The following is a 144179-nucleotide window of genomic DNA, read 5'->3' as shown; positions in this document are numbered from 1 at the left end:
AGTTAAGAACAATGACGGCCTACCCCGGCAAAACCCGAACCCGGACGACACTGGGCCAATTATACGCTGCCCTATGGGACTCGCAATCACAGCCGGTTGTGATACAGCCTGAAATCTAACCAGGGTCTGTAGTGACACCTCTATCACTGAGATGCAGTGCCTTAGACCGCTGCGCCACTTGGGAGTCCATGGTTGCGGTGTAGGGTTTGAGCATAGCCTGAAGGTAGGAAGGGGCAGTTCCTCTTGCTGTTCCATAGGTAAGCACCATGGTCTTGTGGTGGATGCGAGCTTGGACTGGAAGCCAGTGGAGTGTGCTGTGGAGCTGGGTGACGGTTGAAAACCAGGTGGGCTGCAGCGTTCTGGATAAGTTGCAGGTGTTTGATGGTATAAGCGAGGAGCCCAGCCAACAGCCAGTTGCAGCAGTCCAGACCGAAGAGGACAAGTGCCTAGATCAGGACCTGTGCCACTTCCTGTGTGAGGTAGGGATGTTGTAGAGCATGAACCTGCAGGAGCGAGCCATTGCTTCGATATTTGCAGAATACGAAAGGGTGTTGTCCAGGGTCACGCCAAGGTTCTTTGCACTCTGGTAGGGCGACACTGTGGAGTTGTCAACCGTGATGGATAGGTCTTTTAGCAGGCAGGCCTTTTCTGGGAGGAAGAGCAGCTCTGTCTTGTCGAGGTTGAGCTTGAGGTGGTGGAGTGACATCCAAGTTGATACATCTGCTAGGGAAAGTTCACGTAGGCTGATCTCCAACTGTTGTCTGTATTGTGGTGCTGCGGGGCATTACATAGCCACCTGCCCAGTAAAGAGACCTGACTAATTTTTACCACAGCTTCATCCGGGGCTACAGCACCCTGGAGGCTCCCCTCTCTAAACTCACTTCTCCCAAGGTACTGTTCACATGGTCCCCAGCAGTTGACAGGGCTTCTGTGGACCGTCCCGTCAGTTTGTGGTTGAGGTCAATGCTTCTGATGTTTGAGTGGGGGGCCATCCTGTCCCAGCGATCTACCCAGGACCAAAAGCTCCATCCCTGTGCCTTCCTGTCCCATCGTATCAACTCCGCTGAGAGAAACTACGACATAGGTGACAGGGAAGTTCTGGAAGTCAAGATGGCGCTGGAGGAGTGGAGGCACTGGCTGTAAGGAACGGAACATACATTTTTGGTTTGGACCGACCATAAGAATTTGGAATTTCTCCGCACAGCCAAGCGCCTTAACTCTAGGCAGGCCTGTTGGGCTCTGTTATTCACCAGGTTCAACTTCACCATCTCCTACCGCCCAGGGTCTAAGAATGTGAAGTCAGATGCTCTCTCTCGCATATGCAGTTCCGCTGCCACACCTTCTGACTCTGAGACCATTCTGCTCCCGTCGAACCCTGGCCTTCCTCCGACAACGCTTCTGGTGGTCAACTATGGTTCCTGACGTCTCTGCCTTCGTCAACGCATGCACAGTATGTGCACAGAATAAGACTCTGTGGCAAGCTCCGTCGGGCCTCCTTCAGCCACTGCACCTGGGCCCATATTTCCCTGGATTGCAAACTTTCCCCTGCGTTTCATTGGTTCCTTCCCCATCACTAGAGTCCTTAGTCCCACTGCTGTTCATCTTCTGTTACCCCATGCCCTCGTATACGCCCTACTTTTCACGTGTCCAGGGGGCAGGGGTTTCCAGTACCTGGTTGACTGGGAGGGTTATGGCCCGGAGGAGAGATGCTCCGTCCCTGCTAAGGACATCCTGGTCCTGGGGGGGGGGATCTGTTTCACCTGTCCTTGTGATTGTCTCCACCCCCTCCAGATGTCACCCATCTTCCCTATTACCCTCAGTGTATTTATACCTGTGTTGACTGTTGCCTGTTCGTCTTGCCCTGCCAAGTCAACCAGCGTTTTTTCCAAGCTCCTGTTTATTCTAGTTCTGACTTTTTGCCTGCTCCTGACCTCGAGCCTGCCTGCCGCCCTGTACTATTTGGACTCTGACCTGGTTATGAACTCTTGCCTGTCCTTGACCTGCCTCTTGCCTGCCCCTCGTTGTTCATCAAATATCAGACTCAAACCATCTGCCTCCTGTGTCTGCATCTGGGTCTCGCCTTGTGTCGTTGTATCCAGGTCATTTGGTTGTGCTATTATATCAAGCACAGTGATAACACATTCACTTGTTGTATAAATAAACAAAATATCTGACATTGTATTCACATTTGAAGTTTGGTGGGCTTTTAAATGGATGAAAGGGCAGTGATAACACAATTAGTTGACAACTAAAGCAAAAATCAGACATCGTTTTTTCATTGGAATTTGGTTGTGCTATAATAAGATGTTTGAAAGCATAGTGATAACACATTGGGAATTCAACATACTTCTTGCAGTCTTTTTGAGTGGGTGAAAATAGTTTGGACTATCATTGATCAACATCAAAACCAAATATTACCCAATTCTCCATGTTGAAATAACGTGGTGTGCCCAATGGGCTTCTACAAATTCTCATCTAACCAATCATGAATAGATTATATCAAGGTTCCATGTGGCCTTTGTACAATGTACAACAAACCAGCACATGCAGCCTGAATTGGTAATAGTATCAATCCTTACAATACACAGAGTATGCAATTTGCCCTTCAGATGCCACAAAATGTCTTGGAGAAGATCTGTCTGGACATCATTTTCATGTTCATTTATGAACATTTGAACATCTTGGCCATGTTCTGTTATAATCTCCACCCGGCACAGCCAGAAGAGGACTGGCCACCCCACATAGCCTGGTTCCTCTCTAGGTTTCTTCCTAGGTTTTGGCCTTTCTAGGGAGTTTTTCCTAGTCACCGTGCTTCTACACCTGCATTGCTTGCTGTTTGGGGTTTTAGGCTGGGTTTCTGTACAGCACTTTGAGATATCAGCTGATGTACGAAGGGCTATATAAATACATTTGATTTGATTTGATCATCCTCTCAGACAGGGATATTGCCTACCTGACCCTATCCTTGACATGCCAGGGATTAAGCGATGTTGTGAGCAGTGGGGAATTCCTGAAAGCAGGCCCACTTTGCCTGGATGGACAGTAAGTAGACATTGCAATTAGTCTGAAATGTCATTTGAAATAGATATCAATCCAAACATATCTTGCTTTAATTTTAAATAAGTATTGTTCAATGTTTTACACAAATTCTGAATAGAAACGTCTGTTTTTTATTAATTCAAAATATAGTTCAAACCCCTCCTGTATTCTCTGTATACCCACGACTGCATGGCCTCACTCCATCATCAAGTTCGCTGACAACACGACAGCAGTAGGCCAACAACAACGACAAGACAGCTTACAGGGAGGAGGTAGGCACTCTGATGGATTTCTGCCAGGTAAACAACATCTCCCTCAATGTTAGCAAAACAAAGGAGCTGATTGTAGACTTCAGGAGGAACCAGGCTGGACACACCCCCATCCTCATCCATGCGGCCTCCATGGAGACTGACATTAACTTCAAATTCCTCGGCCTACACATCTCAGCAAAGCTGAAATAGTCTAACCACACGGAAACCGTAGTGAAGAAGGCACAACAGCGACTCCTTAACCTCGGGACGCTGAAGAAACTCAGCCTGTCCCAGAGGGCCCTCAGTATTTTACCAGAGCACCATCCAGAGCATACTGTCAGGCTGCATCACAGCCTGGTACCTGGTACGGCAACTCCACCACCGGTTCTTCAGAGGGTGATACTTGCACCCGAACGCACCATTGGGTGCACACTGCCTGACCTACAGGACAGCTACAACACCAGGTGTCGTAGAAAGGATTAGGATAATGAAGATGGCGCCGGAGGGTATGGCTGCCGTCTTATCAACACTATGGTGTTGAACGCTGAGTTGTAGTCAATGAATAGCATTCTCACATAGGTGTTACTTTTGTCCAAGTGGGAAAGGGCAGTGTGGAGTGCAATAGAGATTTCACCATCTGTGGATCTGTTGGGGCGGTATGCAAATTGGAGTGGGATTAAGGTTTCTGGGATAATGGTGTTGTGAGCCATGACCAGCCTTTCAATGCACTTCATGGCTACAGACAGGAGTGCTTCAGGTCGGTAGTCATTTAGGCAGGTTACCTTAGTGTTCTTGGGCACAGAGACTATGGTGGTCTGCTTGAAACATGTTGGTATTACAGATTCAGACAGGGACAGGTTGAAAATGTCAGTGAAGACACTTGCCAGTTGGTCAGCACATGCTCGCAGTACATGTCCTGGTAATCCGTCTGGCCCTGCGGCCTTGTGAATGATGACCTATTTAAAGGTCTTACTCAGATCGTGTGTCACGTTCTGACCTTAGTTCTGTTATTTTGTCTTTGGTTTAGTATGGTCAGGGCGTGAGTTGGGTGGGCAGTCTATGTTTTTCGATGTTGGTTTTTGAGTTCGGCCTAGTATGGTTCTCAATCAGAGGCAGCTGTCAGTTGTTGTCCCTGATTGAGAATCATACTTAGGTAGCCTGGGTTTCACTGTTGGGTTGTGGGTGTTTGTTTCCGTGTTTGTGTTCGTACCACACGGGACTGTTTCGTTTTGTTCACATCGTTTATTGTTTTTTTCCAGCGTTCAGTTTGTTTATTAAAAAGACATGAACAGTTACAACGCTGCACCTTGGTCCTCCTCTCTATCTCCAGACGACCGTTCCATCCGTTACAGCATGATAACATAGTCTTCCGGAACATCTGGTGCTCTCATGCATGTTTCAGTGTTATTTGCCTCGAAGTGAGCATAGAAGTTGTTTAGCTCATCTGGTAGACTCGTGTCACTGGGCAGCTCTCGGATGTGCTTCCCTTTGTAGTCTGTAATGGTTTGCAAGCCCTGCCACATCCGACGAGCGTCAAAGCCGGAGTAGTATGATTAGATCTTAGTCCTGTATTGATGCTTTGCCTGTTTGATGGTTTGTCGGAGGGCATAGTGGGAGTTCTTATAAGCTTCCGGGTTAGAGTCCCGCTCCCGCTCCATGCATGCAGCGCTACTCCTTACCTTATTTTTCTTTATCTCCAGTATTTTCCACAACTAGTAAAACATTTTCCACACATCTGACTTCCCCTTTCACCAGTAAACATTCCCCAATTTCGAATTTATTTGTCATGTCTTCAGCATCCATTTAGCTGTTATTGTGTTCAGAGTTTGTTAAAACCAATTTATTGTTGGGATTATGATATGCTATAGGGCAGGCCCTAATGGTCACATGCATGCGATGCATAGACGTGTCAAGTACAGAGCAAGGGTTGAGGGAATATGGAATGTTTTTCTAAACAAATTAGGGATTTCGGTAACAGAACTTTTCAGTCAGAAATTACAGTAATTATGTTGCAGCCAGCAACACGGACAGCACGAGAAACAATTTGATGTTTTGTGGTGGTCGTTGCAACTGGGATGAGAGAGAGACAACTGGTGCTAGTCACACAGTCACTTGCTGTCTTTTTTAAAAACACAGAGCAGCAAGTCTGAGCCCGGCCTGGCACAATCAAATCAATTGCTGGTCGGACTCACTCTAATCATTTGTGTGTCTTAATTATTTAAATAAACAGTGTGCTTAAATCATCAGACAAGCTCAGTGAATATAGTTGTTTTGATTTAAAACACATAGGATGTTTCTATATATGGAAAAATACACATTTTAAAATTATGACCAATCCACTGGTCGAAAGAACAGACTTTTTGTCGACCAATATTTTTTGGGGTCGGGGACAGCTCTATCTTCCTCTTTAGTCCTGGGTAACATTGCATTGTGCCATTTTGCAAGAGATATTATAGAAAGGAGATGGGAATAGAAGGAATGTATAACAGCACACTGTCAACCAATCCCATTCACGTTGTCATGCTGCGTCACACGGTTGCAAAGCTAATCGTCATGCAATCCCTTCTCGAATTCTGTGCATATCAAATAACATAAAATTGTATTGGTCACATATCCATATTTAGCAGAGTTATTGCATGTGTAGTGAAATGCTTGTGATCCTAGCGCCAACAGTGCAGTAATATCTGACAATCACACATCTAAAAGTAAAATAATGGAATTTTTAAGAAATATATAAATATTCGGATGAGCAATGTCAGAGTGGCATTGACTAAAATACAGTAGAATACAGTATGTAAACATTATTAAAGTGACTAGTGTTCCATTGTCAAAGTGACCAGTGAATCCATGTCTATGTAGATAGTGCAGCAGCCTCTAAGTTGCAGGATTGAGTATCCAGGTGGTAGCCGGCTAGTTATGGCTATACTGTCTGATGGCCTTGAGATAGAAGCTGTCTCTTTGTCCCAGCTTTGAGGCACCTGTACTGACCTCGCCTTCTGGATGATAGCGGGGGGAACAGGCCGTAGCTCGGGTGATTGATGTCCTTGATGATCTTTTTGGCCTTCCTGTGACATCGGGTGCTGTTGGTGTCCTGGTGGGCAAGGCAGTGTGCCCCGGGTGATGCATTGGGCAGACCGCACCACCCTCTGGAGAGCCCTGCGGTTGCGGGCGGTGCAGTTCCCATACCACGCGGTGATACAGCCCGACAGGATGCTCTCAATTGTGCATCTGTAAAAGTTTGTGAGGGTCTTAAGGGCCAAGCCAAATTTCTTCAGCCTCTTCAGCTTTTTCCTGAAGTCAACGATCAACTCCTCCGTTTTGTTGACGTTGAGGGAGAGGTTATTTTCCTGGCACCACTCCACTAGGGCCCTCACCTCCTCCCTGTAGGCTGTCTCGTCATTGTTGGTAATCAGGCCTACTATGGCTGTGTCGTCTGAAAACTTGATGATTGAGTTGGAGGCATGTGTGGCCACGCAGTCATGGGTGAACAGGGAGTACAGGAAGGGGCTGAGTACACACCCTTGTGGGACCCCTGTGTTGAGGATCAGTGTGAAGATGGAGATGTACATGTTGAGAAACATGCCTATTTTCCTCAATTTTGAATTGTCACAATTCTAAAGCTATATGATACTACAGACAGTAAGTTAATTATCTCACATCTCAAAAAAGATTTGTAATGTTGTACTTCTTGTTGACGAAATTGGTGCTAATGTTGGGTTTTTGAGCTAGCGCCCAATAGAATTCCATTCACTCTTTGAAGGAGAGCCCTCCTTTTCCCAGAATCACCCAGAATGCAACTCACGGCCAATTGAAGTAGCATGGGCAATTTTTCCCATCTCCTCAAAAGTATATCTTGCGAATGTTAAGACTCCACTCTTGTATGTTCTTCTCGAAGAAGAAAGTTGCTGATAATATACAGTTGTTTCTGTATGGACAGCCGATGTGGACTGTTTCTAAGTACAAATATTTTGGTCTATGGTTCAATGAGCGATATAGATGGAAAGATCATGTCGTAAATGTTGAAACAAAGTGTAAGAAGGTGCTGAATCTTACGCGCTCGGTCTCTGGTTATGAATGGGATGCTGACAGACAATCGATTGATGCATATTTATAGAGCTCTGATCAGGAGTACAATTGATTACGTGTGTATAGTTTATGGAACAGCGGAAAAGACTTGGCTTCAGATGCTGGACAGTAACCAGTGTATAGCTTTAAGGATATGTATTGGTGCATTTAAATCAGCATCTGTATGTGCCTTACTAGCGGAGGCAGGTGAGATGCCTTTGGATATGCGGTGTAAAAATAATTAATTAGCTTATTGGGTTAGATTGAAAGGCTGTGAGGTTGAGCGTCCCACTGCTACTGTTCTAGATGACTGTTGGGAATATGCGCGTAGACAAGGCAGTGGTTTTGGTTGGAGAGTTGGAAAGCTTACCGATGAGAGTAAGGTTTGAGGGAGTTGGAGGTTGGCCTTTCTGTGGTGATAGGGAATGTTCCTCCATGGTTACTGCCAGACCCTGTTGTTGATCTCACCTCGGTAGAGAAAAGGAAGGATTGGTCAGAAGTCAGTGATATAGGGTAACTGGTTGACAATTACATTGGTAAAAGTTGTTATTATTTTTTCCCGCTTTTCACAGATAGATCCAAGGGCCCAGACAGTGGACGCACAGGAGCAGGTGTTTACGTTCCTGAATTTGATATGCAGATATGTAGAAGACTATGAGATGAACTGTCAGTATACTCAGTTGAAATGTTGTTGATAGTACTGGCCCTCCAGTGGGTGAAGGATTTACAACCTGTTATAATTATAGTCTGCTCAGATTCTCTGTCTGGGAATTGTTTATCATCTGGTAAATCTAATAGGAGTGACCTACTTTTGGAGGCATTCATCTTATCATGGAGATTACGTGTGTCAGATGAGATGGGATTCTGAGCATAAGGGGCGGCATTTATGTGCCCTCCAAAGAAAGATAGTGGACCAAGATGTGTAGGGTCGATGAAACAGTGGAGCATGCGTTGTTATATTGTTGTAAGTATGTTGAAGAGAGGGAAAGATTTGAAGTGTAGGGTCATTGAGTTTGGTGGGGGGGGGGGGGGGGGGGGTTGGAAGGGATATTGGTGGATGGGGGAGGGTCTGTTAGAAGTTAGTTGTCACGTTCTGACCTTTTTTCCTTTGTTTTGTCATTATTTAGTATGGTCAGGGCGTGAGTTGGGGTGGGCAGTCTATGTTTGTTTTTCTATGATTTGGGTATTTCTATGTTTCGGCCTAGTATGGTTCTCAATCAGAGGCACGTGTCATTAGTTGTCTCTGATTGAGAATCATCCTTAGGTAGCCTGGGTTTCACTGTGTGTTTGTGGGTGATTGTTCCTGTCTCTGTGTTTTGCACCAGATAGGACTGTTTAGGTTTTCACACGGTTCTTGTTTTTGTAATCAGTTGTTCATGTGTACGTTTACGTATTATAAGAACCATGGACACTTACCATGCCGCATATTGGTCCTCTGATCCTTTTCGCCTCTCCTCTTCGGAAGAAGAGGAGGAAATCCCTGACATTAGTAGGGCTCTTTTTTTCTCAGAAGTACTGAGTTAGGTAGGAGGGTTTAGAAATGTTGTAAACCGTGATTAATCACACCAGTAGGTGGAGACATGCACCTTTAACATTGGTTTGCGGACTGCCATTAAATCATAGAAGATGACAAAGTAGTGATAGTGATGTGACTCAAATTGATAGCTGTAAAATAAACAAAAACAAACTGCACTAACTAGCTACAGTATGTGATAAGCTGGTTGCAACAAAATGTGGGGAAAAGTCAAGGGGTGTGAATACTTTCTAAAGGCATTGTCTCTGCACCCAAACAAATCACAAATAGCATTGAGGGCTACTTTTAGCAAAATATGAAACAAATCAAATCAAATTATATTTGTCATATGTGCCGAATACAACAGTTGTTGACCTTAAAGAGAAAAGCTTACATATAAGCCCTTAACCAATAATGCAGTTTAAGAAAATACCTAAAACAAAGCATGAAATAAAAGTAACAAATAATTAAAGAGTAGCAGCAAGGCTATATACAGGGGATACCGGTGCAGAGTCAATGTGCGGGGTCACCGGTTAGTAGAGGTAATTTAGGTAATATGTACATGGGGGGACAATGCGAATAGTCTGGGTAACCATTTGATTAGATGTTCAGGAGTCTTATTGCTTGGGGGTAGAAGCTGTTTAGAAGCCTTTTGGACCTAGACTTGGCGCTGGGGCGATCTGTTTGCGCGGTATGCAAATTGGAGTGGGTCATAGGTTTCTGGGATAATGGTGTTGACGTGAGCCATGACCAGCCTTTCAAAGCACCTCATGGCTACAGACGTGAGTGCTACAGGTCGGTAGTCATTTAGGGAGGTTACCTTAGTGTTCTTGGGCACAGAGACTATCGTGGTCTGCTTGAAACATGTTGGTATTACAGACTCAGACACGGAGAGGTTGAAAAAGTAAGTGAAGACACTTGCCAGTTGGTCAGCGCATGCTCAGAGTACACGTCCTGGTAATCCGTCTGGCCCTGCGGCCTTGTGAATCTTCACCTGTTTAAAGGTTTTACTCACATCGGCTGCAGAGAGTGTGATCACACAGTCATCCGGAACAGCTGATGCTCTCATGCATGTTTCAGTTTTACTTGCCTCGAAGCGATCATAGAAGTTATTTAGCTCATCTGGTAGGCTCGTGTCACTGGGCAGCTCTAGGCTGTTTTTCCCTTTGAGTATGTAATAGTTTGCAAGCCCTGCCACATCCGACGAGCGTAGTACGATTCGATCTTAGTCCTGTATTGACCCTTTGCCTGTTTGATGGTTCATCGGAGGGCATACCGGGATTTCTTATAAGCTTCCGGGTTAGAGTTCCGCTCCTTGAAAGCGGCAGCTCTACCCTTTTAGCTCAGTGCGGATGTTGACTGTAATCCATGGCTTCTAGTTGGGGTGTGTACGTACAGTCACTGTGGGGACGACTTACTTATTGATGAAGTCAATGACTGATGTGGTGTACTCAATGCCATCGGCAGTATCCCGGAACATATTCCAGTCTATGCCAGCAAAACATTTCTGTAGTTTAGCATCTGACCACTTTTTGGTGCTTCCTGCTTACATTTTTGCTTGTGAGCAGGAATCAGGAGGATAGAATTATGGTCAGATTTGCCAAATGGAGGGCGAGGGAGAAATTTGTACGTGTCTGTTTGTGGAGAAAAGGTGTTCTAGAGTTTTTTTCTCCTTGGTTGCACATTTAACGTGCTGATAGAAATGAGGTAAAACTGATTTAAGTTTCCCTGCATTGAAGTCCCTAGCCACTAGGATAAGGCATATAACAACAATCAATTTCTACATTCAACAAGCATATAGTCCATTATATAACAGTTAGAATGGGAACAATTCCAAAAGCACAACATTATTTTTACAATCGTTATAATTTACAAGTGATTTACGTCCCCAAGGCCAATAGAATCATGAATGAAACAAAGGGAGGCTGGCATGCAGGATGTCTTGGATAAGAAAGGGTAAACTTGCAAGGGAGACTGGACACCTACACCACCCGATGTCACAGGAAGGCCATAAAGATCATCAAGGACAACAACCACCCGAGCCACTGCCTGTTCACCCCGCTATCATCCAGAAGGCGAGGTCAGTACAGGTGCATCAAAGCAGGGACCGAGAGACTGAAAAACAGCTTCTATCTCAAGGCCATCAGACTTTTAAACAGCCACCACTAACATTGAGTGGCTGCTGCCAACATACTGACTCAACTCCAGCCACTTTAATAATGGAAATTGATGGAAATTGATGTAAACATTTATCACTAGCCACTTTAAACAATGCCACTTAATATAATGTTTACATACCCTTTACATTACTCATCTCATATATATATGTATATACTGTACTCTATGTCATCTACTGCATCTTGCCATCTTCATGTAATACATGTATCACTAGCCACTTTAAACTACAGTGCCTTGCGAAAGTATTCGGCCCCCTTGAACTTTGCGACCTTTTGCCACATTTCAGGCTTCAAACATAAAGATATAAAACTGTATTTTTTTGTGAAGAATCAACAACAAGTGGGACACAATCATGAAGTGGAACGACATTTATTGGATATCTCAAACTTTTTTAACAAATCAAAAACTGAAAAATTGGGCGTGCAAAATTATTCAGCCCCCTTAAGTTAATACTTTGTAGCGCCACCTTTTGCTGCGATTACAGCTGTAAGTCGCTTGGGGTATGTCTCTATCAGTTTTGCACATCGAGAGACTGAAATTGTTTCCCATTCCTCCTTGCAAAAAAGCTCGAGCTCAGTGAGGTTGGATGGAGAGCATTTGTGAACAGCAGTTTTCAGTTCTTTCCACAGATTCTCGATTGGATTCAGGTCTGGACTTTGACTTGGCCATTCTAACACCTGGATATGTTTATTTTTGAACCATTCCATTGTAGATTTTGCTTTATGTTTTGGATCATTGTCTTGTTGGAAGACAAATCTCCGTCCCAGTCTCAGGTCTTTTGCAGACTCCATCAGGTTTTCTTCCAGAATGGTCCTGTATTTGGCTCCATCCATCTTCCCATCAATTTTAACCATCTTCCCTGTCCCTGCTGAAGAAAAGCAGGCCCAAACCATGATGCTGCCACCACCATGTTTGACAGTGGGGATGGTGTGTTCAGGGTGATGAGCTGTGTTGCTTTTAGGCCAAACATAACGTTTTGCATTGTTGCCAAAAAGTCAAATTTTGGTTTCATCTGACCAGAGCACCTTCTTCCACATGTTTGGTGTGTCTCCCAGGTGGCTTGTGGCAAACTTTAAACAACACTTTTTATGGATATCTTTAAGAAATGGCTTTCTTCTTGCCACTCTTCCATAAAGGCCAGATTTGTGCAATATACAACTGATTGTTGTCCTATGGACAGTGTCTCCCACCTCAGCTGTAGATCTCTGCAGTTCATCCAGAGTGATCATGGGCCTCTTGGCTGCATCTCTGATCAGTCTTCTCCTTGTATGAGCTGAAAGTTTAGAGGGACGGCCAGGTCTTGGTAGATTTGCAGTGGTCTGATACTCCTTCCATTTCAATATTATTGCTTGCACAGTGCTCCTTGGGATGTTTAAAGCTTGGGAAATATTTTTGTATCCAAATCCGGCTTTAAACTTCTTCACAACAGTATCTCGGACCTGCCTGGTGTGTTCCTTGTTCTTCATGATGCTCTCTGCGCTTTTAACGGACCTCTGAGACTATCACAGTGCAGGTGCATTTATACGGAGACTTGATTACACACAGGTGGATTGTATTTATCATCATTAGTCATTTAGGTCAACATTGGATCATTCAGAGATCCTCACTGAACTTCTGGAGAGAGTTTGCTGCACTGAAAGTAAAGGGGCTGAATAATTTTGCACGCCCAATTTTTCAGTTTTTGATTTGTTAAAAAAGTTTGAAATATCCAATAAATGTCGTTCCACTTCATGATTGTGTCCCACTTGTTGTTGATTCTTCACCAAAAAATACAGATTTATATCTTTATGTTTGAAGCCTGAAATGTGGCAAAAGGTCGCAAAGTTCAAGGGGGCCGAATACTTTCGCAAGGCGCTGTATGCCACTTTATGTTTATATACCCTACATTACTCATCTCATATGTATATACTGTACTCTATACCATCTACTGCATCTAGCCTATGCCGTTCTGTACCATCACTCATTCATATATCTTTATGTACATATTCTTTATCCCTTTACACTTGTGTGTATAAGGTAGTAGTTGTGGAATTGTTAGGTTAGATTACTCGTTGGTTATTACTGCATTGTCGGAACTAGAAGCACAAGCATTTCGCTACACTCGCATTAACATCTGCTAACCATGAGTATGTGACAAATAAAATTTGATTTGATTTGATTTGGACATGCAGGAGAGGGGTACTTGCAGGAAAAATGACTAGTGAACATCTGAGCTTCATCTGAATCCCTTTACCAATACATATTTCAGCAATGAGTCACACTCACTGGATTGCCACAACTTAAAACAATGTCGGTCCTCTATGATGCAAAATCGCTTGCACTCGCATTCAGGTGCCACGCAAACAAGCTGCGACCATTTTTAGAGGGCGCGTAGACTGGGCACGTGTTGGGTGTGTGTCTGTGTGTGTGTGAAAAGAAGACCTTAAAGTTAAACTTAAGTTTTCACCGACAGAAGTTCTGTCATAAGATGGAAACCTGTCATTAACATCGATACCTTCTAACTGACGAACAACGTTCCTTCTGAATGCAATCTGGCTTAACCTGTTTGCCCATTTTCCCCGACCAGGTGCTGCTTCCTGGAATAAAAGGAAACTGTTGACAACTGCAATGTCAACACAGTAAGAAAAAAGGTGACAAAGTACAATTTTATGATCCAAAGGTTTTCACTGTAACATTTGAGAAAGCATGTCATGTAGTAATTGCATATCCATAACTGAAATATGATCCTGTGTGCCTGTAAATAGCAAAGTCACAAACCAGCTAGACGAGGAACATTTAGTTACCAAGCCGACCACCACAAAGTCGTTATTTAGTAGCTGTTATCGTAACGTTTCGGCTATAACGTTACATTCATTCTTGCCATCAACAGCCAGAAGGTTCAATATTTTATAAGAATCATATCACAGATAGACACCTAATGAGATATAGCCAGTTAGTCATCTGCCATGGGATATGACTAGCTAGTCAAATATATAGACATCCAATTTCCCTCCACAGCACCCCTCTCTCTCAAGTTTAGGCTGGCTAACGCTAGACAGGGACAAAATATAATCACGAGCCAGTTCGTTTTTTAGCTCTAATACCTAATGCATTTGATTTTGTTATCAAAAAAATTGTAGGCCATTCAAGGAGTTGGTATAATGTGATGTCATCGGCCCCCCCCCCCCTTGCTTACAGGAGCAATAGAGGACAAAACAGAAAAGGCCCATCCCCCACTTGTACCATGTCATGTCATACCTGGAACACCTATTGAGATCAGGTGTTAAATGAGGTTCAAAGCAGACTGGAGAGTCCCAAATAGGCTAGTCTAACCCAGCCCACATTCCTGTCAATCACTGGTGAGTTTCACCCACTTTGTTGTTGATTTTATTTATTTATTTAATCTTTATTTAACCAGGTAGGCTAGTTGAGAACAAGTTCTCATTTGCAACTGCAACCTGGCCAAGATAAAGCAAAGCAGTGTGACACAGACAACAACACAGAGTTACACATGGAGTTAACAATAAACAAGCCAATGACACAAACAAGTCAATGACACAGTAGAGAAAAGAAAGTCTATATACAGTGTGTGCAAAAGGCATGAGGAGGTAGGCAATAAATAGACCATAGGACGAATAATTACAATTTAGCAGATTAACACTGGAGTGATAAATGAGCAAATGATGATGTGCAAGTAGAGATACTGGTGTGCAAAAGAGCAGAAAAGTAAATAAAATAAAAACAGTATGGGGATGAGGTAGGTATATTGGGTGGGCTATTTACAGTTGGACTATGTACAGCTGCAGTGATCGGTTATCTGTTCAGATAGTTGATGTTTAAAGTTGGTGAGGGAAATAAAAGTCTCCAACTTCAGCAATTTTTGCAATTCGTTCCAGTCACTGGCAGCAGAGAACTGGAAGGAAAGGCGGCCGAATGAGGTGTTGGCTTTGGGGATGATCAGTGAGATATACCTGCTGGAACGTGTGCTACGGGTGGGTGTTGTTATCGTGACCAGTGAACTGAGATAAGGCGGAGCTTTACCTAGCATAGACTTATAGATGACCTGGAGCCAGTGGGTCTGTTGATGAATATGTAGCGAGGGCCAGCCGACTAGAGCATACAGGTCGCAGTGGTGGGTGGTATAAGGTGATTTGGTAACAAAACGGATGGCACTGTGATAGACTGCATCTAGTTTGCTGAGTAGAGTGTTGGAAGCTATTTTGTAGATGACATCGCCGAAGTCGAGGATCGGTAGGATAGTCAGTTTTGCTAGGGTAAGTTTGGTGTGAGTGAGGGAGGCTTTGTTGCGAAATAGAAAGCCGATTCAGATTTGATTTTGGATTGGAGATGTTTAATATGAGTCTGGAAGGAGAGTTTACAGCCTAGCCAGACACCTAGGTATTTATAGTTGTCCACATATTCTAGGTCGAAACCGTCCAGGGTGGTGATGCTAGTCGGGCGGGCGAGTGCGGGCAGTGAACGGTTGAAAAGCATGCATTTGGTTTTACTAGCGTTTAAGAGCAGTTGGAGGCCACGGAAGGAGTGTTGTATGGCATTGAAGCTCATTTGGAGGTTAGTTAGCACAGTGTCCAAAGAAGGGCCAGAAGTATACAGAATGGTGTCGTCTGCATAGAGGTGGATCAGGGAATCACCCGCAGCAAGAGCGACATCATTGATATATACAGAGAAAAGAGTCAGCCTGAGAATTGAACCCTGTGGTACCCCCATAGAGAGGTACGGAGGTACGGACAACATGCCCTCCGATTGGAGCTGTTGGCCGGGGTTGGAGTAGCCAGGAGGAAGGCATGGCCAGCTGTTGAGAAATGCTTATTGAAATTTTCGATTATCATGGATTTAGAGTGACCGTGTTACGTAGCCTCAGTGCAGTGGGCAGCTGGGAGGAAGTGCTCTTGTTCTCCATGGACTTTACAGTGGCTACAGGAGCTACAGGATGCGAATTTCTGCTTGAAAAAGCTAGACTTTGCTGGCTTTCCTGACTGACTGCATGTAGTGGTTCCTGACTTCCCTGAACAGTTGCTTATCGTGGGGATATGCATTAGCCACTAATTAGCATTAGGCATTCAGGGATTCTTGAAAGTCAGGACAAGGATTGGTTGAAAAAAGTGTATTTTGTTTAATTATTATTAATATCAATGTTGGCTCTCTTCCCTTTCTAATTTCTAACTCTCCCAAAAAGTGTTTCGGGATTCTTCCGATGACATTGAGGAGTACACCACATCAGCCACATCAGTCACCGGCTTTATCAATAAGTGCATCGAGGACGTCGTCCCCACAGTGACTGTACGTACACACCCCAACCAGAAGCCATGGATTACAGGCAACATTTGCACTGAGTTAAAAGGTAGATCTGCGCTTTCAAGGAGCGGGACTCTAACCCGGAAGCTTATAAGACATCCCCCTACGCCCTCCGATGGACCATCAAACAAGCAAAGCGTCAATACAGGACTAACATCGAATCATACTACACTGGCTTCGACGCTCATTGGATGTGACAGGGCTTGCTAACTATTACAGACTACAAAGGGGAGCACAGCCGAGAGCTGCCCAGTGCCACGAGGCTACCAGACGAGCTAAATAACTTCTATGCTCGCTTCGAGGCAAGTAGCACTGAAACATGCATGAGAGCATCAGCTGATGTGAGTAAGACCTTTAAACAGGTCAACATTCACAAGGCCGCTGGGCCAGACAGGTTACCAGGACTCCGAGCTTGCGCTGACCAACTGGCAAGTGTCTTCACTGACATTTTCAACCTCTATCTGTGCCCAAAAACACTAAGGTAACCTGCCTAAATGACTACCGACCCATAGCACTAACGTCTGAAGCCTGGAAATGCTTTGAAAGGCGGCTCATGGCTCACATCAACACAATTATCCCAGAAACCCTAGACCCACTTCAATTTGCATACTGCACCATCAGATCCACAGATGATTGCAATCTCTATTGCACTCTACACTGCCCTTTAACAGGAACACTTATGTGAGAATGCTATTCATTGACTTCAGCTCAGCATTCAACACCATAGTGCCCTCAAAGCTCATCACTAAGCTAAGGACCCTGGGACTAAACCCCTTCCTCTGCAACTGAATCCTAGACTTCCTGACGGGCCACCCCCAGATGGTAAGGGTAGGTAACAACACATCCGCCACGCTGATCCTCAACATGGGGGCCACTCAGGGGTGTGTGCTCAGTCCCCTCCTGTACTTGTTCTCTAATGACTGCACGGCCAGGCACAACTCCAACACCAGAATTAAGTTTGCTGATGACACAACAGTGGTAGGCCTGATCACCGACAAGGCTGAGACAGCCTATAGGGAGGAGGTCAGAGACCTGACTGTGTGGTGCAAGGACAACAACCTCTCCCTCAACGTGATCAAGATAAAGGAGATGATTGTGGCCAACAGGAAAAGGAGTACCGAGCACGCCCCTGTTCTCATCTACGAGGCTGTGGAGGAGCATGTTGAGAGCTTCAAGTTCCTTGGCGTTCACATCACCAACAAACTAGCATGGTTTGACATTCCAAGACATTCGTGAAGCACACCAAGACATTCATGAAGAGGGCACGACAAAGGCTATTCCCCCTCAGGAGACTGAAAAGATTTGGAATGGGTCCTCAGATCCTCAAAAGGTTCTACAGCTGCACCATCGAGAGCATTCTGACTGGCTGCATCACTGCCTGGTATGGCAACTGCACCGCCTCCAACCACAAGGCACTACAGAGGGTAGTGCATACGGCCCAGTACATCACAGTGGCCAAGCTTCCTACCATCCAGGACCTCTATACCAGGCAGTGTCAGAGGAAGGCCCTAAAAATAGTCAAAGAGTCCAGCCACCCTAGTCATAGACTGTTCTCTCTGCTACCGCATGGCAAGCGGTACCGGATCGCCAAGTCTAGGCCCCAGAGGCATCTAAAAAGCTTCCACCCCAAGCCATAAGTGTCCTGAACAGCTAATCAAATGGCTCCCCAGACTATTTGCATTGCGCCCCCCCCCCCCCCCCCCCCCACGCTGCTGCTACTCTCTGTTACTATCTATGCACAACCAATTGAATAAATCTACCTGCATCTACATAATTACCTCAATTACCTTGACTCCGGTGCCCCCACATATTGACTCTGTACCGGTACCCCCTGTAGATAGCCCCGCTATTGTTATTTACTGCTTCTCTTGAATTATTTGTTATTCTTATCTCTTACTTAAAAAAAAAAAAATTGTTATATTTTCTTGAAACTGCGATTTTGGTTAAGGGCTTGTAAATTAAGCATTTCACCTGTTGTATCAGGGCATGTGACAAATACAATTTGATTTGATTTGATTTGATTAGATAGTTCTGCGATTTTACACATTTTAATATTTGTTTCCTCCCTCTTTTAGCATGTATTAATAACATCAGTCCACTTTCTCTCCCCCAGGTGGCCATGCACAGCTGTTAAAAATGCTTCATATCAACTTTTTTTCTTGTTGCTGTTTTCATAGATTTGTGTGCTCTAGTATGAGCTGTCTCCCCTCTGTCTGTCTGGCTTCTCCAGTGTGTGGCACTGATTCTCTCAACAAAGATTGTGGGGAGTCAGGATGCAGTTGCAGGGAGCTGGCCATGGCAGGCCAGTCTGCACAGAGCAGCCATTTTTGTGGAGGCTCCTTTATCAACAAATAATGGGTCCTGACGGCTGCTTATTCTTTCTTCAGGTAGAAAGACCTAACCTTACCCATCCGCCAACCCTTACCGTATATTATGTCAATGTGTGATTGAATTGTCTATCTACGCTGTATTTTCCTACGAACTCTTATCTATTATATCCATGTATTTTGATGACAACTCTGCCATGTCAATTGAAATCAATGAACTTGAGTTAACACGCAGAGGCAATTTCCTAAAGAAAATGTGTGCTTTCTGGCTGGTCTTTCATTATTAATGGTTGTCAAATAAGTTGTAGCAGTGGTAGTGACTCCAGAGAGCGATACATCACAGAATTTTGTAAACAGTGTCAGCAAGCACACTAATAATAATTAGCATCAACTCCCTTCATTCTCAGCACCAACACATCCGGGCTGCTTGTCTACCCGGGCCGGCAGAATCAGCAAAGCACCAACTCCAACGAGGTATCCCAAACGGTCTCTCAGATCATCTGCAACCCGAACTACAACAGTGCAACCAGCGACAATGACATATGTTTGCTGAAGCTCTCATCACCTGTCACCTTCACTGACTACATCCAGCCGGTCTGCCTTGCAGCAGTGGACAGCACCTACTACACTGGCACTACTAGCTGGGTCACCGGACGGGGCAATATCAATAGTGATGGTGAGATCTGATGGTCCCGATGCTGACTTTGCATTGACAAGCCATACATACCCTTTATATACCTATACATGTAACTACTTTTTTTGCCCGTTCTGTTTGTACCAAAACAGTTGGAGCAGACCACAAAAGACCCGAAATTTACAACAAGTGTGTTTTAATTCAGTGTGACTATGAATCTACTGGTAAATATGTTCTTGTGATGTAAATAATTAAGTTCGTAAGCAAATTTGGTTGTTTATCAGAACTCAGTTCATATGACTGTTAAATGCCTTTCTGTTTAGTCATCACACTTGATGATTAAATGGAAACATATCGTTTGTATATTGCGGGACTAAGCACACACCCCTGAGGGGCCCCCGTGTTGAGGGTCAGTGTGGTGGTGTTGTAGCCTACCCCTATTACCTGGGGCAGCCTGTCAGGGAGTCCAGGATTCAGTTGCAAAGGGAGGTGTTCACTCCCTGGGTCCAGAGCTTGAAGGGTATTATGGTGTTGAATGCTGAGCTTTAGTCAATGAACAGCATTCTCCCTTACAGTAGGTATTCCTATTCTCCAGGTGGGAGAGAGCTGTGTTAAGTGCAATTAAGATTGTATCATTTGTGGATCTGTTGGGGCGGCATTCGAATTGGAGTGTGTCTGGGATGACGGTGTTGATGTGTGCCATGACCAGCCTTTCAAAGCACTTCATGATTACAGATGTGAGTGCTACAGGACGATAGTCATTTAGGCAGGTTACCTTGGAGTTCTTGGGAACAGGGACAATGGAGGTCAGCTTGAAACATGTAGGTGTACCCAGTAAAACAGCTGTTAAGCTGAAGATTGAAATTGGTTCAATTTCTACCTCCATCTTAACATCCTATGATGTGTTAGACCTGGGATATCGTTCAAACAATGGAAGCCTGCTTTCCTTCCTCCCTATTCACCGATTTCAAAAGGTTGGATTTGGTAAAAACCAAAAGGGGGAAGGCCTTGCCTGTACAAATCCACAGATCAGTGTTTATCTAAAAAAAAGGAAGAAAGAAAACCAGGGTGGAAGCAAGCATGGAAAGAAGGTTGTACTTAAAAAGTATTCTAAGGACCTCTGTTTTGAATTTATAAGTCTGCTGGATTAGGTTGGTCCAGGTCTCTTGTGGTCTGCCCCCAAGGAGGGAGGCACTGCCTCTAAAATGAGTCTCTCTGGGGATAAAGAGAAGGGGTGTCATTGTCTTTAACATGAGATAGAGGGGAGCACTGCCTGTAAAATGAGTCTCTCTGGGGATAAAGAGAAGGGGGGGCATTGTCTTTAACATGAGATAGAGGGGAGCACTGCCTCTAAAATGAGTCTCTCTGGGGATAAAGAAAAGGGGGCATTGCCTTTAACATGAGATAGGGGGGCACTGCCTCTAAAATGAGTCTCTCTGGGGATAAAGAGAAGGGGGGGCATTGTCTTTAACATGGGATAGGGGGGCACTGCCTCTAAAATGAGTCTCTGGGGATAGAGAGGAGGGAGCACTAACTCTAAAACAAGTCACTCTAGTTGACATGCAAAGTTATGAGGTAGGACAAGAGGGTGTGTGTGTGTGAGTGAGTGAGAGCAGCTGCATCCACACAGGTGTGGTTTTCTGAGTTAATTAAACTATTAACATCCCATCATGGTTAGGGTCCTGTACAAAAACGTTGCCCATTATTTTGGCTACAATGGATAGTAGAAGAAATCGCAGTGACTTTGAAAGGGTGGTCTCAAAGTGGCATAGGGGGTTTAAAGTGTGTGTGTACGTGTAGGTATGTATGTTTACTCTTTAACTGTAAGGATGATAGAATTACAAATACACAATGTTAATTTAAATGAGAATAATAGAAAATTATGAATGTTGAATGAGGCAAGGCAGGGGAGGACACAGAGAGGAAGAGAGAGAGAGAGAGTGTGAGAGAGAGAGAGAGAGAGAGAGAGAGAGAGAGAGAAAGAGAGAGAGAGAGAGAGAGAGAGAGAGAGAGAGAGAGAGAGAGAAAGAGAGAGAGAGAAAGAAAGAGCGAGAGAGAAAGCGTGCGAGAGAGAGAGAGAGAGAGAGAGAGAGAGAGAGAGGGCCAATGACGTGTCATGAGGCATGTGTCACACCCTGACTCAACAATTCAAGCTATTACCTACCTATGTACATACCACAGGAGGCTGCTGAGGGTAGGACGGCTCATAATGTCAGAAATGGCGCTAATGGAATGGGTGGTGAGCCATTACCACAAGCCCATCCTCCTCATTTAAGGTGCCACCAACCTCCTGTGGTACATACCTCCTCCTTCAACCAATGGTATTATAAATACAGGACACACACAAATCCGTAGCAGCTGATAGGATGGAGTCGGGGTGGGTCTTGTGTGCTATTGTATTTGCGTTGACCTGCATGGGAAAAGGTAATAGAGAATTATTATTATTATTATTATTATTATTATTATTATAGACTAGCAGTCCACTTTGAGTTACTTTAATACATTTAGAGAAAACTTAACAAGTTCACACTTTACTATGAAGTACTGTACTTTTCCAAGTAAATTATTTTACTGTTTGACTAGATTCCTATATAGACATTGGGTTATATTGGGTTCTTTCCCAAATGAATAAAGGAACGTTTAGACTGCATTAAAACGATGAATATGTTTGATATCACTGGTTTTACAGTACATTACAGGACTATAATCTACTTTTGACTGTGTATATATTTGCTTTTGTAATGATTACTGCCTCATTTTGAGAGAGACCCCCCCCCCAAAAAAAGTTGAGTATTTAGGAAGTTGAAGTTATCTATGAAAAGTAATTGAAATTATACATGTCTTTTGAAATTATTTTGAAATTATTATCAAAAGACAACAATATATATATATACTTTAAATTGAACCTTTATTTAACTCAGTTTAACTTAATTTTTAACTTAACTGTTTAACTTAACAGTTTAACTTAAGTTTAATTTAACTTTATTTAAGTCAGTTAAGAACAAATTCTTATTTACAATGACGGCCTACACCGGCCAAACCCGGAAGAGCTGGGCCAATTGTGCGCTGCCCTATGGGACTCCCAATCACGGCCGGTTGTGATACAGCCTGGATCAACAATAGACTAGTCTAACCAGACCACATTCCTATTGTTCACTGTTGAGTTTCACTCACTTGACACAGTGATACTACCGTTTAGATGTTTATTCATCACATGCGCCCGAATACAAAAGATGTAGACCTTTCAGTGAAATGCTTACTTACAAGCCCTTAACAAACAATGCAGTTTTAAGAAAATCCCTAAAAAAGTAAGAGATAAGAATAACAAATAATTGAAGAGCAGCAGTAAATAACAATAGCGGGGCTATATATAGGGGGTACCGGTACAGAGTCAATGGGTCAATGTGCTTTTGGAACTGCTGTCGTGGTAATTGAGGTAATTGTGTACATGTAGGTAGAGTTATTAAAGTGACTATGCGTAGATAATAACAGAGAGTAGCAGCAGCGTGGGGGAGGGGGTAATGCAAATAGTCTGGGTAGCCATTTGATTAGCTGTTCATGAGTCTTATGGCTTGGGGGTAGAAGTTGTTTAGAAGCCTCTTGGACCTAGACTTGGTGCTCCGGTACCGCTTTCCGTGTGTAGCAGAGAGAACAGTCTATGACTAGGGTGGCTGGAGTCTTTGACAATGTTTAGGGCCTTCCTCTGACACTGCCTGGTATAGACGTCCTGGATGCCAGGAAGCTTGGCCCCGGTGATGTACTGGGCCGTACGCACTACCCTCTGTAGTGCCTTGCGGTCGGAGGCCATACAGATGTCATACTAGGGAGTGATGCAACCAGATGCTCTCGATGGTGCAGCTGTAAAAGATTTTGAGGATCTGAGGACCCATGCCAAATCTATTCAGTCTCCTGAGGGGGAATAGGTTTTGTCGTGCCCTCTTCAAGACTGTCTTGGTGTGCTTGGACCATGTTAGTTTGTTGGTGATGTGGACACCAAGGAACTTGAAGCTCTCAACCTGCTCCACTACAGCCCTGTCGATGAGAATGGGGGAATACTCTGTCCTCCTTTTCCTGTAGTCCACAATAATCTCCTTTGTCTTGAGAAAAAAGAATGAGGCTAAGAATATAACAATGGATGTTCCAAACATTATATTCTGGAAATGCCAGTTTGTTTGTGTATGGTCTTTCCGCCCTTAGAAGGACATCCACTGAGCGGCACTGAATGGTGTATAAACAAAAGGGTTGATATGACAAAAACCCTACCAGCATTGAGTTACCACAAGTTTCACCTAGAGAGACAATATTCTTACCTAGTGGGTTGTTTCTGTGACATATATATGTAGTGTATACACAGAGCCTTCGGAAAGTATTCAGACACGTTGAATTTTTCCACATTTTGTTAAGTTACACCTTTATTCTTAAATGGATTCAATACTTTTTCCCCCTCGAGCATACTACACACACTACACACACTACACACACTACACACACTACACACACTATACACACTACACACACTACACACACTACACACAATACACACACTACACACACTACACACACTACACACACTATACACACTACACACACTACACACAATACACACACTACACACACTACACACACTACACACACTACACACACTACACACACTACACACACTACACACACTACACACACTACACACACTATACACACTACACACAATACACACACTACACACACTACACACCCTACACACACTACACACACTACACACACTACACACACTATACACACTACACACACTACACACAATACACACACTACACACACTACACACACTACACACATACACAACTACACACACTACACACACTACACACACTACACACACTACACACACTACACACACTATACACACTACACACAATACACACACTACACACACTACACACCATACACACACTACACACACTACAGACACTACAACCACTACACACACTACACACACTACACACACTAACACACACTACACACACTACACACACTACACACAATACAACACTACACCACTACACACACTACACACACTACACACACACACACACTACACACACTACACACACTACACACACTACACACACTACAACACACTACACACACTACACACAACTACACACACTACACACACTACACACAATACACACACTACCCATACAATAACACCACTACACACAATACACACACTACACACACTAAACACACTACACACAATACACACACTACACACACTACACACACTACACCACAATACACACACTACAAACACTACACACACTACACACAATACACATACTACACACTACCACACTACACACAATACACACACTACAACACACTACACACACTACACACACTACACCCATACACACTACACACCCTACACCACTACACACAATACCACACTACACACACTACACACACTACACAATACCACACTACACACACTAAACTGACACTACACACAATACACACACTACACACACTACACACACTACACACATACACACCTTACACACACTACACACACTACACACATACACAAGCACACTACACACAATACAACACACACACACACTACACACAATACACACACTACACCACTACACACAATACACTACACTACACACACTACACACACTACACCCATACACACTACACACACTACACACACTACACACACTACACACACTACACACACTACACACACTACACACACTACACATACTACACACACTACACACATACACACCACTACACACACTACCACACAATACACACACTACACACACTACACACACTACACACACTTACACACAATACACAACTAACACAACTACACACACTACACACATACACAACATTACACCACCACTACACACACTACACACAATACACACTACCTACACACACTACACACACTACACACACTACACACACTCACACACTACACACCACTACAAACACTACACCACAATACACACCCATTACACACACTACAACACACTACACACAATACACACACTACCCACACTACACACACTACACACAATAAACACACTACACACACTACACACACTACACACAATACACACACTACACACACTACACACACTACACACACTACACACACTAACACACTACACACAATACCCACACTACACACACTACACACACTACACACAATACACACACTACACACACTACACACACTACACACACTACACACACTACACACAACTACACACACTACACTACACCAAACTACACACACTACACACACTACACACAACTACACACAATACACACACTACACACAATACACACACTACACACAATACACACACTACACACAATACACACAATACACACACTACACACACTACACACACTACACACAATACACACACTACACACAATACACACACTACACACACTACACACAATACACACAATACACACACTACACACAATACACACACTACACACAATACACACACTACACACAATACAACACAATACACACACTACACACACTACACACAATACACACAATACACACACTACAAACAATACACACACTACACACACTACACACACTACACACACTACACACACTACACACAATACACACACTACACACACTACACACAATACACACACTACACACAATACACACACTACACACAATACACACACTACACACACTACACACAATACACACACTACACACACTACACACAATACACACACTACACACACTACACACAATACACACACTACACACACTACACACAATACACTATAATGACAAAGCGAAAACAGGTTTTTAGACATTCTTGCTAATTTATTAAAAAACAAAAAAACAGAAATACCTTATTTACATAAGTAAATACAGTTGAAGTCAGAAGTTTACATACACTTCGTTTGGAGTCATTAAAACTCGCTTTTCAACCACTCCACAAAATTCTTGTGAACAAACTATAGTTTTGCCAAGTCGGTTAGGACATCTACTTTGTGCATGACACAAGTCATTTTTCCAGCAACTGTTTACAGACAGATTATTTCACTTATAATTCAGGGTATCACAATTCCAGTGGGTCAGATGTTTACATACACAAAGTTGACTGTGCCTTTTAAACAGCTTGGAAAATTCCAGAAAATGATGTCATCGCTCTAGATGCTTCTGATGGGCTAATTGACACCATTTGAGTCAATTGGAGGTATACCTGTGGATGTATTTCAAGGCCTACCTTCAAACTCAGTGCCTCTTTGCTTGATATCATGAGAAAATCAAAAGAAATCAGCCAAGTCTGGTTCATCCTTAGGAGCAATTTCCAAACGCCTGAAGGTACCACATTCATCTGTACAAACAATAGTACACAAGTATAAACACCATGGGACCACGCAGCCATCGTACCGCTCAGGAAGGAGATGCGTTCTGTCTCCTAGAGATGAATGTACTTTGGTCCAAAAAGTGTAAATCAATCCCAGAACAACAGCAAAGGACCTTGTGAAGATGCTGGAGGAAACAGGTACAAAAGTATATTTTTCAACAGTAAGTCCTATATCGACATCTTGAAAGGCCGCTAAGCAAGGAAGAAGCCACTGCTCCAAAACTGCCATAAAAAAGCCAGACTACTGTTTGCAACTGCACATGGGGACAAAGATCGTACATTTTGGAGAAATGTTCTCTAGTCTGATGAAACAAAAATAGAACATTTTGGCCATAATGACCATCGTTATGTTTGGAGGGAAAGGGGGAGGCTTGCAAGCCGAAGAACACCATCCCAACTGTGAAGCATGGGGGTGGCAGCCTCATGATGTGGGGGTGCTTTGCTGCAGGATTTACTGGTGCACTTCACAAAATAGATGGCATCGTGAGTTGGGAAAATGATGTGGATATATTGAAGCAACATCTCAAGACATCAGTCAGGAAATTAAAGCTTGGTCACAAATGAATACTTATGTAAATAAGGTATTTCAGTTTTTTTTTTTTTTTATACTTCTGCAAAAATGTCTAAAAACCTGTTTCCACTTTGTCATAATGGGGTATTGTGTGTAGAATGATAAGGACACTTTTTTATTGAATCCATATTAGAATAAAGCTGTAACGTAACAAAATGTGGAAAATGTCAAGGGGACTAAAAACATTCCTAATGCACTGGCTATCATTTTGTAGGGCTTCATTCTATTTTGATAGAGCCACAAACTGTAAGATTTCCAGCTACTTAAAGGGATAGTTCACCGATTTTACATATTTAGATACTTGTTTCCTCCCCCATTTAGCATATCTCTTTAAGCCAAAGGTATTCAAACTTTTTTCAGCATCCTTAGAATCGATACATTTAGATTTATTTTCAACAAATAAACTTTAAATTCATAAAATGTTCATCTCTTATCAAAATTAAGATAATCAATAAATACATTTTATTTTTCAAACTATACTTATATTTTTACTTTAAAAAAAACTGGTAACTGTAAACCCCTTTAATAACACCAATCCACTCTCTCTCCACCAGGTGGCCATTCACAGGCAAATGGTAAGTTATTATTGCATGCAACTGCAGTGCTTCATATCAGCTAGGGTATCTTCCTCAATGCTCTTCTTATACTGTGAGGGATTTGTGTGTTCAATCATGAGCTGTCTCTCCTCTGTTTGTCTTCTCCAGTGTGTGGCATTGCTTCTCTCAACACAAAGATTGTCGGGGGTCAGGATGCAGCTGCAGGTAGCTGGCCATGGCAGGCCAGTCTGCACCGCTTCAACAGCCATTTTTGTGGAGGCTCCCTTATCAACAAAGAGTGGGTGCTGACTGCCGCTCACTGCTTCCCCAGGTAGAAAGACATAACCTTACCCGTCCCCCAACCCATATATTATGTCATGGTGATATTGTAATATCTATATGCTGTCTTTGTCTATGTACTGAATTATCTATTTTAATCATGTATTAATCACTTAATTCAGAGAACTAATTCAAAGTATAATGTCTTTGGGTATTTTTTTCCAAATAATTAAATGTAACATGATAAATGTACATGTAACTGCCAAAATACAGGACATGTCAAAATATAAAGTGTCTTAATAGGGTGTTGGGACACCACGAACCACCAGAACAGCTTCAATGTGCCTTGGCATAGATTCTACAAGTGTCTGGAACTCTTTTGGAGGGATGTGACACAATTCTTCAATGAGAAATTCCATCATTTGGAGTTTGTGGTGGAAAACTAATCTCCAATAAGTGTTCAATTGGGTTGATATCTGGTGGCTGAGACACACACACACACACACACACACATACACACACACACACACACACACACACACACACACACACACACACACACACACACACACACGTTTTAACCCCCTATGATCTTCTGAGACTCCTCTTCAAAGTCACTTCTAACCACTTCTAGCCATGGTAGCCAAAATAATGTGCAACTGGACGTATTTATACATGACCCATGACCCATTTATACACGAAGGTTACGGTATGCTTCCCAGTCAAAACAGTTTGTGCATATATTATGACAATGTTTTAGTTAATTTTGGTGTTCGGCAGCATACAGGTTTATTCGGCTGTTCAAGCACACCATTTTATTTTTCTTGAGGCAAGCTGAAGTTTGGTAGCCGAAGTCTATGCCCCTTCGTCGGTGATTGGACAACAGTAGGCATTTTTCAATGAAGTGTGTGTTGTCATCCAACGACTAGTTTTCATTCACATTTTCTCCTTTGAGAATTACTGCACTAAACATCTTAGTTTGATGTAAAAATGCGCGACTAAGACCTCCTCGGCCAAAAACTCAAAATGAATTACAGGTTTCTTGATTTATCTTAGATTATTTATCTTGATTCTGACTATTTTGAGGAAGTGTTAATGTATGTTGTTGCCCCAGCGTCTCAAGAGGGACAAACAGTAACAGCATTTTAAAAACACAGACCATAACAGAATGTGCGTTTTAAACCATTTCACCTGCGTTTATATTGAACATCATCTGCATTTACAAAATGCAGCAAGATATCTTTTCTGATTTTTATATTTCATTTTCTGCTTGAAAAAAACAAAATCCTGCGTTAATGGTGATTGGATGTTAATTGCTTAATTGACTCAGGAACCAAACCTGTGTGGAAGCACCTGCATTCAATTGACTTTGCAGCCCTCATTTATTCAAGTGTTTCCTTTATTTTGGCAGTTACCTGTATGTGCTTGCTAGTTTGTACTGTACTTGTTTTAAAGCACGTTATTAATGGTTGTCAAATAAGTTGTAGGAGTGGTAATGACTCCAGTGAGGGGACATTGTCTCTCTAAAATACATCACTGAATTGTGTAAACGGCATCAGCAAGGACACTAATAGTCTAATAATCACATTAATAATAGTTATTCCCAACTCTCTTCATTCTCAGCACCAGCACATCCGACCTGCTTGTCTACCTGGGCCGGCAGAATCAGCAAAGCATAAACTCCAACGAGGTATCCCAAACGGTCTCTCAGATCATCTGCAACCCGAACTACAACAGTGCAACCAGCGACAATGACATATGTTTGCTGAAGCTCTCATCACCTGTCACCTTCACTGACTACATCCAGCCGGTCTGCCTTGCAGCAGATGACAGCACCTACTACGCTGGCACTGATAGCTGGGTCACCGGATGGGGCGATATCAATAGTGGTGGTGAGATCTGATTGTCCCGATCCTGACTTTGCATTGACAAGCCATACATACCCTTTATGTACCTGTAAATATATCCACGTTTTTGCAAGTAAATGTTGTTCCAATACAGTTGCAGCAGAAAAGAAAGGATCAGAAATGTATACAACAGAATATCAGCAAAAGTTGATTTCATGGTCTCTCTTCCTCAGTGCCCCTTCCCTCACCCGGGACCCTACAGGAGGTGACTGTGCCAGTAGTGGGGAACAGGGAGTGTAGCTGTCTCTATGCTGGATTTAGTTCAATCACAAACAACATGATCTGTGCTGGTCTACTGAGTGGAGGAAAAGATTCCTGTCAGGTGAGGGATGCATGGCTGTGTTTCATTCCAAATAGTTGCAGAGCCAAATTTGCAGTTTAGCTGCAGTTTGCAGACCTATATTATTCAATGACAAAGAGATGATGAATCAAACTTCTAATGGTAATTTCATTGTTCACTGACCCTGATGATTAACCTGGCTCAGTTTGTAGAGCATGGCACTTGCAACACCAGGGTTGTGGGTTCAATTCCCACAGGGGACCAGTACGAATAAAGTATGCACTCACTACTGTAAGTCACTCTGGATATGATCATCTGCTAAATTACTAAAATGTATCCGTCTACAGGGAGACTCTGGGGGGCCAATGGTGAGCAAACAGGGTCTGGTCTGGATCCAGTCTGGGGTTGTTAGTTTCGGACAAGGCTGTGCTGTAGCAAATTTCCCAGGAGTGTACACCAGAGTGTCCCAGTACCAGACCTGGATCAACAGCCAGATCAGCACTGACATGCCAGGCTTCGTCACCTTCTCCTCCAGTGGGACTGACTCTGATCTCAATGTCACCTGTAATGCACTGTCCAGTGGGGCCTCACTCTTCTCCCTCTCTCCTATTCTCATCACTCTCTCTCTTCTAATAGAGCACACACTAAAAGTGGATGCTTAACTTTACTCACTGTATGTGATAAATACTGGAATAGTATGTTTATACACTGAACCAAAAGTGATGGTTTTATTTTAATATGAATCTACTAATACTTGTTGATTGTGATTGTTAATGGAATTTATGTGTTTACATGAATGATTAGAATATTCCACCCTGAAACCATATAATTGTATGAAATTGATTAGGATCATAACATTATTATTAATGATGTGTGTAGTTTTAGTCAGTAAAATTCTAATAAATGATGTGTGTAGTCAGAATTAGGGTAAAACAATATCTTTGTACAACATTTCTTTATAGTATCTTAAACACAGACTGTCTGAGCAAAATTCGGTGCCGACCTTGGCTAGGGGCCAAAGAGATTTGAGAGAGGGCAGGGAGTACTTCTTACGGCATCCCTAATCTTGGGGGAGGACAGGGTAGGGAGACGGTATGTGCGTAGGATACCTTCTGTTTGTGTGCAAAAGTATGTGCGTAAGGAGCTAGTATAAAATGAATAGTTTTGTACAACTGTTACGCATGCCTCTATGAAGAGGGAACGCAACACCCTGCTACAACTCAACTCAAAGATGAAAGGAGAGCTACTACCATCGAGAAATTCTTAAAGACTGTACGATAGTACCCTACCATGCCCAGGAATCTGAACAACTGGCGGCGGGTCGTGGGAGCAGGAAAAGCAACAATTGCTTCCACTTTGCCAGATACTGGGCACACTTGACCTCGTCCCACTTGTTTCCCCAAGTAAGTCACAGTAGCCTTCCCAAACTCACACTTGGCCAAATTGAGGGTTAAAGAAGCATTCTCCAACCACTGAAACACACTTTTCAAAGTGGAGAGATGATCAGACCAAGTAGACGAATGTATCACCACATCGTCTAGGTAAGCAGTACAATTTGGCACATCTGCAAACACAATGTTAACTAGACGCTGAAAAGTAGCAGGTGCATTACACATGACATAGGGCATCACCGTGTATTGTACAAAGTTAGCAGGTGTAACAAAAGCCGAGATGTCAGAAGCTCGAGAGGTCAGAGGTACCTGCCAATAACCTTTTAGCAAATCTAACTTACTAACTTAAGCAGCAGAGCCAATTCTATCAATACGGCAGGGTAGCCTAGTGGTTAGAGCGTTGGACTAGTGAACGAAAGGTTGCAAGTTCATATCCCCGAGCTGACAAGGTACAAATCTGTCGTTCTGCCCCTGAACAGGCAGGTAACCCACTGTTCCTAGGCTGTCATTGAAAATAAGAATTTGTTCTTAACTGACTTGCCTGGTTAAATAAAGGTAAAATGCAGTCATCTAAGCGAGGTAGAGGAAAAGAATCAGACTTTGTAACTGCATTTACACGGCGATAGTAAGCGAGATGTACCGTTAGGCTTAGGAACAAGAATAGACAGAAAACTCCAGGAGCTGTTACTGGGTTTTGCCATGTTATTCTGTAATAAATAAGCTACTTCCCTTTTCTTTGAATTAACCCAGTACGGATGCTGACGTATAGGAACAGCGTTCCCCACATCCACATCATGTTCCAAGATGGACGTGCGACTTGGAACGTCCCGAAACACACTGAGAAAACTGTTTATCAATAGGATAAGATTCTTAGTTTGATCGTTATGCAAATGTTCCATTTGAGAGGGTAACTTCTACAGCATCTCCGAATTACATAGTTCACACTGTTGTAACGTATTGCATAACTCCAACCCGTCCTCCTTATCCTCCTCTAGGTCCCAGCCAGGCTTCAGCACCACCGTAGCCACACTGGAGACGGCGGGCTGGACCGGCTTACTTGAGGAGCTGTCGGGAGAATCACGCACATAATATGTTTTCAGCATGTTAACATGACACACACGGGAAGAACGCCTTCGATCTGGTGTCTTTATTACACAATTACTGTCACTGAGTTTCTTTTCCACCAGATATGGTCCAGAAAAACGTGCCGACAGAGATGAGCCAGGGATTGGCAACAAAACTAAAACTTGATCCTCTGGTGCAAATGAACGGCCAACAGCCTTTTTGTCATAATGCAACATGCGTTTTTGAGACGAGGAGAAATCAGTCTCACCCGCATCTTACTGACATAATCCAACACATTTTTAGGGGCGCTACTGGGTGTAGGAGATAAGATATGCTCCTTCAAAACTTTCAGCGGACCCCGTGGGGTGTGTCCAAACACAAGGTCAGTAGGGTTGAACCTAAGGACTCTTGTATCGTTTCCCTAATAGCAAATAGGACAAATGGCACCCCCTCATCCCAATTGGTACTGGTATCCATGCAATACTTGCGTAGCATTGCCTTCAGCGTCTGATGCCAGCATTCGAGAGCCCCTTGACTCTCTGGATGATACGGACTGGAGACCTGATGGGAAATACACAGCGTCTTTAACACATTTGAAAACAGTTTGGACATAAAGTTGGATCCCTGATCAGTTTGGATTACTTTAGGGAGTCCAAATGTAGAGAAGAACTTCACTAGTGCCTTCACCACAGTCTTAGCCATTATCGTATGGAGAGGAATAGCCTCTGGGTATTGAGTAGCACTGCACATTATTGTTAGTAGGAACTGGTTACCTGACATGGTTTTCGGCAATGGACCTACACAATGAATTATCACTCTTTAAAATGGTTCCCCCACCACCGGAATCGGGCAGAGTGGTGCTCGAGGAACTGTTTGATTCACTTTCCCAGTGAGTTGACATACGATGTTTTACAAAATTGGACCACGTCCGACTTCAAACCTGGCCAGAAAAAATGACAAAGGACTCGGTTATAAGTCTTTATGATCCCCAAATGTCCGGACCAAGCCTGGTCATGGGCGAGGGACAGCACCTGTTTTCGCAATGGTGTAAGGAACAACACACTTCACTCCAGTCACTAACAGTGTCATGAGCTGCCCATTTACGCATCAAATCCCCTGCTTCCATAAAGTAGGCGGTCTCTCTGGTTTTAGCTTCCTCAGTGGAAATTTGCATTGCCCCCCCTCCCCTCCTACGCTGCTGCTACGCTCTGTTACTATCTATGAACAACCAATTAAATAAATCTACCTGCATGTACCTGCATCTACATAATTACCTCAATTACCTTGACTCCGGTGCCCCCACATATTGACTCTGTACCGGTACCCCCTGTAGATAGCCCCGCTATTGTTATTTACTGCTGCTCTTGAATTATTTGTTTTTCTTATCTCTTACTTTTAAAATTTTTTTATATTTTCTTGAAACTTCGAGTTTGGTTAAGGGCTTGTAAATTAATCATTTCACCTGTTGTAACGGGGCATGTGACAAATACAATTTGATTTGATTTGATTAGCTAGTTCAGCAATTTTACACATTTTAATATTTGTTTCCTCCCTCATTTAGCATGTATTAATAACATCAGTCCACTTTCTCTCCCCCAGGTGGCCATGCACAGCTGTTAAAAATGCTTCATATCGGCTTTTTTTCTTGTTGCTCTTTTCATACTTTGAGGGATTTGTGTGCTCTAGTATGAGCTGTCTCCCCTCTGTCTGTCTGTCTTCTCCAGTGTGTGGCACTGATTCTCTCAACAAAGATTTTGGGGAGTCAGGATGCAGTTGCAGGGAGCTGGCTATGGCAGGCCAGTCTGCACAGACAGAGCAGCCATTTTTGTGGAGGCTCCTTTATCAACAAATAGTGGGTCCTGACTGCTGCTTATTCTTTCTTCTTCCTTCTTAAGCCCGTTCCGTTTGTACCAAAACAGTTGGAGCAGACCACAAAAGATCCGAAATTTACAATAAGTGTGTTTTAATTCAGTGTGACTATGAATCTACTGGTAAATATGTTCTTAATTAAGTTTGCAAGCAAATGTAATTTTGTAATGCTACATTTGGTTGTTCATCAGAAATCAGTTCATATGACTGTTAAATGCTTTTCTGTTTAGTAATCACACTTGATGATTAAATGGAAACATATTGTTTGTAAATTGCGGGACTAAGCACAAACCCCTGAGGGGCCCCCGTGTTGAGGGTTGTTGTGGTGGTGTTGTAGCCTACCCTTATTACCTGGGGAAGCCTGTCAGGGAGTCCAGGATTCAGTTGCAAAGGGAGGTGTTCAGTCCCAGGGTCCCGAGCTTGAAGGGTATTATGGTGTTGAACGCTGAGCCTTAGTCAATGAACAGCATTCTCCCATACAGTAGGTATTCCTCTTGTCCAGGTGGCAGAGAGCTGTGTTAAGTGCAATTAAGATTGTATCATTTGTGGATCTGTTGGGGCGGCATTCGAATTGGAAGAAAGAAGAAAGAGGAAGAAAGAAAACCAGGGTGGAAGCAAGCATGGAAAGAAGGTTGTACTTAAAAAGTATTCTAAGGACCTCTGTTTTGAATGTATAAGTCTGCTGGATTAGGTTGGTCCAGGTCTCTTGTGGTCTGCCCCCAAGGAGGGAGGCACTGCCTCTAAAATGAGTCTCTCTGGGGATAAAGAGAAGGGGGGGGGGATTGTCTTTAACATGAGATAGAGGGGAGCACTGCCTCACTGTGACTTTGAAAGGGTGGTCTCAAAGAGGCATAGGGGGTTTAAAGTGTGTGTGTACGTGTAGGTATGTATGTTTACTCTTTAACTGTAAGGATGATAGAATTAGAATTACAAATACACAATGTTAATTTAATTGAGAATAATTTAAAATTCTGAATGTTGAATGAGGCAAGGCAGAGGAGGACACAGAGAGGAAGAGAGAGAGAGAGAGAGAGAGAAAGCGCGAGAGAGAAAGAGCGAGAGAAAGAAAAAGCGAGAGAGAGAGTTTTAAATCATCTTTATTGGGTCTGGGGGCCCACCACACAATAAATACTCATACAAAACCACAGTTACACATCAATTAAAAACACAACTCCAATTCCTCCTCCACAGTAACTTAACACAACAGCCTCTGAATACCCCATATACTCAAAAACAGATCAATATTGTTGACAAGTTTATAATAGGCAAACTCAACCCTTAGTCTCGCTGCCAACATTCCCTCCAGCATTCCCACCACATCCACAGACCCCTGTCCCCGAATACTGTTCTTTCGGGTCTTCCATAGCGCTAATTTTGCTGCCCCTAACACAAAATTAAGCAACACAACTACTCCCTTTTGACTGAACCTGTACTTTGGCCCAAATATATACAGTTGGGAAGAGAAAATCTCTCCCAACGTTGAGAACCAATCAGTGATCAGTTCAATCATCCCAACCAACCTGGGACACAGTAAAAACAGATGTGCCAGACTCAGCACAGAATGGACACCCCTCCCCAACAATAGGGTCCAGGTGTACCAGATGCATGTTGGTGGCTATAGCTCCATGTATTATCCTCCATTGGGGGTCAGCTGTCCTCTTATCAATAGGCAGTTTGTATAATGATCGCCAACAGCCTTTTGGAGAGGCACCTGGACCAAGCACACCTGCCCACCTCGTCGATTTGACCCCTTCCAGGGAAGAGGCATGGGACACCTTTACACATATTCTGTACATGGCCTTCTTTCCCACCTCCTTGAACCCCCAGCTCTGGGGTATCGAAGGAAAGCAGCATCCCCACATCCTCCTCGAATGCCCCCATCACAGCACTAACAATCAGTGCAGGGAACACATAATCCAGACCCTCCTTCCACCGATCAGAATTGGAAGTGTCAGTCACATACTGCAGATGAAGCCCTGGCAAGGAATCGCAGACCGCATCGACGACCTTCCTCAGTAGGCGAGATGATCGGATCCCCGCTCTTTCTCCCAGCTCCTCCAACAATCTGCTCCTGCTCCGCATCAGATGACCCAGCTTGGTACACCCCACGCCTAACAGGCATGAACGTAGGCTGGCTGAACCCAGAACACGGGACTTGATGGCAGTGTTGTGAAAAAGAGGCTCTTTCGACCCAGCTAGAACCGTCTCTGTACAACAATCTCTGGGCTGCTTGGAGCAGGAAAGCCATGATTCTAGAGGAAATGTCCACCAGGCCTTGCCCACCCTCGTGCAGTGGCAGGTACAGGGCTGCAGCTTTAATCCATTGTTGTCCAGACCAGAAGAAATTGACAAGGGTCCTCTGAAGCTCTTGTATCAGACCCTTTGGATGCTGCAAAATCATTAGTCTGTGCCACAGGGTAGAGGCAGCAACCAGGACCCTTCCCCTATAAGACAGCTGGGGCAGCACCCATTTCCACCTTGACAGTCTGGCACACACTTTCTCCGCTACACCCTCCCAGTTCTTTTTCTGAAAGACATCGGAGCCTAGAAAACCCCCCAAAGTCTTCATTCCATCTCTGCCCCACTGAAGACCCCCTAGTAACCGTGGAGGGGACCCCGTTTGAAGCCGACCTGCCCACAGCGCTTCACTCTTTCCCCAATTGGCTCTAGCTGAGGAGGCCCCCTCATACACCTTTAAAGCGTTTGAGAGAACCTTAACATCCTCACCCCCTGTAATAAAAACTATCACATCATCTGCATACGCAGACAGTGCTATCGTGGGACCCTTCATTACACCTGGCACAGAGAAACCAGTAAGCTTCGCTCTTAAAAAACAAAGCTTTGGTTCAATCGCCAGACTATATAACTGCCCTGAAATTGGGCATCCCTGCCTGATGCCCCTTTGGACAGGGATGGGGTAACTCAAACCACCCCCCACCTTCACCATACACGAGGCCCCAGCATACAGTAAATTCATCCAAGACAAAAAAACATCCCCAAACCCAAAGGCTTTCATTGTTTTGAACAAGTACTGGTGGTCCACACGATCAAAAGCCTTCTCCTGATCCAAAGAAAGTAAACCCACATTTACATCAGACAGTTTACAAATGTCTAAAACATCTCTTATCAGAAACAAGTTGTCAACAATCAGGTACACAGTATGACTGGTCCTTGTGGATCAACAATCCCAGATACTCTTTCAACCTGTTTGAGAGACATTTAGAAACAATTTTGTATTCAGCGCACAGCAAAGCAACAGGTCTCCAATTTTTTATAAGAGCCAAATCCCCCTTTTTGGCAACAGTGAAAGCACCGCACATTGATAGGATACAGGAAGAGAACCCTCATGAAAAGATTCACACACCACTTCATAAAAATCCTCCCCAATAGACCCCCAAAAGTGCTTATAAAACTCAGATGGTAAACCATCGATGCCGGGGGCTCGGCCTGTTGAGAGCTGCATAACTGCTGTGGACAGCTCTTGCAGTGTAATGTCAGAGTCCAATGCGATTCTCTGCTCAGGTCCCAATTGAGGAAGACCGTGTAACAACTGTTCAGTACACAGAGAGTCACAATCCTCCGCCTTATAGAGGGCCGAGAAGAAATCCACTGCATGTTGACGCATTTCAATGTCATCCGTGGTCACCTTCCCATCAGGAAGACGAAGGCAGACCATCTGTTTACGTCGACTGTCCTAGGTTTAAAAAAAGCGCTAAGAGCATCCATATCCTCGAGGGAAGCGAAACGAGACTTAATCAAGGCACCCTTCACTCTTTCATGCAGAAACGACCTCAGTTCATGTCTCTTGTCCTGTAAGTTCATGACTAGTCCAGGGTCGTTCTGAGTGAGCAGCTTCAATTCAATAGATTTGATGTCCTGTTCAAGGGCCTTGATAGTCTCTTTAACTTCAATTTGAGACAGAGCAGTATACTGTTGACAAAATACTCATATTTGGGCCTTCCCAACCTCCCACCATTGTCTCAAGGACTCAACATTTCCTTTTATAACCCTTCATTTTTCCCAAAACAACAAAAACCTGTCACAAAACATGACATCATGTAACAATTTAACATTAAAATACCAGTAAGGTGATGACCTTCGTGGACAGGAAAAGTGAATATCAACAGTAACCATATGATGATCAGAGAAACCCACAGGAGTAATGGCACACTTCACTTTCCAACCCTACTACAGTATTGCTCAGATACATACAACCTGTCTAACTTTGCTGCACTGACACGACCTTCATTAATTTTAGCCATGTGTACTGCCTAACTTTTGCATTCCTTACTCTCCACACATCAGAAAGCTCAAACTCAGTTAATAGGCCAGACAGGCAAGTGGCTGACCGCAGGTGAGGTTCTTCAGCGGTGCGATCAACAGTAAAATCCACTGTACCGTTCCAGTCCCCCCCTAAAACCATACAACCCTCTTGGTCACACTGTCTTAAGGTTTCCTTTATTTGATCAAATATAGCAATACGCTCTGTACCCTCATTAGGAGCATAAACATATATATATATATTTTTTTTTAAACATCCACCTTGACCAATAAAACCCGACCCTTGACAATCTCTGTTGTAGATACCACAGTCACCCCTAAGCCTGAGGAAAACAAAATTGCCACCCCAGCACTGAAATTAGTACCATGACTGAGTACATGCTGCCCCTCCCACCACATACCCCAGTCAACCTCATTTTCCTCATCACTATGTGTCTCCTGTAGAAAAACTACATTAAGCCTTTTCTGTTTTATTACTTCTAATACCCAAGCCCTCTTATTCCTGTCCCTTCCCCCATTCATATTGAGAGAACCTACCCTTAGTACCTCCATATAGAAAAGAGAAAAGACAAGCAGAAGAAACCACAGAGAAATCAAGAAGAATAAAGACACCCTATGAAGCATGATCATCATCATTATTTTAATCTTCTCTTAATCTGACTACGTTTCCCACCACCTTTTGCTGCTGCAACAGCAGTAATACATTTCCTCAAGCGAAACCGCTTCTTCTCACTCAATTGGTCTAACCCCACCGTCTTCTGTAACATCACAGCTGACCTCACAAACTTATCAACATCAAAAGAATCTGCCAATTTGACAGATTTCCCAAAAGTCTGATCCAGAAACTCATTTACCTCCTCTAGATCATAAACTGAGTCCTCACCAGCAGCTGTCATATCAAAAGAGATATCCATATCATTCTCCTGATCCTCAGCTGAGACCACAGACAACTGACTCCCCTCTACCACATCCCTTTCAACACTCCCCACTTGCACCTCATCACTCGTACCAGGCATCTCCTCCACTACCTGGGAGACTAGCCCCACCTGAACATCATTACTCATAGTGGGCATCTCCTCCACTACCTGGGAGTCTAGCTCCACATGAAAACCCTCCTGTACATCATTACTCGTAGTGGGCATCTCCTCCACTACCTGGGAGCCTAGCTCCACATGAAAACCCTCCTGTACATCATTACTCGTAGTGGGCATCTCCTCCACTACCTGGGAGTCTAGCTCCACATGAACCCCAGCACTCGTAGTGGCCATCTCCTCCACTACCTGGGAGCCTAGCTCCACATGAACCCCAGCACTCGTAGTGGGCATCTCCTCCACTACCTGGGAGCCTAGCTCCACATGAACCCCCTCCTTTACCCCAGCACTCGTACTGGGCACCTGCTCACCAGTCTGAGGAACTGGCTCTTCAGATACATCCTTACCTTCTACAACAATACTTTTCTGTAGCATAACATTTCCCTCTAATACAAGTTGCAACTCCGTGCCCTCAACACGGATAAGTTGTTCCTCAGCAACAGGTGCTTTTGGCTGCTCTACCGCTGTCGGCCCACCTCTCTCTACACCAGAGGGCCCTGGCGTTACGATGACCACCTGCGCCCCTCCCTCGGCCTTCTCCCATTTCGGTCAAGCATGTCGCTTATGTCCAACATCCCCACACTCAAAACACTGTTGACTACCCGTACTAGCATAAGCCATATACATTCTATTGTCATACTTGATTTTAAACGATAACTCTAAAGTCTGCTCCGGTGAGTCCAAAAACATAAACACCTGTCGCCGAAAGGACATTACCTGTTTCAACGCCGGGTGTTTGCAACCCAACGGGACAACCTTAATTGAACTGGCGAACTTCCCAAAGCGCAATAACTCGCGCTCCAATAGCTCATTTGGAATAAACGGGGGTACATTTGAAATCGTAACCCTTGTTGAAGGAGAAAAAAGCGGCATAACTTGAATAAACATTCCTTTAAGAAGTACACCATGCTCAACCATCCGATCTACCCTACACTCTTCTTTAAGAAGTACGCCATGCTCAACCATCCGATCAACTAGACACTCTTCTTTAAGAAGTACACCATGCTCAACCATCCGATCAACTAGACACTCTTCTTTAAGAAGTACACCATGCTCAACCATCCAATCAACCAGACACTCTTCTTTAAGAAGTACACCATGCTCAACCACACGATCAACCAGACACTCTTCTTTAAGAAGTACGCCATGCTCAACCATCCGATCAACTAGACACTCTTCTTTAAGAAGTACACCATGCTCAACCATCCGATCAACTAGACACTCTTCTTTAAGAAGTACACCATGCTCAACCATCCAATCAACCAGACACTCTTCTTTAAGAAGTACACCATGCTCAACCATCCGATCAACTAGACACTCTTCTTTAAGAAGTACACCATGCTCAACCATCCAATCAACCAGACACTCTTCTTTAAGAAGTACACCATGCTCAACCATCCGATCAACTAGACACTCTTCTTTAAGAAGTACACCATGCTCAACCACACGATCAACCAGACACTCTTCTTTAAGAAGTACGCCATGCTCAACCATCCGATCAACTAGACACTCTTCTTTAAGAAGTACACCATGCTCAACCATCCGATCAACTAGACACTCTTCTTTAAGAAGTACACCATGCTCAACCATCCGATCAACTAGACACTCTTCTTTAAGAAGTACGCCATGCTCAACCATCCGATCAACTAGACACTCTTCTTTAAGAAGTACACCATGCTCAACCATCCGATCAACTAGACACTCTTCTTTAAGAAGTACACCATGCTCAACCATCCGATCAACTAGACACTCTTCTTTAAGAAGTACACCATGCTCAACCATCCAATCAACCAGACACTCTTCTTTATTAAGAAATACCACCACAGCTTTATTCATCCGGGATGCATAAGCAACATTCTCATAGCCTACCTTCTCTCCTACAGCGACCAGAAACTCCTCCACCGTGACAGTAGACAGGGACGGCATCCCCATTCGGGCTGCCATCCCCGCCAAAATCAGGGTAATTTCGATACGAAAAACAAAATACTTAATTCTACCACAACAAAAATAATAACCTTAATCATGCACAGAAGAAAAAATGCCACCAATAAATAGCAAACCGAAAGAAAGTTGTGAGTATCTAACTCTCTACAACACACTCACTCCTTCACTCAAACAATTCTCAGCATGCACCAATCACTCCCAGCATGCAGAGAGAGAGAGAGAGAGAGAGAGAGAGAGAGAGAGAGAGAGAGAGAGAAAGAAAGAAAGAGCGAGAGAGAAAGCGTGCGCGAGGGAGAGAGAGAGAGAGAGAGGGCCAATGACATGTGTCATGAGGCATGTGTCACACCCTGACTCAACAATTCAAGCTACTACCTACCTATGTACATACCACAGGAGGCTGCTGAGGGTTGGACAGCTCATAATGTCAGAAATGGCGCTAATGGAATGGGTGGTGAGCCATTACCACAAGCCCATCCTCCTCAATTAAGGTGCCACCAACCTCCTGTGGTACATACCTCCTCCTTCAACCAATGGTATTATAAATACAGGACACACAAATCTGTAGCAGCTGATAGGATGGAGTCGGGGTGGGTCTTGTGTGCTGTTGTATTTGCGTTGACCTGCATGGGAAAAGGTAATAGAGAATTATTATTATTATTATTATTATTATTATTATAGACTAGCAGTCCACTTTGAGTTACTTTAATACATTTAGAGAAAACTCAACAAGTTCACACTTTACTATGAAGTACTGTACTTTTCCAAGTAAATCATTTCACTGTTTGACTAGATTCCTATATAGACAGAGATTGGGTTCCCAAATGAATAAAGGAACGTTTAGACTGCATTAAAACGGTGAATATGTTTGATATCACTGCTTTTACAGTACATTACAGGAATATAATATATTTTGGACTGTGTGTATATATGCTTTTGTAATGATTACTGCCTCATTTTGAGAGAGACCCCCCCCCCCAAAAAAGTTGAGTATTTAGGAAGTTGAAATGATCTATGAAAAGTAATTGAAATGATACATGTCTTTTGAAATGATGTAGTCATTCTTATACTGAACCTTTCAGTGTAATGCAAGTCTTGCACATGAAACCACTTTAATCGATAATTAATAAGATAGCCAAAACGTTCTCCACAGGACTGTCCCAAGTGATATTACTGTTTAACAAAAACAAAGTGGTTTCCACGCTGACTAAATCAAAGATTCTCACTCAAACTACCGTTATATCTACTTCTTATTATCAAAAGTCAACAATGTATATATTTTTTATTTATTTAACCATTGTTTAACTAGGCAAGTCAGTTAAGAACAAATTCTTATTTACAATGACGGCCTACACCGGCCAAACCCGGACAAGCTGGGCAGCCTGGATCAACAATAGGCTAGTCTAACCCAGACCACATTCCTGTTTTTCAATGTTGAGTTTCACCCACTTTACACAGTGATACTATTGGTTTAGATGTTAAATCAAATCTAATTGTATTTGTCACATGCGCCAAATACAACAGATGTAGACCTTACAGTGAAATGCTTACTTACAAGCCCTTAACCAACCAGCAGTTTTAAGAAAATCCCTAAGAATAAATAATTAACGAGCAGTACAGGACTATAACAATAGCAGGGATATATAGGCAATGTGTGGGGGGCTCCGGTGTCGAGGTAATTGAGGTAATTATGTACATGTAGGTAGAGTTATTAAAGTGACTATGCGTAGATAATAACAGAGTATAGCAGCACCGTGGGGGAGAGGGCAATGCAAATAGTCTGGGTAGCCATTTGATTAGCTGTTCAGGAGTCTCATAGCTTGGAGGTGGAAGCTGTTTAGAAGCCTCTTGGACCTAGACTTGGCGCTCCGGCACCGCTTGCCGTACGGTAGCAGAGAGAACAGTCTATGACTAGGGAGGCTGGAGTCTTTGACTAATTTTTAGGGCCATCCTCTGTCACCGCCTGGTATAGAGGTCCTGGATGGCAGGAAGCTTGGCCCCGGGGATGTACTGGGCCGTACGCACTACCTGTAGTGCATTGTGGTCGGAGGCCGTGTAGTTGCCATACCAGGCAGTGATGCAACCCGTCAGGATGCTCTCGCTGTAAAAATCTAAAGGGTCTTGTCAGCCTCCTGAGGGGGAATAGGTTTTGTCGTGCCCTCTGCTTGGACCATGTTAGTTGGTGATGTGGACGCCAAGGCTGTAAACCTGCTCTACTACAACCCCGCGTGCTCGGCCCTACTTTTCCTGTAAGTCCACAATCATCTCCTTTGTCTTGAGAAAGAGAATGAGACTAAGAATATAATAATGGGTGCTCCATTGTTATAACTGGAAATGCCAGTTTGCTTGTCTATCGTCTTTTAGCCCCTTAGAAGGACATCCACTGAGCGGCACAAAACGGTCTATAAACAAAGGGTTGATATGACAAAAACCCTACCAGCATTGAGTTACCACAAGTTTCACCTAGAGAGCCAAGTATATTCTTGACCAGTGGATTGTTTCTGTGATATATATATATATATATATATATATATATATAGTGTATGCACAGAGTCTTTGGAAAGTATTCAGACCCGTTGAATTATTCCCCATTTTGTTACGTTACAGTCTCGAAAATACTACACACGTTTTTCCCCCTCGAACATACTACACACAATACCCTATAATGACAAATGACAAAGCGAAAACAGGCTGCCTAAGTATGGTTCTCAATCAGAGACAACGATAAACAGCTGCCTCTGATTGGGAACCATACCAGGCCAAACACAGAAATACAAAAACATAGAACACATAGAATGCCCACCCCAACTCACGCCCTGACCAAACTAAAATAGAGACATATAAAGGAACTAAGGTCAGGACGTGACAATACCGCTCAGGAAGAGATGAACGTACTTTGGTGCGAAAAGTGCAAATCAATCAAGGACCATGTGAAGATGCTGGAGGAAACAGGTACAAAAGTATCAATAAATACTTTTACTCAATAGATTTTATTTTTCAAATCATACTTTTATTTTTACTTTATCACGCTTGAATAGTGCTTAAAGCACCATAACCTGGTAACTGTAAACCCCTTTAATAACACCAATCCACTCTCTCTCCACCAGGTGGCCATTCACAGGCAAATGGTAAGTTGCTGTTATTGCATGCAACTGCAGTGCTTCATATCAGCTACGGTATCTTCCTCAATGCTCTTCTTATACTGTGAGGGATTTGTGAGTTCAATCATGAGCTGTCTCTCCTCTGTTTGTCTTCTCCAGTGTGTGGCATTGCTTCTCTCAACACAAAGATTGTTGGGGGTCAGGCTGCAGCTGCAGGTAGCTGGCCATGGCAGGCCAGTCTGCACCGCTCCAACCGCCATTTTTGTGGAGGCTCCCTTATCAACAAAGAGTGGGTGTTGACTGCCGCTCACTGCTTCCCCAGGTAGAAAGACATAACCTTACCCGTCCCCCAACCCATATATTATGTCATGGTGATATTGTAATATCTATATGCTGTCTTTGTCTATGTACTGAATTATCTATTTTAATCATGTATTAATCACTTAATTCAGAGAACTAATTCAAAGTATAATGTATTTTGGTAATTTTTTCTATTAAATAAATGTAACTTAATAAATATACCTGTAACTGCCAAAATACAGGATAAAGTGTCTTAATAGGGTGTTGGGACACCACGAGCCACCAGAACAGCATCAATGTTCCTTGGCAAGATTCTACCAGTGTCTGGAACTCTTTTGGAGGGATATGACACAATTCTTCAATGAGAAATTCCATCATTTGGAGTTTTGTTGATGGTGGTGGAAAACGAATCTTCTATAAGTGTTAATTTGGGTTGAGATCTTATGCTGAGACAAACACACACACACACACACACACACACACACACACACACACACACACACACACACACACACACACACACACACACACACACACACACACACACACACACACACACACCTCTGAGACTCCTCTTCAAAGTCACTTCTAACCACTTCTAGCCATGGAGCCAAAATAATGCGCAACTGGACGTATTTATACATGACCCTGAATGTTACCGTATGCTTCCCATTCAAAACAGTTAATTTTGGTGTTCGGCAGCATACGTGTTTGTTCGGCTGTTCAAGCACACCATTTTATTTTTCTTGAGGCAAGCCGAAGTTTAGTAGCCGAAGTCTACGCCCCTTCTTTGGTGAATGGGTAACAGTAGGGATTCTTCAATGAAGTGTATGTTGTCATGCAACGACAGACAACTAGTTTTCATTCACATTTTTTTCCTTTGAGAAATACTGTGTTAAACATCTTAGTTTGATGTGCAATTGCGCGACTAAGACCTCCTCGGCCAAAAACTCAAAATGAATTACAGATTTCTTGATTTATCTTAGATTGATCAGGCTATTTTGAGGAAGTGTTAATGTATGTTGTTGCCACAGCGTCTCAAGAGGGACAAACAGTAACAGCTTTTAAAAAACACAGACCATAACAGAATGTGCGTTTTAAACCATTTCACCTGCGTTAATATTGAACCTCATCAGTGTTTTTTTTATTCAATAGAGTGATAAGTGGCTTGCAACTATAGTTTTTCTTCACTAAAAATATATTAGTGCAACACATTGGGCAGAAAATCGTTTTCATCAGATGACAACAGAAGTGCAGCGCTATTTGGCTAACAGCCACACAAGTAAATGAACTTACAATTAAAGAGCAAGGTATTTTTTCTGAAATCGATGCATGACCATAATGTTTATAATGTTTATCATAGAAAGAATGTAGCCAGCTACATTTCCTAATGTTTTGCTTGAAGTTAGTCTTGTATTTTATGTTGCTACTGCAGAATAACTAGACCGGAGGAAAGTACCAGAGAAAAGTAGCCTACACATCAGTCAGATCGCTGTCTGGTGATCCAATGACAAGAGCAAAGACATTTCATCTGAGTGGAGAAGTGCAACCGCAGCCTTTTATATTTATGATTTTGAGCAAACCCTGACTGAGGCCGAGCAGAATGTACAATAACAAGCATTTTATATGCGCAAGATATCTTTTCTGATTTTTATATTTCATTTTCTGCTTGAAAAAAACAAAATCCTGCGTTAATGCTGCCCCTGGTGATTGGATGTTAATTGCTTAATTGACTCAGGAACCAAACCTGTGTGGAAGCACCTGCATTCAATTGACTTTGCAGCCCTCATTTATTCAAGTGTTTCCATTATTTTGGCAGTTACCTGTATGTGCTTGCTAGTTTGTACTGTACTTGTTTTAAAGCACAGTATTAATGGTTGTCAAATAAGTTGTAGGAGTGGTAATGACTCCAGTGAGGGGACATTGTCTCTCTAAAATACATCACTGAATTGTGTAAACGGCATCAGCAAGGACACTAATAGTCTAATAATCACATTAATAATAGTTATTCCCAACTCTCTTCATTCTCAGCACCAGCACATCCGGCCTGCTTGTCTACCTGGGCCGGCAGAATCAGCAAAGCATAAACTCCAACGAGGTATCCCAAACGGTCTCTCAGATCACCCGCCACCTGAACTACAACAGTGCAACCAGTGACAATGACATATGTTTGCTGAAGCTCTCATCACCTGTCACCTTCACTGACTACATCCAGCCGGTCTGCCTGGCAGCAGTGGGCAGCACCTACTACACTGGCACTACTAGCTGGGTCACCGGATGGGGCGATATCAATAGTGGTGGTGAGATCTGATTGTCCCGATCCTGACTTTGCATTGACAAGCCATACATACCATTTATATACCTGCACATATATCCACGTTTTTGCAAGTAAATGTTGTTCCAATACAGTTGCAGCAGAAAAGAAAGGATCAGAAATGTATACAACAGAATATCAGCAAAAGTTGATTTCATGGTCTCTCTTCCTCAGTGCCCCTTCCCTCACCCGGGACCCTACAGGAGGTGACTGTGCCAGTAGTGGGGAACAGGAAGTGTAACTGTCTCTATACTGGATTGGGTTCAATCACAAACAACATGATCTGTGCTGGTCTACTGAGTGGAGGAAAGGATTCCTGTCAGGTGATGCATGGCTGTGTTTAATTCCAGATAGTTGCAGAGCTAAATCTGCAGTTTAGCTGCAGTTTGCAGAGCTAATATTCAATGGTAAGAAAGAGATGATCATGAATCAAACTCATGAAGACTTCTAAAGATCATTTCATTGTTCACTGACCCTGATGATTAAGCTCGTGGCTCAGTTGGTAGATCATGGCACTTGAAATGCCAGGGTTGTGGGTTCAATTCCCACAGGGGACCAGTATGAATAAAGTATGCACTCACTTCTGTAAGTCACTCTGGATATGAGCGTCTGCTAAATTACTAAAATGTATATGTCTACAGGGAGACTCCGGGGGGCCAATTGTGAGCAAACAGGGTCTGGTCTGGATCCAGTCTGGGGTTGTTAGTTTTGGAAAAGGCTGTGCCGAAGCAAATTTCCCAGGAGTGTACACCAGAGTGTCCCAGTACCAGACCTGGATCAACAGCCAGATCAGCACTGACATGCCAGGCTTCGTCACCTTCTCCTCCAGTGGGACTGACTCTGATCTCAATGTCACCTGTAATGCACTGTCCAGTGGGGCCTCACTCTTCTCCCTCTCTCCTTTTCTCGTCTTTCTCTATCTCTTCCAATAGAGGACACACTAAAAGTGGATGCTTAACTTTATTCACTGTATGTGAAAAGTACTGGGATAGTATGTTTATACGCTGAACAATAAGTGATGGGTTTAATTTAATATGAATCTACTGTATCTAGTAATACTTGTTGATTGTGATGTAAGTCATTAAGTTGGACAGCAAATGTCATTGTGCTATGGGATTACATTTGGTTGTTTATCAGAGCTAAGTTTATGATTGTTGTTTGCAGTTATGCTTAGCTATCACACTCAATGAATACAACTTGTTTTTCTCCATTTAATCATGAAGTTATGTATATTTGTCCATCTTGAGTGTACTGTATCTGCAAATAAATAGACTATTTACAGTGAACTACAGCTATTTACCATTGAGCTGAGAATGTCTCTCAACAATCTCCTCTCATGTAATGGTGGGCAGGCAGGCAGGTAACTACCAGCAGTCTGCCCACTTCCTATAGCGTAGAATGTTAACAGACTGATATATATTCCAGGGGTGCCTTTATTTAGACCAAGACCATAGTAAATAGTTGCGCTACTGTTTACTCCAATGGAAAAATGTTTCGCAAAGAAAACAAGAGTTTCTAGTGGACAAATTCAGGTAGGTCCCTAACAAACCATTCTGTTTGCTTCTGTTGGCTTCTATTTGGTTTGTTTGGTTCCTAGTGAATAGACCCCAGTTGTTAAACCCTCCTACCTGGATTGGGCCATACCAACTCACTTCTCCAGAGAGGTGACATCATCTCTCTAGCGACACTGAACAAAAATATAAATGCAACATGTAAAGTGTTGGTAACACATTTCATGAGTTCAAATGAAAAATCTCAGAACTGTTCCAAACACAGAAAAAGCTTGTTTCTCTGAAATGTTTTGCTCAAATTTGTTTCCATCCTTATTAGTGAGTATTTCTCCTTTGCAAAAAGAATCCACCTGGCTGGGGTTGCGAGAGAGAGCTTTCAATTTTGTGCATATGAGGGATATACATTGGAAAATAAATGATACATCTCATGATGAAACGGTTCCCAACCCTATACCCTATACACCCGCCTATGTGAACTGTACACTAAAGAAAAAACCTTCTGTTTTATGGGATTACTGTATATTTCCTAAATGCAGCGAAAACAGAAAGAGGAATGTGGACAGAGATCTACTAGAGCAGCACAGCCCCCTCAAAATTCTGAGCCTGCCTGGCAGGGTTAGTCTTACAAAGCCAAAGCCCCCAGATGGGAGACCATAATATACAAGGAAATTGTCAAAGCTGCTAATGAGAACCTTGACGACCGTGTACCTAGCCAGTGGGGATTCCGGTGGGGTACCCCCACCCAGGTAGTGGCAGGGCTGGCAACACTGGCTGCAGTAACCCATGGGGAACGGGTCACACTCAGACAATCAGAAAGGGGGCATATTATTGTGACCCTAGTGGGTCTGACTGCACAGAGATGCTTGGGGAAATGGTCCCAAGCATGTGTGTGTGTGTGTGCGTGTGTGTGTGTCCCACATCTGTTGATGGGGGGTAAGGATGTTTGGGACAATATAGGATGAATCACAATAATTGTTTTCTAAAATAAAAATAGCTTGACAAGAATGTAATGCAATGGCAATCCTGGTTATAGTTATAAGGTAACAATCCTTTGCATGAACTGTCAACATTATTACGCATATTAATTGTTAATGCTGGATATTAAGATACACAAGATTTTTGAAAATACACCGCAAGCACAGTTATTAGGTGAGTATTCTGATCTTATCATTATTTCTATGCACATTTTCCAACTCCAAACCATATAAATTTGAATACTCATTGGATTGAATCATTTTCAGGTGATATGTATCTGTGTAATGGGGGAGGGTGTCGGGAAAGTGAATAACACCTTTTATCAAGGTGTGCATAATGATTAGGGTGCTTCATTATCTCAAGTAAAATGGGCCAAAAAATAGATTTCACTTACACTAAAAAGTCAAAAATGGTAAAAATGCCTTTCAGACGGATGCAACATTCTTGAAAGAGCTAAACTATTGAGGTGACCACCGGACAATTAAACCGTTTTCTTGCGAATAGTCAACAAAAAAACGCATGTGGACGAAAAGCCGCAAATAAACTGCAAAGGACTTGAGAGGAACCCATTATCCCATTATCTTCCAGTGCCACTGAAGACAGGTTTTTCAAAGGTTTTATAGACAGATGAAATGAGAGTGACTCTTGATGGACCAGATGGATGGGCCCGTGGCTGGATCTGTAATGGACACAGGGCACCACTTTGAGTCAGGCGCCAGCAAGGTGGAGGAGGGGTACTGGTATGGGCTGCTACCATTAAGGATGAGGTAGTTGGACATTTTCCGGTTGAAGATGGACTGAAACTCAACTTCCAAACCTAGTGCCAGCTTATTTCTTCAATCAGTGGTACAGGAAGAAATCCTCAGCATTCAAGAAGGTCACGATCTTCATGCAGGACAATGCTCCATCACATGGCCTCTCCAATCACCCGTCCTCAACCCAATTGTTATGATTTGGGATGAGTTGGACCGCAGATTGAAAGAAAAGCAGCAAACAAGTGCTCAGCATATTTGGGAGCTCCTTCAAGACTGTTGGAAAAGCATTCCAGGTAAAGCTGGTTGAGAGAATGCCAAGAGTGTGCAAAGCTGTCATCAAGGCAAAAGGTGCCTACTTTGAAGAATCTCAAATATAAAATATACTTGAATTTGTTTAACACTTCTTTGGTTACTACATGATTCTATGTGTTATTTCATAGTTTTTATGTCTTCACTATTATTCTACAATGTTGAAAATAGTACAAATAAAGAAATACCCTTGAATGAGTAGGTGTGTCCAAACTTTTGACTGGTACTGTATGCGCTTGTGCAAACATGCCTTTGTCTTTGCAGCTGTATGACCCAGTGGGGGAATAACCTTGGGTGGAGCTTTTCCTAGTCATCTGTTTGAGTTTTTACTCTGTTTGTTTAGAACCTAGCACCATCAAACCTCTGGCATTCCATTGAAGGATTAACACCATCATCAAAATTAAATGAACCAATACATGATTCCTGGCTGGACTGATTCTCATTCTTATTGAGGTCATCCTCTGCATTTCCCCATTGTCAGTCCAGTGATCCCAAGACACCTCGCTGCCTGCTTCACTATGATCTGTATCTTCTTAGTCTTCGATTGTATTTTTTCCTGTGCAATTGATTACTGCTGTCACAAATGTAACAACCTTCCTCTGTCTACTACCATTCTTGTCTTCTCCCCCATTCTGCTCCCCACATCTCGTCCAATCTGCCCTGGAATGCCTTCTCCTCTAGGTGCCTCGATTGTTTCTGTGTGAGCTACTTTTCACTGCTTCCGCGTACAAGATTTTTCGCTCACCTTCATACGCCACACTATGGGCAACCCCACGGTTACGCCAATTTATGCGTGATAGGGAGAAATGTGGTCGGAAGGCTTGGTATGGAGGATGTGACGCAACTGCAGAGCCTCGGGAGGCATGCAAAGGCCAAATCGAGCTCTGTACTGCGTCGCTGTGCGCCTCTCTAATGTTTTAACAATGTGGAGCGGCTCCAAATAGCACCGTATAGCGCCACATTGACATGATTGATTGACGGTAGATGGGGTCGGGAGGTCCTGTATAAACACTATTGCCGTGTATTCATGGATGGCAAGGGATGCCAGACTTCCCCAAAAATGTTTACCAAGAGAACAATTCAAAACATCAAATACTTTTTCTTTCGTCTCTGCGTTTCATAAGTTTCCTTCAATTCCCAAGAGGCTGAATGAATTTCACTGGAGAAAACATCAGAGCGAGCGAAACAGCGCCCCTCTGTGCTGTCTGGTCTAAACGAGTAATTACATTGTTGCCGCCTGTAGCATTAAAGGCAAAGTAAGACAGCGTGCAGAGGAAAGCTGGCCTCCCTTGACAAAAATCTATATGAAAAAAATTGGCAATCAGCGTTGACCTAAATTGAGCGAGCTCAACTGTGAAAGGTACTGGCGCACTAAAAAAAGAAAGTGTAAAGGGGAAGCTAACTTGTATCAGAAAAACGTGAATTGTTGCATCTCGTGCTGTTGTCCAGCTGTGGCTAGCTAGCTAAAATGGTCCCGTTCCTAAATTAGCCATGGATGGAGATAGGGATAATGGACTTCTGGTTTTACGTAATTCTCCATACTGGCCAATGATTATAACTGCGATTCTGATCCATCCATTAATTAATACATTGTTGTGCCCCTGGCCTGAGAGGTTGGAAGTTCAATATGTAGCTAGATGTAGAAGGCTAGCATTATTTAGCTAACATTGCCCATGAATGGAAGTTAGACTAGCGAGCATGCATTTTAGCCAGGTAGCCTAGGACAACAAAAAACGAAAGCCGTATAAATTATAGCACAATGATAGGCCGTTTCGTAAACATGAAAGTGAGGAGGATGGTATTGGAGTTTCTATACAAATAGAGTGAGTCAACATGTGTTTCTACTTGAACGGACACACGCACTCAGAAATCAAAACCATGGACATCCACATAATGGACTAAATTGTTTTGGTATCTTTCAGTTGTCACTGTATTAGACTAAGCAGAGGAAATTTGATGATGTTGAATCTGAAATTGTGCTTGAATAATGGAGGCAGCGTCTGTTTTCTTTGCGACTTGTGGTAACTCTGTGGTTCTAAATCCATAGATGTTTAGTAGTCCAAAAATGTCGGAAACGTTAACTTGCTTGACCATGCTGTAGGTCATATAACTAACTGTCTGTTACTGTACATGAAATATGCTTTGTGGACTTCACTGGGCATTGGTTACTATCCGGTTTTGTGATAAAACAAAGGTGTGGTTGAATTTATTCTGCAGTTTCCCCAATAAATGTAACTACGCACCACTACTGATAAACACAAACTCACTTCCTTGACAATTTCCCTCACAACAGCTCTGCGCAAAGCGCAAGAAGTATGAATGCCGTGACTTCTTGCTAGGCCGTTTCGCCGTAAATGCTGCAAGTGATGTTGTCAGGCAAACTGTAATACCCATGACATGTTGATGAATCGATACATGAGACCAGGTTGAAACACTGGACAGGGTGGATCAGGTATAGTAAAGGCAGTTTATTTTACAGAGTAGAGATATCTGGCATAGCGTGCTGCACGGACTCTCGTTCGTCTGGCTCTTAGGGAACCTTCAGAAAAGAGCCCCGATACATTGTGTGCAGTTCATTTTATCCATGGGTATGACGTAGGTAGATTCTGGTAGATTCAGGCCTCTGGTAGGTTGCTGGTAGTCGATTGGCAGTTCCCTCCAGACTGGTGTCGCCGTCCCATTGGCAGTTGGAAGAGTTCTTTGTCTTTGGAGCCCATTCCCAGGGAAGGGAGTGAGTGTGTGTATGTGTGTGCGTTCCTGTCTTAGCAAGTCTGTGTGTCCTCGGAGTGAGTGTGTGTATGTGTGTGCGTCCCTATCTTGGTGTCCTCGCAGTGAGTGTGTGTATGTGTGTGCGTTCTAGTCTTGGCAAGTCAAGTCTGTGTGTCCTCGCAGTGAGTGTGTGTAATGTGTGTGCGTCCCTATCTTGGTGTCCTCGCAGTGAGTGTGTGTAATGTGTGTGCGTTCTTGCAGTCTGGGATGTTGTGGCCGAACTGACGGCTAGCACCTGTGGCTAGGATGTATCCTGTTTTGACAGTGTTGTGGATGATTTAAGTGAGTGTGTGTGTGAGAGATATGAGCCCTAACATGTTTTACTGTGAAAATACGTTGTTATGTGTTGTCTCAGTTATAGCAATGCAATAGCAGTAAGCTGATCATTTGCATAGGAAATAGCACTTCATTACACATGAACTGGAAAAAGCGGTGAAGGAGGAGCGCCCTTGTCAAAGCAAACAGAATTCTGCACCACTCGATCATGTTGTCAACAAAGCAGCATGATGCGTCGTTCAGAAACATACATCTCTTTTCTATAAAAGATGCTAGAATGTTCTAACTAGTTTTCATTTGAGAAGGCAATTAACAACTATTTTATCAAAAGCAAACACTTTTGCATGCAAGAACACAGAATCCTTATTAATCTGCGTGTTTAACCTACTGTACATCACCTGTTTTGACCTAAATTCGTCGTCGGCCAAAATGGGCCACCAGGCGCAGGTCGTTTCCAAAACGAATGCAACCAACGTTAACCCGGTTCACCGGGGGCATTAATCGAATCCCCTCATTGAAAACTATGTTGCTGCTCATTCTGTATTTAGTTGATCAATCGGTAATCATCATGCAAAACCCTAGTCTTTCTCTCTATGTAGCTAGGTATATAATATAGATGTTTTCCTTATTGCCTGACCTTGTGGATGTGTATAAAACTCATAAGAGTCTTGGGCCTCTAAACCATGTGATGCAGATAATCTTTACACTGAACAATCTGGCAATGATAATATATTATAGAAAATAGAGCCTTTGAATGTTTTTTGGTTCCCGCACTTAATTCAATGTTTGTTGATGCTAGTCTACGCAGTGTATTAAGTTGATAAAGTAGGCTAGCATTTGTCACATCACATTCCTCCAGTCACTAAATAATTATATAACTCACCCAACTGTCATTGTCCATCCAGATTATTTTCTAGTCTCTCTTACAGAGGCGTTGAGATTTATCATTTATCAGTTGTCTCTCCAAATGAAACTTGCTCAAGAACCGTGGAGGAGGTGAGGAGATGAAGGACTGTGGCATGTCCTGGAAAAGCATCCCCCAAAAGGCTAAAGATCGGCAGAAGTGGCATTATTACATGGACTAAGTGTCTCCAAATTATAAGCATCTTCGTTATTGCACTGAGGATGAACAACCTGCTCAGACTTTTGTGAGAGACAGGGTATTGAGTCTATTGCCACTGCATTCCTATAAGATTCACATCACATTCAACTGCACAGCAGGTGCCATTATTTACTTAGATTAGACTCTAAGCACAGCCTGACTCAAATGCAGTCGAAACAAGTCAGCACTGAAGCGTGGAAAGTAGACATTGAACCATCTCAGCAGCTAGTCTGTGACTGAGCAGCTGTTCCTGCAATGCAACAGATCAGAGAATACCACCTTTTATTTTACATTGACCTTCTAATAATAAGATACATGGAAATATGTATTTGCTGAGCTGTGGGCAATTAATGAAGGTACCAGGAAATATGTCTCCAATTGTGATTTAATTCAAATGACAGACTCAATAGAATGACTCAGTACTTACTGAAAATGAACACATCCAGGAAGTGTCTTTAAACCCCAAGATAAATTACGAGACAAAACAGAAAAAAAATACTCAGATGACACATGTTTAAATGTTATTTTAATGAAATCCTTTTTTTTTGTTACAGAACAATACACTTATGATACAGAGTGGCTATTTGCACATAAAACAAATCTGGTAATTGTAGTAGAATAAGCATTAGATGGTTTGACAGTAACTAACAAATAACTTTTTACAATGGCTTTTGGCCAAGGGCAATGACAAACAATTCCAATACTGGGGGGGACAAAGTTACCACTCAAATCCCTTATGCAACATTTAAATGCTTGACATACAAGACCAATTTTTTTTTATCTGAGTCAGAATTTGGTGAGAAATGCTATGCTCCTATTCCCTCTTGACAATCTAGATTTCTGAGTTATATTACAGATACAAGCGCTTCATGGTAGTGGAGAACATGAATACATCTAAAAACAACATAGAAACAAATAAAGGTTTAAAGAATGATACTGGAATAAGGTTTAAAGAATGATACTGGAATAATGTTTAAAGAATGATACTGGAATAATGTTTAAAGAATGATACTGGAATACATAAAAAAAAACAATGTTCATTGCACATATGAAACAACATCTAAATGAGAGGGAAATAAATGCATGACTATCACATTCAAAACGGTAAGAACATGTTGGCTTACGTCTTCGTCAAGGTTGTTTTAATATGAAACATTGTCACACATAGGTTTATGAACGCTTTTCAACCTGTAAAATATGTGTGTCATTGACTGACAAGTCTCCTTTTAAAAGCCACACCGTTCTTAAAATAATCTCATGTCTATCTCACATTTGAGACTATACCCTTCATTCAATATTGGCTGAGAGATGAGTGGGTCAGTGTTTTTTTTGTCATGAAACCTGTTCTGGAGGCAGCTCTGCCGAGTGGTCACTAGCTGGCACAGCCACAAAGCCATAAAATCAGATTTGAAATCTAACCTTAACCCTAACCACACTGCTAATCCTAATCTTAAATAAATAATTCTTATATTATAGCGAATTTTGACTTTGCAACTGGCCCATCTAGCGGAAATCGTTCAGTTCTGCCTCAAGGACAAGACTCACCCCAATAAATGTCAAACTGTGAGCGAGGATGGCAAAATTATGAGTTTATAAATGGGGAAAGTGTCAAATAGGTGAACTATTACACATGAAGATCAGGCGCAATAAACTGAATTGTTTTGTAACTCACAAACCATTTTTCCTCTGCCCCCCCCTTACATATTTACAAACAAACATACATGGATTCTGTTACATATTTGGTCACATTGTCATTCTCATAGGTGTTAAATTCAATCAAAGTGCTTTTTAATATCCTTTAATATTTTTGAGGTTGACATCTTAAAAATGTCAACAGAACAACATTAGTTAACACATTTATATAGACCTTCCCTTCGTTTCTCAGGGCCAGTTGAATGTCCTGCCAGTGATCTGATAAAACTTCTGATTGAAGGGGTGGAAGAACTTCCTCAGTTTGGCCACGACCGAAGGGTCCACCTCAGGGTGGATGCGCCCCTTGCTGCCTGCCAGGCACTTGTTGAAGACAATGTTAAATCGCAGGCAGTAGAATCCCCTGGTGGCATTGAAGTACAGATTATAGTGGCTGATCCTGGATGGTAGGTTGAGGAAGCGCTCGACGAGCTGCAGCTCCGGCAACGGGTCCGTGATCAGACGGTCCCCGTCCACAATGTGGAATTGTTCCACAGGGAAGTACTTCAGCCAGCGCTCCAAGTGCTTGGTGTAAATGCTGGTCCGTACCGCCTTATACTTTGTGTTCACCTCACACGTGTTTCCGTCAATGGCCAGCTTCTCAAACTTGTGGTAGGTCTTGTTCTTGCGCTCCTTGCCCTCCAGCACCTGTGTGTAGTCGGACACAGCTCTGGTGGTGGGCTCGCGCACAATAATCAACAGCTTGATGGAGGAGTTCATCTTGAAGATGCGTTCGGGGACCTCCTCTGTGATGAAGTAGGCGGGGCTCTTCTCAATGGTGATCTGATGGGGGAAGGAGAATGGCATCTTCTCCCGGTACCAGTCGATGCCACGGGCGTAGTTCTGGTCGTTGTCAAAGAAGTGGATCTCCTGCGAGGCCTTGACCACCGCCGGGTGCAGGTTGAGCATCTCCAGCAGGGCACGCGTGCCCCCCTTGCGCACCCCGATAATGATGGCCCGGGGCAGCTGCTGCACCAGGTTGTGCAGGCGGATCTGCTCTTTGGTGGCATTGCCCTTGCGGAGCTCGTGGAGCAGACCACGCTTATACTGCAGGGTCCGGAGAGGGATTTGCTCCGGCAGATGAAGAGGGCCCAGTCTGCTCTCTATGGGGCAAATAGGCTGCAGCCTGGAGGAGGGGAAAACACAGAAAGATACATTCTGTACTTAACATTCAACAGGCCTTGCTTTCAGACCGAAAGTAAAATGTGTTAGCTACTATGGACACCAACCGACATACCTATCCAAGCTCCCAACCCTGGCCACTAGATAGAGGAGACTCCCGATAGCAAGGCTGCCCAGCACAAAGAGCTTCTGTCTCAGCAACGCCTGCTGTTTGAATAGCATGGCCCTCCATCAATCTTCAGGACTGCGTCTTCAGCCTGGGGATGGGAGAGCAGAGCACATAAACCACTAATCACTGGCAGTCTAATGTTTATTAACATACACTCAATCAAGCCTTACAAGTGATTAAGCCACCCTCACAGGATCCTGTAAAGTGCTGCATTGTCATTAGAGCAGACGTCTGCCTTCCTCAGTCATACCCACCCTTTATATATTTCATTGTTTCTGCCAGCTAACTCGGATCGGATTTGATCAAATGTATGACAGGCAGACCCACTCGGTGAGAGCCTCGTCACGGTATCATTCTTTCTTTTTTTTGGGGAAACCGGTTTAATCTGTTATAATGGTATCATTTTCATTGAGTCAAGTGTAAATGTAGAATACACCATTCTTCCACCTTTTATTCTCACAAAAAGGATGACGGCATAGTTTGGTCCTCAGCTGTTAATTAAGGAATATATATTAATTAGATCGGGCCTAGATCATGATTCGGTCTTTAGATTACTGTGGATCCAATTCAATCATAACGTTTCTGAGGTGCTGTATGTAGCCTTTTGCGAAGGAAAACCCACAGTCTAGAATACACGAGTTGGTGCCTCATGAAAATATACACAAAATTATAAATAAACGCAACATGCAACAATTTCATTGATTTTTACGGAGTTACAGTTCGGATGAGGAAATCAGTCAATTTAAATAAATAAATTAGGCCCTAATCTAACACCACGGATCTCATCACAGTATCTCTGTATTCAAATTGCCATTGATAAAATGCTATTGTGTTCGTTGTCCATAGTTTATGCCTGCCCATACCATAACACCGCTCGCCCACACGACGGCATAAACGTGGTCTGCGGTTTTGAGGCCGGTTGGACGTACTGCCAAATTCTCTAAAACGACATTGGAGACAGCTTATGGTAGAGAAATTAGCATTCACTTCTCTGGCAACAGCTCTGGTGGACATTCCTGCAGTCAGAATGCCAATTACATTCTCCCTCAAAACTTGAGACATCTGTGGCATTGTGTCGTGTGACAAAACTGCACGTTTTAGAGTCAACTTTTACTGTAATGATCATGCTGTTTAATCAGCTTTTTTTATATGCCACACCTGTCAGATGGATGGATTATCTTGGCAAAGGAGAAACGCTCACTAAAAGGGATGTAAACACATTTGTGCACAACCAGGGGCGTCGCATGGGGTATGACTGACATGGGCCCTAAAGAATTATTAGAACCTTAGGTACATTTCTTTCAATATTAAATGATTAACCTATCATCATGAATATAATATTTTATTTACAAAGTACTAATAAAACTAACGGTTTCTTTTTCTTTTCTTGTTTTTGGCAATAATTAAACATCCAGAGAGCCTCTGTATTGCCCAACTCCCCTCTATTTACATGAAATGGTTCGGTCCTGGCCCCAAACCAGGCGAGAGCGGTACTTGCTGGCAGTGAATTGTGAGTGAGGAGTGCCGGTGGAGCGTCATGTCTCAGCTTCCTAAATCTGGCTTCCAAAAACGAAAGAAAGACAGGAGAGAGAAAACAAAGGGCGGTATGTCACCCAATTTTTCATTAAAGTAGGTGGGGGTAGTCCGCGAGTGGTGGAAATGAACCTGTTAGCTTAGTCCATAGTGAAATAGGCTACGTTTGCTCCCCTAACATTAGTTACTTAATATATTCCCAGAAAATTCAGTGTTTACATTTTGCTCCTATTTTAGCCATAATTTAATCAATGCAGGCAAACTTTTAGCAAGCTATTCATACTAAATCAGTTGTCCCTGCCCCTGTCTGGTGCCAGGCCCAACAGATGCAGCTTCAGGCTCAGCTAACCAGTCCCTTAGAGATGGATGGGAGTCTCTCCTGTCTGAGGCAACACTGATTGCTACGCAAATGGATGTTGCACCTCAATTTAGTAAGGAACACAGCCGCCCGAGGAAAAGGAAGAGATACTATGATGAGATCTCTCAAGAGGAGACAGCTCAGGACAGTGCAGCGACGACGTTTCGGAACTGCTATGGACAACATCATAAGTGACTTGGACACCAGGTTCCACACCACTGCAAAAATTGTAGATTAATTTTCTTCTGTTCTGAAAGTTGGGAAGATTAGTGAGGATAAAGTCCCTTCTGTGTGCCAACCACTGATCATGAAGTATTCCAGAGGTCTTACACCTGAGTTTCAACATGAAGTAAGACACCTGAACACTGTATATGCTGCCACTTTCCCCCCTAACATGTCCCCTTGGTCTCCTGACACCTGAACACTGTATATGCTGCCACTTTCCCCCCTAACTTGTCCCCTTGTGTCCTGAATGCAACTTGTAAGATGCTGCTGCAAAGCATTTTTGGAGAAGTGTGCATTGCTTTACGTATGTTTTGCACACTGCCTGTGACTGTTGCTGGTGGTGAGAGAGCTTCCAGACATTGCAGTCTTGCCATGTTGTCCATTGAAAGTCAGTTAGATCGAAAGCTGGACTTCAAAGACTTGATCAGTGACTTTGCTAGCAAGAAGGCTCGGCGCTGGGCTCTTGGTAAGTAAGGCTAAGCAAGGGCCAGTGATAACTGTTAAATGGCATGGATATGGATATTGGATCACTACACACATGATGCCCACAGGCTGAGAACAGACTGAGAACAAGATATATCTCAAAGTAATGGCTGAATTGTCGTACAATCAAGACCCCGAGTGGAAGAAACCTATTGATTTGGTGACCTCTTGACCTTTCCTCTAGCGCCACCATCAGGCCTTTTAATTTCCATTTTGTTTTCCATTTCCACTTTTACAGCTGCTTATTTTCTAGTCGGTATGTATACTTAGTTCAAAAATCTGCTACGGATTTTATTATTTTGTTTGTCATATCATTCTATAGATGATAATGCAAATTTATTTTAATTGAAGAGGTTAATGTATATTTAAGTTATTTATTTTAAGTTATTCATTATTGTTAAGAGAATTTTCCGTTCAAGAATTGTACCATTAAAATTAAATTTAGACTGTAAAAGATGGCCTTTAGCACATTTCTTATAGGGGGTATCAGTCTTGCATCAAATAGTGAATTCCACTGTATGCAGAATGTTGCATGCATGTCTGCACAGTGTTATATTTTCACAGCTCACTGTCAGTAAATATCGTACAGTAGATATTGGATTACAAGAGAGTTGCAAGCCTGCAAACGTAGAGTTATTTAAAGCTTTGAATGGGTCGATTGGGTTCTGGAGGTGTGTGGTTACAGCAATTGCGCAGGGTTGGTGTGGCCCAATGTGATATACTTTAATTGTGCTTATGATCAATTTCTGGGATCTTTTATTTCAGATCATGAAACATGGGACCAACACTTCACGTTTATGTTGCATTTATATTTTTGTTCAAACAGGATAGAAATGACCTCCTTTGATGTTGCAATCTCAATTTTCAACTCCGTTCATAACGTGTGCTGTGTGAAAATCATGTTGTGGCCTCCCGAGGGGTGCAACGGTCTAAGGCACTGCATCGCAGTCCTAGAGGTATCACTACAGACCCGGGTTCGACCCCGGGCTGTGTCGCAGCCGGCCGTGACCGGGAGACCCATGAGGCTGTTCACAATTGACCCAGCGTCGTCCGGGTTAGGTGAGGGTTTGGCCGGCAGGGATGTCCTTGTCCCTTCGCACTCTTGCGACTCCTTGTGGTGGGCCGGGCGCATGCACGCTGACCCCGGTTGCCAGTTGTACGGTGTTTCCTCCGACACATTGGTGCGGCTGGCTTCCGGGTTAAGCGAGCAGTGTGTCAAGAAGCAGTGCGGGTTGGCAGCGTCGTGTTTCGGAAGGACGCATGGGAGTTGCAGCGAAGGGACAAGACTGTAACTACCAATTGGGGAGAGAAAAGGGGGGGGGGGGGGGGGGGGGGGGAGTACAAAAATAAATAGAAGATAAGAAAATCATGTATGAAAATAAAGCATCTCCGTATGAAGCTGCTGCATTTGAACAAAACAATAATGATCAAAGGAAACAGAACAACCTGACCTCAATCCCCTACAACAATTCCAAGTAATTACAACGTGTGTGGTTTTTATTTCAGAAAGGAAAGAAATGTAAGCAAGGTGTCTCTATGGTCTTTAGAGGAGTTGGGTTAAATGCGGAAGACACAGTTCAGTTGAATGCATTCAGTTGTACAACTGACTAGTAGGTACCCCCCTTTCCCTTTCTCTGTCCAGTCCAGTGTAGAGCTTCCATGACCGGCACTGAGCAGCCAATCACCAGAGATCTTACTGTTGATGCTAATTGTGTAAGATCATCAACAACCTAATCTGTCTCAGGGCATTTCCCTTGTTGTGATTAGCATACAAAAGAAAAATACCCTATCTTCATCACGTACGACATCATTCGTTTGACCTTCAATGAAGGAAAACGAAAAACCTGTTCCTCTGTTAAACCAAGAGGGGGCAGTGTTTCATTATGTAAGAATGACATCAATCTACTCACTGACATGACTGGAGTTTTTCCCCCCTCATCAGTTCAGTTCTTTCATTCTGGCCCAGGTTAAGCATACTAGTGGCTGTCATTGGTTGTCAGACGTGTCGTTAAACACAAGTTATATGGGGGAGTAGTAGAACACTGCTATTCAAAGGTGGGCAGGCTATTGTCATTTGAATCTAGAGAGAGAGAAGCAGTTTTGCAGGACTGTAGGTAGGCTTTACAATAGAACGTATTTGCAACTACTGTTAAGATTAGCAAATGGAAGCCCAGTTTCTCCCTAATGAATAACCACTAACTGACCCCATCCATAGCCTTGAATATTTCCCCTGGCCCCGTGAACCGAGAGATCCAAGACACCAAAAACCTATTAGTATGTGGCTGATATCATCCCGAATACAATACAAGGAAGGTAATATAACATTTAACAGGCATGTGGAGTGGGCCTTCGACTCTTGCTGTAACTAGAAAATAAGTAATGTTGCCTTTCCCTGGCCTCTAAATGGATGCTAGCCAAGCAATTGAAATTGTAGCAGTCTAACAATACAGGAGAATAAACCCATTTAGCCAGAGGACCAGTCCAGTCCCCTTGTTTGTGGATTCCCATTTGGAAATGAAATGTTTTTCATTAAAGGCGGTATCTCTGTGAGGCTAGGGAGCGATTCACAGATCTCCTAGAGTGCTTTCATTTCAATGGCTCTTTGATTTATACAGGGTGTCATTGGCAGAACAATGCCGGGTACTTACAATGCTGAAGTAGACTCGGTTCAAATCAATGTACTGTTTTTAAAAGTCCCGACCTCTACTTTTAGAGTACATTTAATGTACTCCCTTAGAATTAAGTACGTCCCTTCTCTCCCAACTATCTTCTACGTCTTGCCTGGTAAGAGACGGCAAAGTTGAACGTACATTTGACTCTATGTAGGAATTCTATGGGAAACATATCCCTACTACTCCCATCTCTAGTACTCTACCTAAATGCTGACCTATTTTAATTCCTTCTAATCGCCCTGGCTGTTGAATCCACAGTGTGAGATTATCATGTCTGAATTAATTGCCTTTTTCACATGAACCCAGACTCCTTTTAGCACTGAAAAGATGTCTGAGAGACTTCTGGTCAAATTCGTTTCAGATTAGGGTAATGTATAGTAAATTGCCTTTCATACAAGTTTTCTTGACTCCGCTACAGAATCGTGTTTGCGCTTATCAAGGCATGTTACATTTACATTTTGGTCATCAAGAGGCCACATGGTGTTTTTTCAATGAAGCCCCCCCCCCGCATCAGCATAAACAGTCAACATTTTATTATAATATATAGCCTATAGCCTTCATAAGCTAAATTAGGAGCTCAATAGTCTCAAGCCAATCAATCGGGTAGAAGACTCACACAATGTGACCTAAATAAACCAAGATGAGCCTCAGAGATATTATTTTTTGAAGGGCTTGGAAGACAAAGAGAAAAGTTTGAACAATCGGCGTGTAGAGAGAGTACAGGTACCAGTGACAGAGGGAAACAAAGACTGACATATGTTCGATGCCTTTGTGAGCAGGCAGGTCCTTCGAGAGTAAATTGGAATTGTCTTCACATAAACAGCAGCATCAATAGAAAGTTTGAGAAGGAATCACTTTCACCTGGAGTTTTTTCTAGATTCTGGAAGCAAGTTTATGACAAGAAAAAAATGTTTTTAAGTTTCTCAAGTTTACTTTTAGCAAAAGGTCATGCTCTGACTCCGAGTCAATATGCAGTTTACCAGACAACACAAGGCATTGACATTAATGCAGGGAAGTCTAGTCTTTGTGAAAGTAATCTGTCAGACTTTACATCAAAGCATGGATATCCATAATAATGCACTCTGATGTTTCAGTTCTCAGCTAAATAACCTTTTATTCAGTCATTTTTCCATTTTCTCTCATCTCTGCTCCTGACCTTAACTGTCTCGGCGCATCTTACCTCTTGAATGCTTATGCAAAAAGCTGGAGAGCAGGCAATTTTTTTTCTCACATTTATTTTGACTGACATGAGTTCTGAACATACCATACCCGTAGGCTGTAAATTAAGCCTATTATATGTTATTACTACAATGTGTCCTCTACAATTGTAAATAGCATGGAGAAGCTTACATGATATTTCCCCAAGCGCATTTGAACCAACTAAATGTTTGCTATCCAAAGGCTTGATAATAACACCCATTTCCATATAGCCTATTGCATCCTATGAATGAAAAAGCCCTCATATTCGTTACTGTAGCACGTGCTTATAGACATGGATACTACGCATAATCCTGTTGACTTATTGAGGTGCCCGCTAGGTTCTGCTCGTGATATGTACTCTGCTATGCTGCTGTTCTAATTCTCAGAACATTGCGCTGTGGTGGTGTGCCAGAAATAGATCAGTGCTGCAGTTGGTCTCAGTGGAGTTCCGTGAGCTCATAGTAGAACACCTGATTGGCCGTTGTTAGACAAGCCGGCGTCTCCTCTCAACCCCTCTCTGGTCCTGCCACCCCCCTCCCCACCCCATGAGCCCCACAGAGCATGACCACAAAGCTGCTGGTTCTGTCCCAAATGCCACCCTATTCCCTGTATAGTGCACTACCTTTGACCAGGCTGGTTACTACTAGAGGTCGACCGATTAAATCGGAATGGCCGATTAATTGGGGCCGATTTCAAGTTTTCATAACAATCGGACATATTTTTTTTTACACCTTTATTTAATCTTTATTTAACTAGGCAAGTCAGTTAAGAACACATTCTTATTTTCAATGACGGCCTAGGAACGAACGGTGGGTTAACTTCCTTGTTCAGGGGCAGAATGACAGATTTTTACCTTGTCAGCTCAGGGCTTCAATCTTGCAACCTTACAGTTAACTAGTCCAACGCAGTTACAGTTAACTAGTCCAACGCTAAATCCAGGCAATATTAACCAGGTGAAATTGTGTCACTTCTCTTGCGTTCATTGCACGCAGAGTCAGTGTATATGCAACAGTTTGGGCTGCCTAATTTGCCAGGATTTTACATAATTATGACATAACATTGGTTGTGCAATGTAACAGCAATATTTAGACTTATGGATGCCACCCATTAGATAAAATACGTAACGGTTCCGTATTTCACTGAAAGAATAAATGTCTTGTTTTTGAGATTATAGTTTCCGGATTCGACCATATTAATGACCAAGTCTATGATTTGATAGAGCAGTCTGACTGAGCGATGGTAGGCACCAGCAGGCTCGTAAGCATTCATTCAAACAGCACTTTCGTGCGTTTGCCAGCAGCTGTTTATGACTTCAAGCCTATCAACTCCCGAGATTAGACTGGTGTAACCGATGTGAAATGGCTAGCTAGTTAGCGGGGTGCGCGCTAATAGAGTTTCAAATGTCACTCGCTCTGCATGGGTAACGCTGCTTCGAGCCCAGGTAGGAGCAAGGAGAGGGAGCTATACTGTTACACTGGCAATACTAAAGAGCCTATAAGAACATCCAATAGTCAAAGGTTAATGAAATACAAATGGTATAGAGAGAAATAGTCCTATAATTCCTATAATAACCACAACCTAAAACTTCTTACCTGGGAATATTGAAGACTCATGTTAAAAGGAACCACCAGTTTTCATATGTTCTCATGTTCTGAGCAAGGAACTTAAACGTTAGCTTTCTTACATGGCACATATTGCACTTTTACTTTCTTCTCCAACACTTTGTTTTTGCATTATTTAAACCAAATTGAACATGTTTCATTATTTATTTGAGGCTAAATTGATTATATTGGTGTATTATATTAAGTTAAAATAAGTGTTCATTCAGTATTGTTGTAATTGTCATTATTACAAATAAGTCAATAAAAATCAGCCAATTAATCAGTATCTGCTTTTTTTGGTCCTCCAATAATCGGTATCGAAAAATCATAATCGATCGACCTCTAGTTACTACTACCTGGACACAACGGGTTTGAATCCGTTCCATTGATTCCATTCCAGCTGTTACATTGAGCCTGTCCTCCCATAGCTCCTCCCACCAGCCTCTTCTGACCAACAGTGCTTTTGGTCGTCAGCAGCTGTGGAGCGTCACATCACATGGAAGCCATAGGAACTGTCTAGAGAGACACATTGTCCCAGATCCAAAACATGTCAGACCAATACCATTTTCTCAAATTCAAATCATCCATTTGTTAATATATAGCCTATGACTAACTACTCTCTTATTTCCACAACCTTCTAACTCAACAGAATGAAATGGGGGAACAGAATGTCTATGGGATGGAGAGGAACATTAAGAAATGGTAATGGTGCACACAGAGAAGTGATCTGGGGAACTATTTCCAGTAGGCACATTTTTCCTGAAACAAGTCATTGTTCGCACCCATGAGGCATGCAGCAAATTGGTATTTTATATTCTGAATCATGTCCCATCTTGACTTACGCTCATGTAATGTGACAGCTGAATATTAGACCCCAAATCCACTTACATTTGGGGCGATTACATTGAGTTGGGTGATTTACCTCCCGCCATTTATTTGTGTCACTACTGCTGACGAGGTGCCGAGCAGCCGAGTAACTACCACAAGAAATGACACAGTCTACTGGACACAGACATAGTCACGTCGTTCTTCCATAGTGGACAGACGACTGGTATTGTGCAGTAGACTGACGGCTACTATGAACTGGTGCAAAAGACTAGTGATTTAGGCCAAAACAAATTCCATTCCTATTCATCTGATTCGGTACACATTCATGTAAAAACTTTATTGCATTCTCTCACATTTCTAAGTGTCTGTCTGTTAATTAAAAAATCCCAATAAAGTTTAATGGAGACAGACTGAGGCGCCATTGTTCCCCGTAATGCCCAGTAATGTCATTTGAGGACAATGTGGAGGGATGGAAGAGATGGGGGGGTTTATTATAATTATAATTATCTGTATTGATCTGTATTCTTACGCACCAGGGAATGATTCTGCTGTTCTGTCTGCAGCCAACCTCCATCCCGTCCTTCCATCAGCCCCTTTTAGCCATTTGTCAATTTTGTGACATTACACCTACTTTATTTATCACCAGCACGCTGCAGTGCCTTTGTCCTGAACTCTCCTCTGGCACCAGCGTGTCTGCATGCCTCAGTCTGCCCCTGGCTGCAGCCAGCCCTCACTGTACACAGAGTAGACACGCCCCCTCTCTCTCAGACACACACCCCGTGCAGTGTGTCAGCTCTGGCGCCCCATACAGCACTGACAGTGAAAGACCATATACTGTATGTCTACTCAGTGCTGCATTCTGTCAGGGTGCTTATCTCAACATCAAAGTCAACTTAAAAGTGCTGTTCGTGTCCTTAGAGAGGATCCCACTCTTCACACTCCAGCTGCATGTGACGGACACAGCGGCGAGAGAACGACCATGACCTGGGAAAGAGACACCAGAGAAGCCATCAACACTGGGATGTTATGATTTACAGATCAAAAGAATCTGTCTGTGGCTGCTTTGTCTACATACTGTAAAGACCTAAGCCCACAATGGAAAGCTAATATCAGAATTATACACAGTGTACAAAACAATAGGAACACCTGCTCTTTCCATGACAGAATGTCCAGGTGAAAGCGATGATCCCTTATTGATGTCACTTGTTAAATCCATTTCAAATCAGTGTAGATGAAGGGTAGGAGATTGGTTAAAGAACGATTTTTAAGCCTCGAGACAGCTGAGTATGTGTGCCATTCAGAGGGTGAATGGGCAAGACAAAATATTTAAGTGACTTTGAACAGGGTATGGTAGGTTACTTAAGACCGAAACGATAGGAGGGAGGGAGGTTGGTTGGGGAGGACGGGTGGGGTGTATAATGTGAACATCTAGCAATCCAAAGGTTGCGTGTTTGAATTTCATCACGGACAGCTTTAGTAACTTTGCAACTGCTTGCTACTGTGCAACTACTTAGCATGTTAGCTAACCCTTCCCCTAACTTGAACCCTTTAACCTAACTCCTAACCCTAATTTGACTACTTAGCTAGCATGTTACCTAACCCTAACCTTATCCCCTAACCTAGCTAACGTTGGCCGCCTAGCTAGCCTAGCTAATGTTAGCCATAACAAATTGGAATTTGTGTAATGTACATGAATGCTTTATGAATAAAGAAGATCATGTAATACACACAAAGTGAATTTCTTTGGTGTGCCTGTCACGAATTTCGAATAAGTAATTTGTGTCTATTTCACAATCAGCTGTAATAGTGTGTTGCAGATAAATACATCTGTATCGTTGTTTCAAGTCCAGTGGGCTCAGGCTGTTGTATCTGTATCATTTGAGGGGTGTTCATCATGAGCAAAGTCATATCATTTTATTTAGTCTGTGAAAACCATTGTTGCATAAGTATTCACTCCCTTTGTCTAGGCAAGCCTAAATTAGTTCAGAAGTAAACTATGGCTAAACAAATCACATAATAAGTTACATGGACTCACTCTGTGTGAAATAATAGATGTTGGCAATACTTTTGAATGACTACCCCTTCCTCTCTGTCCCCCATACATACAACATCTGTAAAGTCCCTCAGTCAACTATTACATTTCAAGCACAGATACAACTACAAAGAGCAGGGAGCTTTTCGGAAGCCTCAAAGGGCAGTAATTGGTAGATTGGTAGCAATAACAAATCAGACATTGAATATATATTTAAGCACGGTCAAGTTAATAATTATGCTGTGGATGATGTATTAAACTACCCAGACATCAAAGATGCAGTCGTCTTTCTGAACTGAACTGCAGGACAGGAAGGAAATTGCTTAAGGATGTCACCATATTTTTAAAACAGCTACAAAGTTCAATGGCTGTGATGGCAGAAAACTGAGGATGGATCACCAACATTATAGTGAGTCCACAATAATGACTTAAATGGCAGAGTGAAAAGAAGAATACTAAATATACTGAATAAAAATATTCCAAAACAAACCTTTTCTCGCTGAAACTCTTAACACGTTCAAAAGTTAATACTGGAACAATATTTCTAACATAGAGCGTGAGGAATGGTCAGAGGCGATTTATAAAACACTAATGTCAATTTGTTTGTTATTTTGTGATGTAATAAACATTTTTATAAAGTAAATATTGTAACTTGGAAAGTATACCCACTACATGTATGAAGTTTCCATACTATGCGTTGTGCATGTAATATGAACAATTATGAAAGTGTTTTTGTTAAGAGGGATGTGTTTTGAGAAGCTATAAGAGATGCTTGTTTTTTATAACTTTGCACAGTGAGTAGTCACCGTCCCTGAGTGAGGTCAAAGAGCGTGTCAGCCTGAACGGCCCCTTATGGGGGGGGGGGTTAAGAATAATTTCTTAATTATGGGTTAAGAAATGAAAATACCAGACCAGAAAGATGTGAAGCTGTAGCTTTGAACTTTGAATCTCATCACGAGGTGGAGATGATAAACTCAACTCCTGGGCAATCACTGGTACGACTGATTAGTTGTCCTCAGTAATGTTTCTTCTAAAGTGAATTTAAATTAGGACCATCCTGTTACTCTGCTCAAACCATCGATATGTCTGGCTAGCCTATCTTCAAAGAAGCCCTTTCAAGAGTGAATGAAAGGAAAGTCAACTCTGTAGTTCTGTTCAGGTTTTTACGACAAGTCACCGGATACCGGACAACTACAAAGAAGGACAACAATAGAAGACTTGTTGGAACCATTTCAGACAATCAGAGTCTTACTAGTGTGCCCCGAAAAGGCCCAACCCCCTTTCCAAGGCTGCCCTGTTCACCGAGAGACCCCCGGCGAATAGATTCATGATTTCTTACTCAAAGCAGGCAGTGCTTCGTGTGTAAAGTATATGGTTACTGTAAGTGAGAGGAGTTTCTGAATGTACCAATGTTAAGTGTCTCTGTCCCTCTCTCTCCCTCTCCATCTCTTCTTTCATAAGCATCAATGTTGTCATTCCGCTAGGGACCTGTTTTCAGCGTATTACGTCTCCAGTCAATAACCATTGCAGAGTGTGTATGTTTATCCTGTGTTCCCATTTAATGAGCTAGTAAAAAATAAACAAATTTGTATAGTACTGAATCATAACTATGGCTCTGGTTTTTGCAAGAAGGCTACGACTGTTCAGAATGATGATATGATACGAGGTTATTAAGTTGACTGTTTATAGATGTGATGGGTAAATACCTTTTAGAGTTGAATTCAGGAGATGGCTCTCGTGGTGCCCCAGCTCCTAATGAGTTAATTGTTACATGATTAAGTTAATCGGGTAACAATTAAACATAGTTAGTTAATTAGACAAATAACAGTCTTCAGATTAATGTTAAAGTCAAGTCATGACAATAACCTACAACACAAAGCCAAAGTGAATATTCCTTAGTGGCAAAGTTACAGGTTTGATTAAATCGGCTTAACAATCTATGGCAAGACTTGAAAATGGCTATTTAGCCATGATCCAACACCTTGACAGAGCTTGAATCAAATAATGATGGGAAAATATTGCACAATACAGGTGTGCAAAGCTTTTATGAGACTTAACCAATAATAAAGGCACTAATTGGTAGAAGTTCCTCTGAGTGTATTCTATCCCTTTAGAATATTCCATATGAAGGCCAGACATGAGAGAAGGAATGAAGCAGTGGGATGAAATAATAAACAGCATCACTGCACTGAACTCAAAAGACAATATCTGCTTTACTGCTGACGATGGTGCGACCTTGAAGCAACAAATAAGACAGAACTCCGATGCAATAAACTCACAGCCTAGAGACAGAGCGGGAGAGAGATACCAAGGTTTATGCCTTCTCCCCTCAAGGCAAAGTCAGTATAGTGTGGCATTTACACTCCATCTCTGCATTGTTTATCTCCCCACGCCTTCTGAAGATGTGATATGAATGACACTATAGATCCCAGACCCTGATGAAGTACACCTTATGTGCACAATATTACAAAGAGACGTGCACACATCCTGATTTTGTCTATCGATGTAAACGGTAGATATCGCACAAAACATTCAAATACATTTCTCTCTCATTGTTATCCGAGAGATGGCGTCACCCCTACGGACGCTCGTCCCTCAACTGAGATTAGAGTCGTCGCACATCTGAGGTAAGACAAAGGATTGTCTCGTTCTATTCCTGTGACTTAGCCTATCCCACAGGGGACTGAGATGTCATTTACAAACGAGGCACAGGAGAGCGCCACACCTCCAATTAAAGGCGGCTGTTTGCTTTTACAAATCTCGGCAAACTACAGCCACCTGCATTCGCATCCACCATGTTTTCCCTTGATGTATTTTAACTAGATACCCTGCATCGTTATAAACACTGACAACTAACTAGATTAGGTATGAAGGCCTGATTTACCTTTGTAGTTACGCTAATAGAAGAAGGCCTGTGATATATATTTTTTGGCGGGGGCATGTGATCTCTGTCTGCCTCTCTACCTCATGGGGGAACCTGGGCCACATCAGACAGAAACACCTGCTAAGAGAGAGGGCTCTGGAGCAGCTGGCTCCCCCAACAGATGTGCCTCCCAACCCACTCCCCAAAGAGGAGAGTCTGCTGTCTTTACATCTAACTAGCCCATACACACTCTCCTCTCCAGCTCTGGAGCCTGGAAGGTTTGAGGCCCGGCTGTGCCATGCTGGCTCTGTGCTGAGTCTGTGCTCAGTAAAGCAAAGCGTACCATCGGCAGGATGACGTCTGTCTGGTACACCACCAGATGAGCAGTGCTGCACAATCACAACCTCCCCAGGGTAGCCACTGCTGCTGCGTCAACCCCCCTAATTCAGTTCCATTATCGCTACATGCTGTTTCTTAGATGTACTGGGCTCTGCTCCCCCACTACTATAGCAAGTTAAGAGACTGGGCAGCCACTGCTAAAGCAGAGGCTGTCAAGTGGAAACAACTTAATCCAGATATCCAGGGGAGACGAGCTTAGTTCTGTAGAACAGTGTCGTGACTGCATGATTCCTAGGCAGATACGTCATCTAAACAAGGCACGCTGGCACAGGTTTATACTAGAGGGCTTTTTTGTTGGTGGGATTTAATAGGGGACAGGCCTGCATATGCCGTGTTTCAAGGTACATAGAGAGGGCCTTTATAATGCACACACGCACACCTTTGTGGTATTTTAATATTTGTTCCAGTCAGCAAACACTTGATCATCTTGCAGATTGCCCATGATATGGCACAAGAGAGAGACAAAATAGCCATGAATCAAGCAGGGTGTTTTATCCAAATATGAAGGGACAGTCGCCATTAGCCTAGCGATGACAGGACCAGATCTTATCAGAGGTTTATGGATGCACACCTGGGTAAATAATCTCTGCCATCCACACACTGCCTAATAGAGGAAGCCTAGAAAGTTCATTGTGTCATATACAAATGATACACATGGTGCGGCTGGCTTCCGAGTTAAGAGGGCGGGTGGTAAGAAGAGCAGTTTGGCGGAGGACGCATGACTCGACCTTCGCCTATCGAGTGTGTTGGGGAGTTGCAGCGATGAGACAAGATCGAAATTGGGGAGAAAAGGGTGGTAAAAATACAAAATAATAATACATATACAGTGGGGCAAAAAAAGTATTTAGTCAGCCACAAATTGTGCAAGTTCTCCCACTTAAAAAGATGAGAGAGGCCTGTAATTTTCATCATAGGTACACTTCAACTTTGACAGACAAAATGAGGAAAAAAATACAGAAAATCACATTGTGGGATTTTTAATGAATTTATTTGCAAATTATGGTGGAAAATAAGTATTTGGTCAATAACAAAAGTTTATCTCAATACTTTGTTATATACCATTTGTTGGCAATGACAGAGGTCAAATGTTTTCTGTAAGTCTTCACAAGGTTTTCACACACTGTTGCTGGTATTTTGGCCCATTACTCCATGCAGATCTCCTCTAGAGCAGTGATGTTTTGGGGCTGTTGCTGGGCAACACAGACTTTCAACTCCCTCCAAAGATTTTCTATGGGGTTGAGATCTGGAGACTGGCTTGTCCACTCCAGGACCTTGAAATGCTTCTTACGAAGCCACTCCTTTGTTGCCCGGGTGGTGTGTTTGGAATCATTGTCATGCTGAAAGACCCATCCACGTTTCATCTTCAATGCCCTTGCTGATGGAAGGAGGTTTTCACTCAAAATCTCACGATACATGGCCCCATTCATTCTTTCCTTTACACGGATCAGTCGTCCTGGTCCCTTTGCAGAAAAACAGCCCCAAAGCATGATGTTTCCACCCCCATGCTTCACAGAGGGTATGGTGTTCTTTGGATCCAACTCAGTATTCTTTGTCCTCCAAACACGACAAGTTGAGTTTTTACCAAAAAGTTCTATTTTGGTTTCATTTGACCATATGACATTCTCCCAATCTTCTTCTGGATCATCCAAATGCTCTCTAGCAAACTTCAGACAGGCCTGGACATGTACTGGCTTAAGCAGGGGGACACGTCTGGCACTGCAGGATTTGAGTCCCTGGCAGCGTAGTGTGTTACTGATGGTAGGCTTTGTTACTTTGGTCCCAGCTCTCTGCAGGTCATTTACTAGGTCCCCCTGTGTGGTTCTGGGATTTTGCTCACCGTTCTCGTGATCATTTTGACCCCATGGGGTGAGATCTTGCGTGGAGCCCCAGATCGAGGGAGATTATCAGTGGTCTTGTATGTTCCATTGCCTAATAATTGCTCCCACAGTGGATTTCTTCAAACCAAGCTGCTTACCTATTGCAGATTCAGTCTTCCCAGCCTGGTGCAGGTCTACAATTTTGTTTCTGGTGTCCCTTTGACAGCTCTTTGGTCTTGGCCATAGTGGAGTTTGGAGTGTGACTGTTTGAGGTTGTGGACAGGTGTCTTTTATACTGATAACAAGTTCAAACAGGTGCCATTATTACAGGTAACGAGTGGAGGACAGAGGAGCCTCTTAAAGAAGAAGTTACAGGTCTGTGAGAGCCAGAAATCTTGCTTGTTTGTAGGTGACCAAATACTTATTTTCCACCATAATTTGCAAATAAATTCATAAAAAATCCTACAATGTGATTTTCTGGATTTTCTTTAAATCATTTTGTCTGTCATAGTTGAAGTGTACCTATGATGAAAATTACAGGCCTCTCTCATCTTTTTAAGTGGGAGAACTTGCACAAGAGGTGGGGCAAATAATGGTGTGGCGAATAATAATAATAAAAAATAATCATGTTTGCCTGTTTTGTATGTTATTTTGGCATTAATACATATCACATATCAGTTTGCGAACAATGTACAAAAAAATCACTGAGTTAATAAAGCTGCATACAAACATGGTCTCTTTTTTGCTTTCTTGAATAATGCAGCTCCAAAATGCAGGTGTTTCAGCCTAGATCAGTGCTTTCTGTGGTGGTGGGGCAGCCAGCGGAAAATACGAAGCGTCGGGGTTGGTAATGTTCTATAGTTGCACCGTGATTGGCTCAGTGTTCTGTCACACATGGGGACACTACGTCAGTTCAAAATCTTTAGGTAGAGCTCGAAAATGCAAGCCCCTTGGGTGCTGCCATAGACTTGCATTAGAAGTGCCCATCCAAGAATGCTCAAGGTTCTTGGCCACAGATACAATGATGTCAAATCACGTTATATCTATCGTAGCTTTGATTGGACTGATCATGTCAACATCATACTTTCAAAATCTTAGCTAGCAGGCTAGGCAAGTGTCAGGGAAAGATTACATACTTACCTGATTTGTTTGATATCAATAATAGTAAACGGTTATATACTTAACTAAGAGTAAGACTGGCCTGCTAATGCTGAGTTTTTATGGTGTCCACTCTAGCTTCCTGCTGTCACGTTCTGACCTTAGTTCCTTAGTCCTTTGTTTTAGTATGGTCAGGGCGTGAGTTGGGGTGGGCAGTCGATGTTTGTTTTTCTATGTTGGTTTCTGTGTTCGGCCTAGTATGGTTCTCAATCAGAGGCAGGTGTCGTTAGTTGTCTCTGATTGAGAATCATACTTAGGTAGCCTTTTCCCACCTGTGTTTCGTGGGTGTTTATTATCTGTCTTTGTGTATGTCGCCAGACAGGACTGTTTCAGTTTTCGTTCACTTTAGGGTTTTTTGTATTTCAGTGTTCAGTTTGATTCATTAAATATTACATCATGAACACTTACAATGCTGCAAATTGGTCCTCCGATCCTTCTCGCTACTCCTCCTCAAAAGAGGAGGACGAAATCCGTTACACCTGCAGTTAGTCTGGGCATCTGATTAAGGAAATAGGTTTTTCTAGGGATAGCTTGAGCTGACAATGACTTGGTGCTAAAATTCTAAAGGCTGGCATTCTATAGACACAATGTCTGTGTGTGACCTGAGATAGAGATGGCCTAGAAGAGTTGAGAACAATGTCTCACTGTCTCATCTTCCTGGCATCTGGGAAACTAAGCCGGGTTTGAAGGTAAACAACATCCCGTGCAGATAACCAGGAGACGGACCAAGGTGGCTTATGGGAAAGGTAGGAATGACTGACTGAGCATTTAGGGCCTATATAAGATCACTGTTTTTTCATTATCAGTTAAGCTCTCGGCAACACAACCTAGGATGTGCGGGTTCGACGGTTTCATTATTGCTATAATTAATCGATGCTGAATAAAGACGATTGTTTTGAATAATTGACCAAGTCTCTCAAAGAACTGAAATGTCCACTACACAAGCAGTCACCATCATGCATCAAGTCAACAATCTACCGGCAAATCCTTTTCAATCCTTATCATATGAACCGAAATTATAGATAAATCGGCCATTGGACATAAATATTACACAACAAGTTGGAAATCGCAAATCCAACAATGAGCGCTACAGCGCCACTGCAGCCCTGGGTTCGATCCCAGGCTGTCACAGCCGGCTGTGACCGGGAGACTGACGAGGCGGCGCACAATTGGCACAATTGGCCGGCCGGGATGTCCTTGTCTCATCGTGCTCTAGCAACTCCTTGTGGCTGGCCTGGCTCCCGCAAGCTGACTTCGATCGTCAGTTCGACAATGTTTCCTCCGACACATTGGTGCGGCTGGCTTCCGGGTTAAGCGAGCAGTGTGTCAAGAAGTAGTGCAGCTTGGCTTTTGACCTTCGCCGAGTCCATAGGTGAGTTGCAGCAATGAGACAAGATTATAACTACCAATTGGATATCACGAAAAAAAGGGGTAACGCCATGGGCCAGAAAAATGTGAATACATTGGCCATGCTGTCAATCCAGCATGATTTCTGCCGCGTTCAAAACAACTGGAAACTCGGAACTGGGAAATCTCAGACTTCAGAAAGTTCAAGACAACTGGGAACTCTGATTAATAATTGGTCATCCAACTTTGAATTCCATGTCGGGATTTCGGGCCTCTTTCTAGACCGCCGTGCCACCCTCCTGTTCAAGTGAGCACAGCACAACAAGGTGAGTCCAAAAATGTATTGTATGCTGCTGCATAAATGATGTAATATGCCAAGGAGATATGTATACTGTAGCCAAGAAAGTAATACTAAGTGTATGTTGTGTAGTAAGCTTTTAGTATTCCATGTGCCTCACCCTAATCAGTTGGTCCCTTTCCTCCATCATAATTTAGTCTACTGTTCTGAATTGATGGTGCACATGTAGCCTATTGCCTCTTTCATTGTCTGCTTATATCCCCCTTTATTTATCCTATGGTTCTGACTTGGTGTACGGGGAGAATACTGTAAGAACAGCCCATGTTCTGAATTCTGTCGCTGTACATTTCAAAAGTGCTGAACAAATGGTTATATTGACTACGTCCGTCCTAGCTCGCTCATTAATCTCTTAATCGAAATTACGGATTGCCTCTTATCCGCTTGTCGTCCCCTTATGCCGTAGTTTGTACATCTCAATTGTCAGTAGAAACCACATTTGTTTAAGCAAGTAAGCCATGTTTTTTTTAAAGCCAGTAAATGAGGCTGAATGAACTGTTTCGCTGCCAGTGGGGGCTCTGCTGATAGCCAGGTGTAGCAGTGGTAAGGTGTTGGGACAGCTTTACGTAGGCCCTAACAGTTTGTGGGCACCGTTTGTCACCGTTAAAGTACAATTAATCTACTGTTTAGTGTTGTGTTGTGTAGTGGCATTGCTGGCATACACCCCCCGCCTCCCAAAAAATAATATTTGCCCCGCCAAGATTTAGATGCTAAAATCGCCACTGTAAATGATGGTTATGAAACAAACCAAAACTTGTTTCTCACATGTTTAGCAGGTTGTGAACTATGCAAACACTGTTTCAACGTCAAGAATGAGAACGGTAAATAACTGTAATTAACACATGCATTAACATAAATATATGTTACCAAATGATGGGGATTAACGATACATTTACTAGGCCTACTGGTAACATAAGTAATAGGGAATTGACAAAACTAAACAGAAATTTACAAAACATAAATGTGTGCATCCGAACAGTGCACACGCCAACTTTCCTTTCCAATTCGCAAGTTGCTGCCTGAAAAAAAGATCTGTATATAATGACAAGATGCTAATGTCTCCACCCTAACAATGAGATTCGTTGTCCCAAAGGCAGGAGGGCAGGCTACAGGCTTAGGGCTGCATATTAATCACATAGAAATGCATTGGGCTTATCCTGGACAGATTTTGGTGAGAGAGAGCTCTCTCGCTTCACCTCTTCCTCTCTGCTGAATCTATCTCACCGGAGAAAGCATCCGCGTGAGCGAAATGGAGCCCCTCTGTCTTACTATATGTATCTGATGCTGTCTGGAAGAAAAAAAAGTATGACATGCCATAGGCTACTCTTTCTGTGCAGACAGCATCATATATATATGTGTTCTACATACTGAGACAGAGGGGCAAAGTTTTGCTCGCTTGGATGCTTTAGCTGAGATTGATGCATCTTTCTGCCAGAGCGTGTCTCTGTAAAATAAATGATCAATATTTCAATATTTTGTTTGGATGGGTAAGGAGGTACGATAGGGCCTGATGACAGGGAAACACTGCTGGTTTGTCAGTCTGCTGTCTGTCCCACCTCTCAATACCGGTGTTATTTTTGTGCGCTGTGGTTGGCTGCAGTCACATTTCTTCATCGTCTCCCATGAATGAATTTACACGTCCCATGTTATGTAATTGGTAAGGATGAGTTGAAATCCACTTTTTTATTGTTTTGTGGCATATTCATTTATTTTCTTTTGCGTGTTTTATAGGCCTGAACAGCCAGCAACGGAGTCAGGCGCATAGACTTACTGTGATTTACTGTGCTTTGATTGACAACCGAACAGTCAACAAGTGTTGACTAGTTTATAAAATGTGTCGAACTGATTGAATAAAGTCAATCTCATATATCCTTTTGCTATTCATAAATCATACAACGTAGTTATATGTCCATGGTATCCTGTTGGAACAAGTAAACCAAATATCTTGTTTCTATTTTCCTAGGATTCGAAGCCCATGTCAAGACTTGCCAGTGACCGCTAAAGTGACTCGTCAGTGTAGCCTAGTGATGGGTTGGTCACGAACAAACGGCTCTTTTTGAACGGATCTTTTAGGTGAACCCGAATCGTAGCGAACCGAATTGTATCGATCAGAGAGCCGTTCATCTGTCTCCTTTATTTGCATATTGCTAGGCTACAGTACTACTGTTTTTTGGCGATTATCTGCAGATATATTATGAAAACATTTGATGAAGATGTTGTATCCTCTCTACAAGAACAATAGGTAGCGGAGAGAGAGCCTCATTCTGGTCCAAAATATGATAAAAGAAAACAGATTGAAGGTTTTAGGGGCGCAACATTCTGAAATGACTATTTTGTCCCCCCCAGTTTTATCATTGGCATGTGATACAAAACAAAGGCAATGGTGTGCTTTAGGACCCCCCCCCCCCATTTTTAAAACCAAAGTTGCGCCACTAATAAAAACTAATGTCATTATACTTACATGGTATTATCAAAGATATTGATATAGGCTACTGCTGATTTCTGTGGAGCAAAGCCCATGTTTAACACCTGCTTCATTCTTCAGTAAAGTCCCACCCACAGTGATTGATTGACAGGTCTGAAATCCTACCAACTCTGTGACTCACAAACATCCTGCACCCTCCTCTGATAATCCCACCCACACTGATTGATAGGCCAAATGGTTAAAGGGATAGTTCACCCAAATTACACAGTGTCCGCACTAGCGGAGCCAACAAAACACATAATTTCAAGAACAAACATCATTGTGACAATTCATATTTTGTATTAAAACTGTAAATATGACTTTAATCTCAAGAGAAGGCAGGTTTAATGTTAAAGGTTCTCTTAGAAAATAGTCCTGATCGTCTAGGCCTAGTCTAGGGATGGGCAACTTTGATGGGAGTGGGGGCCACAAAAAACCTGAACTCCTCACGAGGGGCCGCAGTTGCTCGCAGGTCTGCATACCCACATCCACACCCACATTGCTATCAAAAGATCTTAGTGACCCCACTCTTGACAGCAGAGAGAATTTTCATTTTGTGCAATTCTACACATTTTGCCATGGGTGTAGAGAAGATTTAGCCATTTTAAAACTAATTTCATGCAATTCTACACATTTTGCCATAGGATGGAGAGAAATATTTGCAAAAGCGGGGCCACGGCCGCCAGTTTCCATCCCTGGCCTAGACGATATCCAAAACAGTGTATTCAATAATTTAGCTGTGTATTTCAGATGGAGCTCCCCCCGTAACATCGATAGGCTTAAGCTACTACATGATACTAACATTTACCCTATACCCATCATGAGGTTGCTACAACCTAGGCTATGAATGAAAGTTTACAACTGTGGAAAGGGACATTTCATTTGTTATCTTATATGACCGGAAAAAGACACAGGTCATCCTGTTCCTCCTTTTTCCACAATAATTTTTTTAGGTTTCACTATTTGTATTTTTATGAAAATCACTGAGGAGGATGATCTTCCTCTTCTGAGGAGCCTCCACTGGTAGTAAAAGTATTGCACTATATACGAAATAGGGTACCATTCAGAGCTTTCTACTCTCTGAGTCATGTGAAAAACACTGGGGACTGAGATCTCCTGAGATCTCCCGTCCATCCCAGGCTTTTGGGTCAGCGTTTCCTCACACTGCTTCTTCCTTTCTGATGGCGTCACACGACCCAAGGGTATCTATACTTGAGAAGAGGGTCAGCACATTATATGAAGATATCCATTTCAGACATATTGCAAACGACAAGGTATCGGCTTGTAAAATCTAGTAATGTAACTACCACGGTGGTAATGTATGTGCACACAGCTCCTTATTTCCTTTCAGTAGTGGGGGAGGTCTGCTTGGGTGCTCATGGGTAATGGACCCAGGAGTCATTTAGTTGGGGGAGGGGAAGAAGGGCACCCATCTGGCAAGAGACATCAACATGCACATGAACCTAATTAACCCACCCCACCTTGTGCTGCATATGCAGAAGGATATTTCCCAGAACCCTCGCTGTTTACAGCCATCAAGCTCCTTCTGATTCCCAGTGACAGGTCTGCTACTCTGACTTGCATAAAGAATCCACCCCACCGATCTGTGACCTGTTGGTGCCCAGGATTCTCAGGTTGTCCGCAAACAGCCCACCACATCACAGCAGGCCACCCCCATTAATGCTGTAAACCCTTTCCTCAAGATGGATAGTCTTATTGACTACATCTTTGATAGTGGACCAGCCACATACAATCAAATTAATATTAGCATTTGACACTTTTTTCATTTGGGGTGGACAACAATGATATTGAATCAAATGCCCGGATCGATAGATTCAATCTCAAGTTTCAATCACATGAGCAGTTTGTTCTAGCAGGGAATCTAAATGGAAATTCACAGTGGAAAACTGGAGTGAGATCCCCATTGCTGTTCACTATACTTGAATGGTTGTAGATACTTATCCCCTGCTTTAAATGGACTGAAGCGAACACTCCTCCAGTCTCTGTAATGAGCTGATGATGAGCACCATGTTCTCTGTAATTGGTTCCTTGTTAGGGTGCACCATTCCAGTCCTCATCTGGTCTACAACAGTGAAAGACAAGAGATGTGAGAATACATTTAAAGCTATCTGTCTCTTTACAGTCTAATCATCACTATTATAACCTTCAACCCTTTACAGTTTAATCACCACTATTATAACCTTTAACCCTTTACAGTTTAATCACCACTATTACGACTTAATCATGAACAAATGTAAAACTGGGAACTTTCCTTAATGCCTATTCAACATCACCGACATAACATGCTTCCATACATGCATTAAAATGTTGGATGACAATAGCTAAATGAAATTCACATACACAGAGGGCACAAAACATTAAGTACACCTTCCTAATATTGAGTTGCGCACCCCCTCCGCACCCCCTCCCCCTCCCCTTCACCCTTTGAATGGCCCACATACACAATTCATGTCTCAATTGTCTGACGGCTTGAAAATCCTTCTCTAACCCGGCTCCTCCCCTTCATCTACACTGATTGAAGTGGATTTAACAAGTGACATCAATAAGGGATCATCGCTTTCACCTGGTCAGTCTATGTCACGGAAGAGCAGGTGTTCATAATGTTTTGTACGCTCAGTGTTCGTAGCTACTGTAGTCAATGTTGGTCAGTTCTGTTTACATCATGTTGGTCAGTTCTGTTTACATCATGTATCGACTCGTTTAACTATTCATACTCACTAGACGCTCGTCCTCCTTCACCACACTTCATCACGTCGTATCAACGTCTCCAGTCAATCAGCTGATTGATCGTTCTGACCAATAACAGTGTGGAGATGGTCGTGGTGGGTCGACTGATTAGTGGAACTGTCACACAACTGTCACACAAGACACTCTCTCTACCACTGAACACTGGAGAGATGCCCACCATCTAGCCTACTAAGGGGGCCTGGTGTGTTGTCGCCCAAGGTGGGCAGCTTCTATTGGTTTGCAACAGTCTAAACTAATTGGTGGCACATTCGGATTCTTCTCCATGTGCCCGCATCACCATGTTTCCAAACAAAGTCTCATCCTGCTGTCATTATGCATTAGCTTCATCACCAAAATAAACGTCTTACTCTAAGAGGATTTGCCCATCAATACTAACCCTGTAGAGTCTTTGACTCAATAGAGGTCAGTGTCAACCAATGTAAACAAATCCACCAGCACTGGCAAAATTCTGATACAAAAAAAAAAAAAAATTTTTTATCATCTTCATCTGGTTGAACAGAATCACCTGAGGGATCCAAACAAAAATGGCTTCCAGTGGAACGCCCCTCGTTCCCAACTAATGGTGTCAATAAAGACAGTAAAGCAGTCAAATCCAACTGAGTCCCCGGAGAACACTAATGCATGAAATAACTGACGTGCTACTACTAAAAATGTATGCTGAATAGATGTAGACATGTTTTTCTTTTCTTGGAATACCTTTCAACTAGGAATTAAATGTTTATTTGTGCTCCTGTCGAGGTCTGCCAATGCATGCTTTGAAACAGATTCGGGTTTGGAAAGTCGTTTCCACTACTTCTGACTATTTTTAGTCTGACGCAATCAAACTGAAATAAACATGATGTCCATCTACAAAGGCACTTTTCGTGTGTGTGTGTGTGTATATGTGGTGTGTGTGGATAGATTGTGGGATCTATCAATGTAATTATCTACATCATTTCCAATCACCCATATATTAATAAAGAGGGATGTTTGTGATTTGTGAGAACATTGTTTGTTTACGTGTTTCTGTGGTAAATCAATGTGTTTAGCACATTGATATTTTTCTCTCTCGCTTTTTGTGAATTTTGGAGCAGCCTCTGCTCCTCTATGAAAATCTATTAGCAGCATGATTAAAATCAGCTCACTTGCGGAATGTTAAACAGAATAAAGTAGAGATGAAATAACTTAAATCTATGTCATTAACCTGTGCTCCCCCTAGTCCTTCGTCAGACGACGACGACATGGGCAAGAGCACCTCCTGTCCTATAACTTCTTCTCAACCAAGAGAAATCTGTCAGAACAAAGCCACACGGAGAACAAGTATTATCCAGAAGCTCAAAGCAGGAGAGACTATCGTCAATCCATTTGTCACGGTGTGGAGAGGTGGATTTATCTCATTCGTCGAGAACAATCCTTTTTTCTTGCAGACAGAGACGGGGCTGATGATCCCTTTTGACCATGCACTTGTTCGAGCAGAGGATTTGGACCTCAGTGGAAGACAAAAGGGAGTGAAGAGAGAATATACTAAGTACATGTATTCCTCTGCAGAGTAGAGTCTTGCACAAATTGGCCCTGCCGTTTGTACTGGTTAACGTTGGTCCCACAGCATTTGTACTGGTTAACGTTGGTCCCACAGCATTTGTACTGGTTAACGTTGGTCCCACAGCATTTGTACTGGTTAACGTTGGTCCCACAGCATTTGTACTGGTTAACGTTGGTCCCACAGCATTTGTACTGGTTAACGTTGGCCCCACAGCATTTGTACTGGTTAACGTTGGCCCCACAGCATTTGTACTGGTTAACGTTGGTCCCACAGAATTTGTACTGGTTAACGTTGGTCCCACAGCATTTGTACTGGTTAACATTGGTCCCACAGCATTTGTACTGGTTAACGTTGGTCCCACAGCATTTGTACTGGTTAACGTTGGTCCCACAGCATTTGTACTGGTTAACGTTGGTCCCACAGCATTTGTACTGGTTAACGTTGGTCCCACAACATTTGTACTGGTTAACGTTGGTCCCACAGCATTTGTACTGGTTAACGTTGGTCCCACAGCATTTGTACTGGTTAACGTTGGTCCCACAGCATTTGTACTGGTTAACGTTGGTCCCACAACATTTGTACTGGTTAACGTTGGTCCCACAACATTTGTACTGGTTAACGTTGGTCCCACAGCATTTGTACTGGTTAACGTTGGTCCCACAGCATTTGTACTGGTTAACGTTGGTCCCACAGCATTTGTACTGGTTAACGTTGGTCCCACAACATTTGTACTGGTTAACGTTGGTCCCACAGCATTTGTACTGGTTAACGTTGGTCCCACAGCATTTGTACTGGTTAACGTTGGTCCCACAGCATTTGTACTGGTTAACGTTGGTCGCACAGCATTTGTACTGGTTAACGTTGGTCCCACAGCATTTGTGCTGGGTAACGTTGGTCCCACAGCATTTGTGCTGGGTAACGTTGGTTCCACAGCATTTGTACTGGGTAACGTTGGTTCCACAGCATTTGTACTGGTTAACGTTGGTTCCACAGCATTTGTACTGGTTAACGTTGGTCCCACAGCATTTGTACTGGTTAACGTTGGTCCCACAGCATTTGTACTGGTTAACGTTGGTCCCACAGCATTTGTGCTGGGTAACGTTGGTTCCACAGAATTTGTGCTTGTTAACGTTGTTCCCACAGCATTTGTACTGGTTAACGTTGGTCCCACAGCATTTGTACTGGTTAACGTTGGTCCCACAACATTTGTACTGGTTAACGTTGGTCCCACAGCATTTGTACTGGTTAACGTTGGTCCCACAGCATTTGTACTGGTTAACGTTGGTCCCACAGCATTTGTACTGGTTAACGTTGGTCCCACAGCATTTGTACTGGTTAACGTTGGTCCCACAACATTTGTACTGGTTAACGTTGGTCCCACAGCATTTGTACTGGTTAACGTTGGTCCCACAGCATTTGTACTGGTTAACGTTGGTCCCACAGCATTTGTACTGGTTAACGTTGGTCGCACAGCATTTGTACTGGTTAACGTTGGTCCCACAGCATTTGTGCTGGGTAACGTTGGTTCCACAGCATTTGTACTGGTTAACGTTGGTTCCACAGCATTTGTACTGGTTAACGTTGGTTCCACAGCATTTGTACTGGTTAACGTTGGTCCCACAGCATTTGTACTGGTTAACGTTGGTCCCACAGCATTTGTACTGGTTAACATTGGTCCCACAGCATTTGTGCTGGGTAACGTTGGTTCCACAGCATTTGTGCTGGTTAACGTTGGTCCCACAGCATTTGTGCTGGGTAACGTTGGTTCCACAGCATTTGTACTGGTTAACGTTGGTTCCACAGCATTTGTACTGGTTAACGTTGGTTCCACAGCATTTGTACTGGTTAATATTGGTCCCACAGCATTTGTACTGGTTAACGTTGGTTCCACAGTATTTGTACTGGCTAACGTTGGTTCCACAGCATTTCACTCCAGTGACTTTATGAATGACTGTGAAAAAAACCCCTTACCTCACTCCCCAAATAATATCCACCATAACATTTGCACAACGGAAGTGATAATAAACCTTCACAGTACACTGGGACACTAAAGCCATGTTAGAGAGAGGAGAGAAGTGTAGAGTCTCAAAATAACTAAAGCCTTCCCTATTATTAGTATGCTCCGTCCATTTCCAGACACATTTGCCATTTCAAGAATGTCAGTGGAGTGCAGAGGGAGGGAGGCAATAAAACATAGAAGCTTGGACGCTCCACTTATTACAATTCATTATTTATATGGCCACATTAGCTAGGCAAAACCCACCATTTCATATAGAGGGGTTCTCTTCAGCCAGAGCCCGGGCAGATGGGATCGAAAAGCCTTTCTTTTTTTTTTTTTACATTAAATGAAGACTGCAGTGAGTACACGGCCCATGAATAATGGATTCAGTGTGTTGCTGTGCTGCTGAATGATAACGTCCCTCCTCCACTCTCACTCTCGATAATTTTGTGTACGTGCTCTGTGAATCCAGTGCTTTCCAAACATATTTAATGCCATGCATTGACTGTGTTTGGTCTGTGGAATATCTCATCAAAGCACTCTAGGGTAGCAGAGATAAAGACCATCTTACAAACCATATCACTGTACATTACAGGCTCTGAATTGAATTAGAAGATGGCACTAGTGGCCCATTAGGAGAGATTACAGTGTATACAGTCTACCAACTTAGGGAGAGATTAGAGATCAACTCTCTGAATGTTCCATGTATTGGAGTGCAATGAATTATAGTATGTATTAGAGAACGACCGATAATTGGCCGAGTCGGTATCAAACAGGTGTAAAAACAATACTCTTTGTAATTGAAAATATTAAATATATTAGATGGTATTTAGATGGTACAATGATTCCCTATACTATTCAGTGCTTGTTTTCTCACAAACTGAAATTGAGCGAACAGTGTCAAATTTTAGCAACCAGGAAAAGACAGAGTAATTTCCACTAGATAACACAGCCATTAAGTCAGAACAGCTTTCGCATTTTGACAACAGATGCCGCTCTGGTGGGCGAAATCAATAGTTGAATATCACAGCCAATCACAAAGCTGGCAGGTGATTAATACAGTGAAACACTATCATTCCACTAATACAGCCAGATATATTATGGACATTTTCTGAAATTACAATGCAAAAATAAAATAAAACCTCCTATGTGTAGCACCTTTAATTAAGGGAAAGGGATACCTAGTCAGTTACACAATTTAATTTATTTTGCATTTAATCCAACCCCTCTATCCAGTTTATCAAGAGATTTACCATTCAAATATAATTATTATTAGGGGTGGAAGGTAGCCTAGTGGTTAGAGTGTTGGGCCAGTAACCGAAAGGTTGCTAGATCAAATTCCCGAGCTGACAAGGTTCAAATCTGCTGTTCTACCCCTGAAAAAGGCAGTTGACCCACTGTTCCTAGGCAGTCATTGTAAATAAGAATTTGTTCTTAACTGACTTGCCTAGTTAAATAAAAACATGATATAGGTAAAAACAGTCAAATGTATTGCTTGATTTTAAAATGTATGCATTAATGCATACATGGCTCTCTCTGGGAAAGTCATCAAAATTGACAAATTTAATGATATTAAATATCAGCCTAAAATATCGGCCATTTGACCCCAAGAAACAGGTATCGGCGTCGGCCCTAAAACAATCCATATATCGGTTGTTCCCTAGTATGTATCCAATTCCCTACATGGGTGAGAGGATGCACAGTATAATCCTGTGTGTAAAAACTAGACGAGTATTATTAAAACCAATATTTCTGGTCTGAGAATGGAAAACAAACACCATGCAACGTGTGATTCCCCATCTGGGGTACAGAGCCTGCAAGCCATCAAACCTGTTCATTAATCACCTGTGGAAGTAGACCGTTAACACTAGATGTTGCAGTATACTTTCGAACCAGATTTTTTAAAATTTTAACTCAAAATTTATTTCTGCCAAATAGCTAGTCTCTTACACAAAACCTGGTGTAAAATCTCTTACTATCATACTGTCTCCTACAATTGGATACCACAATGCAAAAATGTTCATCTTATCTATTACCATTAGAATGCATTGACTGGGCGTCTGAACAAAGTTGATTATCTTCGTGCACTCGCAGATAATATTGCTTATTTTAAGCTGAAAATGGCTTGATTACAAGTCAGAGTATCTTAAAAACAAGACAGATGATCTTGATGCATTTTCTGGGTCGGTAAAATCAACTCAAATCAAGTAAATGCATTTTCTTGGTGAGCGAGATCAACTCAAAACAACACATTTCTACTTAAGATAATTCATCTTGTTTAAAGATATTCTGACTTGTACCTAAGATCACTTATCTTGGTAGGACGTCAAGTCAGTGCTCTCGAGTGGCGCAGCGGTCTAAGGCACTGCATCTCAGTGCTAAATGCGACACTGAATCCAGGCTGTATCAGAACTAGCCGTGATTGGGAGTCCCATAGGGTGGCACACACTTGTCCCAGCGTCGTCCGGGGTTTGGTCGGTGTAGGCCGTCACTGTAAATAAGAATTTCTTCTTAACCTGTATTTAACTAGGCAAGTCAGTTAACTAAAAAATACAAATTAATTCTAATGTTAAGCGATATCTAGGCAAGATCAACCTTTTTTGCATTGTAGGTCTATGGCATGTGAAGAACACTGTCATAATATTATGTCAGAAGAACAGAGTCATAAAACTCTCTCGCACGTATCTGTGCTGTCCTTCAATACATCCTCTTAAAATCTTATTCAGCACTACACCTCTCAAGCAAAATTATGACAATAACCTCTACACACAATGTAATTATGCCAAAGTATTAAAGGAAAAGGCCGTGTTCGAAGGGCAGTGGTTTATGTATCTATTTTGCCACCGTGTACTGTACCTTCGCCCTGGTGGCGGTAGTTTATCATGTATACAGCGAAGGTGACTGTGGAGCACCAGCGTGTCATCTGGCCACACGCTGGATGCGTTTCTCCAATGACCTCACCCAGTTCCCCTCATCATTTATGCATTGCTCCTGTCTTTTAATATCAACTTCAATTATTACCCGATACAGCCAGGTTGCCTAGCACCGGGATACAAAAGCCACATTGCCTGGAGAGAGCAAAGCAATGGCCCTTAATATTGCTCTGAAATTGGGTTGCATCATCACCATTCCACTGCAATTTATGACACGCATCCAAATTATCAGAAATATGGAGATGATTACAGGCGTTTTAATTGTAATGCTTTGTGTCAATAGAAATTACTGAGGTGTAGCAACACTTCTTTCAGTATTGTTTGGTTGAATCTAATGTATTTTGTAATATGGCAATATGGCATATTAATGCAATACGTAAGGTTAAATAATAAATACAATGCATTCAGAAAGTATTCAGACCACTTTTTCCACATGTTGTTACGTTACAGCCTTGTTATAAAATGGATTCAATAGTTTTTTTCCCTCATCAATCTACACAGAATAACCCATAATGACAAAGCAAAAACAGATTTTTCAACATTTGTGAAATTGTATTACAAATAATAAATTGAAATATCACATTTCCATAAGTATTCAGACCCTTTACTCAGTACTTTATTGAAGCACCTTTGGCAGCAATTACAGCCTCGAGTCTTCTTGGGTATGACGCTACATGCTTGGAACACCTGTATTTGGGGAGTATCTTCCATTCTGCAGATCCACTCAAGCTCTGTCAGGTTGGATGGGGAGCGTCGCTGCACAGTTATTTTCAGGTCTCTCCAGAGATGTTCTATTGAGTTCAAGGCCGGGCTCTGGCTGGGCCACTCAAGGATATTCGGAGACTTGTCCCAAAGCCACTGCATTGTCTTGGCTGTGTGCTTAGGGTCGTTGTCCTGTTGGAAGGTGAACCTTCGTCCCAGTCTGAGATCCTGAGCGCTCTGGAACAGGTTTTCATCAAGGATCTCTCTGTACTTTGCTCCGTTCATCTTTCCCTCAATCCTGACTTGTCTCCCAATACCTGCCGCTGAAAAACATCCCCACAGCATGACGCTGCCACCATCATGCTTCACCATAGGGATGGTATTGGCCAGGTGATGAGAGGTGTCTGGTTTCCTCCAGCTGTGACGCTTGGCATTCAGGCCAAAGAGTACAGTCTTGGTTTCATTAGACCAGAGAATCTTGTTTCTCATTGTCTGAGAGTCCTTTAGGTGCTTTTTGGCAAACTCCAAGCAGACTGTCCTGTGCCTTTTACTGAGGAGTGGCTTCCGTCTGACCATCGGGTTTTTTGTCACCTCTCTGACCAAGGCCCTTCCCCCCTGATTGCTCAGTTTGGCCAGGCAGACAGCTATAGAAAGAGTCTTGGTGGTTCCAAACTTCTTCCATTTAAGAATGATGGAGGCCACAGATTTCTTGGTGACCTTCAATGCTGCAGAAATGTTTTGCTACCCTTCCCCAGACCTATGCCTCGAATACAATCCTGTCTCAGAGCTCTACCGATAATTCCTTTGACCTCATGGCTTGGTTTTTGCTCTGACATGCCCTGTCAACTGTGGGACCTTATATAGACAGGTGTGTGCCTTTTCAAAATAATTTCCAATCAATTGAATTTACCACAGGTGGACTCCAATGAAGTTGTAGAAAGATCTCAAGGATGATCAATGGAAACAGGATTCACCTGAGATCGATTTCAAGTCTCATAGCAAAGGGTCTGAATACTTATGTAAATAAGGTATCAGTTTTACATCTTTAATACATTTGCAAAAATTTCAAAAATTGTGTTTTCAATTTGTTATTCTGGGGTATTATGTGTAGATTGAGGAGGGGGAAGAAGTATTTTATCCATTTTAAAATTAGGCTGTAATGTAACACAATGTGGAAAAAGTGAAGGGGTCTGAATACTTTCCGAATGCACTGTATAACTAGCGTCTATAACAACCTGAAAATCTTATTGTTTGAGGGGGAGGTATGGATTTTCATGAAGGACCCCCTGACCAGCCCAGTCTAGGTGGGATCAACTCTATTTGCTTATTAGCAGAGACTGATGGATCCTCCTTGATTCCCCCTGAAGTGTGGAGTAATGGGGTTCATATGTACAGCACACCGCGATAGCAACACAGCAAATCTGTACTGCGGCTCCTATGTTAGTCATTTGTGCTACATCAAGCTTTCACAAAGGGGCCAAACTACTCTCCTACAGTGAAAGCACGGGGCAACTAACAGGCCTTGATTGTACACTAACCTACAAAGCAAAAATGCTTCAGCACCAGGCCCTTGTGGGAAATGGGCTCCGACAAAAGAATAACCTCCATTCCGACAGGCAGGCAGCATCTACAGAGTAATTCTCTGGTTCTCCAACCTTTAACCAGTCTGCTGTTATACATGGTGAAATAATTAAAGTCCTAGCTGTGTTGCCGAGGCGCGGCTCTTGTTGCATTGCACCGGGAGCAGCTATTGATTTCAGCGTGTCTTCTGCCTCACAGTGTGTGGCCCTGCAAGCTAAAAGGAAACACCATCAATGCACAAATAAGCCTGCCCAACAATATCTTCTATTGTGTTTGGATGAACCACCGCAGTGCCTGAATGTGAGAGCGGCACAGCAGTAGTTCAGACCCTTGATATTTCTGCCGGGACATTTAGGGCACAACAGGATGGCCAATGGCCGCCTTTGATAGCGCTAATTGAACACTTCAGGTCTGGGGTCTGCCATTTGCATAGAATTAGAGGTAATTGCATAATTACTGTTAGTGCCATTTGCTTGTGGCCAGTCACTTACATCGGAGAGTGGCGGTGTCAGTGAGGTCACCGGAGGTAATACACTTAAAACAAGGCCAAAATGATGACTCTGCGGATGAACTGCAGATGCTGAGGCTGTCCTAATATGGACACCGTACACCTGTATGAACCTAGGGAGGGCAGGAAAGGACAAGAAGCAGACCTGGCCATAGCCAATGCTCCAAAAGGATAGCTAACGATCTTATCCCTCGATCGTGATTCAGCAGCCAGCTGAGCATAAACAGAGCAGAAAATGCAGACTTCATAATGCCATTGTCCTTCAGCTGGTCTTGTCTAAGTGATAATGATTCAGCTAATGAAAATGGAATAAATGATGTATGTTTCTCTGTCAATACAATTAGCCTCAAGCTGTTGTCACATTTCCGCCCAGTTTAGTAGGCCTAGCATAGACGGCACATGAAAATAACTTGACTGAGGGGTTTGGGGGGGGGGGAAATCGGAATGCTCAGGTTAGAATAATTTCATGTGTATTTGATTCTTTCCCCCATAATTGCTCTCATCTGTCACCACGCTCAGGACAGCTTACAGAACTCCATTTAGATCCCTTCCTTCCTGCTTCTTAGTTGTTGTGCAAAGCATTCTGGGTAAACGTGAGATAAATCCCTCCAGTTTCAAAGAGAAATAAGGAGTGTTGATAGGTAGGCCTCCGTCTCACAGATGCCTGTACTTTATGACGGATGACATGAGGACGGAAGAGAGAAAATGATTTCTCCGGTAGATCTGGGAATTTAAATTCCTGCCCCCTTCAGTCGCGGGGCTAAATCCGTCGTGACGGGTGATAACTGAAACATGCTTGAACAGTCGGAAATGTGGTTCCAGAGCTATGCCGAATGAGCGTCTGTGAGATGAAGCTTATCTCACGTTCTTTCGGCGGATTCCACACACTTAGCAAATTAACTTTATACATATGCAGGTAAGTCAGAACTCAGACTGTAAGCGTTTCTCTACAACGCGCGCAGTAGAAATCATTCCCCAGCTGTCTGCTACACAGCAGGGCTGCTGCAGGGCCTTGCTTGGATTAGACTCCAGTGGGAGAAGCTGCCTTCCTTCCCTCCCATCAAAGTGCTTCTCACTTCCTCCAAGTTGTCAAACTTAGCCTGTCTTCAAACTTTCAAGTAGTTACACAACAGAAGGCTCCCTGCAAATTGATGAAAGCTCCAACTAAATCCGCTCTGCATAAAGATGTGGGTTGAAGTTATTATGGAACATTACTTATGAGTCAAAAGTTATGGCAAAACTGACAAATATACTGAATACAATCTGATCAGAAGTTTTTTTTCAACACATCAAAACAAAATTTGTAGATCTCATCTGTATCACATGTTTTGACATGTAGCCAATAAACATGTCACCACTGGCTAATAGTAAACTGATTATACACTACCTTTATTTGATATCTGGTGAACAACAACAACACTACTGGCCAATAAAGTGTTAAGGCAAGTCGTGCAAGCTGATATGCGCAAATTTCTATTTACGATAATAGATGAATATATTTTTTGTTTCCACATGCCAGCAGTTTTAATTTGGTGTTATTTTAGTGTGGAACTGTCACTTAATCTGAAAATAAGCCTACAAAACAGAAATGTTGCTGACACATCAGCAGAGATATGAGAGGTGGGCTTAATCGTGCAGCCCAGGAATTGTGTAAACAGAGACGTTTCTTATCCTATACTAAAAGAGAGTAGGGGAGGTGAGAAAAAGAGAGAGTGAGTGTAAAAGAGAGAAGGAGAGGGGGGGGGGGGGGTAGAGAAAGGGAGGGAGAGGGGAAAGAGAGCGGTAACAAGGGAAGATTGACGGATGAGTGTGGGGGAGATTTAGTGGCCTGTCACCCCCCAGCCCAGGCAATGCTCATACCCCACGACCACTCACTGTGTGTGTGTGTGTGTGTGTGTGTGTGTGTGTGTGTGTGTGTGTGCGCCAAGGCAAGCAGCAGGGCTTGCCAACCATCTCCCTTCTCAACTGTTGACAAGTGAACACGGAACAGGACAAAGTCAACACCAAGGACAGGTAACCTGCAGCGACATAAAAAGTAACCTAGACCAGACAACGGGGTCATCTATTCCTGGTTCCTTCCTGTTCACTACACACGTTAGGCAACGAAACAGGTCCTGTGACCAGACAACTTTCACCTACAAAACATGTGCAGTATTCAATTACCAAACATGAACATACATCTATCCTGTCACCTGCTTGGAGTTTCATGATTTTTTTCAGGACTACATCTAATATTAATGGTATATTGTTTTTGTAATTATGAAGGAACCTTGCTTGAGCTAAATTAAGCAGAGACGACAACCACGGGAAGCCTTTGACACGTGGAACTGTAAGATAACACATCATAGTAAAGGTCTGTGAGTGTGAATTAAAGGACTGCCACATACGTTTACCTCACACTCAGGGAGAAGCTCATTCACCTCTAGCAGGCATAAACAAATAGACCGGCAACAGGGCCGTAGTCAGGTTCTGAGTTTTAGTGACGTGCGGAGGGGGATTTTTACAGCATTTCGATGCAACAAAAACAAGCAAAAAACACATTGGTTGCTGTAGCTTCATTCACCTCAGTCGATCTACAAACGCATAACCTATTAGCTATACAATTAGCCGCTACACATTAACTCAGAACCAGGATAAAAAAATATAATTGAATATGTACAGAGGGATCTGTTAGCAGAAAAAAGCATTTTATTAACAAAAGGTAAACAAATATGTTTGCTTTACAGAACTTTTTTTGTTGCCGTTTTAGAGGAAAACTACTGATACACAACCAAGTTTCTAAATTGCACCTTGTGTATTCTACTACTCCAACTCTCAACAGTAAGTTGGGTTCCTCATTTTTGTATTTTTTTACATTTTTTTAAATAAAAAATTACAGCGATCCGGACCTCTGTCCTCATATGTCGCTACTGCCCTGACCGGCATACAGTGCATTCAGAGAGTATTCAGATCCCTTCACTTTTTCCACATTTTGTTATGCTGCAGCCTTATTCTAAAATGGATTAAATAAAAAACATCCTCAGCAATCTACACACAATACCCCATAATGACAAAGCTAAAACAGGTCTTTAGACATTTTAGCAAATTTATTACAAATTAAAAAGAGATACCATATTTACATAAGTATTCAGACCCTTTTTTATGAGACTCGAAATTGAGCTCAGGTGCATCCTGTTGCCATTGATCATCCTTGAGATGTTTCTACAACTTGATTGGAGTCCACCTGTGGTAAATTGATTGGACATGATCTGGAAAAGGCACATACCTGTCTATATAAGGTCCCACAGTTGACAGTGCATGTCAGAGCAAATACCAAGCCATGAGGTCGAAGGAATTGTCCGAGACAGATTGTGTCGAGGCACAGATCTGGGGAAGGGTACCAATACATTTCTGCAGCATTGAATGTCCCCAAGAACACAGTGGCTTCCGTCAGTCTTAAATGGAAAAAGTTTTGAACCAAGACTCTTCCAAACTGAGCAATCGGGAGAGAAGGGCCTTGGTCAGGGAGGTGCCCAGCACCCAATGGTCACTCTGACAGAGCTCCAGAGTTCCGCTGTGGAGATGGGAGAACCTTCCAGAAGGACAGCCATCTGTGCAACACTCCACCAATCAGGTATTTATGGTAGAATGGCCAGATGGAAGCCACTCCTCAGTAAAAGGCACATGACAGCCTGCTTGGAGTTTGACAAAAGCCCCCTAAATTACTCTCAGACCAGGAGAAAAAAGATTCTCTGGTCTGATGAAACCAAAATGTAACTATTTGGCCTGAATGCCAAGCATCACATCTGGAGGAAACCTGGCACCATCACTACGGTGAAGCATGGTGGTGGCAGCATCATGCTGTGGGGATGGTTTTCAGTGGCAGGTATTGGGAGACATGTCAGGATTGAGGGAAAGATGAACGGAGCAAAGTAGAGAGAGATCCTTGATGAAAACCTGCTCCAGAGCGCTCAGGACCTCAGACTGGGGTGAAGGTTCACCTTCCAAGAGGACAATGACCCTAAACACACAGCCAAAACAACACAGGAATGGCTTTGGGACAAGTCTTTGAATGTCCTTGAGTGGCCCAGCCAGAGCCGGGACTTGAACCTGATCAAACATCTCTGGAGAGACCTGAAAATAGCTGTGCAGCGATGCTCCCCATCCAACCTGACAGAGCTTGAGTGGCTCTGCAGAGAAGAATAGGAGAAACTCCCCAAATACAGGTGCGCCAAGCTTGTAGCGTCATACCCAAGAAGACTCAAGGCTGTAATCGCTGCCAACAGTGCTTCAACAAAGTACTGAGCAAAGGGTCTGAATACTTATGTAAATGTGATATCAGTTTTACTAAAAACCTGTTTTTGCTTTGTCATTATGGGGTATTCTGTGTAGATTGATGAGGGGGAAAAACAACTTAATTCATTTTAGAATAAGGCTGTAACGTAACAAAATGTGGAAAAGGTCAAGGGGTCTGAATACTTTCCGAATGCAGTGTACATCTGTACTGTGTTTAAAAGTGTCCCAGCACACAAGAATAAAACAGAACTCATCACTAGAACATTGGACATTAGCATAAACACAAGCACAGGGAAGATTCGGGGGGAAATAATTCCTTTATAACTGCGCTACTTTTATACTGAACAAAATATTAAACGCAACATGTAAAGGGTTGGTCCCATGTTTTATGAGCTGAAATAAAAGATCTCAGAAATGTTCCATATGCACAAAAAGCTTATTTCTATCATTTGTGCACACATTGGTTTACATCCCTGTTAGTGGGCATTTTTCCTTTGCCACAATAATCCACCCACCTGTCAGATGTGGCATATCAAGAAGCTGATTAAACAGCATGACCATTACATAGGTGTACCTTGTGCTGGGCACAATAAAGGTTCTCTCTAAAATGTACCGTTTTGTCACACAACACAATGCCACAGATGTCTCAAGTTTTGAGGGAGCGTGCATTGGCATGCTGACTACAGGAATGTCCACCAGAGCTGTTGTCAGAGAATTTAATGTTCATTTCTTTACCATAAGCCACCTCCAATGTCGTTTTAGATCATTTGGCAGTACGTCCAACTGGCCTCACAACCGCAGACCACGTGTAACCACGCCAGCCTAGGACCTCCACATCCAGCTTCTTCACCTGCGGCTTCTTCACCTGCGGAATCATCTGAGACCAGCCACCCAGGCAGCTGATGAAACTGAGGAGTATTTCTGGCTGCCCAGTTGTGAAATCCATAGATTAGGGACTAATTAATTCATTTAAATTGACTGATTTCCTTATATGAACTGTAACTTAGTAAAATCTTCGAAATTCTTGCATGTTGTATTTATTTTTTTGTCCAGTATACTTACATAATTTAATTACTATGCTTTAAATGCCACTTCTCTCTCCTCTGAAACAGTCTCGGGCCACCAAATATCTGGACATCCTGGAAACAAGAGGTTTTAAGTATGATTCAATTTGTCATTCAGACACCATTATGTAAACAAATGGTCCACGCTAGTGTGTTGCACATTGTGTGAACAACCTTGTGATTACTGTAGCCTTCACCTTGAACCCAAATGATCATAACAAAAGCAACAAGCTTGCCTGGCCTGCTAGCTACAGCCATTCTCCCAGACAATAGGAAGAGTCTGTTGGCTTGGAGCCCGAGTCTCAGAGAGGAATTCAATACAGACATAAAATCCCCCCCTTTCATATTATGTATTGATTCTCTCTGGCTTTGAGCCTGTCCGTAATTTATTCCATGCAGACTGATGCAACGGGACTATACTCAATCACAAGAATATTATAACATACATTTGGAAAGGGGGGCTCATAACAATCAATAAGAATCATACGCTGGTCTCGCTCCGCTCCAGCCTTATGGAGTAGGAGCAGAAGAATGGAGATAGGAGGAAGGCAGCCAATGTTGTGATTATAGAATACTCTGACCCTGAAGGCCACGGGGTAAAAAGGTCAAATCCCTTGGGGGGGAGGAGGGGGAGGTTGTTGTTGGTCTGCCCTCAAGGAATGCACAGTACTTCAATCACTTAAAATAGTCATATATGATAAGGGCATGTATAAGGCCACTGAACTGTGTCCTCCCTCTGGTATCAATGGAGAATATTCCTCCTGTAAGATCCTCACACCCTGCCAGTAACCGCGCTTATACACTGTTAGGAACAGGAATGTGTTTGCCAAGCGGCGCAGAACAAATATTCATTTAACTTATGCAAATAGGCACAAAGAGTAGATTCATTTTAATAATTAAAAAAGCGACAGCTCTGCATGCAACAGATTGCTGGGCTTGTGAACTCGCCGCGTCTTGCCCCTCCCTAATTATGAACCACAGTCTTGTGTTTTGATGAGGTAGAACAGAACCTGTGAAGCATGCACAGCAATACAGGATACGCCGTAGATCACAACGTTCGCCCGTAGAGACGATAACAATCTTCACACCGCTCACTGGGGCAGCGTTGATTTCTGCTGTGAACAATTTCCATCTCCTCCCCTTTCTTCTTCCCTCTCTCCACTTCCACACTATCTCCCTATACAATACCATTACATGTAATTGAATGTAGAGCCACAAAAACATGTGCACAGGCAGCGGCCTTTACGCCGAGGTAATAAACACGGCAATCCGTTCACCTCCTTATCTCTCCCCCCCGTGCGCCTCCATATCCCCCCCCCCCCCCCCACCTCCTCATCTTAGAGGTAGTGGAGGTGGTATTCCTCAGAGCAGTTCCCTGTCAGTAGGTTTTACTGTCTCCTCCAAGTCCAAGAGGAGAGCGGTAGAGAGGGGTTATCTGCAGGGCCAGTGGAGAGGTAACACAGGAGGACAGGAGATAAGAGTCTGTCTGTCTGTAGGGGGTGAGGCTGTGTAGTTTTCAACCCCGCTGCTGTGTTTGTGAACAGGACTCTTCTTCACCCCAGTCATACACAAACACTCTGAAGCGTTTACATTGTTAGTCATGTCGCAGACGCTCTTACTCAGAGCGAATTAAGTGCATACATTGTCATACCGGGTCCCCCGTGGGAGTCGAACCATGCGACAGGCGCACACAAAGATACGCTGTTTTTATGAGTGAGTTCATGTTTATGTTCTTACTCAGTACTGTCAACACTTTGCACTCAGCACCTCTTCCTATTTCCACTCAGCACTACAACAAACACTGCAGCAGTAATGAATGAGTAGGAAAGTGTATCTATAGGCTTGCGTTGTTGTTATTATTAGCGGCTTGGGTCTTTTTTAATATTGGGGAACATTTCACTTTCTCTACATGGGACTAACAACAGGAACTTGTGCATGAGGTGGAAATAATGTGGTGTGACTCGAGTTTCACCATCATCTGGAAGACAGTGTCCCTTAGTGGTAAGGGAGAGCGGAGGGACCCTCTCCGCTGAGACTAACTATCAGATGCAGGCACCAATTATTTAAATGTATGCTCACTCAGCTGTGCTTCACAAGTAACACAACAACAGATATATTACCTGTGTGATCATATAGCCTACCTCAAATGTTTAAATATATATATATATACACATACTGGACAATAATTGGTTTATAATTGGTTAATGTTGCATATGCTTATGTTTTTTTAAGTCATACAAAAAAAAACCTGAGAGGTAGATCTCGGCTTGCATTTTGACTCCGTGATCTTGACCGGTGTGGAGTAAACAATCAGAGCTGCAGTAGGCCTGAATGGACATAGACTATTGCCATATATGTATCTGTGCCATTTAATTTGAACTGGACTGTGTTTAAAGCATGAATGGTCGTTAGTAGATGCACTTGTTTTGAGATCAAAGCGAGAGCTGCATGTAGCCACGGGTGCACATTTTGTTCATATCCTTTGCTAGTTGAGTTATTAGCACAGTTATAGATCATTTGTAGTCAGAAATGGGGGAGTGGTTGCTTCCTACAAGAGCACAAAATGAGTGCATTTCTAGCCATCTTTGAAAAAGCAAGTCAGGTGAAGAGCTTTTTTTTGGTCTTAAAGGGGCAGTGTTGTATTTTGAGACAGGCTTGAATAAGCTAAATAGCCAAAAGGCAGAGGGTAGCATAATGTATCTGATTCTCTGTCATAACAGTACGATATATGGCCAATGTTAAAACTGTAACTTAAAATCGGTACAGCCTCAGTGTTCACAGTAAACACGCACTGGAAGTTGCACAGAATTTTCACAACGTTTTTCACAACCACAAAATCTCAGCAGACCTGAGATTTGCTCAGTGCAGAAAAACATTTGAGGGAACATTGCACCTGACCGCCCTGGTGTCCAGCGTAATGCCATTGCTGCACTGTTGATGAGAGCGTGCTGAGAGATGACTCTAGCTCAACGGGCAGCAGCCCTCTTCCTGCTAATGCCTGGGAAACAAAACACTTACTTATGTAGACTCCCATTCAGGATCGTTACTATCAGCAGCATTACCAAGATTCATTTGACAAATACATTTGCTTTGGTAGCACAGCCAGCCCCTTTCTCACCACCAATACTTGGAATCTAGTGTTTAATGGCCTCCGGCATTAGATCTGCTGATCAGACATTTGCATTATAAAGCAACTCTGTCAGTGATGCAAATTGAGAAAACATCCCATTTGGTTTTATCGTTCTCATCCATCTTCCTGCTCATTTGAGAGAGCACCATCAACGCACCAGCAGCAGCAATCCTATTTGCAGGACTGTCTCTAAACGTTCCCTTCTGGTCTCTTAGTGGTGTTTGCTTATTTGTTTGAATGCCTTTTGTGGGACCCAGCAGTCAAATGATTAATGATAACAAATGGCCTTAACATCCACTCCGGTCTTATCCATCCTTTACAACTGCTAAGGATTTTTTTACACTAGCTCTAATACGGGCTGTTGTCTTAAATCAGGGTAGGGAAAGGGAAGGGAGAGGGCAATTCCACAGTAACAGAGTGATGACACTCAGATTGTTCACTTTTTAATGAATGCCAAACAAAAACCAATGATTGCAAAGTTAAACAAACCATTTATGCACAAGGACAACTGAAAATGTTAACCCCCCCCCCCCAACAAAAAAACATTTACTTGAAGAACAGTGCAGATGCAAAAGTTTGGTAACAGAATGGCGGCACAAACAGTCAAAACTGTTAAACGTAGTCCTTGTGCATAGAGTTGTATGGACTCACTTTGCATTGTCTTTTTGTTTGACATACGTTTTAAAGTGAAAAATCTGAGTCCCAGCATCACTCTGTTACTGTGGAATTGCCTGAGCCCAAAATGCTAATCTGCTAATTTAGAACATGATCTGGCGTTAGGCCGAGATGGAGACGAACAAAGGTTGGGTGAGAAACTGCAGTGTCACCACGTGAGTCCACTTTTAGCCCTCCTGCATCAAGTTAATGTATTTATGTGCTGATCCAGCCGGGGGAAATGTCCTTGAGTGCCGGACTCTAATTATTAATGGGTGAGAAGTTCCACACTTTATCCCAGCCAGAGCTGCTTAGAAGCACACGCTGGGGATGTGCCCCAAATGGCTGCCTATTTCCTACTTATAAGTCGTCCACTGTATAGGGAATAGGTTGCCATTTGGGGTGCAACCCCTGCCAGAGCTGCTTAGAAGCACACGCTGGGGATGTGCCCCAAATGGCTGCCTATTTCCTACTTATAAGTCGTCCACTGTATAGGGAATAGGGTACCATTTGGGATGCAACCTGGGCCTGGGCCTTGATCACCCTGTGCCAGAGCAGGGTCCAAGGACCTCTCCACAGCAACATAAGTCATAAATCAACTCCGCTTTGAGGTCATTAATATGGCCATACAATAGGGCTGGGAATTGCTAGGGACCTCACCATACGATATTATCATGATACTTACTGTAGGTGCCGATAAAATATGTATTGCATTCTTACAATTCTATATTGCGATTCGATAATGCGGTCATAACATTTTGTCAACCAGTTATTGCCATGCAAAAGACTGCTGGTCTCACGGTAATTTACTGATAATTAACATAAATAAGTTTAGCATCTCCAAGCCTCCACTCATACAAGCTGCATTACAAGTAGCTGATGCACGCCTTTGGAACATCTACATTTAAAAAGTCTAATAAATCAATTTAATATACACCATTAATATACACCACCACATACACAATAATTAATTAGCTATTTTAGCCAGGTCTAAAGAAACGTTATGATTTGAAGAAAATGTATTTCAGAAGAAGAGAATATGAGTTGGCCTACTGTATGTTATCTGGCTAGGCTCCACGCCATAGGCTGCATGCTTTTTAATTTAGCTGACAAGAAATCCTTATAAGTTCCATGCCATTCTATAGTAAGAAGAATATAATTGATCTTAGCGGAATAAAATAGTATATTTTTCCCATTCAGGAGCGTGCATTTGAAGTGGCTATACTGAGCACAACAATGATAATTTGAAACAGGTCCTATCCGCTAGATTCAGAGTTATTTGGCAACATTAGTTGTGAATGATACACACCTTAGAATGTCTTAGAAATTAAAACATGTATGGGCTGCATGATGTGATAATAGCCTATTGATGATTTGAGAAAGTGTTGCGCTATGTTCCTTACCTCAGACTGCACACCTGTTCTCTCATCAAGTGATCATATTTTCACCCATCAGAATATTCTCAATTTAATCTGGTCTTTGCGAATATGTACAATTTTTATTATTTTGGAATGGCCCACTATCAAATGGGCAGCGGGAAAAAGACGTCATCCATATGACTAGCGAATGGAGGCCACGCGCTTTCCCGCTGGTCTGTTTCTCAGTGATGCGGAGTAGGCTACTTATGTTTTATAGCAGAGCTCTGCTTAACATGAGCAGCTGAGAAATAAATATAAGAACCTTTATTTCACTCCAATGCTCTAGCTGCGCGACAGGTGATATTCCGCTCAAACTCTGGATGCCATGGGCTCTCCAACCCTGTTCCTGAAGCTACCCAGTGTTTAATTTGGGGAACCAAGTTAAGTCTGTTGGGCAACATCGATAGTAACATGTTTTCGCAACGAGAGATATTTCACTAAACTGTTGAAAGCCCCTCTGCGCGCTCGAGAAGGGAATAAAGGAGAGAGAGGAGGAGATGGAAACGCATGGTGCCGAGATATTCCGTATCGCTAAAGGTAATGTGTCACCCAATTAATTATGACAATAAAAACAACACGCCCTAGTACTAGGCTATTATAAATTCACTATAATTGTAGGCTAACTGTAAGCCGCCCTGCACAATCAATGAACCAACAGCATCGCCTAGGGCTATACATTATCTCCCAGACTCATGGATAGAACGTCTGGAGCATAGCATAGGGTAACCTCTCCATCCAGTATGGATAATAATACAGTCCACACTCAAAGGCAATTACTCAAAATGTGTTTAATTTTGGAGTATAGGCTAGACCAATTATGTACCAAAGACCTCTTAAATACGTTTTGTGTTAGGTTCTTCTGCCATGCATAATGTGTAATATGTGGTAGGAGGAGATTAGCATGACTCAAAGGTGACGTGGAATTTAACTGCAGTTATGACTCATGACTGCCGGTGTGATGTTTTTCATATTTTTTTTCATTTAACCTTTATTTAAGTAGGCAAGTCAGTTAAGAACAAATTATTTTTTACAATGACAGCCTACACTGGCCAAACCCAGACAATGCGGGGCAATTGTGCACTGCCCTATGGGACTCTCAATCACAGCCGGTTGTGATACAGCCTGGATTCAAACCAGGGTGTCTGTAGTGACGACTCTAGCACTGAGATGCAGTGCCTTCGCCCGCTGCGCCACAGGGGAGCCCATTTTTCCCCCATCATTACCTAACATTTATGTAGCATACCACATTGTAACAACAATCTACACGTATGGGGACACACAGCTAGGAAATGTGATTATTTAGCAAATTGTATTTATGCATTGCAAATTGATAATCAATATTTTAATAAACACTGAGTATACAAAACATGTTCTTTCCATGACATAGACTGACCAGGTGAAAGCTATGATCCCTTATTGATGTCACTTGTTAAATCCACTCAATCAGTGTAGATGAAGGGGAGGAGACAGGTTAAAGAAGGATTTTTAAACCTAGAGAACTTTGAGACATGGATTGTGTATGGCCAAGACAAATGGGCAAGGAAAAATATTTAAGCGCCTTTGAACGGCATATGGTAGTATCCCATGTAAAGAACTGCTGTGTTTTTCACGCTCAGCAGTTTCCTGTGTGTATCAAGAATGGTCCACCACCCAAAGGACATTCAGCCAACTTGACACAACTGTGGGAAGCATTGGAGTCAACATGGGCCAGCAAACCTGTAGAATGCTTTGGATGCCTTCTAGAGTTCATGCCCCCCAAAAATGAGGCTGTTCTGAGGGGAAAAGGTGGCGCAACTCAACATTAGGAAGGTGTCCCTAATGATTTGTACACTGAGTGTATTATCAATACATGAACTTGGATTGATCATTTGTGCTATAAACATTACCAAGCCATGACATAGATTGCTCTCGGATTTGAATATTCAGAATAAGTATTACATCAATGAGTTGGCAATTGCAGCTCACTCTTGCAAGACAAGACTCTCACACCAGAAACCAATGATGCCATAAGCCAATAGATCATTACGCGCCAGGGAAAGCGCTAGAATAAATTGCAATAACCTTTCAAAAACTAGCAGCTTTTAAAAGTATTAATTTCTACTCCACATAATTGGATAGGACACCCAGGTGACCGGTCAATATTTTTTTATGGGATTGCCCTGTCAGGAGTGAAGATTGTCTTTGGAGGCAGAGTGATCGTTTAGTGTGAAGTGACAGTGAATCTTGGAAATGGGTCTCCTTAGAACATTATTTGCCATAAATTACTGTGCGGAACTCTGCTCAAGGTCAGCTGTAAAACTGACAGCCTTCAAACAGCAGCACGGACACAGTGCTGCAGCTGGCCGAGGCTTCATCTCATCAGCCTCCCAGTTTATCAGCTGTTGCCAGTGCCACACGCTGACTGACCAGCAAAAAGAGTAGCTCTTAGTAGCTACATAGTTTCATACCGATGCCTTTAAACTGAGGCAGTAAAACACAGGGCAGTTCTTTACGTGGCCAGCGTACAGACCCATAAGGACAGCCAATTACCTGCTGTGAATCATAAAGACTAAGTGGCTTTGAACTTCAGCTTGGGTTGGTCTACCTCCAGTGGCATGCTGTACTTCATGAGAGATATTCATGGGAACAGGAAATACTTTACCAGTTTTATTTTACTGGGTATATAATAAACTATAAACTTGGTAGTAGTAAACCCCAATCGGGGCTGTATCTTCAATGGCATCACAGCACTAGTCAATGGGATTAAATCCACTGACATACCTTAAATCCATTGTGATAGATACCATAGATAGGACAGCGGAAACCAAAGACAGTACAACCGGGGGTCCTGTCTCCGAGGGGACTGTTGTATAGCACGTGGGCATCTGATTGTGGGTGATGTGTTCTCAGAGCAGGACCGGTGACATGCGATAGCATTGATCATTTCAACATGGCGTAGAGTCAATCAAACCACACTACAGCTGCAGCCTTGTCACTGGTACTGTCACAACGACAGAGGCAGGGCCGTGAGAGCTGCCATGCCCCGCTTTGAAAGTCCGACTACCATGTTCACTGTGTCAACCCCGGACTGACTGACTCTCTCTCTTTCCTCTACCATTCTCCACTCATTCTTCAGTTGGCTGGCAGCAACACATCTGTGATAGCAGCACTCACACCCGGCAGTCTGTCTAGCAGAGATAGCCTCACTCTGAGAAACCCATAATCATTCCATTTTCATCCTTCATTCTCCCTTTTCTTTCTGCTGCATCAGGCTTTGTAAGTGATTTATGCTAATGATCTGAGCTCAAGGAATTTTCTCTGACATAGAAGTGGCCAATCAAAGTCAAATTATGCAAATGCTATTCTGCCTCCCGTGTTTGTTTGTCGATTATGTTAAAGTATTCGGTTTTCTGGTAAAAACTAAAAGCAGGTATGTGTTTTTTTTTAAACATCTAAATGTCAGCATTCATGGCAGAGCTTATGCAGTTGAAATGGCAAACACCGGAGAGTATGAATCAATACATGTGTGAGATGTGGCTGATAAAATTGTCAGGCCAAGTCCTCGGTGTCTACGTGTTAATTACTCCTAGATAGAGCTGATCTGGGAGATCTCCCACTCATTGTGTGATTCAGTCAGTAATCTGTGTCAGTGTACAAAATACATTCCTTAGGGCAACTGCTATGGATCAACCAGCACTGTGAATCTCACTGCATTAGCTGCTCCTATATTGCGGCATATGTCTTGTGTAGACATTTTGGGCTATTGGTAAATATGATTCCCTATTTACAGCAAAGAGCAAAGCCATCAGTAGTCAGCAGCACCGTGGCTCCCATATCATCCAACTGTTATGCACCACTTGAAGTCACAACCCAACGGCATAGAATCAGATGTTTACCCACAATGGGGATGGGGCAGCCTCAGAGAAGATACAAGAATGAGGGCACACAGGAAGCTTGACGGTAAGTGAGTAGCAGCATCTTTTTCTTCTTCTTCTTCTTCTTTCCCACGGCAGATGAGAAAGCTTTTAAAACGCTAGCTGCAAGTGTTCATTAGAGATAAGGGAGTTTTCACTGACAGGCAGACTGACAGTAGAGGAAAGGAGGCTGGGAGGGAGACTCCGTGGGTGTCCCAAATGGCGCCCTATTCCCTGAATAGTGCACTACTTTCCACCGGGACCCATACGGCTCTGGTCAAAAGTAGAGGACTATATAAGGAGTAGTGTGCCATTTCCACCAGGCCGTTGAAGATTGATGTCCTGACGACGTCGGGAAATGCCTTCAAAACAGGCCACTAGGGGCAACAGTGAGCGCAATTACAATCAAGTAGGCTAGGGTGCTGTGGACGGGAGTGATGGATGTAACCCCATGACTCCGGGTCAGAAGGTTGTGTGTTCGATCCCAGTTGTGAACCCTGTTTTTTTTTTTTTTACCCTATCCCAAAGCTTAACCCTTTAGTTTAGCCAGTCATTCGTAATGACTGGCTAAACTTAACCCTTAACCATTCGAAATGACTGGCTAAACTTAACCCTTAACCATTTGTAATGACTGGCTAAACTTAACCCTTAACCATTCAAAATGACTGGCTAAACATAACCCTTTTTAAAAAAAAATTACCTTTATTTAACTAGGCAAGTCAGTTAAGAACAAATTCGGGAATGACTGGCTAAACATAACCCGTAACTTTGAAATGTGATGTTTGTAGAAATGGAACAATACAGAGCAGCAGTAGTAAGAAAAATGTTTAGAGCAACTTCCAATTTGCCGTTTGGAGAACGTGGATGAGCGTCTAATTCCGCAGTGAGACTGTGAGAGCTTTTTGGCCATTTGGGATGCATCGTCCACCACCACTGGATGTTCCGTTTCTCATTTTAGACTCTGTAAGACTCAGCAGTAAGCCGGCCTAACGATTAGGTTCCTCTTTGGTTTGCTCTTCCAGCCTATAGAAAGTGGCAACACATAAGTGCTCTTTAATGAAGTTAAAGCTAGCCTAACCACAGATCATCACGTGCATCAAATTGCTAAATCTTCTCTCTGTCCCATGACAAAATGTGTAGAATAGCAGGAAATAACCTTTAAAACTGCTGCTGGGGTTTACTCATAGCGCCTCACCTCCCAGTTGAAGTGACTGTCAGATGTTCTCTGCCACAGCTTCTGTTCCCTGCAGTTCAGCGAGAGACCAGTGGCAGAACTCTAAAGGCGGTTGGTTGAGGGAGAGGTTAGGGCCTGCCAAAAAGGCTAGGGCTCTGACTGCATGTGTGGGTATGGATGTGGGTACGCAGACCTGGGAACCACTCCTGCCCCTCATGATGATTTAAGGTTTTTGTGGCCCCCACCCCCGACAAAGTTTCCCATTCCAGATCGAGTGCACCAGAGTCACTGGCATGTCACAAGCCCACATTCATTTCCCTGTAAGTAACATCACTTTTCTAAAACACTTCATGAAGCACCCTAAACATCAGCATTTTGCATATTTATTTCCCAGACACAAATCCTTTGATATGCAGCACTGTGTGCATTTCCCCCACGTTCTTTTGCCTGTTTGAGTGATACAAACCCAGCTCTATACATCCAGACAGTATTTTCCATGTTTTGAACTGCATTCCACACCGTATCTGTCATCCTACCTGATTTCCCTGACGAGATCCAATTAAGCTTGTTTTCTCTCCTCTTTGATCACTTGAGCTGAGATGTAGCAACATGATGTCATTCTCAATTGATGAGATGATCTTGTTTGTCTCTGAGCGCAAAAAGAAAAAAACGTCAGAAAAGCTTCTGGGTTGTCATTGTATAACTAGACCCATGATAATTCCACATATCCATCTGATCACAGATTTGACATCTAACTTTGTTTTACAGTGAGTCACTCTGAACGGGAGATCTATGCCTGCCAACTCTCTTTAAACATATTCTTGTATTTTTATGAACACCAGACAAGCTTAATGAGCAGAGGAAGCAGACTGGTGAATGTGTTGGAGGAGGAGTAGGGAGCTGGTCTAGACATTGCCACAGGCAAAGTAACAAGCAAGTGCTAAACTTGGCTTCAATGGCTCTGAGCCCAACAAGTAAACAGGTTCAAGAAAAGAACATCTGTCTGTCAGACCTCAGGGCAGAGAGAGAGAGGGCAGAGAGAGAGAGGGCAGAGAGAGAGGGCAGAGAGAGAGACTCCTCTTAAGTAAAGCTATAGTCTCACCTCCAGATGACATCCCGGGGCCAGCTCTGGTTGCAATCTGCTCCAAGAGCAAGTGACATCCATAAAGCTGACAACCACCCTACAGGAGAGACTGGAGGGGATAGAAGGGGCAGAGGAGGGGAGCCATGCCTAAAATATGAAGGCCCTCTTAATGGAAGCCTTCTGTTATGAGGTGGCAGGGAAGGGGAGCCACACTGCACTTCTTCTTCTGGCAGGCTGTGGGCCCATTTGGCATGGTCGCCACTCACTGTTGAGGCGGTGATACGTGTAGGTTGTTTAAATCATCAACTGGGAGGCCCTGCAAATGGACATCTACAGGCCAAAGGATGAATGGCGATGGGTGACCATAATGGAAGACCAAGTCTGATTGATACAGCATACACAGCACTACAATATCGTAAACAATCTGCCTCAAGATGCAGCAAGCAAACTGCACATAAGAAGTCATTTCCTCTTATGTGATGATCAAGCTCACCGAATTATCATTTCGATAACACAGGGTTGAGTCAGTGACTCAGGTGTTGCGAGTAAAGCAAACACGACTGTTTTCAAGGAGGGACCCCGTCGAGAGTTCGTTTCTAGATCCTTCAGCTGGAAAGAGTTTTGTCAATCAGTGGGATGAGAAGAGTGGAACTTTTCACCCAAAAAGTCCCCAATGAAGTGTTTTGACGGTGAGCTTAATAAACCGTGAAGAAGTCATTAATAAGTCATGCTCTGCTGTGTTGACAAATAATGAAGAGTGCATCAGCTGGGGCCACGGAGTACATCAAATCACACACTCAGCCAAACGTAACGTCAGAGCCAAGGCAACAGCTATTCCCATGAAGTAGCTAGGCCTTTTTGTGCATGCTGTGTGCTCTGATGCATCACTAGCTAAGGAACCCAGCACAGCAGAAAATGAAAGCTCAGGTGGGTTAGAAGTACTAGAAGTGTGGACAGCTCTGTTTCAGTTGTTATTGTGTTGTCTGGAAGGTGCACGTCGTCTCTGAGGCAGGGCACCACACAGTATCCAATCAAAGCTCAACAGAAGGATCTAGCTCTTCAGGTATCACAGGAGAGGTTGTTGATGGGAACAAGTGACATCAAAAGGAAAACTTGTTTTCGGTGAGATGGGATACACGAGACGTCGACTTCAATGTGGAGGTCTCTGAGATATATGGATTGTTATTGTACAGTGCAACAGCCTTTGTAATAAGAGCCTGACAGCTGCTCCCTCCCAAGTCCCAATGCCAAGCTATGAACCTTGAATATTGAGTGGAGTTGGCTTCATAAAACATGGCTGCATTTATAAAAAATTTAATAGGATTCTGCGGGTTTTTACGGCAGCTCATCTAACCATGGCCACTGTTGCCATTGGTTTATTTACAGCGAGGTATAAACATGCATTCCAATGATAACAGAGCTCATATAAACTTTGCCTCATAACCCGACTGTTGATAGTCATCCATTTGCTTTGAGTTGCAGATACTGTACAACAATATCGCGTATACTTTTCATGGCTTTATCGTGTCTAGACAGAGCTGTATAACGCATATCTCATATCAATGTGTTTATTTACAACTTTCTCTCCTTGCATTGGGCGCACAGTGCAGAACTGCCTGACAGGATATATTATAAATACAATACGTACATGTAGAGTTTTACCTTGGCCATGGCTTCCTGGCCACGGCTCTGGAAATGCGTTTGACCTCCCACAGCGTGGCCTGCATCAATCTTCCCAATGCATGACACTTCCCTCCTCACTGACCACGCTCGCAGCAGCCGGCCATTATATTCATGGCTTGTTATCAATAATCTCCTGTTCCGTGAAATTGTGTTAAGAGGCTGCTACCGATCCCACAAATCACGGAGCAGCAAATCCATTTTGACACAGAGGCACGTCTCTGGTGGATTTAATTCTGCTGAACAAATAGTGTGATGCAGCGTTTTTCTGATACAAACGGCAGGCCTTCGAAAAAATAACTCAATCTATTTGCGCAGATGAGTAGCACTACGAATTAACAACTTGGGAGCTGCTCTGGGAAATATTTGGCGTAAAAGAACACCTGATATCCGAAATACAAAAAGGGCATAGATCTCAATATCAATACAGGACATAATTGAGTAACTCATAGCTCTGTTCCCCTCATACATAAACTGACTTATATGGACAAAAAGCAAATAAGTATCTCCACTAGTAGAAATGTTTATAGTTGAGTCTGAGTTCTGGAGTGATTGCTTTCCCTGCTCCTCTCCTTGGGCTGAATCAGCACCACGGACAGCAGCCCTAAAGACTTCTTCACTCAGCCATAGATCCCGGAGGATACTGCAGCCTGTCCTACACAGTCCAGGAGGGAGGTCTGTTCATCCATTCCTCCATCCACGCCACTGACTGAACTGGCAATGGTCTAACACTGTAATGTAAATACATGTATTCAATAGTATTTAAGGCTATGCCCTTTTAATAACTATTATATGGCTGCTGATGAAACCGATACATATTGCTTGAAGAGGATGTAATGAATGTATGTAGACGATGCTGCAAAGTTGAAAACCCCTGATAGGTAGCCTAAAGGGTGAGCTGCACGAGTTAATGATGTCACAGGTGGGCTCATTATGTGGAGCGTGAAGGTGTGAGCCCCGTAAGGCAGGATCAGTCGAGTGGGAAATGATCATACCTCTGGGACTGTGTGTTTGCATGGGCCACATATTCACCATCATGGATCACAAGCTAAATATATGTCTCTAACTCTTTAGAGAAGAGCTTTACCTGCCTCTGGACAAATAGCCAGAGGATATATCAATATGTCTACTCGCTGTTACTGATATTACTCAACAGTTCAGATTTGCATTTAAAAATCATTCAAAAGTCTCTGATCTCTCCATTGGAAAGGGACAGATAATTCTCTGTCCAACCCAGGAAGAGGCAACTAGGTAATTGGAAACCCAGACGTTATGCTGTGTAGTGACAGATTATACTCCCTCCCACTACAACTGGTATTACACGGTAACTGAGAGCGTGTAGGTCCCAGAAATTCAATCCCCTGAATTACCAGTGGATTAGCTTTCCTATCAGTACAGTCATACGACAGCTGAGTAAGGGGATTGAGACTGCTTAAAGGGGAACTACTATATCTACATGTCCTGCTGCATATATATGCACGCATACAGTGGGACCTCATTAATATCAATGTAAAAGCATAGCGTTACTCCAGAGACCGATGTGCCAGGTCAGTGGTGTATGCAGGACATTGCTCTAGGTCAGGACACTCATCTATTCACTAGATCTACTGATCCAGGCGATAGCTGGAGCTCCAGAATGGATGGCCTCGCTTGCTGCGACTCCCCCCAAACCCCACCCTCGTCCGTCTCCCTACCTTCCTCCCCTCCATCTCCAATGTGCTCGCGACGCTGAGGCTGCACCTAATCATGGGAGATGCTCGGCTGTCCGCTGCTCAACGGGAGTGGGTGTCGGAGACGGAGAGCACCTATAATCTGTCAATGCATTTGTTGACCCTGAGGTCATCAGCTCCGGTGCTCAACGCAAACTGTTATTCTACAGGCCTTTCTTTCTGCTGCCCCCCCCAACCCCAAAACACAGAGAGAAACATGACAGAATGAATAATATACATCTGTGCATGCATTGTGTTAAGACGAACAATATGTGTAAGTTGTGGAGAATACGGGTAAATTGTGGAGCAATTAAAAACAGTGTTGTGCTTGAATGTGGACTTTTCTGTACTATATAGTTACAGCGCTGCGCTCGTTGTTGCATTCACGTGTTTTGGCGCATTAGCATTAGGTCAGATTTCTGCTTATGATGGGAAATAATAATTAGCATTGTAGCTTTGAAAGAAATCCCAGCAAATGTGATGATATATAATTTTTGGGAATAAAAACACAATAGTATGCTGCTGAAAGGGCAAACGGGTTGGCTCATGCAGTGAAGTAAACAGAGAAAGCAGGGACTCAGCAGAACAGCTTTGAAGACTGAAAACACCAGTCCCTCTGTTTCCTTCAACACTTATAATTGAGCCCTGTGAGATTTGACACATTTCAGGAAAACGCCATTTTAGAGAGAGAGAGAGAGAGACCCGGTACAACCATTCAGTGGCACCCAGGAAAGGACTATATACCCATTTTGAGTTCCTCTAAAATCCTTGCGGAAACGTGCTTACAATGTGCAAACGTATAAATGTCAAAACAACAATGACGGGGAAACTCTGAGATGTTTACGTAACACCCGAGGCAACGGTAAGAAGAAGCTGTTCTATGCAGCTCCGGGAGGATAAAAAAAGATGTAGGTTACATCCCTGAGGATGTACTGTACCGTGCGTGGCTTGTACCAGGACCAACTCCCACCTCATTCTATCCTAAAAAAAAGTCATGATGCATTGTGTGTGCATCTGAGAGAGCAGAGGTGTACAAGAGGTGCACTGAAACAGTTTCAGCTGTTTTTACACTGAAATATTCCGGAATTGAACACTGCCATTGAGAGTGCTTGTTTCCACTTTATTCGATTAAGAGAATAACCACGAGACGACCTTGCACATTAATACTTGAGCAGGTGCTCCAAAACGTAGAGAAAAGGGGAGCATTTGTAATTGTGCGATCTGACAGTGAAAGACATTAAGTGAGTGTGTTCTTGTCGAGCGAAGGCACTGCACGTTCTGACATCAGTCGACATCCAGGCCTGGAGAGGGTTCAGACACAAATTGGCCGAGTGAGAAACATGAGTTTGAGCAAAAGTAACAAGAGTTTTTGCCTCAGAGTACTTTAATAAGTCAAGGTCCCTGAAAGTTCTGCTCAAGGGTTATGATCTTTTGCTAGTAATAGTGTTTGCTGCAGCGTTTATTTTTCTGGCTTTGAAGAGATTATGCCTGAGACACTAGACATTAGAGGTCAATCGATTGTGATTTTTCACCGCCGATACCGATACCGATTATCGGAGGACCAAAAAAATGTATTTGTAATAATGACAATTACAACAATACTGAATGAACACTTATTTTAACTTAATATAATACATCAATAAAATCAATTTAGCCTCAAATAAATAATGAAACATGTTCAATTTGGTTTAAATAATGCAAAAACTAAGTGTTGGAGAAGAAAGTAAAAGTGCAATATGTGCCATGTAAGAAAGCTAACATTTAAGTTCCTTGCTCAGAACATGAGAACATATGAAAGCTGGTTGTTCCTTTTAACACGAGTCTTCAATATTCCCAGGTAAGAAGATGTAGTTATTATAGGATTTATAGGACTATCTCTCTCTATACGATTTGTATTTCATATACCTTTGACTATTGGATGTTCTTATAGGCACTTTAGTATTGCCAGTGTAACAGTATAGCTTCCGTCCCTCTCCCCGCTCCTACCTGGGCTCGAACCAGGAACACATTGACAACAGCTACCCTCGAAGCAGCGATACCCATGCAGAGCAAGGGGAACAACTCCTCCAAGTATCAGAGCTTTTGACGTTTGAAACGCTATTAGCGCGCACCCCGCTAACTAGCTAGCCATTTCACATCGGTTACACCAGCCTAATCTCAGGAATTGATAGATTTGAAGTCATAAACAGCTGCTGGCAAATGCACGAAAGTGCTGTTTGAATGAATGCTTACGAGCCTGCTGCTGCCTACCATCGCTCAGTCAGACTGCTCTATCAAATCATAATCTTAGTTATAACATAATAACACACAGAAATACGAGCCTTAGGTCATTAATATGGTCGAATCGGGAAACGATCATCTCGAAAACAAGACGTTTATTCTTTCAGTGAAATACGGAACCGTTCTGTATTTTATCTAATGGGTGGCATCCATAAGTCTAAATATTCCTGTTACATTGCACAACCTTCAATGTTATGTCATAATTACGTAGAATTCTGGCAAATTAGACAGCCCAAACTGTTGCTTATACCCTGACTCTGCGTGCAATGAACGCAAGAGAAGTGACACAATTTCACCTGGTTAATATTGCCTGCTAACCTGGATTTCTTTTAGCTAAATATGCTGGTTTAAAAATATATACTTCTGTGTATTGATTTTAAGAAAGGCATTGATGTTTATGGTTAGGTACACATTGGAGCAAGGACAGTCCTTTTTCGCGAATACGCACCGCATCGATTATATGCAACACGATAGATAAACTAGTAATATCATCAACCATGTGTAGTTATCTAGTGATTATGATTGATTGTTTTTTATAAGATAAGTTTAATGCTAGTTAGCAACTTACCTTGGCTTACTGCATTCGCGAAACAGGCAGGCTCCTCGTGGAGTGCAATGAGAGGCAGGTGGTTAGAGCGTTGGACTAGTTAACTGTAAGGTTGCAAGATTGAATCCCCGAGCTGACAAGGTAAAAATCTGTCGTTCTGCCCCTGAACAAGGCAGTTAATCCACCGTTCCTAGGCCGTCATTGAAAATAAGAATGTGTTCTTAACTGACTTGCCTAGTTAAATAAAGATTAAATAAAGGTGTAAAAAGAAAAATGTTTTTTTTAAATCGGCCAAATCGGTGTCCAAAAATACTGATTCCCGATTGTTATGAAAACTTGAAATCGGCCCTAATTAACCGGCCAGTCTGATTAATCGGTCGACCTCTACTGGACATTACCTTTTTTTTCCTGTCACGCAGAACTGTAAACATCACTAAAATCTAGGATCCTGGTTTTATCCATTTTAAACCACGACTCTCCCAAAGGCATTGTTCTAATATATCTGATCTAAGAGCACCTCATTCCCCTGCCGGGCTTCAGACAGGCCCGCAGTCTATTGCATTCGTCTAATGTTGAATATCTTATTCAAATACATGCAATAGGTTCAATAGTATATTCGAAAACAGCTTCCTCAACAGCATAATTCTCTTATACTGGTGGCACGGTAGCACTGGAGTCAGGTCTGTCAAACCAAAGCCAATGCCGGTGTTCTGACTGAGTGTTTTAGGGCTGTGACGTGGATGCTAGCTCTGACTGTCACTCTATGTGCCCATGCCCCGTGGGCAAATTTATGACTAAAGGAATGCTGTAGCACCCTCGCTCTGCTACATGAGACCAATAGAATATTCATGGGATTTTGCTCTTTTGACATCAGAAACTTTCCAGTTTCACAGCCTTCATGGCCTCCGATACAATTTCTATTAATGCCCCTCGGGCTGCTACAGGGTGAACTGAATGCTCGATCAGACAAGACTGTCCTGAGAATCTAATACACTTATGAGGAGAGAAGCCTGCCCTCACTCAGAGAGTCAGAGAGCAAACTGGCTATCAAATGAATCAATTTCAGAGGCGCTAGCAGAAGAATATTCCCAAATCATGTGGACCAGGTCCTTGTGTTCGTGATGCTGCCTGCAAACAAAATCAATCCCACTTACGATCGTTGATCCACTTAAACACCGCAGATCAAACATGAAGATGTTGTCATGGTTGAAAGGATGGCTGTTCCTATGCAATTAGAAAAACATGTTTAGATGAAGCAACCCTGGGTCAACAGATAATACATTTCTCAGAAAACATAATTTAAGTGGGTAGCAGGGCGTTCCAACTCTATTCCTGTGAGAAGTTAGACTACCCTAGAGACATCCAAACGTGCCAATTTCGATCTAAAATCACCCTTGGTTAACTCTGGTCCTGTGAATTATTAGATGAAAGTAACCCAGCCTCCAGCTTGACAGAACAAATCTAGACGTAGTGGCCAGCCCACTGAACAGAATATCCCATCGCCTTCATCGTCTTATTCCTCCATACAGCAAGTCATTAGAATTCAACATAGAACTTTAACACTCTTTACATTTACATAAAAAACTTATAGCCAAAAGACGCTAACTAACTAGCTCCTTTACAATATTTTCACTGTGTCTCTAGTGATGATAAGCTCATAACAGCAGCACTTTGCCTTTACACAACTGTGTCCCACACCTCCTTGTTACATTCAATTATTCATGCAAATAAAACCCTTGGTCTGACCGGAGGCCCTGGGATAGACTACATAGACCCCTGTGACTGCACATTCCCTACACAACCTAAAGTCAACTGAGCAAATGGCACACTGTATACATTTTTGAAGTATCTACTCCTCTCATTAAATCCCGTAAATGATTATCCTGTCGGTTTCACACCAGTAATTTATTTCACTAGTTTCACCAAAGCATTAGTCTCTTTTAGTGAGAGAAACCGATCATTTAAAAAATAGAACTATAAACTTACACCGCCTTAGATCTGCTCTGCTGCCTAATTTATTCTCTTCTGGTATCAGTGTGAAGGCTATCTGGGTAATTTTGTGTTGCCTGCTGTTCTTCTTTTCTAAGTGCCGCTGTTTAGACCTTAATTACAAGGGCCCATCTCTATAAGAAAGGGGGGTAATTGAATACGGTGTGGGTCATAACATTTAATAGTATGACTCATCATTAACACTTTGGCAACAGGGATCGATACAACGTGAGTGAAAAGAATACTTGAAAACAAGGCTCCACCAGCATCTAAGTGCTCCATCAGATAACTGCCGCCTATAACTCACAGTGGGGAGAGACTGGAGAGAGACTGGAGAAAGAGAAGGTCCTGCTTCTGTGTGTTTTTCTCTGTCAGGGGACCGATTCAGATTACTCCTTACAACTGTCACTCGCCGTGGCTCAGCCAGGCCACACTAGACTGACTGACACCCAGCACTCAAAGCCCCTCTCCCTGTCTCTCCGTGTTTGAGGTTGACCTCTCCTGGCCGCCACTAGTAGTGTCTCCCAGATGGATCGATAAGCTAGGCAGATTCCTTAATGACTTAGGCTGTGGATGCAAACTCAGGGTCGAATCAGAGCAGATTTGCAGTACACTGCTCCCCCAAGAAACTTGAATCTCACTGGCTGTGTATCTCAATACTTTTTTGATTTTAATAAAGTTGTCAACTCCTCCATTTTCATTTGCCTGGATCCATCTATGCCATCGCAGGTCATTTCCTGCTGCAGAATAGCAATATTAAACTCAACATACTTGAGCTGGAAGCCAATTCCTCTGTATGACTGCCTCCGAAAACACTTGACGGAAAATTGTCAACGCTGATCTTTTCACAAGAAATAGCCTCAGCAATCCTGGTTAACCCGAGAGGAACCAGTGATAAAGAAACAAGGTCCACGGTACACACTACGCTCTGCCAACACTGCTAAGTATTTCATGCTTATTGTTTCCGTCCCTGGGTGCTAAAGATTTTGAATCTTTAAAATGGTACAGTGCAGTAAATCTTGCAGCACACCATCCACAGCCCTGCAGGGGATGCATAGCCCTGCCAGAGACAGTGGTTGCCAACGCCCTGCCAGAGACAGTGGTTGCCAGTGGTTGCCAAGGCCCTACCAGAGACAGTGGTTGCCAAGGCCCTGCCAGAGACAGAAATGTTATAGGGAGATGCAACCACTAAATGATAGCGGTGGATAGCAGCTCAAAATTAGTCACGCTTTTCTATCACTTTGTTTTGCATTCCGCTGTCAGACTGTGTGGCCCGAGTTACGTGTGTACTCTGTCACTTCATAAAAAAAGAAACTGACAGACATCCTTAAAACTGTCATCTTTGCCAAGAATAGGATGTTGTTTCAGTAGCATGAATCAAGACAAATCCTCTCAAGTCCATATAATAAACACTAAACCAGACATATGACTTGCTGGTATTGTTTTTGATGCCATTTGTAAGGTAACGTTAGTTCTTATATGTTGATGGTGAAATCCTTCAGTATTCCATTAGGTTTTCCTTCGCCAGCATTATTTGACAAGCATGAAACAGCAGAGTTGAAGAAGAGAAATGTGGTCCCTTTCCCCGGCCCTCATTCCCGGTGGCCATGGTGGGGAAAGTGCTTTCCGTGAAATTGATGAACCTGACTGTCATTTAGTTATGCCTGCCATTAGTCTACCCTAATTCTGGTCAGAATGACTTAAGTAAATCAACTTTTACGCTATGGCATCATTTCCAAGCACATCAATAAACCTTTATCTTTTTTATGGTCAAGCTTCGGCAGAGACGCAGTAATGCAAAAAATATATATAAACTGCTGAACCCTGATGTAACTCGACACGCCACAGAGGGGGAAAAACCCATCACACCCCCTGTCTGTCTGTCTGTCTGTCTGTCTGTCTGTCTGTCTGTCTGTCTGTCTGTCTGTCTGTCTGTCTGTCTGTCTGTCTGTCTGTCTGTCTGTCTGTCTGTCTGTCTGTCTGTCTGTCTGTCTGTCTGTCTGTCTGTCTGTCTGTCTGTCTGTCTGTCTGTCTGTCTGTCTGTCTGTCTGTCTGTCTGTCTGTCTGTCTGTCTGTCTCTGTGAAGTAATGAATGTCTGCTCTGACAGACAACAAACAGACGCTGCTCTCATCATTTTTGTCAACAGAGAGGTCAGGCTGGAGACTTGATACCCTGGACTCAGCCGCAGAGGAAGATAGAACTTGATGTCTATCAGTTAATTCACAAGCATGAGACAGCATGAGCCTTGGAAGGGGGAAGGAGGGATTTAAATATATTTTCAATGCACAACAGTTTTTTGCTAGATCTAAAATTTAACTTAAAACAAATGCTGAAAAGAGACACTTTATGCTCCCGAGTGGTACAGTGGTCTAAGGCATTGCATCTCAGTGCTAGAGGTGTCACTATAGACCCTGGTTCGATTCCAGGCTGTATTTCAGCTGGCCGTGATTGGGAGTCCCATAGGGCGGTGCACATTTGGCCCAGCATCGTTAATAGACACTGCAGCAAATAAAACAGAATTAAAACATATGTCTTGTCCAGGACTGGAAACTGGAAATGTGATATTTTTGAGTGATATTATGATTGTAGATATGAAACAGACAAAGTAGTTCAAATGCTATCAGTTCCAGTTTATACTTTAGGTCACTGTTTACTTTGTGTGCTAAACGTGAAATGCTTTTTGCAATGGCAAAGTAATAGTGGCTCTCCACTGGGTGGGCCTGTGTCCATCCAGGCCCATCCATGTCTACGCCCCTGATGCAAACAGCACATGATGACAAGTGCACATCACAAATCGCCTACTCACCAACAGTTCGGACTAGACTTTTTCAATACCTGGTTTAAATACCCAATGTTTCCTTAGTTAGCATTTACTGGTAGATATAATAAATTGAAAGGTCTTTCCTACCCTACCGGCTACATGCTCCATGCCAAAACCAGTTGAGAGCTGAACACTTGCTGCCTGTAGATGATATTCCGCTGAAACTAGGCGTGTATATTTCACATGCTTTGCGATTGTGTAGCCTACTTTGTGCATAATTTCTCTATTGTACTACATAATTGATGTCGTATACCTCCCCTACATTACTTTGATATGCATTAGTAATGATTAAGAAGTGAATATACGCAATATCCACTGAAAAGAAAGTGGGCATACAGTTCATACCTGCGTATACCCTCCACTACACCACTGGCTCTTTGTGTTTTACAAAAAAAGTGCATTCTCCTACATGAGTGCGCTGGTATTACGGTTGCAGTCCTTTCACAATCACCAACCTGCCACACAATGAAGTCCTATAGGTTCGCCACTACGCAAACATGTCTATAACTGTTCAGGCCTTAATAGCCTTATCAGTTACAGACATATTAATGTTTCAAGAAATGAGTGTATATATTTGGCCTGGCGAAGCCGATTTATGCGCTGACTAAATGGAAGCTGATAGTTTACTCTGCTGCTCTAGGGAAGAAATGAGGAGTCCTCACTGTCCGAGACCGAGTCAAGACCGAGTACAAATGTATCCGACACAAGACCGAGACACTCAATATGTGGACTCCAGGCCAGTCTTGAGTACTACAAAACCGCAGATTACATTATACTATTTAGAACGAGCAACCAGCACACAAACTAAATTGTGCAACAGTGAGAAGGCAACAAGCATGCAGACGCAGTAAGTGAAAATACATTATCTATGTACATCCAATAAGAGTCGAAAGAGGGATACACTAGCTATCCCTTTTTTGTCCATTGAAATAAGATCATATTGATCAGAAATACAGTGTAGACATTGTTAATGTTGTAAATGACTATTGTAGCTGGACATGGCAGATTTTTTTAAAGAATATCTACATAAGCATACAGAGGCCCATTATCAGCAACCATCACTCCTGTGTTCCAATGGCACGTTGTGTAAAATAATCACATTTTATCATTTTAAAAGGCTAATTGATCATTAGAAAACCCTTTTGCAATTATGTTAGCATAACTGTTGTGTAACATCTGATTAAAGAAGCAATAAAACTGGCCTTCTTTAGACTAATTGAGTATCTGGAGCATCAGCATTTTGTGGGCCCAAATTTACCTGAATGTCAAGCCCTGCAAGGTCATGCTAATTTAAAAGATTGCTAGCCATTATCATCCTGGCTCTGTATGGAATGCAGCTACATTATAGAACACAGGTCAGGTTATTAACTTCGTGCCGAAGGGAAGAAATGGAGCGACCTAATCGTGTGCTGGTGCCATCAACTGAAGAATTTGGTTGCACCAGTGCCACAAGTGGAAAAAGTTGGTCTAGAGCCCTTGCAATTTTAAAGCATGCTTTAAAACTGTCAAATGTTGTCTCCGCTACATGGCAAAATATGTATAATTGTAGGAATTTAGCTATTGTGTGGCCAGTAGAAGGCCCTCTAAAATGGTCGGCCACGCCCACTTCCAAGCCAAACCTCTCCCTACACTCACTTTGCAACCACTGCTGGAAAAAATCCTAGGGGAAACACAGACCTGCATTGGACCTTCCATTACACTGAGCGTACAGTACAGTACACACATTATTCAACGTCACTCACTGTACTGTATGCCTCAGCTCAGAAAATCTGTTGTTCTTTACAGAAACACTGCTAGAGGTGCAGTATCATGGCTTAGCCTACAACAGAGACTAGTGGAACGATAAGGCTTAAGGCAGTGAAAAACAAATGAGCAGTGAGAGCTTGCAACAGGGAGGAGGAACATGGCGAGGAAGCGAGTAGGCATCACTCAGAGACGAGTCGGCGTAATTATTTATGCATTCCAAAGTCAATTACACACAGTACAGAGCACTGGTAGTAAATATGGATCCATGCTAGGGGTAATATACTGCATTTTCATTCAACGGCTTGAAAACCACAAGTACCGCAGAGGGAGAGCTGTAACTTCCATTGTTTTTCATCTGAACACAAAGGAAAATAGATACAATATCTGATACCGTGCAATTGTTTATGAAACCTGAAACAAAAGCTACCCGACAACATATGACCAATACTATGGTGTGCATTTTGTGTTTGTAATTAAATCATGTTTATTTCAAAATGTGAAATGAACATTTAAAAGGGAAGCTCAGCTATAAAAAAAAAAGCAAAGGAAAAAAAAGGAAAAAAAAGAAAAAAAGGGGGGAAAAAGCAAAGTACAAAATCTAATGTAATCAAACATAATGTTTCCAGTGGTACACCGTCGGGAAGGGCGTCTATACGGCATCAGACGCATCCTGAGAATCAAACCCATATGGCTAATGGATGTGGATTACGATATTGTTTTCAAAGGCGCTAAAACGCACCGCCGTCCTTCAGATGTTACACAGCCAGACCTCCGCAAATCATTACAGGGAGGTGTAACAGAGCACACTTGATCAGACCCAAGAGGAACCGAGTGCAAGGGAAGAGCAGATCGGTCTGTGAATAATGATCACGGTCACCTTCGCTATAACTCACCAGCCACAGGAAGACGACTTAGATAGGGGTGTCAGGACAGAGGAGTGACAAATTCCCGCGCCATACGCAGCAGCTTTCCATCGCATACAATAAAAAAAGCACCCCTTTGCCTCGCTCTCTCTCTCCCTAATTGCATTGCAAGCAAGCAATTAATCTCGATTGTTGTTCAGCAAACACGTCTGTTCAAATTGGCATCGCTGCTAGTTGGTATTTGACCATTATTAAGGATCAGGATTGATGACACAGTGCTTTATAGGGGTAGATATCCACTACTGTATGTGTGTTATATTTGTTTACTTAATGAGAGTCAGTAGTCAAGGTCAACTTAGATATTGCTTGGAAACTATATACACTGGGTGTACAAAACATCAGGAACTCTTTCCATGACAGACTGACCAGGTGAATCCAGGTGAAAGTTATGATCCCTTATTGATGCCCCCTGTTAAATCCACTTCAAATCCGTGTAGATGAAGGGGGGGAGACAGGTTAAAGAAGGATTTTAAACCTAGAGACAATTGAGACATGGATTGTATATGTGTGCCATTCATTAGGCTGAATGGGCAAGACAAAAGATATCAGGGTATGGTAGTACGTGCCAGACGCACCAGTTTGAGTGTGTCAAGAACTGCAACACTGCTGGGTTTTTCACGCTCAACAGTTTCCTGTGTGTATCAAGAATGGTCCACCAACCAAAGGACATCCGGCCAACTTGACACAACTGTGGGCATTGGAGTCAACATGGGCCAGCATCCCTTTGGAAGGCTTTCGACACCTTGTAGGGGCCATGCCCCGACGAATTAAGGCTGTTCTGATGGCAAAAGGGGGTGCAACTCAAGGTGTTCTTAATGTTTTGTACACTCAGTGTACATTAGTGCTATTTTTTTTTTCTGTGAGATCCAGCCTGAACTGTGTGATGTAGCAAGGAGTTGTAGTTTCCAACAGGCCAAAATTATACATCGTTTAGTGCATAAAATGTGGTAATTAACTACAATGACCATAATCCATTGCACCTCCACTTGTCCAGTCTGTGTTTATTTTATGCCTGCTACAGAAGAGACAAAAGAATGCTTGATTGTGAGGTTATATAGAGAGCAGCTGTTGCTTAGTGAGGGAGCTCTACCTGAAAATACATGATCTAAGTGATTGATAGTCAGTATTCAGCAGTCCTAAAAGTATGTCTTATTTACTTTTAAGAACTACTAATACTGATTTTGTCAGAGAGCACAGGCAGCAGTTCTACAGAGATGAGATACTTAGAATTAAATAATAAAGTCATCAAATTAAACAAATGTACTATACACAACAACTGAAATATTTTAACTAAAGTCAAATAATGTGAATAAATGATGGTTAAGTGATGAGCCGTAATGGACTGTCACTACCATCATGGGACTTTTATTCAGATTTGTATTCTGTGCTGTTGCAGCATTCAACCCACATAATACATATTGCATTTAATTCCAAAAAAAAACACTCAAAAGCCGAAATCGCAAACCATGATTATTTTTTATAACCTAACCGAAACTTCCTCAAAAAGCACTATAATTGCTCAGCACTAGTGTACATTCAAGTACTCATTTTGTTGCCAAAATAAAATGTAATATAGCTAACTTTGGTTTGAGGTTTTGAGAGAATCACTGTAAAGGACACTGTAAACTCTGAGTGAAAGGCTATTCTCCATTTCTCGCTCTCTTTCTTTCTTGAGATTTTTACAGTGCTTGGCAAGCTCTCCAGCCAGCCACGTTGTTTCATCAGCCAGTAGCAGGATGCTCCATTTTTTTTCTTCCAGAAGGTCAACGGAGACTGGCCTGCTTTCAGCTCCTGCCTGGGAGTCCTGCTGCAGTCCTACCCAGTGGAGTCATTAAGATGAATGCAACAATATAGTGCCCTGGCTGTCTCTTGCTGTCGGCCATCATGGCGTTTATTATCCCAAATTAGGCTTTTGACAACACAGCAGCCCCTAACTCATCCCTGTGGTGCACTGTTGCCTATGTGGGGGGGTGAGTGGATAGAGTGCAGAGAGACACTCATTTTATGAGGTCCGTCCTTGATTTAAAGTTTCTGCAGTTTTTCTGAAGAAGTGCCAGAGGAGTAGGATATCGAGCTCTCTAGTGAAGACTAGTGGTGCCCACATTGTACGTGCAAGACTGAGCTGGAAAACACACAGAGGCAGATGGCTTAGGGAAGTTATGCAGTTGTCTTTTTACCCGTGTTGCGCATTCAACAACATGGCGCTGCAATGTGTAGATTCTAACGTGGTATTGTTCCGTGTGGTTTATGTCTGTTTCCACTGACTTTTACAGATGAGGTTGGAGACTTAACTAATTGCAAAAGCCCTATTAGAAAGTAAATGCAGAGTAATGGTGACAGGCCGATCTACACAGCAAAAAGCATCTGTAGACAGTAATGAAAGTAAATCACCACAGAGACGAGAAGACACAGAACAAAGAAGAGCTTACACACACACAGAGACAGAGACAGAGACAGAGAGAGAGAGAGAGAGAGAGAGAGAGAGAGAGAGAGAGAGAGAGAGAGAGAGAGAGAGAGAGAGAGAGAGAATAGTTTGGTGCAAACCAAGTGTTGATGTTATGCATGATTTGGTGCTTGTTGCATTTTGGTATCACTTTAAACTCATGGATTCCATTGGCATAGGAAGTATATGATAAGAAACTAGGGCGTACTACAACCACCTAAATCTGTGAGGGATACATTATAGGACACTAACGCTTGTGTGTATAAAGCAAAGACCCTCTTAGAGCAACATCTACCCAATCACTAGGAGCCCAGATTAAAAATGTGTTTTAAGATCTGAAAATGTCTGACATTAAGTGCTCTATTTGCACATCATAGAAATCAGATTCTATTTGGATTTGCTATAACAAAGATGCATGTCAAAACTAATGTATCTCAATGTAACTAATGTATCTCAATGTAACTAATGTATCTCAATGTAACTAATGTATCTCAATGTAACTAATGTATCTCAATGTAACTAATGTATCTCAATGTAACTAATGTATCTCAAAATCTTTATGAATTTTTGTACCATCAACTTTTTTTCATGAGCTGCCTGTGTAATGCATTGATGAGTGCCCTCCATCTATATTACATAGTACAATATACTGTACAACCTGCTATAGGCATTCATAAAGCAATTTGCAGCAAATAACAGCATAAACACAGGTTCAGAATACATAATGTCCTATAAACAGGTGACAAAGTTACAATTGAACTTTGTGGAAACATCCTTGAAATTCTGTAGGTTATTACATAGTTATTAGATGTAAATAGAGTATACTCTTTATCCAATACAGCAGTGTTTCCCAACTCCATTCCTAGAGTATCTCCAACAGTACACACATTTGGTGTAGCCCTGGATAAACACACCTCATTCAACTCATCAAGGGCTTCATGATCAGTTGACAAGTTGAATCAGGTGTGCTTGACCGGGTTACAGCAAAGACATGTGTACTGTTGGGGGTACTCCAGTACCGGAGTTGGGAAACACTGCAATACAGAACATACCTGTGAACTTAAAGACTGACATGAGGGAAAGATTGGCATGTAAAACTTGTCAACAAAAAAAACATGGGCAAAAAAAAAAGAAGACGCCTAGCTGGTCAGTTTTAGCTCTGTCCTGACAGGTGAAAATATGGAGGGAAATGCAAAGGCTTATTGTTTACCCATGTAAAATATATATATATACACATTATGTTAACTAAGTTACAGAGACTTGTTCAAACTTTGGGATGAAAACGTAAAATATATCCATTCAGCCGTTGCTTCCGTAGTTAGGCTACCTGCCCGCAGAACACAGCCTAGTCAGAACACAGCGCTGTGCCTAGTTGGTGGAATGAATGACACGTACATTTTTTTTAAATTTAACCAACAAAAGGTTACTGTAAACCTACCTGTTAGGCATCCTCAACGGGACACGGCTATCCTCTCAGCGGCGAAATGCACAAGAAGAACCGACAAGATGCAGTAGAGGTCAGAAAGCGCCCCCACATAATCTCCTGCGGGCTAGAGCGGGTGCTTCTCGGTCTCAAGCACCTACACGCACTGCCGCAAGAGATGTCCCGGACCGACTCGTCGAGAAGATGTTCTGATAACCTACGTTTCTATATGCGATCAAACTATTCTAAACAGTCATCCTGATGGTTCCATACGGAACACATGTGCACACAAATGTCGGCGCCAAGAAGTCAGGTGTAGGTAATCTGCTACTAATGTAAAGAAGTAGGTTGTGACATCTCGTGGACCTCTGTGGGGAATGGTGAATCTCGGCGCTGGCCCGCGGAAACTGTAGATCGGTAAGTGCGTACCCACTGCTTTCAGGGCACCTTGACAAAGCACTGTGCAGTTGGAATATGCGCGTTCAAGCTTTTGAGTTCCAAAATACAGTAGGAGTGCCCACCACAGCCGTCCACCAGTAGCAGCAGACTTGTGACTGACGACTGATTTTGAGAGTTTGGGCGTTTCTTGGAGGAGAGAGGTGGATGCGCAAAAGATATGCAGCTCAACTCAGACAACAGAGGTAATGGTCGGAGCTAGTGCCGTACTTTTCTTGTGAAGTAGGTTACTGTAGCCTCTGTGTCCAAATGTCAATCACGTTAGCCCACCATAAAAATAAAATGATTTGGTCCTTTCAAATAAAAATCACCAGCTTTGTAAAATTTCGGTTTTAACTATTTGGAATCATTTCAACTACCCATAATTGATAACTGGGACAGCATGTGTGTGTGTGTGTGTGTGTGTGTGTGTGTGTGTGTGTGTGTGTGTGTGTTGACAAGGAGAGGTCATTGAACCTCCATAAAACCAATTGTACCACTTGATATTTTAAATACTATCAAGGGGCTTTATGCTTGACACTCTAATGACATTATATAATAGGGCAATTAGCTGACAGCCCATATAAGAGGCTGAGAATGCCCTAACTAATTTGTCACTGGAGTCAAGATTCGATAAAGATTAATTGAAAGATGGGGCCAATGTCAATAATACTTGGGCTCAAATGACAAGATAGGGTTGTGTAAATTGGCAGCGTAACTTTGACACCTGCACAGTGCCACAAACATCAATTCATTTATTAGTGCAAGATCAACCTCCTAACTCAGGATTATATTGATAGCCAGGCTCCTCAATTAGCCTAGTTTGGTCACAAAGGCTATTTGAATGTACAGTCCGGATGTTTCTGTGGCACTCACAGCTGCCAGCTGGTCCTGCATTAGAACTTTCAATTATTCAGTCATCCCAGAGCAGATTGAATCTGTCAAGCGTAAGACAACATGGCTGGTTTCTTACTGTGCTGCTGGGGAAACATGGGATATGTACTAGAGAGTTGGTAACAACTTTTTGCAGATCCAAGTTTGACTAATAAAGCTTATGCGGGTGCCGCTGCTCAAGAGTTTGTTAGCTAAGCTACGTTAATTGTTTTGGAGAGCAGCATGTGTTATGTTTTCATTGCAGAGAAGAACCATCAATTATTTAGCTGTTTCAACTTTGACTAACCACACATCACTTATCTGCACATAAAATAAATACATAATGTTATTCCTTTTAAACAGGTTTGGGAATGTTTGGTCCGTTCACTAATGCACCAAATAAAGTCAGGCTATGTCAAATGCAATTATGGAAATGATGAAAAGTTGAAGAAGAATGTGTGAAAAGCCATAAAACAAAATCTGGACATAAATTCACTAAGAGACATCATGTGAAGCTTAAGACATTTAATGGTCTACAATTACCATATTGTCCATTAGTGATATTAGACTGAAGTTTTACTTATTGCCTGGTATGATTATTATTCCCATATACTAACAAGATTGCTCCTGTCACATTAACAGAACCACTGACACTATGAACATACGTCTCCAAATATTGTTATGTGATATACACTGAGTGTGCACACATACATAATCCATGTCTCATTTGTCTAAAGGCTTAAAAATCCTTCTTTAACTTCTCTCCTCCCCTCCATCTACACTGATTGAAGTGGATTTAACAAGTGACATCAATAAGGGATCATAGCTTTCACCTGGTCAGCCTATGTCATGGAAAGACAGGTGTTCATAATGTTTTGTACACTCAGTGTATATCATTTTAGATTGAGTATTTATCCCATACCCAACTCCCTTATCAGCTACTAAAAACAGTTTAAAATCTACAATAAGGCGGACATCCACATACTGTCACGTCCTGACCGTAGATCCTTTTTTTATGTCTCTATTTTAGGTTGGTCAGGGCGTGAGTTGGGGTGGGCATTCTATGTTTTGTTCTATGTTTGTATTTCTATGTGTTTGGCCTGGTATGGTTCCCAATCAGAGGCAGCTGTCAATCGTTGTCTCTGATTGAGAACCATACTTAGGCACTCTGTTTTCTACCCTTGAGTTGTGGGTAGTTGTTTTCTGTCTCTGTACCAGACAGGACTTTTTCGTTTGTTCCGTTTTGTTCTTTTTGTTCTAGTGTTCAGTGTAATTCAAATATCATGAACATGTACCACGCTGCACCTTGGTCCTCTCCTTCTTCCACCAACGACAACCGTTACACATACTGTACATACATATTTTTGTTTGTGCAGAAATGATCTGAATTCAGTGTAGGATGATGTAATTTCCTTTGTCTGCTTGCAGCTGGTTAATCCTTTATAACTGGATGAAGAAAGCCACAGTGGAGAGGCGGGGTTGTGTCCCAAATGCCACCCTTTTCCTAGTGCACTACATAGATCTCTGGTCACAGGTAGTGCACTGTATAGGGAATAGGGTGACATTTGGGACACACACCGGCGGTGTTGTACTGTGTTGTACAACTGTGTCTTTGCTGTAATCACTCTGAAAGGAGGGCCCATTAATCCAGTTGGGCGGGGTGGTCTCTTCTCACTCAGTGGCTCTCAACCTCCAGTCGTTTAGGAATGACTTGAAATTAAAATGGAGAGATCTTGTGTGAATGGGGTAATATTGCATCTTGAATCAAGAGGCTAATCACACTGTACATGGCGCTGAAATATCAGGTTAATTTCGTGTGCTATATTTTCCATGTATGACCATCATCTGAAGTGCCTGAAATTAGTGCTTCCTATAACAAGGGGGAAACAAGGTAGTTATACACTTTAGAATTAATGGTCCATGTATCTTGATTCAATATGGACTCAGATGTTACATGTGATGCTAGCTTTCTCACATCACCCTTTCAATTAAACATTTGACCAGTGGTTCCAAACCTTTTTCGGTTACTGTACCACCAACCGTTTTTTGCTCTGCCCATAGTACCCCTGAACTACCACACATGTTAATTTTACCAGTAAGCCTATGGTCCCATGGGTCTTCTCAAGTACCCCCTGTGGATAGGCCAAGTACCCCCAGCGGTCCTAGTACCCCTGGGTTGGGAACCACTGCATTAGACCAGCACTGTAATTCAGTCAAAAATGAAAATCATGACATTTCAGATAATATTTCAAAAGTTTATTCGTTTTTGCACTTCAAAACAGATGTAAGAGGTCAAATTGTTGTGAATACTATGGTTGTTGCCATATTGACTTCCTCACATGCATAGAAATCCATATAGGCTACATGTCAAATTCCCCAGGACAAGCTCTGTTAGACACTGACAGACAGAGAGAATGGCAACCAAGTTGTAAATATTCATGTGTGGCTCACTAGCTGTCAGTTGTGTACCTCTACAGCAGCTCTTGTCAGGCCATTGATCTCCCACACATGACATTCACTTTGACTGACCGCACTGGCACTGCTCTAACCTCAGTCATGTGAGGAGAGGAGAGGGGCTCACACTCCCACCTGCCTGTTGTCTGTCTCCGAGACCACAACTATCTGACCGCTACAACCACAGAAGGTAGAAGCTACTCCTAACCACTGATATAGGATCAGATACTGTATGTTCATATGCTCTAATGGTCAGGATTGAGAATAGACTGATTCTACTGTAGATCTGTGGTGCAGGGCGACTTCTACCTCGAGACCTACAACCATTCTGTTCTATGCCCGATCTATATCCTGCCCTATGGACAAGCTGCTGCACCTAGTATTACGTTTTTAAAAAACGCTCCATACAGTGTCAGCACATCTACTACCCCTGTTGCAAAGTAGAACCATATCTCAAGTAATGTGGTATTATATAAATCTCTACTTAAGTCTTTGCCTAATGTTTAATATCAGCCAAACTCGTATGTGGGGGATCCAATAACCTGCAGCGACAGAGTCACCTCTCATGATGTCTAATTTCAGTCCTCCGTGCGCAATTTATTTGATCTGTTTTAATCGTATAAATTTAACAATAGCGTTACTCCTCTGGGTAAAGACTGTCACGGGGGAACTTAAATCCGATTAGAATGCCTAACTGCCTTAAAGCATTATTATTGTCGCTAAGAAAATGAACCCCTCGAGAGACATTATTCTTCACAACACCACTACACCGCACCATAGGAACTTTAATTCCTGAGGTGGTGTGTCATCAGTTTGACCACATGTGATAGATATACCGTAATAATCCACAACGACACACTGTTGTAAATACTGTCTATATGTGCTGTATGTCCAATGTGTGTATACACTGGCACTTAAACGCACACGTCCTATACAGTATTGTTTTTATAATGAGATTCATAATCGATTGCTATCTGAAATGACCACGGACAGATAGTATGTATCCCGAATTAAACAGGGCATAATCATACAGTAGTGTGTGTCAGTTGTCTGTATGGTATCGGAAACCCGTATCAATTCAATTGGGGCGGCAGGGTAGCCTAGTGGTTAGTGTGTTGGACTAGTAACCGGAATGTTGCAAGTTCAAACCCCCGAGCTGACAAGGTACAAATCTGTCGTTCTGCCCCTAAACAGGCAGTTAACCCACTGTTCCTAGGCTGTCATTGAAAATAAGAATTTGTTCTTAACTGACTTGCCTAGTTAAATAAAGGTTAAAAAATATATTTTAAAAATCAGGACAGCTCTAACCCCTAATGCTCATGTTGCTTCCTCCTTCCCCGCTCCACCAGCCCTGATACTGGTCACGCGTCATGAACTCTTGAGATGTGCATGTGTGTGTCAGTGATGTACTGGCAGGCGTGGGCCGAGGCCTGTTTTCTGAGAAGAATCCGAAATGGAACGATTTGTCATTATCCTCTCGGGCTGATTCTTCCTACGTTCCACCAGATCCAACTCTTAATTGCCCCCAAAGAATCCATTCAAATAGAAACACTGCCAAACTGTGTTTGACTAGTCCACTGTTAGGTCTGTGGACTAGCTACAGTGGAGCCACAAAACAATTAGGCTTTTTTTTTCTTCATAGAAATCATTCTTATAGGATGATTTCCCAAATGGTGCTGTGTTATCTCAGAGAAAATGTACCATGTGGGCTGAGATAGCACAGACATACAGTATACTAGCTATCGATAATGATTTTTTCCCCTTTAATTATAATTTGCTGAACAGGGACAGACCAAGCTATGGTACGTAAAGGCAGGCATCAACGATTGAGAAATTCTAATGCACACAGCGCTGGCCATGGTCCTACGGGACTGGAGGTGCTCTGTATTTTCTTCTGGGATATTTGCTTAACATCACTGGTGGGGATTTTAGTGTCATGTCATTTTCATTTATTGTTGCCGTGAATGCAATAAGTTGTATGTTAATTCATAGTCTCTGGCAAGTTCAGGTTTCCTTTCCAAGATCTCATCTATATCCCATATCTTTCAACAGGGATTTCAGTTCAACGATTTTAATAACATGCATGAGTGGCCAGGCATTTCTTTCTTAAAGAAATAAATAGTTGCAATGATTTTTCTTTCTCCCTTGGCATTAGCAAGCAATCAATGGCCAATTGCCTATTTAATGCTTTTCTTCAGGATCCTGTTGAAAGTCAGACCCATTTCAAGGTACCGCCCCAAACTTCCTCCTTGGCTGCCCCTACATTTTCTCTCTCCATGCAACAAGGAGCAGAGAAGTGGGTACAAATAATACAGATAATGTTTGCTGAGTAATGATTTCACACCTCCTTACTTATACCCCATTATTAGTTAGATCAGTATGGCAGTGTACCTTTTTATTTTATTTTCACTTAGAAGGAACGGTCACACTTTATTTGGATAGTCTGGATAGTTCATCTGCAAATACTCTACAGATGGTCGTACTATTAACAAAATATCTGTTGATAAGCAACTGCTTGCTAAGGTTACGGTGAAGGTTAGGGTAAGGGTTGAATTTAGGGTTACGATAAGGGTTAAGATTAGGATTAGGGTTAGTGATTAGTTAGTTAAATGTTACTTATAGTCTGTAGATAGTAAGGGTTGGAACCGGTTCAGGGAACACAACTGAAAACTAGGAAAAAATAAATACATTTTTCATGGAACAGAAACGGAACCGGGAACAAAAGTGATCCAAACTGTTCCGGGAACAGAACCGTTCGTTGAAAAGCATGGTTCATTTAACATATCAGGAAAAAAACGCAACAAACTCCTATGCAAAGCACTCACTCTGTCACTCAGAAACGTATTCCAGTGTCTGCCTGCAAGCTAAAAATCTTTGCAAGTGTGTGTGTGTGTTTAGGCTACCTGCCCCTCCCCCCTTCGAAGCATAGGCTACCCTACTGATGTTACAAGCGTAATTCAGAAGATAGGGAGAGAGATTTTTAGTTAGCTAGAGAAGAAAGGAACTTTTTCAAGTTCCATTCTTCTAGAGAAAAACTGAACTTCAAGAGAAAAATTGAACATTTTCAAAACTAGTTAAGGATACTATAGGCCTACTGTAGTTATCACTTTTCACATTGGATTTATTAACTACAAAAAGGTAAGAAGTGTTTTTAATTCTGGTGCAACTCTGCACACACAATCATGTTAGCTAGCTAGTTCAAGCTTGTTAGCCAGCTAGCTCAAAGGACATCCATAGAATTCTGTGGACCTAATCCAGATAATGCATCTTCTGCTATAGGCTACACTTGTCTGTCCATCACGCATTAAACAACTAGCTTGCCTGCTCTGCAAATTTTTTTTAAACTGTTGATTTCACAGGTTAAAAAAGAACAGAATGGAACCAGTTCAGAACTTTATTTTGCTGGTCGGAACGGTGGAATGGAACAAAAAACGAAACGATTGGAAAGTAATTTTGGTTCCAACCCGTGGAGCATCTACAGATCGACTATCCAAATAAAGTGTTACTGAAGAAACATTACCCTGATTCATTTCAGCATGGAGTGGAGAAAACCAGAGTATTTCAGCAATTTGAGCAGTGAAATCAATTTGTCCTGATGTGAGAGGGGCGTGTGGGGGCATAGACAAGTATGAAATGACCCGCTCTGTCTTCTCCTTTAATAGGAAAAGAGCAGCAATTGGCAATGCACTTTTTGCAGGAAATGTGGCCCCTTTTGGCATTTATTAAGAGGAAAATAACTTGAAAATGGGATTGTCTCAATCTATAAACCATTTAACTTAGTCTTACTCAAACCAGTTGTGTTGTTAGAATTGGAAAAATCTATTTAAATATCAAATATTTTATAAAATGCAATTATTTGACGGTTTGGTGTCTGTGTTGCCATTCTGCTTGTAATTAAGTAATTGAAATGTACATATTGCTGAGATTAATTACAACCGCATGCTCACACCCAATGGAGTCTGCCCTCCAACCCCTCCTGCTGCTAACATAGGGTATCACGCCTCCAGAGGGGACCAGAATACATATTTGCAGGTCCTCAAAATGAATATTCTGATTGGCCCTCAGATCAGTCAACAAGACAGAGACCATGGGCAAATTTGGAATTCTCATGTCGATTTACTTAGCATATTTACATTATGTTATCACTTGGATTTAGGGCTCTCTTAGGGCTCTCGGAATGTTGCTTCCTGAGAAAATTGACTGAGCGGTTCTTCTGAGGGAAAACAGATCTGTCCTAATTGCGTAATTAAAACGATTATTTGGACATGAAATTAAGTCAAGCATTAAAGCAGTGACAAATTAAAAGGTGTCTCTAAAATGCAGTGGTCTTTAGGGGCTGCAGACAGAGACCTTTGGATGATTCTCTGCTCTGTTGCAGGTCTATTATTTATAACATATTAAACTGCAGTGGAATGAGCAATCAGATATTTGCTAAATTACTTAATCAATCAGCTTAGGATTTAAATAGTTATTTCCAATGCAGAACCTTAGCCCTTCAAAATCACAACAGCATTCAAACCTCTGTTCTACCTCTTAACTAAACCCTAATAAACTGGTGCTGTATGTGGCTTAAACCTTGGTTCCTACAGGTACCATTACAATTCATCCATTCACCTGGTGTCACACACCTCTAATGGGACTAAGATGAATGGTAGGCCACGTTCCTCATGGACAAGCCAACCTCCAGGGAGTGGACAATGAGGAAGAGAGATTGAAGGCAGACCAGTGGCTCCATCCCTCAGAGGAGGTACTCTGGGAGCGAGAAGGCCATAGAGGAGGCACCGTCCTTGACCACCGCAGGACACCTGAAGTCACCACTGCACCTGAAATGGAATCAAAACTAATGGTGCAGGTCTTTGTCTTGTGGGCGAGCTGTAGTCCTCAACCTAAAGGCCTCCACCGGTGCTTGATGAAGACAGATGAGCACTAATGTGGACTGTTTCGGGGACACCTGGGGTCATCCCTCAGGCGGCCAGGTAGAAAGCGTCAGGACGGTGAAAGGCTGATGTCCTTGGGCTGGTGCTGGTGCTGAGTAGAGGCTCTGCATCTTTAGGGATGGACCCTCGCACTGACTGATTGGGGATGGAATGAAGGACATGATGAGTTGCCCGTGTTTTTCATCTCCTGTCCTGAGCCAACGTCTTGATGGATGACCGTACCTTTCCCTCATCGAGTTAGGGTTTGGTGGTGAATCAATAGTCTGGGAGCAGATAAACCTGGAGAGGAGGGGATCTCATGAATGACAAGCTGCTCACACACAGGAATGATGTTAAGTCTTCCCTTCCCCCGGACAAGACAGTGAGGAGAGTGACTGCCTCTATGATTACACGAGGAACATACACGTCACGCACCAACCCTGAAACCCATCCTTTCTTAGCTTAGAGGGCTTGGCTACCAGACTCAAAGAATGTGCTCATACTTCAAATGAGTCTCTATCCCTATCCTCTCCAAACTCATCCGCTTCTATTACCTTCACCTTGTGCCCATCTTCTGTTTTGGCAGCGTTCTGCTTTTGCAAGCATTTTGTTTTATGACTTCTCTTTTATTTCCTTTCACCCAACGTCATTTGTTAATAAAACCAGTTTATGTGAGAAGGTGCTGACACGTGTTTACGTTTGTTGAGGAATGATGCCTCGCGACTAATGATAATGATGCAGCTTTCTGCTTAGAGCAGCTCAAAATGTAATTGACACAGGAAGAGCCTTTGCAGACTGCCTAATGTTGCTTATGAATGCATAATTTGTAGAATGCAGACAACAATTATACCCTTTCAAGGAGACCCACTCCTAATATTGAGTGTTCAAGTGCAAAATAACTTACATTTATACTGAAAAAAGTATAAATGCAACATGTAAAGTTAACCCTAACCCTGTTAGTAAGCATTCCTCCTTTGCCAAGACAATCCATCCACCTGACAGGTGTGGCATATCAAGAAGCTGATTAAACAGCATGATCATTACACAGGTGCACCTTGTGCTGGGGACATTAATAGGCCACTCTAAAATGTGCAGTTTTGTCAAACAACGCAAGTCCATTTCCCCCAGTATCCCCTGTGTATTTATACCTGGGTTCTCTGTTGGTCTGTTGCCAGTTCGTCTTGTTTGTCAAGTCAACCAACGTTTTTGTGTCTCAGCTCCTGCTTTTCCCAGTCTCTCTTTATCTCGCCCTCCTGGTTTTGACCCTTGCCTGTCCTAACTCTGAGCCCACCTGCGTGACCACTCTGCCTGCCCCTGACCCTGAGCTTGCCTGCCACCGGTACCTTTGCCCCACCTCTGGATTATTGACCTCTGCCTACCCTGAGCCTGCCTGCCGTCCAGTACCATTGCCCCACCACTGGTTACTTACCCCTGCCTGCATTGACCTGTCTATTGCCTGCCCCTGTTGGGTTATTACACCATTGTTAATTTGACGTTGTCTGTATCTGGGTCTTACCTTCATACCTGATAGTACGAACTGGCCCAGCAGACCCGGGCCAGCTGCGCAACGCCATCTCCTCCCAAGAACCTCCATTGGTAGGCACGAGGAATTGCTTCGTGGTCTTATGGAGGGTGTTCAGACGTCCAAAAGTTTCCTGACTTTCCTCCAGAGTCACCGAAGACGGCCGAGGCACTGTTTCCCAAGCCTATGCAACTAGGCAGAGCTGGGCTGTCGGCAGCGGAACGGCAACACAGGATCAGTACAAGGAGCTGTCTGTATTGCAGGACTTTTGGTCATTTTGTGTCCTCTTGTCTGGTAAAAGACCAGGCTCATCGGTAGGAGTGAGTACTCTGGTGGGCCATATGGAGAACTTTTCTGCTTCCCTTACTTGCACCCATTTTTTTTTTAAATGCCCCCTTTTCTAACCAATTGTGAGTAATTACAATCTTGTCTCATCACTACAACTCCCGTACGGGTTTGGGAGAGACGAAGGTTGAAAGCCATGCGTCCTCCGAATCCCAACCAAGCCGCACTGCTTCTAAACACAGCACACCTCCAACCCTGAAGCCAGCCGCACCAATGTGTCAGACAAAACACCATGCACCTGGCTACCTTGGTTAGCGCGCACTGCGCCCGGCCCGCCACAGGAGTAGCTGGTGCGCGATGAGACAAGGATATCCCTCCGGCCAAACGCTCCCTAACCCAGACGACGCTAGGCCAATTGTGCGTCGCCCCACGGACCTCCCGGTCGCGGCCGGCTGCGACAGATCCTGGGCGCGAACCCAGGGTCTCTGGTGGCACAGCTAGCGCTGCGATACAGTGCCCTAGACCACTGCGCCACCCAGGTGGCCCACTTGCACCCCTTTTCATGTCATTCTGCTGTGGGCAAACCAGTCCAAATCTCTCCGGGTCCTCATTGACTCTGGCGCCTTCTGGTGAACCAGTTGTTTGTTAAAGGTGGAAAAGTGCGAGTTCCATCGCTCCAACATTCCCTTTCTGGGTTACATCATCTCTGCTGGGAGTGTCCAGATGGATCCCGAGAAGGTGAGAGCGGATTGGCCTCATCCTACATCCAGGATGCAACTGCAACGCTTCCTGGGGTTTGGCAACTTTTATCGCCACTTTATCCTGGGTTACAGCATCCTGGCCTCCCTCCTGTCTGCACTCACCTCTACCAAGGTTCTTTTCACTTGGTCATCTGCCACTGACTGGGCGTTCCGGGACCTTAAACACTGCTTCACCACTGCTCCTATCCTGGTTCATTCTGACCCTTCCAGTCAGTTCGTGGTGGAGGCCGATACTTCGGATGTCAGAGTGGGGGCTGTCCTGTCCCAATGTTCTGCCCTGGACCTTAAACTGCATCCCTGCGCCTTCTTCACCTACTGCCTCAATGCCACGGAGAGGAACTAGGATGTGGGGAATCGGGAGCTTCTCGCAGTGAAGATGGCGTTCGAGGAATGGAGGCACTGGCTAGAGGCGGAACATCCGTTCATTGTGTGGACCAACCACAAAAACCTGGAGTATTTCCTCACCACCAAGCGCCTCAACTCCAGGCAAGCGAGATGGGCCCTGCTGTTTATTCGGTTCAACTTTACCCTCTCCTAACGGCCGGGGTCCAAGAACGTCAAGCCGGATGCCCTGTCTCGCCGCTATAACCCCGCGGTTACCACCCCGGAGCCCGAGACCATCCTTCCCACCTCGCGCCTGGCGACGGGCACTCAGCTGGGGTATAGGGAAACAGGTTCCGGGAGGCGCAGCGGCCCCAGCCGAACCCTGGGGTGGCTCAGATAACCGGATGTTTGTGCCTGACACTGTCCGCTCCGCGGTCCTGGAGTGGGCCCATTCCTCCAGGCTTGCCTGTCACTCAGGCTCTCGTCGAACCCTGGCCTTCATGCGACAACGCTTTTGGTGGCCTACTATGGTTCCGGATGTTGCCGCGTTTGTTGCCGCCTGCACGGTCTGCGCATAGAACAAGACTTCTCGGCAAGCTCCGGCTGGTCTTCTCCAACCACTGCCTGTCCCTCATCGTCCCTGGTGCCATATATCCCTGGAGTATTTATGTTTGTAATAAAAACCCTTTTGCGGGGAAAAAAACATTCTGGTTGACTGGGCCTGGTTACCAGATGAGTAGGCCTATGCCCTCCCCGGTCCACCCATGATTGCACCCCTGCCCAGCCATGTGAAATCCATAGATTAGGGCCTTATTTATTTATTTAATTGATTTCCTTATATGAACTGTAACTCCAGTAAAATCTCTGAAATTGTTGCATGTTGCATTTATGTTTATTTTTAGTATACAAACACATTATGTAAAGTTCAATGGTGCTGTCGCTGATGTTATGTTTTAGACATCCTCTGAAGTGATACAGAGGAGTGTTAACATGACTTTATATGTTTGGACATTCAGAAAGTATTCAGACCCCTTGACTTTTTCCACATTTTGTTATGTTACAGCTTTATTCTAAAATGTATTTTTATTAATACCTCAGCAATCTACACCTGATACAGCATAATGACCAAGCAAAAACAGGTTTTTAGACATTTTTGCTAATTTATTAAAATAAAAAATATGAAATATTACATTTACATAAGTATTCAGACCCTTTACTCAGTACTTTGTTGAAGCACCTTTGGCAGTGATTACAGCATTGAGTCTACTTGGGTATGCTATAAGCTGGGCACACTTGTATTTTATTTGGGGAGTTTCTCCCACTCTTTTCTGCAGATCCTCTCAAGCTCTGTCAGGTTGGATGAGGAGCGTTGCTGCACAGCTATGTTCAGGTCTCTCCTGAGATGTTCGATCGGGTTCAAGTCCGGGCTCTGGCTGGGCCACTCAAGGACATTCAGAGACTTGTCCTGAAGCCACTCCTGCGTTGTCTTGGCTGTTTGCTTAGGGTAATTTTCCTGTTGGAAGGTGAACCTGCACCCCAGTCTGAGGTCCTGAGCTCTCTGGAGCAGGTTTTCATCAAATGCATTCATCAAGCATTTCCTCGCTCCTGACTAGTCTCTATGTCCCTGCCGCTGAAAAACATCCCCACGGCATGATGCTGTCACCACCATGCTTCACCATAAGATTGGTGCCAGGTTTTCTCCAAACGTGACACTTGGCATTCAGGCCAAAGAGTTAAAGCTTTTTTTTTTTTTTTTTTTTTTACCTTTATTTAACTAGGCAAGTTAGTTAAGAACAAGTTCTTATTTTACAATTGTTTCTCATGGTTTGAGAGTCTTTAGGTGCCTTTTGGCAAACTCCAAACAGGCTGTCATGTGCCTTTTACTGAGGAGTGGCTTCCGTCTGGCCACTCCACCATAAAGGCCTGATTGTTAGAGTGCTGCAGAGATGGTTGTCCTACTGGAAGGTTCTCCCATCTCCACAGAGGAACTCTAGACGTCTGTCAGAGTGACCATCAAGTTCTTGGTCACCTCCCTGACCAAGGCGCTTCTCCCCCGATTGCTCAGTTTGGCCGCGCTGAAGAGTCTTGGTGGTTCCAAACTTCTTCAATTTAAGAATGATGGAGGCCGCTGTGTTCGTGGGGACCTTCAATGCTGCAGACGTTTTTGGTGCAGTACTCTTTCACAGATCTGTGCCTCGACACAATCCTGTCTTGGAGCTCTACAGACCATTCCTTTGACCTCGTGGCTTTGTTTTTGCTCTGACATGCACAGTCAACTGTGGGACCTTATATAGACAGGTGTGTGCCTTTCCAAATCATGTCCAATCAATTGAATTTACCACAGGTGGACTCCAATGAAGTTGTAGAAACATCTCAAGGATGATCATTGGAAGCAGGAGGCATCTGAGCAAAATTTTGAGTCTCGTAGAAAAATGGGTCTGAATACTTATGTAAATAAGGTATGTAAATACATAAGGTATGTAAATACGTTTTTTTATTTTTAATAAATCAGAAAAAAATGTCTAAAAACCTATTTTCGCTTTGTCATTAGTTTATTTAACCCATTTTAGAATACGGCTGTAGCTTAACAAAATGTGGAAAAAGTCAAGGGGTCTGAATACTTTCCGAAGGCACTGTAGGAGCCATTGGTACGGAGAGGATATGCTCAGTATGGCCTGGGCCATTGCAGATGTTTTTTCAGTGGTGGAGCAATAGAGTTAATAGTGATCTTCTAACCCTGGGAAAGAGACTTGAACCTTGACACGCACACAGAGAAAAGAGTATAGTTTGCAGATCTGCAGGCCATTTAAACCTGCTGACTTGCATCATTTCACCGTAATGTCTTGGAAGTTCTCAGTATATCAATTGCATTAAATGTAGTGTATGTGTCACATGTTCATTTGATAGCATATTGGACATTGTTAGTATTTTTTATTTAGGTGTCATAACATGGATCGATACTATTAAAGGCCTATTGGATGGATGGGGAATCAGTTGTCATTACATTGATGTTCAAAGGGAGAAATGATGTGCAAGCACTAGTTAATGTGAAGATCCTGACATCTTTCAAGTAGGCTGACTTCATGTCATCTGATCTCATTTCAGTAGTGTATGAGTGGTGGAGGGTAATTAGCTTAATAGATGATTGGACCTTCAGAGGATTTCACTAGTCGAGGAAGCCATTGAGATAACAAGTGTGTGCTTGTGTGGATCAGAGTGCTTTGGTCCAGCATGTTCACATAGTACTAGGTTTTATGAGCGTATGCATGGTAAATGTCTGTAAGTAAAACACCTAATAAAATGTATAAAAGCCCCTTCGTCTATGATTGGTCAGCAGTAGGGATTCTTCAATGAAGTGTTTGTTGTCATTCAACGACAGAAGACTAGTTTTCATGCACATTTTTTCACTTGAAAAATGCTGCACCAAACATCTTAGCAAAAGCGTCCAAATTAATGACAGATTTCTTGAGATTCCTTAGATTCATTCTGACTATTTCGAGGAAGTGTACTGGCTACTGCGTCTCAAGCGGGACGAACAGTTTTTGAAGCGAAGGTATTTTAAGGGACTACTCGAGCAAATACCTTCACTTCACCTAACAGAGTTCTGCTAGGAGCAAACCGAACATATGTATGCAGACGCCTTGAGTGTAACTCCTGCTCAGACTGGAAAAATGGCTGTTGATTGCAGTTGATACATTTCAATAGCATTATGAGCAATGTTTCCTCAAAACACTTTTGGCACTGAGCAAATTTCAGGTCTGCTGAGCGCACGCTTGAGCTTTGTGACAATTCTGTTACAGTTTTAACAGTGGCCAAGTAGGCTGCTGTGGCTATTTGATCATAATGTAGGCCTACCAGAGTGGCCTACTATCAAAAGAATGTAGAAAACTTGCTTTTCAAAGATGGCTAGAAATGCACACATTTTGTGCTCTGGTAGGAAACAACCACTCCCCCATTGTTGACTAGAAATTACACGGAACAAAAATATAAACACAAGTAAAGTGTTGGTCCAATGTTTCATGAGCTGAAATAAAAGATCCTGGAAATGTTACATATGCACAAATTTGTTTACATCCCTGTTAGTGAGCATTTCTCTTTTGTCAAGATAATCCACCCAACTGACAGTTGTGGCATATCAAGAAGCTGATTTAAAGAGCATGATTATTACACAAAAGGCGGCCACTCTAAAATGTGCAGTTTTGTCACACAACCCAATGTCACAGATGTCTCAAGTTTTTCAATTTGCATGCTGACTGGAGGAATGTCCACCAGAGCTGTTGCCAGAGAATGTAATGTTCATTTCTCTACCATAAGCCGCCTCCAGAGAATTTGGAGGTACGTCCAACCAGCCTAACAACCGCAGACCACATACAGTGGGGCAAAAAAAGTATTTAGTCAGCCACCAATTGTGCAAGTTCTCCCACTTAAAAAGATGAGAGAGGCCTGTAATTTTCATCATAGGTACACTTCAACTATGACAGACAAAATGAGAAAAAAAAATGCAGAAAATTGTAGGATTTTTAATGAATTTATTTGCAAATTATGGTGGAAAATAAGTATTTGGTCAATAGCAAAAGTTTATCTCAATACTTTGTTATATACCCTTTGTTGGCAATGACAGAGGTCAAACGTTTTCTGTAAGTCTTCACAAGGTTTTCACACACTGTTGCTGGTATTTTGGCCCATTACTCCATGCAGATCTCCTCTAGAGCAGTGATGTTTTGGGGCTGTTGCTGGGCAACACGGACTTTCAACTCCCTCCAAAGATTTTCTATGGGGTTGAGATCTGGAGACTGGCTAGGCCACTCCAGGACCTTGAAAAGCTTCTTATGAAGCCACTCCTTCGTTGCCCGGGTGGTGTGTTTGGGATCATTGTCATGCTGAAAGACCCAGCCACGTTTCATCTTCAATGCCCTTGCTGATGGTAGGCTTTGTTACTTTGGTCCCAGCTCTCTGCAGGTCATTCACTAGGTCCCCCCGTGTGGTTCTGGGATTTTTGCTCACCGTTCTTGTGATCATTTTGACCCCACGGGGTGAGATCTTGCGTGGAGTCCCAGATCGAGGGAGATTATCAGTGGTCTTGTATGTCTTCCATTTCCTAATAATTGCTCCCACAGTTGATTTCTTCAAACCAAGCTGCTTACCTATTGCAGATTAAGTCTTCCCAGCCTGGTGCAGGTCTACAATTTTGTTTCTGGTGTCCTTTGACAGCTCTTTGGTCTTGGCCATAGTGGAGTTTGGAGTGTGACTGTTTTAGGTTGTGGACAGGTGTCTTTTATACTGATAACAAGTTCAAACAGGTGCCATTAACACAGGTAACGAGTGGAGGACAGAGGAGCCTCTTAAATAAGAAGTTACAGGTCTGTGAGAGCCAGAAATCTTGCTTGTTTGTTATTGACCAAATATGTATTTTCCACCATAATTTGCAAATAATGTCACGCCCTGGTTGAAGTATATTGTGTTTGTCTTTATTTATTTGGTCAGGCCGGGGTGTGACATGGGTTTATTGTGGTGTGTTTTGTCTTGGGGTTTTGTTAGGTATTGGGTGTGTGGCTTAGTGGGGGTATCTAGCAAAGTCTATGGCTGTCTGGAGTGGTTCTCAATCAGAGGCAGGTGTTTATCGTTGTCTCTGATTGGGAACCATATTTAAGCAGCCATATTCTTTGAGTGTTTGGTGGGTGATTGTTCCTGTCTTTGTGTTTGCACCAGATAGGGCTGTTTCGGTTTTCACATTTAATTATTTTGTAGTTTCTTCATGTATAGTTTTTTCCTTCATTAAAATATCATGAATCATCACGCTGCATTTTGGTCCGATCCTTGCTTACACCTCTTCGTCAGAGGAGGAGATAGACGAAAACCGTTACAAATAAATTCATAAAAAATCCTACAATGTGATTTTCTGGATTTTTTTTCTCATTTTATCTGTCATAGTTGAAGTGTACCTATGATGAAAATTACAGGCCTCTCTCATCTTTTTAAGTGGGAGAACTTGCACAATTGGTGGCTGACTAAATACTTTTTTGCCCCACTGTATATGGTGAGCGGTTTGCTGATGTCAACATTGTGAGCAAAGTGCCCCATGCATGCAGTGGGGTTATTGTATGGGCAGGCATAAGCTATGGACAATGAACACAACTGCATTTGATCAATGGCAATGTTAATGCACAGAGATACCATGATGAAATCCTGAGGCCAATTGTCGTGCCATTCACCTGCAGCTGTCTCCTTATGTTTCAGCATGATAATGCATGGCCCCATGTTGCAAAGATCTGTACATATTTCCTGGAAGCTGAACATGTCCCAGTTCTTCCATGTTTGGGATGCTCTGGATTGACTTGCACAACAGCGTTTTCCAGTTCCCACCAATATCTAGCAACTTCGCACAGCCATTGAAGAGGGGTGGGACAACATTCCACAGGCCACGATCAACAGCCTGATCAACTCTATGCGAAGGAGATGTGTCGCGTTTCATGAGGCAAATGCTGGTCACACCGGATACTGACAGGTTTTCTGATCCATGCCCCTACCTTTTATTTAAAGTATCTGTGACCACAGATGCATATCTGTATTCCCAGTCATGTGAAATCCATAGATTAGGGCCTAACAAATGTATTTCAGTTGACTGATTTCCTTATATGAACTGTAACTCAGTCAACTCTTTG

General features: G+C 42.8%; 3 protein-coding genes across 3 annotated transcripts; 2 read left to right on the top strand and 1 right to left on the bottom strand.

The window, feature by feature from the left end:
* The first annotated feature begins 21474 nt into the window (after positions 1 to 21474).
* LOC109866599 (serine protease 27) lies at positions 21475 to 32439 on the top strand. Its single transcript, XM_020455351.2, has 6 exons — positions 21475 to 21726; positions 27867 to 27887; positions 28017 to 28179; positions 29751 to 30019; positions 30208 to 30356; positions 30662 to 32439. Exons 1-6 carry the CDS (start codon positions 21669 to 21671, stop codon positions 30974 to 30976), a joined length of 975 nt encoding a protein of 324 aa, XP_020310940.2. The 5' UTR covers positions 21475 to 21668; the 3' UTR covers positions 30977 to 32439.
* Positions 32440 to 42482: 10043 nt separating this feature from the next.
* On the top strand, positions 42483 to 48953 carry LOC109866681 (serine protease 27-like). Its single transcript, XM_020455466.2, has 6 exons — positions 42483 to 42589; positions 45060 to 45080; positions 45213 to 45375; positions 47385 to 47653; positions 47842 to 47990; positions 48309 to 48953. Exons 1-6 carry the CDS (start codon positions 42532 to 42534, stop codon positions 48597 to 48599), a joined length of 951 nt encoding a protein of 316 aa, XP_020311055.2. The 5' UTR covers positions 42483 to 42531; the 3' UTR covers positions 48600 to 48953.
* A 6920-nt stretch (positions 48954 to 55873) lies between these two features.
* LOC109866249 (heparan sulfate glucosamine 3-O-sulfotransferase 5) lies at positions 55874 to 126507 on the bottom strand. The gene is made up of 3 exons (XM_020454804.2): positions 125963 to 126507; positions 58291 to 58432; positions 55874 to 58179 (listed from the first exon to the last, which is right to left on the bottom strand). Exons 2-3 carry the CDS (start codon positions 58395 to 58397, stop codon positions 57246 to 57248), a joined length of 1041 nt encoding a protein of 346 aa, XP_020310393.1. The 5' UTR covers positions 58398 to 58432; positions 125963 to 126507; the 3' UTR covers positions 55874 to 57245.
* Positions 126508 to 144179: the final 17672 nt, after the last annotated feature.

The sequence above is a fragment of the Oncorhynchus kisutch genome, linkage group LG21 (genome assembly GCF_002021735.2).
Source record: "Oncorhynchus kisutch isolate 150728-3 linkage group LG21, Okis_V2, whole genome shotgun sequence".
Taxonomy (NCBI): domain Eukaryota; kingdom Metazoa; phylum Chordata; class Actinopteri; order Salmoniformes; family Salmonidae; genus Oncorhynchus; species Oncorhynchus kisutch.
The sequence above is the reverse complement of the archived record's forward strand: the minus strand, read 5'-3'. Positions and strand labels throughout refer to the sequence as shown.

Excerpts from the sequence above, each read along its gene's own strand:
- LOC109866681 (XM_020455466.2), top strand. The coding sequence starts at position 42,532 with ATGGAGTCGGGGTGGGTCTTGTGTGCTGTTGTATTTGCGTTGACCTGC. Across the intron at positions 42,590-45,059 it reads GTTGACCTGCATGGGAAAAG|GTGGCCATTCACAGGCAAAT; the intron begins GTAATAGAGAAT and ends TCTCTCCACCAG. Across the intron at positions 45,376-47,384 it reads GCCGCTCACTGCTTCCCCAG|CACCAGCACATCCGGCCTGC; the intron begins GTAGAAAGACAT and ends CTTCATTCTCAG.
- LOC109866599 (XM_020455351.2), top strand. The coding sequence starts at position 21,669 with ATGGAGTCGGGGTGGGTCTTGTGTGCTATTGTATTTGCGTTGACCTGC. Across the intron at positions 28,180-29,750 it reads GCCGCTCACTGCTTCCCCAG|CACCAGCACATCCGACCTGC; the intron begins GTAGAAAGACAT and ends CTTCATTCTCAG. Across the intron at positions 30,357-30,661 it reads GAGGAAAAGATTCCTGTCAG|GGAGACTCTGGGGGGCCAAT; the intron begins GTGAGGGATGCA and ends ATCCGTCTACAG.
- LOC109866249 (XM_020454804.2), bottom strand. The coding sequence starts at position 58,397 with ATGCTATTCAAACAGCAGGCGTTGCTGAGACAGAAGCTCTTTGTGCTG. Across the intron at positions 58,180-58,290 it reads AGGGTTGGGAGCTTGGATAG|GCTGCAGCCTATTTGCCCCA; the intron begins GTATGTCGGTTG and ends CCCCTCCTCCAG.